Below are 144,179 nucleotides of genomic sequence, written 5' to 3' on the forward strand. Positions count from 1 at the left end.
TAGTTTCTAGTGGATTTGGCTGCACATTTTAGATGCGTTAAACCTCTTAATCAGTGTGCATGGCCGAGTGCACTTTACAGAATCGACCCCACTGTATGGGAGAGTGGGTCTGGAAAGGCTTCTAGATAGGATGTGACCAGTACTAGTCGAGTCTTCCTCTTTCTCCCTGCCTGTCCTGCTGGTTATATTCCAGCACAATCACCTGTAAAGAACCATGTAACTGTATATATGATGTTTATTGCTTTCTATCCCAGTTTCCTGAGTAAAGAATCCTTGCATTCTGCCACAGAAGAGCAAGTTATTTCAGATTTACAGTAAGTATTTCTCTGGAGGCATGAGGGCCCCTGTTGCACGCATACCCTGAATAAACAGATTGGGCCAGAACTGGTTCCAGACAAGGAGAGAAAAAGTCAGCTCTGGCTAATGTATATTTGGGTAATCCTGCTGTCTGGGTATGCGTAACACACTGTCTTCCAGGACCCTCAGCTAGGCAGGCTTTCAAGATTTCCACAATGCATATGCATGAGATATATTTGCATGCAGTTAAGTACATGCACTATATATCTCATGCATTTTCATTGTGGATATCTGATAACTCAACTGGCTGGAGGTCCAGGGGATGCGATTGAATGAGAGCATCATGTGTCAAATATGCATAAACTTTTAATTTACAGTCATGTACAAAATAATTCAGTATGGCTTTTTAACTAGTATTTGTCTTTTTCTTCTCTGCCAGATTATAATCTTTCTGAAATAAACCTCCAAGAAATGTAAACAAAGGAGCATTTCGGCCCACTTAGTAAACGAACAAAATAAATATTTCTACATTCAGTATTTTACATACATCATAGAGAACAGAATTTATTTAGCATTGACAAGTGTCTTTTCATTTGCTAACTGCATCAGAAGATGTATTCAGTAGTGATAAATGTAGCTTTGGTGTTTGCCTTGAAGAGTGCTGTAGTGATTATGAAGAATGCCAGGATTAAAACCAAGTGAAACATTTGGCTTCAAGTTTCCTATTAATGTCTTTGCATGAGTTGCCTATTCATTCAAGGTCCAGTTCAAACCTTTCCAGTGGGCACGGGGCTCTTCAGACCATATCGCCACTCTATATGGAAGATGTGCTCCCATAGCTAAGGGTGCATGACTGTCACACCATTTAAAGCCTGCAAAGGACCCAGACTGCTCACTTGAGAATCAGATACCCAGCAGGGGCTGGTATAAAGATACTGGGGTCGGGCTGATCTCAAGGCTCAGGGGTACTGCTGCTGAGATCCAGGTTCAGTTTCTAAGCTCCACTTCTGCTGCTCGATGCCTAGTGGCCAGGCTTGAGTGCATGCTTGAAGGAGCCACAGTCCATGGACCGTGGGCCAAGGACTTTTGCTGCACTGGTTCAGACTGAGTTAGACAGGAGTGGGGTCCTCAGCCAGGGATGGAAAGAGACTATGAAAAAGGAATCATCTTTGCTTGAGTCTCCTAATCGGGCGAACATAGGAGATGAAGTTGCAAGAAGGCACCTTGAGCATTCACAGCGTGCTGAAACATTTTGGTAGCTTCCTGGAAATATCAGCACCAACTTTTTGTCTTATTGAATAAAAACTATATTTGATCAAAGGACCTGGATTAAAAGTCTATATTTCTTCAAAAGTGTCTTTTCCTTGAAAGACGTGCTGATTGATGGCAAGGGAACAAAGAAACTGTGTAGCCTTTAGCCCTTCCCCAGTATTGATGTAGAAAGGATTACTTAAACATACACAGTGGATTACCTGAGCCGTCAGTCCCGGTCAGAGTGCGAGGCAGGCAGCTTGTGTGGCCACATAATGGTCACATGGAGTCCGGTGGCACAGGGATGTAAAAATGTCACGTTTGGCATGTTTCTTGAATGCAAAATAGATTGTGCACGGACCCAATTAATTGTAGAATCATATCCTAAAACGCGTTCCAGGTTCCGACACAAAGAAATTGTATCTTGATCGCATATTCGATAGAGCTGCAGACTTTACAGATCTGTTTACATAACTGTTATGAAGTGTCAGCAGGATTAATTAATGTTCCAATGAGATGCTCTTCCTCCATTAAGTTCAACTAATAGAATCATTTCCTGCTCTGTTAATGTTTCTATATTTCCACATTATCCTGTCGGTCCAGATTATTGAGCTCCTCCAGATGTCTCTTGTGGGAACTGCCATAACCACTGTCCATAGAGGTCAGTTTCCTTGTCGCTATTTGTCTTGCAACAGAGACCGTCTGCATAGTGTCCTCTTTCCTTAATGAACACTGACAGCACAGTGCCGAGCGCATTAACCTCAGGACAGAAGGCCTTAAAATGGTGAATACCCAGGGATCGATGATTGAATTTAGAGATAAAAACCTGAGAGCCAAAAGGTCCAACTTGTAGTTGTCCTCATGGTAAATTTTGTTCACGTATACTCGGATCTGTAAAACACAAAGGGGGAAATGCTATTCTTTATTTTGTATTCTAGGTGCACAGCATTTCAGAGGGCAGAACAAGGAAACACTGCACTGTCCATTAATCTGATGAATACGTATGCACCACTATTTTAAATAAAATGCAGAGGATCCTTCATACTTTGAAAATGTCTCCAAAACAGTAATTGTATATGAGCATAAAGTAGCATTCACTTGAAACTAGATACTCCAAGTTGCATTTAGTACTTCTTTAAAGGTACAATTGTAAATAACACACACTTTTTCTTCTACAACCCTGAACAGTAGGAACAACTGGAGAATAGTTGAAACTGTCAGTGCCTCACTGGTTTTCCTGTTTCTGTTTTGGGAGTTTCTATTTTGGTTTAAGTAGAAGTAGAGGTCAAAAAAGAAGCTGTAGGATACTTTTAATGGACAAATGAAATACATGTGTGACTCGGTTTTAAGAGCTATGCTCCCTTCACCAGATCAGTGCAGAATGAGCTAGGGCTGATGATGCTCCAATTTACAAGAAAATTGCAATGGCTATACAATGCTGGCGAGGCGGTTTGTTTTCAAAGTCAAAAATATTTACAGGGTGGCCCATGGAAAAGTAGCCCGCCTCCAATACCAGTGCATTGGAGGCAGGCTACTATTCCATGGGCCACCCTGTATAAAGATGATGGTAGATGATTGGAATCAGACTTATCTCCAGAGCAATAGACAAAATAGCCTGCATAATTTCTGTGGTCAAATCATCCTTCCAAGAGCTAAGCAGCATCTGAAATCTGAGACAGTATCTACCAACAATGATACACACACTGATCACCGCAAGACTTGACTACTAAAACTCGCGCTATGCAGGACCACAAGTCCATCACCTTTAGCTTATCCACAACATAGCAGCATGCCTACTGCTAAGACTGAAAGTGTGTGATCACATTACCCTTGGCCTACCCAGCCACTCTGGCTTCCATTGCCAGTAGGGTCAAGTTTAAAATTCTCTCCCTGGTCTTCAAGGCCTTTAAGTTTCAGAACCCTTCCCTCCCTTTCTCATTCCTCCCCTTTTTTGCACCCCTCCTATTCCCCTCCCCACACCCATTGCACTCCCATCTCCTCCCAGTGCTTCGCCCTGGATCTCTCCATACCATGTCTCTTCCTCCACCCCAGTCCCCCCCTGCGCCCCCCCCATACCAGCAAACCTTCTGCCGCCGCTACTTGTAAATAATAGTTACATTGTTCTTGTTCTAAGCTCTGCTTATCCCCGCCCCAGTTGTACCTCTCCCTGTCCAATATACTTTTGTTGCAAGTTATAGGTAAACTGATATGATGTTCCCACGAATATCGGTATATAAACATTAAATAAATAAATAAAATAAACCCAATATATCTTAGAGATCGGCTGAATTTATATGCTTTGGACCAAACTCTGCTCTACACACAAGAGCCTGTGCATCCCCTCAAAGCTCAGACCAAACTGACTGAAATGAATAACAGGGCCTTCTGCCAGCGTATGCTGTCCCAAAGGAAATAAGAGCTATGAACATTTACTTAGATTTCAGGAAATACTGTAAGGCTAGGCCATTTGGATCTGCCTTCCCAAATAGTGTTTCAAAACCAGTGATCCTGAACCTGTGCAGGGGATGCTGGTGCTCAGGGATCAATCGATGGTCTGCTGTCTGTGGCAGAAATCTGTAAATTAAATGAACGGTTCAAATGTTATTAAGGAAACTCAGCAACTCACCTGCAATGGAAAGAGGAGTAAAGGTGGGGGACACACAGACAGACAGAAATGATGATATCATCGGCTGTTGAAAACAAGGCTGAAAGTAATTTATTTGTGTTTTCATTGGCTTTTATATAAATCATTGTATTCTATTATAACTGCTATGATGACACTTTATCAATAGGCACTCAATCAAATGAATTAAATAATAATAATGCTACTGACACTGGTCATAGAAATCTTTGTGCATTCATGCTCATGCATGTGCAGGCATCAGAGTAGTGTGGGCAGCTGTATATAACTTCCCCTTGTAATTCAAATCCCATTTATTGACCAACCCTACAGAAATTCTTGGAGCCACATGTGCAGAGCACTTTTCCCACAGACATAAAATAGGAAAAACCCTCTAATACAACTGACTCAGTAAGCCGAAAAATGCAGTATTAATAAAGGGTTTAATCACTTCCTGCACTGGAATGAAAGTTTTTTTTTTTAGCCTGCACATATATGTAACATAATAAAGGTCATATTTGGACATTAAAAAACAAATTATCCCAATATTGACTGGGTAAATGTAACATCAGGACATATTAGACATAAAATTCCTGGATGGAATAAACTGCTTCAAGGAGCAATTGGTTCAGGAACCAATGAGAGAGAGAGCTATTTAGATTTAATTCTTAGTGGAACGCAGGATTTGGTGAAAGAGGTAATGGTGGTAGGGCCACTTGGCAACAGTGATCATAACATGATCAAATTTAAACTAATAACTGGAAGGGGAACAATATGTAAATCTACAGCTATAACACTAAATTTTCAAAAGGGAAACTTTGATAAAATGAAGAAAATAGTTATAAAAAACTGAAAGGTGCAGCTGCAAAGGTTAAAAGTTTTCAACAGGCATGGACATTGTTTAAAAATACAATCCTAGAAGTGCAGTCCAGATATATTCCACGCATTAAGAAAGGTGGAAGGAAGGCAAAACGATTACCGTCATGGTTAAAAGGTGAGGTGAAAGAGGCTATTTTAGCCAAAAAAATCATCCTTCAAAAATTGGAAGAAGGATCCATCTGAAGAAAATAGGAAAAAGCATAGGCACTGTCAAGTTAAGTGTAAAACATTGATAAGGCAGGTTAAGAGAGAATTTGAAATGAGGTTGGCCGTAGAGGCAAAAACTCATAATAAAAACTTTTAAAAATATATCCGAAACAAGAAACCTGTAAGGGAGTGACAGAGGGTAAAAGGGCTATTAGGGAAAATAAGGTCATTGCAGAAAGACTAAATTAATTCTTTGCTTCTGAGTTTATTAATGAGGATGTTGCAGAGATACCAGTTCCAGAAATGGTTTTCAAGGGTGTTGATTCAGATGAACTGAACCAAATCACTGTGAACCTGTAAGATGTAGTAGGCCAGATTGACAAACTAAAGAGTAGCAAATCACCAGATAATATGCACCCCAGGGTTCTGAAGGGCATCGAAAATGAAATTTCAGATCTATTAGTTAAAATATGTAACCTATCATTAAAATCATCATTGTACCTGATGACTGGAGGGTGGCCAATGTAACCCCAGTATTTAAAAAGGGCTCCAGGTGTGATTTAGGAAACTATAGACTATAGTAAGCCTGACTTCAATGCCGGGAAAAACAGTGGAAACTATTCTAAAGCTCAAAATCACAGAGCATATAGAAAGACATGGTTTAATGGAACACAGTCAGCATGGATTTACCCAAGGCAAGTCTTGCTTCACAAATCTGCTTCATTTTTTTGAAGGGTTAATAAACATGTGGATAAAGGTGAGCCAGTAGATGTAGTATTTGGATTTTCAGAAGGCGTTTGACAAAGTCCCTCATGAGAGGCTTCTAAGGAAACTAAAATGTCATGGGATAAGAGGCAGTGTCCTTTTGTGGATTACAAACTGGTTAAAAGACAGGAAACAGAGAGTAGGATTAAATGGTCAATTTTCTCAGTGGAAAAGGGTAAGCAGTGGAGTGCCTCATGGATCTGTACTTGGACCAGTGCTTTTCAATATATTTATAAATGATCTGGAAAGGAATATGAGTGAGGTAATCAAATTTTGAGATGACACAAAATTATTCAGAGTGGTTAAATCACAAGCAGATTGTGATAAATTGTGGGAGGATCTTGCAAGACTGGAAGACTGGGCATCCAAATGGCAGATGAAATTTAATGTGGACAACTGCAAGGTGATGCGTATAAGGAAAAATAATCCATGCTATAGTTACATGATGTTAGGTTCCATATTAGGAGGTACCACCCAGGAAAAAGATCTAGCTGTAATAGTAGATAATACATTGAAATCGTCGGCTCAGAGTGCTGAGGCAGTCAAAAAAGCAAACAGAATGTTAGGAATTATTAGAAAGGGAATGGTTAATAGAACGGAAAATGTCATAATGCCTCTGTATCGCTCCATGATGAGACTGCACACAACCTACAAACCTCCAACCGCCTATCTGCTGACTCCCCATACACCACAAATACTCACAGATCTATGCATTCCAAAACACGCCCACCACACAGCCCTATACAGGCCCACATACCACAAGCTCCTGCATTCTTACACCCATCCATGCACTCTCACACACATATCATTCCCACACAACTCTATTCACTCCCACACATAATACTCTCCCCCATACACCCCTTCTACAAATCTATGTTGTAAAACATTTCTGAAGCCATGCTTTTGCTTTCACTGCTTGATTATTTGTGACATAAGAACATAAGAAACTGCCATGCTGGGTCAGACCAAGGGTCCATCAATCCCAGCATCCTGTCTCCAACAGAGGCCAAACCAGGCCACAAGAACCTGGCAAGTACCCAAACACCAAGAAGATCTCATGCTACTGATTCCAGTAATAGCAGAGGCCATTCCCTAAGTCAACTTGATTAATAGCAGTTAATGGACTTTTCCTCCAAGAACTTATCCAAACCCTCCATAAAGTTATGAAGGGAAATATGGACACTCAAAATCACTGAACCAGCCAAATCTGGTACATTTTATGCTTCTAAATGTTCATAAAACATCTGCAGAAATACCTGGGTCTTCCTCAGGTCTCTGTTATGCAAAAATTTAAAGCATCTATCAACTTTAAAAAGATTATAGTGCAAAGCAAGTGGAATGGATATGTTGCATTTGCCACTTCTGAAACAAAAATCTAATGTGATTCATTTCTAATGTTCCTGGATGGAATAAATGATAGCTTTATGGAGCAGTTGGTTCAGGAACCGACGAGAGAGGGAGCAATTTTAGATCTAATTCTCAGTGGAGCGCAGGATTTGGTGAGAGAGGTAATGGTGATGGGGCCACTTGGCAATAGTGATCATAATATGATCAAATTTGATTTAATGACTGGAAAAGGAACAGTATACAAATCCACGGCTTTCGTGCTAAACTTCCAAAAGGGAAACTTTGATAAAATGAGAAAAAATTGTTAGAAAAAAACTGAAAAGAGCAGCTACAAAAGTAAAAAGTGTGCAAGAGACATGGTCATTATTAAAAATACCATTCTAGAAACACAGTCCAGATGTATTCCACACATTAAGAAAGGTGGAAAGAAGGCAAAACGATTACCGGCATGGTTAAAAGGGAAGGTGAAAGAAGCTATTTTAGCCAAAAGATCTTCATTCAAAAATTGGAAGAAGGATCCAACAGAAGAAAATAGGATAAAGCATAAACGTTGGCAAGTTAAATGTAAGACATTGATAAGACAGGCTAAGAGAGAATTTGAAAAGAAATTGGCCGTAGAGGTAAAAATTCACAGTAATAACTTTTTAAAATATATCCGAAGCAGAAAGCCTGTGAGGGAGTCAGTTGGACCGTTAGATGATTGAGGGGTTAAAGGGGCACTTAGAGAAGATAAGGCCATCGTGGAAAGATTAAATGATTTCTTTGCTTTGGTGTTTACTGAAGAGCATGTTGGGGAGGTACCCGTACTGGAGAAGGTTTTCATGGGTAATGATTCAGATGGACTGAATCACATCACGGTGAACCTAGAAGATGTGGTAGACCTGATTGACAAATTGAAGAGTAGTAATTCGCCTGGACCAGATGGTATACACCCCAGAGTTCTGAAGGAACTAAAAAATGAAATTTCAGACCTATTAGTAAAAATTTGTAACCTATCATTAAAATCATCCATTGTACCTGAAGACTGGAGGATAGCTAATGTAACCCCAATATTTAAATAGGGCTCCAGGGGCGATCCAGGAAACTACAGACCGGTTAGCCTGACTTCAGTTCCAGGAAAAATCATGGAAAGTGTTCTAAACATCAAAATCAGAGAACATATAGAAAGACATGGGTTAATGGAACAAAGTCAGCATGGCTTTACCCAAGGCAAGTCTTGCCTCACAAATCTGCTTCACTTTTTTGAAGGAGTTAATAAACATGTGGATAAAGGTGAACCGGTAGATGTAATATACTTGGATTTTCAGAAGGCGTTTGACAAAAGTTCCTCATGAGAGGCTTCTAGGAAAAGTAAAAAGTCGTGGGATAGGTGGCGATGTCCTTTCGTGGATTGCAAACTGGCTAAAAGACAGGAAACAGAGTAGGATTAAATGGGCAATTTTCTCAGTGGAAGGGAGTGGGCAGTGGAGTGCCTCAGGGATCTGTATTGGGACCCTTACTTTTCAATATATTTATAAATGATCTGGAAAGAAATACGACGCATGAGATAATCAAATTTGCAGATGACACAAAATTGTTCAGAGTAGTTAAATCACAAGCAGATTGTGATAAATTGCAGGAAGACCTTGTGAGACTGGAAAATTGGACATCAAAATGGCAGATTAAATTTAATGTGGATAAGTGCAAGGTGATGCATATAGGGAAAAATAACCCATGCTATAGTTACACAATGTTAGGTTCCATATTAGGTGCTACAACCCAAGAAAGAGATCTAGCGTCATAGCGGATAACATATTGAAATCGTCGGTTCAGTGTGCTGCGGCAGTCAAAAAAGCAAACAGAATGTTGGGAATTATTAGAAAGGGAATGCTGAATAAAACAGAAAATGTCATAATGCCTCTGTATTGCTCCATGGTGGGACCGCACCTTGAATACTGTGTACAATTCTGGTTGCCGCATCTCAAAAAAAAATATAAATTACGATGGAGAAGGTACAGAGAACGCTACCAAAATGATAAGGGGAATGGAACAGCTCCCCTATGAGGAAAGACTAAAGAGGTTAGGACTTTTCAGCTTGGAGAAGAGACGGATGAGGGGGGATATGATAGAGGTGTTTAAAATCATGAGAGGTCTAGAATGGGTAGATGTGAATCTGTTATTTACTCTTTTGGATAATAGAAAGACTAGGGGGCACTCCATGAAGTTAGCATGTGACACATTTAAAACTAATCGGAGAAAATTCTTTTCCACTCAATGCACAATTAAGCTCTGGAATTTGTTGCCAGAGGATGTGGTTAGTGCAGTTAGTGTAGCTGTGTTTAAAAAAGGATTGGATAAGTTCTTGGAGGAGAAGTCCATTACCTGATATTAATTAAGTTGACTTAGAAAATAGCCACCACTATTACTAGCAACGGTAACATGGAATAGACTTAGTTTTGGGGTACTTGCCAGGTTCTTAAGAACATAAGAACATTGCCTGGATTGGCCACTGTTGGAAACAGGATGCTGGGCTTGATGGACCCTTGGTCTGACCCAGTATGGCATGTTCTTATGTTCTTATTTATGCTGAGTTAGCAAGCATATGTCTGAAAATGAAGTGAATGTAGACTGGCAGGGGAAATGAAGACTGAAATCTCTTGATGAAGCTCTTGTGGCATTTTTAAATCATGCAGCAAAGTTAAGAGAGTAATAGTTGTCCTGGACTTTGTGAGAAAGGTTACCATTGCAAACTGGTTAAAAGGAGAGAATAGGATTAAATGGTCAGTTTCTTAGAGAGAAAGGTAAACAGTGGAGTGCCTTAGGGGATCTGTACTGGGACCAATACTTTTCAATACATTTATAAGTGATCTGGAAAGGGGAACAAGTGAGGGGATCAAATTTGCAGATGACACAAAATTATTCAGAGTTGTTAAATCACAAAAGGATTGTGATAAATTGCAGGAGGACCTTGTGAGACTGGAAGACTAGGCAGCAAAATGGTAGATTTGCATGTAATGTGGACAAGTGCAAAGTGATGCACATCGGGAAATGTAACCCATATAGTAGTTTCACGATGCTAGGTTCCATATTAGGAGTTACCATCCATGAAAAAGATCTGGACGCCATGGTGGACAATACATTGAAATCATTGGCTCAGAGTGCTATAACGGTCAAAAAAGCAAACAGAATGTTAGGAATTATTAGGAAATGAATGGAGAATAAAACTGAGAATATTATAATACCTTTGTATTGCTCCATAGTGAGACTGCATCTTGAATACTATGCACATTTCTGGTCAACACATTACAAAAAGATATAGTTGCACTGAAATAATTACAGAGAAGGGTGACCAAAATGATAAAGGGGATGAAATGGCTCCCCAATGAGGAAAAGCTAAAGAAATGAGAGCTGTTCAGCTTTGAGATTTGACGGCTTAGGGGGGATATGATAGAGATCTATAAAATCATGAGAGGACTAGAATGGGTAAATGTGAACTGGTTATTTATTCTTTCAAATAACACAAGAACTAAGGGGCACTCCATGAAGTTAGCAAGTAGCACATTTAAAACAAATCAGAGAAATGTATGTTTCACTCAACACACAATTAAGCCCTGGAATTCATTGCCAGAGGATGTGGTTAGGGCAGTTAGCATAGTTGGGTTTAAAAAATGTTTGGTCAAGTTCCTGCAGGAGAAATCCATAAACTCTTATTAATCAAGTTGACTTAGGGAATAGTCATTACTTATTACCAGCAGTAATAGCATGGGATTTATTTACAATTTGTGTACTTGCCAAGTACTTGTTGTAACCTGTATTGGCCACTGTTGGAAAGAGGGTGCTGGGCTTGAAGAATCCTCGGTCTGACCCAGTATGGCAATTTCTTATGTTGTTAATTTTGTTGTAGTTCAGGCAAAAACTAAACTTATCTTCAAGCTCTGGCATAAATTTCCTCATATACAGATCTATAAATGAATAGCAGTGATTATGGGGTCACTGGCTAGTTATAAAGATGTAAACTACTGAACATGATAGGGTTGTAGTTCAGTATTGAATAATGTGCATCGTATTTATGTCCTTTAACCTCCCATACACGTGTAAGTTCTCTTTGAAAATTCTGGCTGAAGTCTGCGTGTACAGCAGCCTGTAGTGCTAGGTTATAAACTGGGCTCCCTATGTAATAAGGTTCCACAGCCAGATCCTCTTTTTCACTTACCATTGTCATCTGATCTGGTAATTACATATAATTCCTGGTTCCGCTGCTGCGCTGTTCATTGTTTTATATGTTTAAGGTAAAGTTTTCTCTGTATTATCAGATTCTCTCCTGTGGTGGACTTGATAAAGCATTATTCAGTTTAATTGGAATTTTTTTTTTTAAATATCTGTTTCTTATTCTTTTTCATTTCCTTACCTATATTGCAATGTTATTTCATTTCAAGAGATATCTTGGAAATCATTTGTAAATCGCATACATATTTTTTTAAATATAATTTTAAAATGGTCTTATTGAAACTGGATATAGACAGAGCATCTGTCTGTTCACAAAGGAATGAGAAAGTGAAAGCAGTATAATGGGTCAAAATAACAGAATAATCTTTATCTGAGTTTCTGTATCGTAATGCTACAGGCAAATCATCTATGATAGTCTAGGATGCAGGTCCTCAATTTACACAATTATTTGTATCTGTGGAAGGAAAACAGCTGCAGACATGCTTTTGTTTATATTTAAATGCTGAGTTTTAGGTTATGTGTTATTAAACTTTTATTGAAGTTAAATTTGGGTTTTATTACGTTGTATGCTGCATTGAGCTTTTGGGAAAGAAGCATTTCAATATTAAATGAAATAAAAACATGCTCTTTTAAAATGTGGGCTTTTCAACTTGCAGAGGAATGGGAGCTGCTCCAGTCTCTCCCGGGGATGACGCAGCTTGCTTCACTCGTAACCCCATCTATATCATCCCCGCCTCCTGACACCTAATTAGCTCTGGAAATTCATGACTCTTTAGGATTTTGCTTTTAGAAACAATGAGATATGATACTGAGGGGTGGTCAAAGAAGAGATGAGAATACATTGAAGTCTATGGGAAAAAAAAAATATCACTCTGAAATGCTGGCCTCTTCCCAAAACAAAGACAGACCTTATCCTCTCTCTCATGTTTTTCCATAGGGACAACACTAGTTGTCATTCACAAGTCAGATGTTTTTGTGAATGATTATTTATTTACTTCTTTCTTCATTTCTTGATACTATGCCTTTAATCAGAGACATCAAAGTGTGTCGCACATAAAACATCTCAAACGCTGTTCCTGAATGGGCATGCATGTTCAATACCAATAAGCATGCTTTTCTTTAAAAAAAAAAAAAAAACTTCATTAAAAAGGTGAGAGGGGCACAGCAGAAGGCTACGGTGCAAAGTTATTATTCAGAGCAGAAGGAGGGACTGAGAAGTGCCGGCTTTCATAGCTATATGGGCTGCCGTCAGAGGCCTAAATTCTGCCCATATGGAGGGGAGGGGCCAGGAAAGGAAGCGAAGTCCACCAGCAGCCACTTCGGGATCTTCTGCTCTCTGGAGCCTCTGCCAAAATTGTCATTTGGGAGCCTTTAATGTGAACATATCACTCCGCGTTCTGTGCTGGATTCCACATTTTTCTTAGAATCTTTTGGCTAGAAGGAGGTTGCTGGATTTTAAACATTTTCTCTGTCTTTTGGGAGGTAAAAATGATTTGTGTGCTGCCTACATACTCCCTAATTCTGTTAAGTTTCTAAGATAAGTATAGGGAATTCAGACGTTAGGGAGGTAGATTTAATTGTAGACTGCTGTGGGAGGCTCATGAAACATCTTGTAACTAGCATGGTAAATGCTGATGAATACTTAAAAGCTGCTAAATAAAATGATTTAGAAATACAGAAGCACTGGCTAACGCTTAAAGGAAAACGTACTTTCTTGGTACTCCTCTTATGCATTATCCCATCCATCCATCCACTCCAAACAGGTCTCTGTCCTCTTTGTTTTCTTCTCCTCTGATCACTCTTGCCCCCAAGTGGTTTCCTATCCTATGCCCTTCCACCCTGCACCTTTAAGGTCTGTGGCAGTTCTTCAGACAGGCATTACAGTCCAGGGGAAACTGCAGTACAAAGAAAAGAAAACTACAGAGCTAGAAAAACTGAGAAAATCATAAGAGACCTGTAGTCAATACTCCTGGAGGATAAAAGAAACATTCCCTGCTCCTCTGGTACTTGCTTTCTGGCAACCACTAAACCAGAAACAAAAACTAGTAAGAAGCAAGCGACAAACAGAAACTTATGACACACCCCCCCCCAACACACTCACAAAAGAGGCTGAGGTTTGAGTGAGCTACAGGAGAGAAAAGAGCAGAACAATACAACTAAATAACCTGAGCCACAAGCTCAGGAGATTGAAAAGGCTGCCAGAGGTCCTGCTGTGAGGATACTTAACTGATCATTAGACATTCAGGTAGGGGATTTGCATATCACAGTCTCCTGGACTTCTGCGTAATTTTGTAGGAAATATTACTAACAAAAAAATCCAGAGGATTTAAACTTCTAAATTACAGAACTATCGGGCCGATACAATAAAGCGCGGCCGCAGTTACCCCGTTTCTAACCCGCTGTTTACTCACAATTTGGCCGCGTAAGTCCAACCCGCGATTCACTATCCCTTCTAACCCATCCTTACCGCTTCTTTAAATCAACGGGTATCCCTTTCCGCCCGCGGCATGTATATGAGATGTAAACGATCGGATTAGCTATTCCCCCCCATTCAGTAACGTGCGCCCCGACTATCGCCTTTTTAATCTGCAGTTTAGCCGCGTCTTTAACCTGCTAAATTACTGCCTACCCTTACCCCTGCGTTAGAGGCAGGGGTAAGGGTAGGCGGCAAACTTTCCCCCAGCCCCCGCTCACCTGCCCTGGCCGCCGGTCTCCGGGGCAACCCCAGTCCTCTCTCCCCTCCTCGCGAAGCAAGGCGCAGGGCGAAAAGTGACTCGACATGCTATTAAAATATTGTAAATAAAGTGTAACAAAAGTTAACTTACTTTTTCTTACAGTCCTCTCTGCCCTCCTCAGGAGGCGCGCACCGTGGCTCCCCTGCCGCCCGGGGGCAGCCGGCGGCGAAAGCGGCTTCCAGCGGCCCCGCCGGCGAAGATGGATGAACGCACGCCCGTAGTGCACAGGCGCTCGTCAGCAACGGCGCATGAACAGGCGTGCGTGACATCACGGCGTACGTTCATACGCCTTCGCTGACTTGCACCCAAGTCAGTGAAAGCGTATGAATTTACGTTCATCCATCTTCGCCGGCGGGGGCCGCTGGAAGCCACTTTCGCCGCCGGCTGCCCCCGGGCGGCAGGGGAGCCACGGTGCGCGCCTCCGGAGGAGGGCAGAGAGGACTGTAAGAAAAAGTAAGTTAACTTTTGTTACACTTTGGGGCGGATTTTCAGAGCCCTGCTCGCGTAAATCCGCCCAAAACCGGGCGGATTTACGCGAGCAGGGCCCTGCGCGCCGGGAAGCCTTTTTTACATAGGCCTCCCGGCGCGCGCAGAGCCCCGGGACTCGCGTAAGTCCCGGGGTTCTCCGAGGGGGGCGTGTCGGGGGCGGGCCCGGTCGTCGCGGCGTTTTGGGGGCGTGTTGGCAGCGTTTTGGGGGCGGGTACGGGGGCGTGGCTACGGCCCGGGGCGGTCCGGGGGCATGGCCACGCCCTCCGTACCCGCCCCCAGGTCGCGGCCCGGCGCGCAGGAGGCCCGCTCGCGCGCGGGGATTTACTTCTCCCTCCGGGAGGCGTAAATCCCCGGAGAAAGGTAAGGGGGGGGGTGTAGACAGGGCCGGGGGGGTGGGTTAGGTAGAGGAAGGGAGGGGAAGGTGAGGGGAGGGCGTTAGAGGATTCCCTCCAAGGCCGCTCCGATTTCGGAGCGGCCTTGGAGGGAACGGGGGTAGGCTGCGCGGCTCGGCGCGCGCCGGCTATACAAAATCGATAGCCTTGCGCGCGCCGATCCAGGTTTTTAGCAGATACGCGCGGCTCCGCGCGTATCTACTAAAATCCAGCGTACTTTTGTTTGCACCTGGAGCGCAAACAAAAGTAGGCTATTCGCGCGCCTTTTAAAATCCGCCCCTTTATTTACAATATTTTAATAGCATGTCGAGTCGCTTTTCGCCCTGCGCCTTGCTCGCCTTAGGTTTTCTTTTGATTAAAGTTGGGATCCACTTCCTGGTACCTGTCATTTCAAATGACATTTGAAATGACAGGTACCAGCGCACCCAGGATACTGTATAGGCGCTGTATAGCGCCTATACAGTAAAATGGATTGCGCTTCATGGATGCGCGTTGGACGCGGCCTGCATTTGCATGCCATTTAAATACAGTATCGAGCGGTAGGTGATCCGAACTGTGCGTGCGGCAAACGCGGGTGCGCCGGGCACTAACGCACCTCTTTCTACTGCACCTTACTGTATCGACCTGTATGACTGGGGAAGGGATTTGTGAAAAAAATGTGCTGGAAGACAGTACTGGGAGGCAGACAGACTTTCACCCCGACTAGTAGGGGTATTCAGACACAGGTGTGAAGTACCCACAGCGGATTTAGGCCAGGTAGGCTAATGGATATGTATGTGATTCTCTCTGCTCCTTTCTGTGGGCCTGCCTGATGGGGTTTTTTTGGCTGAGCAGGGATCCATATGGGGTCAATAATAGATAAAGTTGAACCCAAGGTAAAAGAAGGTGACACTTCCAGGTTGGGTAAAACACATGACTGGTCAGGAGCTTTAGAAAAGATTTAAACTCACTGATTCTGAAAAACAGTGATGTGGTTAGTGGAGCTGTAAGCAGAAGCCAGGGGAGGAAAACTGAAAGACAGTAGCAGTCTGGACTGTGGAGCTGATTATCCCAGGAGGCAGTTGCGTCTCTCCACCAACATACGCTTGTATAGTCTAATAAACCTGTATATTTGTGCATATTGCCAGTGAAGGGGGTTGAGGTGCCAAGAACGTGAAGACTACTGAAGTCTGCCATAGGGGGGCTCCTGCCAAGTCGGTCCCGAACCCAAGGAACACCCCGTGAGGTAGGCAGTTAAGGGGGCATTACACTTAGAAACAATAAAATGGCATGAAACCCTGCAATACACCTCACTGCAAACTATGGCTGTATATTTCACAGGAACCTACATAAGAGGAGCACATTCACGCTCTTCCCCCTCTAATATAGTATAGATTTGGTCCAGTCAGGTGAGCCTGCTTCCCAATCCTCTCACCGTTCCTCCCCCAGAACCCCCATTGTCAGACTAGAAGCAGAATTCTCTCTTACCTGCTTCCCGCTCGGCATTTAGCATTGGTCAAACAATGCTTCGCTGGCTAGATGCCCAGCGGGAAGTAGGTAAGGGGGAGTCCTGCTTCCAGCTCGACGTGGAAGGTTCTGGAGGCAAGGGTGGAGTTGGTGTGGGGACTGGGAGGCAGGACCCTCTGACCAGAGCACATTGTTTTTTTCAAGTGTCAGGAATCCGAAAAGACACAAACTACACAATGAAATGTCTTTTAAGTGATGTATGTTGATTCACAGGCAGAATGACACAAACAGTATCAGAAATATCATTTGACATTTCCTTGCCATTTGCAGACAAAAGCAGATCCTTAATGAAAATCAAAATACCGCCGGACATTAATTGTGGATGTCATCCAAATAGATCCTAAAGGTGCAACAGCTATGTTCACCTTAAAGACAATACTGCTTTTAACCACACCCTAGCAGGAAGAACATACAAAGTAAGACAAGATATTAACTACTAGATACACAGGCATTAGTTATTTGATAGGCTGTCAATGCCTTAATTGCAACATACAATACAATAAATTAGGGATGTGCTTTCGTATTTTACAACAGAGGCAATGACAATGACACTATTTTTTCCATATCATTTCTAAACTGAAACGATAATAAAATTCATGAAATTTCATTTTTCCTAAATATTTTATTCAGTGCGCACTATTTCGATTTAGTGTCCTCTATTTGAGTTAGTGCACACTATATCAGCTCAAATAATAACATAGTAGTGATGGCAAAAGAGGACAAATAATCCATCCAGTCTGCCCAGCAAGTTTCTTATGGTAGTAACTGCCACTCTGGCCAAGTTACCCCCATGTTTCTGTTAAGGTGCGCTCTAAATCAAAACAGTGCGCACTACACGAAACATTTCAAAAGACAAGAGAAACCTAACAAAAGATAAGAAAAAAACAAAAAACAGAGGGAACTGAAACAAAAGTTTTACTGATATACACACCTACAATTCCTAGATAAAACCTCTCCTGAAAGCTAGTCCCAAAGGCTTTAGTCAAATAAAAAGGAATCTCCTAAACTTATCATTGATCCTTATTTTTTGTAAACCCCAAATGGAAATCATGTCTTCTGCTGCAATAACTCAGACTCAGTATGTTGCTTGCCATTAAATTCTCAGAGACGCAGCCCTGCTGATCTAAGAATCTTTCTCAGGAAAAAGGTACACAACCCCAAAAAGAGTTCATGAAAGGGAAAACCGCTGGAGTCTCAAACTCAAAACATCAAGGGATACAGCCCGGCTGCATTAGTACACACCCAGGCCATCTTCAAATACAAGATATCCGCATACAAGCTTTGTTAGGGGGCTTAAAGTATGTACATACACTTAAGCAGTATTAAACCATGGCATAAAGGACACATATGTCTTCTACATGCATAACTTTTTAAACATAAATGTACATGCGCAATTTCAACAATGCCCCCAAACTGACTGAAAATCCACTAACACACATTCAGCAAATCTATCCACGCAACTCCTTATTATGCATGCATTGCTCTCGACTAAACCTTTGAAAATGTATCCATAATTGCCTATGGATTAAACTTAATAGAAAGATGCATCACTGTAGTTCTTTGACATCAAGAGAAATTGTTACGATTCCACCTGCTATGCAGCCTCATCGTACCCTATGATGTTCCCTACCAGTAGGGGTCTCCTCGGAACTCTGTTCCGTGCTATCGCCATCAGTTCCTCACAGCTCATCAAATCCAGTCTGTGGCGCAGCCTCCTAGCCACCAGTCGTCCTCAGTGAACCATGTCTCTAGCTTTGGCAAACTCCTCCTCCTTGCCTGCACCCCACCCAAGCCTCAGTCCTACAAAATCCAGCCTCGCTAAACCCTCCTTGCTTTCGCATCAAGTTGCCCTTGGCTCCTTGCCCTAGTCACTGTTGCCTTGCGGCCTTACCCAATCCTATCCTGATCTTGCCTTGTGGCCTTCGGGCCTTCTTGCTCCTTGCATTGCCTTCTGGCCTATCTAAGCCTTGTCTTGCTCTGTGGCCTTCGGGCCTTCTTGCTCCTTGCATTGCCTTCTGGCCTATCTAAGCCTTGTCTTGCTCTGTGGCCTTCGGGCCTTCTTGCTCCTTGCATTGCCTTCTGGCCTATCTAAGCCTTGTCTTGCTCTGTGGCCTTCGGGCCTTCTTGCTCCTTGCATTGCCTTCTGGCCTATCTAAGCCTTGTCTTGCTCTGTGGCCTTCGGGCCTTCTTGCTCCTTGCATTGCCTTCTGGCCTATCTAAGCCTTGTCTTGCTCTGTGGCCTATCTAGGTTTTTCTATTCTTGTCTTGTCCCTCGAGGCCTTCCCTGCCCAACGCTGTCTTTGGGCCTTTATGTTCTATGTTCCATGTTGTCCTTGTCTCGCCCTCTCCTGTGCTGTCTTAGACAAGCTCCAGTTCCAGTCCTTACCTGCACTCTTTTCCTGTCCAAGCCTTGCTCTAGACTCACCATGATGTACTGCCGCTCTGGAGACCTGCTGGCCTCAGAACCCAAAGGCTCAACCTGTGGGGGAGGGGCCTGGTTAGGCGGAAGACCAACCACTAGCCTTGCCCTGTAGTCCTGAGCCACTCCGAGGGTGGGGTTCCCTACAACCAGCCAGGACCCTAACCAGAACAGAAATTTAAGCAATTTTTGAACAAGTTTCAGATTTCTTCAAAAAAGTTCATCAAACTGTCAAATTCTTTCCAGGTTTGTCTAATAATTTGCCAAACCTTTTTCTGAAGAAGTCTGCACATTACTAGTATTTCATTTTCCATAGCTTGAAAGCTTGACCTCTCTGCTTAGTAAGCTAACGTGGTGGTGATTGATTAGTGCCAGTTTGAATGCATTTTTAATGATGTGGCCATCTAAGATCTTTACTGAGACCACAAACTTATAGCACCTGGGCTACCAAAAGGCTGACAAATTAAGGTTTGAACAAGACTGCAAATGAAGACAAAACAACAACTCTCTATCAGCCTCAGAGCATACATTAAATTGATATTTTTTTTACATTTCAGAAAGAGTCAAGTACAGCTTTTTGGGGACAAATGCTTTGTGAAGGATTCATGCATCACTTTACATTTGAGTTAGCAAATAACAGTAATCTTATCCCATGTTATAAAAATGTGGCTAGGAGAGGCTGCTTAGCTCAGAAAATATGCATAAACCCTGAGAGTTGGGTTTTTACCCCAGGAGCAAGCATCTCCAGTCAGTGCCCTGCCCTTCTGAAGTGTAATGCTGCTATCGCCAGCCACTTTAAAAATAAAAATGAAATGGTTTTAAGGCATTGTTGGTGGTTCATGTGCCAGAGAGAGGTTCTGGCAGCAGGTCACAGAACTCCTCACGTCAATCAGGAAGCTCTGTGACTACGGGAGTGCTCTGTACCTGTGGTTCCCAAACCTTTATCTGCTAAGGACATCATTCTTCGGCGTGTAACTCGATTTCCGAGCCCTTTTCGCTGGTGGCAGCAGGGGTAGCAGCAGGAAACTTTCCCTCCCAGGCTTGACAGCCAGCCTGGGAATGGGGGCATGTGGCTTACCCTGCGATTGACTGACAGGGGTGAAGGGTTTTGCTAGTATTTATTTATATATATTTTGGGTCAGGAAGACACCAGGACCCCCATACTTGCAGGTCTGAGCACCAGCAAGGTAATGGTGTTCATGACCAGCACTGCAGACCTAGCCTGCTTTCACCGTCTGAGGTTTCTTGCTAATTCTTTTGTCTTGCCTTGTCGGTAAGGAGCTCTGGCACATCCTCAGCGGTTGCTGCTACTGTTGCGTACCAGAAAATGCCGAGTGACTTCCCCGCTCTCTTCTTCCCTACTGCCTTCTGCTTTCCCTTCCTTCTTTTCTTCTCTTTCCCTCTCCTTTTCAATAACTTTCCAGCTTTCTTTTTTTCTTCCACGTTCCAGCCCTATTCTCTTTTCCCCTCACGCAGCGTCTCGCCTTCCTCGGGTAGCTGTGAAGCTCAGAAGGTAGACTGCCTGCACTGGTCCATAGGGATGTGCATTTGTTTTTTTTTATTTTAGTGCTGGGCAGTCCTGCTGTGATAAGTGGCACAGAGTCACCTGCCCCTGCTCTGATCAATGGATCAGAGCTTCCACACCCCCACTCTTGCTCTGATCAGCGGTAATGAGCCCCTGCTGCCTTCTCCCCTGATCAACTGCAGCTCCCATCAACTCCTCAGCGGTAGGCAGGCAGAGCTTCTTCCAGGGCAGGTCTGGCACCATGGCAAAGTGAAGGACCCCCCAAAAGACCATTATCGCCAGGGCTTTTACTATGCTTACTCTGCCCGACTCTTTTGTTGGGGCAAGTTTTGTAGAAACGTTGACATTTTGTAGCAGTAGCTATGCATGCAGCCGAATATTAATAACTTCCTTCATCTATACATCAAAAGTTAAAGATTTTTTCTAAAAAGAACTATAAGGAAAAACAAAAGCAAAATCATAATTAAGATGTGCATTAAGATGTGCATTAATGAAAAGTAAACTGTATCTGGTTGTGACCTGGACTACAATTATAGAGAAAAAAAGAAACGTTGTGGGAAGTTAATACATTTCCTGTTTATTTAGTTCAAGTGCAGTGTCCTAGTGTGTTCAAAGGTTAAGGCGCCACATAGCCCACAAGGTCTCTGAGTGTTCCTGAACAGTCATAACTATTTGATAGATGGCTGTAAGCCAGGAAATCATTTGTCTTTTAGCACTCTTTTCAATTAAAAAAAACCCATCACGAATGGATTTGGTTTGTCTGTCTGTACAAAGAATCTCCAGAACCATTTAACCTACAGCAACCAAATTTTCATATCACTTACACATTTATACAGTATTATAGAAAATATAGAAAATATAGATAGAAATATAGAAAATATCACTTACACATTTACACAGTATTATAGAAAATATACTTACTGTGAAAGGCAAAGAGCAAATTACAAAAATGATTGTCATAAGGGATAAGAGAATAAGATGGTCAGTTTCTTCCGACATGGACACTCGGTGCTTCCGACTCCCCGTCAAAGAGCCAAGTCTGCGCGTCTTTTGCCTCCGGTGCATGAGGACCAGGTTGGTGATCACCACCAGGTTGCAAACCAAAACAGAGACGATAAGGGCCAGCAGCAAGGTGGCGTACACCAGGGAGAAGCCGGTGGCCAGGCTGGCTTTGTCCCCGTGCTTGATGTTGATGAAGCACCAGGTCCCCGGGCAGTACTGCACGTACTCCCCGATCCCCAGGACGGGGAAGGAGCAGAAGACGAAGCAGAAGGCGTAGAGGAGAGGGAAGGCGACGAGCCCGCTGCGCCGGGTGACCATCCTCTCGTAGAGGTAGGGGTGGCCGATGGCCAGGCAGCGCTCCAGGGCCATGGCGAAGAGGAGCAGCAGGGTGGCCAGGCTGAAGAAGGTCATGGCGTAGGCGAAGTAGTGGCAGAGGCCGCGGCCGCCGGCCAGGGCCAGCAGGGTGAGGTCGCGGCCGTAGGAGAGCAGCACCACCGGGCTGATCAGGCAGGTGCCCAGCAGGTCGGTGACGACCAGGCCGGTCACCAGCACGTGGAAGAGGGAGGTGGGCGCCCGGCTCCGGCGCCGGCGGCCCTCCAGCAGCGCCAGGGCCAGCAGGTTGCCCAGCACCCCGGCGGAGAACATGAGCGCGCTGATGGTCGGGCTCTGGCCGGGCTCCAGGCGGCTGCCGTTCACGCACGTGTCCCCGAAGGTGCGGTTGGGCTGGGCGAGGGCCCCGCGTCCCATGCTGGCGGCGATTGAGGGGGTGGAGGGCGGCAGAAGCACTGGGAAGGATGGGATGGGGGTGGGGGGAGCTGCTCCCTGCCCCCTTCCCCCGCCCCCGGTGGCTTTCCCTGCCCTTTTTCCTAGCAGAGTTCCCCGTGCCCAGGTAGGGATCGGTGGCGCGGGAGGAGGAGGCGGCGAGCGGATCGGGCGCGCATGGTCCCGTCCCCCCCCCGGCCGAGGAGAAAGCGTCCGGCGCTGCCCCGGAGAGAGAGAGCCGGGGCCGGAGGTTTGCTCAGTGAAGGGAGCCGAGCGGCGGGGCTGGGAGGGCGCCAAGGAGTAGCACCGGCAGCCTGCACCACACCTCCCGCCTCCTCCGAGGGCGCTGACATCAGCCAACGCCGCCCCCGCCCCGGGGGCGCGGGGAGGTTCTTGGAAACTGGCGGGGGAGGTGCAGAGACTCGCCGGGGCATGCGGGAGGTACGCGCGGGAACTTGCAAGGCGGAGGCCACGTACACGGGGGGAGCGGGGGGTCAGCGCCCTGCCGGCAGCACAAGCCCCGCCCCCGCCGATGCTCTTACAGGGTTCAGAAAGGGACTCCTTGCACAGCAGGACAGATGTGCGCCAGCTGCCGGGAGAAGCCTGAAGGCGCGACCAGGAGGACAAGTTACCGCTCCGGGCTGCCCTTCTTACCCCACTTCCAAACTGTCCTTGCGGGAGATAACGCATCGCCAATTAAGCAAACAGCTCTGATCGTTTGCAGCACGTCCGACAAGGAGACCTTTGGGAGTTGGAAAGGCCACAACTCGGACTCCAGCTGCTTTGGTTGTTGGGTCCTATAAAAGGTTTCATATCCTACGGACAGAATCTAGCAAAATATGAAGCACACATATTTATTATTCCCTCAGTACATGCTCCCAAATACATTTACACACAGTCCACTGTGACAGGTTTGTTGTACAATATTTCAGAGTTGACATGCCCAGGTCCTTATCAACTGCCTATGTCTGTTTGCTTATCTTTAGTCATCTGATTATTGCGGTAACATTGTCCTGGGTACTAACACCAGTTTAATTACAAGATAAAAAAAAACCGGAAGCCGATACTTCAGCCATCTGCTTATTTGGCCACATTTATAGAGAGAGAAGATGACATTCATTATGAAATTAATGTATTTGAACTAAAAGTAAAAAAAAACCAGACACAAAAATGAATGTACCTAATCATAAGGGGCCTTGTATTAAAGATTTTGTACTATGTTGGCCCAGATGTGCTAAAGGGTTTTCCCATTTTTTGTCTATGGGAAAAATACTTTATCTAAAGGGCCCATAAATAATGAATATGAATTAAAAAAAACAAGTCTGAGTTATGATGACATTTCCTCCATATACTGCTTATCATGACTCTTTCCAGTCACTGACCACATCTTACACTGAACAGAAGTGTCAGTGGTGTGTGCAAGACAACAGGAGGAAGCATCTGGAAATACTTTTAATTAATTACTGAAATGTTTTGGTCTTAACTTTACTTTCACAAATGCATCTTTTTGTAATATTCAACTAACTTTACAATGCCATGAGTAAAAGAAAGAGTCCAACCTAATAAGCACACCCAAGAGTGGATCATTGAAAGTTTTAATTTGTATTAACAGACATTAAACTTGATTTATCAAGTTTCTCTCCTATTTTGCTGCTAACAAAAAAACATTTTGATAACTAACTCATTATCTATTGTACTAAGTCTTTTCAAGTGAAATCAAATGATATATTTTAGGAATGTGCATTTTTTTTAATCAAATGGAAACATGTTTGATTCAGGGCAACAGAACTAAATGGGCATAGTCTCTAAAAAATCCAAATCCTTTTTCACTCATTCGGCTGGGTCTCATTAAAGTCTATGAGAGAAGCAAAGCATTGCATGTTTTGGACTTGAAGCCAGACAGAGCAGAGCAGATTGAGAATGGGACAAGGAAGGAGCAGAACCAATCATGATTTAGCACGTGTGCAATCAGCCTATCCCAACTGGAAGCTGCATAAATTGACTTCATAATAAGGTGAAAATGAAATTAAGACCACTCTGAGCAGTAACTATTTTGTTTGTCATTCCTCTATTGGATTTCAGAGAGAGAAGGCAGATATTAGAGGGAAAAGAAAATTAGCAAAACAATAGCTTACAGGAGAAAGCAAAGTGTGCTATTAAAGTCTCTCATCGACCCTATGCTGTGGTTTGGAGTGCTACTTAGTAGTCTGTGATTTGTGTAAGAGGGTTACAGTGTGTATCATTTAGGATCAGATTACCTCTTTAGCTGACACTGTGCCAGTGGCTGCTGGAAAGATACAGTCCGTTTCTTGCAGCATGTACCCTGCAGTGGCTTAGAGGCAGCCTTTTTCTTTCTCTGTGTAAAGACGTGCAAACAGAACAGTACACTCTTGTGAAAATGTGATGTCCTTCGGCATGAGGAAACTCACACAACGATATTTGTACAATGTTCTCTCAACCCAGCTTGATTGACTCTCTACCTAACATCGCTAGGTTGAGAGAACATTGTACAAATCTCATCGTTGTGTGAGTTTCCTCACTCCAAAGAACATCAAATCTTCACAAGTGTACTGTTCTGTTTGCACGTCTCAATCTGCATGTAAAAGTGGCCCCTAACCCCTACACTACTACCTAAACCTCACCTCGAGTTACTAGGTGGGTCTCCTATAGTAGCATAAATAGCTGCTTACTATGGTGCCATCCCTAGAGGCTCTCTCTCCTCTCTCCACTCTCTACCCACATCTCAGGTCCTTCCCCAGCCTAAAATGCCCAAAACAGAGCTTTTGAAACAATCACATATTGCATTATAGGCATAACACATGATATCACACAGCTTAACACAATTGAAAAAGGTGTAGTTATTTTCAGCTTTAAAACTGTGCAATATCATGCATTATGGCTTTGCACTTTGTGAAGCCAGCCCACTTTTTCAGAAATCCCATCCCCAACTCCTCCCCAATCCCTCCCCTTTTAAAAATTTGCATCGCACCATGTGTTATGGTGCTTATCGCATGCGTTTAGGCGTTTTATGCATGCAAAAACACCTTAACTCGTGCATTAACGCCATAACGCATTTTGAAGAATGATGAGGTAAGTATGGAGGGGGCAAGCCAAAGTGACATTTCCACATAACATGCTCACCCCAACAATATGTCCCCCTGCCATTCAAATGGCTATAGCAGATAGAATAAGAAAAAGTCCCAAGGTCCTTCTGTGCAATTTAAAAAATCCCAGCCAGTGTCAACTTCTCAGTAAAACTACCATTAAATTATTTGATAGCCTCATTCAACCAATTCTTCCATATGGATATAAGAGTGAACTCTGGAGTCTATACAGGAAGGGACAGAATCTTAATATAAATCCTGCACTTCCAGTTCATAGGAACTAAAATGATAAGTGGCATGGAACGGCTGCCCTATGAGGTAAGGCTGAGGAAGTTAGGGCTGTTCAGTTGAAGAAGAAATGATTGAGGAGAGATATGATTATCATGAAAGGACTTGAACAAGTTAATGTAAATCGGTTCTCTACTCTCTCAGATAATAGAAGGCCTAGGGGGCACTCCATGAAGTTAGCAAGTAGCTCATTTCACTCAATGCATAGTTAAGCTCTATAATTCATTGCCAGAGGATGTGGTTAAGGCAGTTAGTGTAACTGGATTTGAAAAAGGTTTGGATATGTTCCTAGAGGAAAAATCCATTAACTGATATTAATTAATAAACAATAGTAGCTTGAGATCTATTTAATGTTTGGGTACTTGCCAGGTATTTGTGACTTGGATTAGCCACTGTTGGAAACAGAATATTGGGCTTGATGGACCCTTGGTCTGACCCAGTATGGCAATGCTTATGCTCTTATGAACATAAGTTGCCATACTGGGTCACATCTCCTAGATTTTCCCATCCAGCTAATGACTCCTTGAGGTACTCCCCCATTTTAATAAAGTTAGTTTTTCTGAAGCCTAGGACCCTTGCCTTTGAATGAACGTTCATCTCTGGTACTCTATTACTTAACCACACCATCTGGGGATCAATGGATTCAGAATGATTGCTCACTACAATATCAGAACCACTTTCTTCGTTGGTAAGCACCAGGTCCAGTATCACCCCTCCCATGTGGGTTCCATTAACGGTTGACAGAACAATTCTTCTTGCAGAGAATCCAGGATCTCCTTGCTTCTAGAAGATACTGCAGCAGGGATGTTCCAATAAATATCTGGTGATTGAAATCTCCTAGCAATAGCACCTGCCTTTTTATAGCAATTTTATGGATATCCTCTGTTGTAATTTTAATGTAATTTTATGATTTATTGATTTTATTATTTTATTTCTTGTAAACCATTGTTATTGAATACAGAATGATGGTATACAAAAGCAATAAATAAATAAACTCTCTATCCATTTCTTCTGTCTGTGATGGAGGTCTGTATATTACACTGTATATAAGACTTGCCAAACTGGGTTAGACCAAAGGTCCATCAAACCCGGTATCCTGTTTCCAACAGTGGCCAATCCAAGTCACAAGTACCTGGCAAGATCCCAAGGGGGTAGATAGATTCCAAGCTACTTATCCCAAGAATAAGCAGTGAATTTGTGCAACTCTCCCTTAATAATGGTTAATACTCTTTTACTCCAGGAACTTGTTCAAACCATTTTTCAACACAGCTACATGAATAGCTTTCACCACATCCATTGGCAATGAATTACAGAGTTTAATTATTTATTTATTTATTTATTTATTTATTTATTTATTATGCGTTGAGTAAAAAAATATTTTCTCTTATTAATTTTAAATGTATTACCTAGTAACTTCATTGTGTGTCCCCCAGTCTTTGTAATTTTCGAAAGGGTAAATTTCGAAAGGGTAAAAAACTGATTAACGTATACTCGTTCCATTCTCATTATTTTATAGACCTCTATCATATCTCCCCTCAGCCGTCTTTTCTCCAAGCTGGAGTCCTAACCTCTTTAGCCTATTTTCATAGGGGAATTGTTTCATCCCTTTTATCATTTTGGTCACCCTTCTCTGTACCTTTTCTAATTCTGCCATATCTTTTTTGAGATGTGGTGACCAGAACTGCACACAATACTCAGGATGAGGTCACACCATGGAGCAATACAGAGGCATTAGGATATTCTGTTTTATTCTCCATTCCTTTCCTAATAATCCCTAGCATCTTATTTGCTTTCTTGGCTGCTGCTGCATACTGAGCAGAAGATTTCAACGTATTTTCAATGATGACACCTAGATCCTTTTCCTAATGTGGAACCTTGCATTGTGTAACTATAATTTGGTTTACTCTTCCCTAAGAGTATCCCATTCCCTCTTTCCAGATTAACCCATAGTGCCTATTATCTCATAAGCCCTTTAATTCTATTTCTTTAATATACTTTTTTATATATATAGAGTGTCATATCTCCTAACTTTCCTTCCTGCCCAGTTCTTCCTGAATAGATTGTAGTCTGGTATAACTATATCCCAGTTATGGTTTTCCATGTACCACGTGTCCGTGACAGCCACTACATCCAAGTCAGCTTCTTCTAAGTCTGCCTCTAGATCCTGAACTTTATTTCCCATGCTATGAGCATTACGGTACATAGTTTTTCCGATGTTGCCTTTTTTCCCATTTCTATATAAGTATTTAATGTTTTACTTACCTTAGAATTTTGTTCACTCATCCCTGATGATCCTATTTGAAAGCCTTCCTAAGTAGGTTTGCCAATCTGTGTTGGAAGACATTGCATTTCTTCTTCCTTAGGTGGACCTAGAATGTTGACCCTCAGGGGCGGATTGCAGGAAAAATATTGGCCCAGGGGATTTTTTTCAAAACTGGCCCATGGGGTAACTGATGCACTCATGTACTTCCCCTACAGCACATGTGTCAATAGTTCCGAAAAGCACACCGAGTTAACCCTGGAACCCGACAGAATTGAGCCAAAATACCTCCAACATAAACTTCATCTTTCTTAAATAACTAAGAAGTTAAGCACATTCTAAAGACCATGGGTGAGTAGAGTTGCAGTCCCCATTTCATCCATGCAAATTGGTTGGGCCCCCTACACATCTGCTTATATCTCCATATATTATAGAGTATATCCTGGATTCCCAGTCTGACTCTTGAACTAATGCCTCTTGAACTGCTAGCCAGTGTCAGACACTCACACACTCAGTCACAACCAGATTTTTAGATTGCAGAAACTTTATTGGCACATACACACTGAGACAAACAAAGATACATACTTTCTCTCATACACAAAGATCCACCAATATACTGAGTGTGTATCTGTGTCAGAGAAAAAGATAACCACACTCAAAGTCTGTATGGATGTGGATCTCTCTCTCTCGTAATCTCTCTGATACAGACACACAAACATGCTCTCTGACATGCTACTGTTGTGCTGCTGCTTTTGTACTCACATAGGGATAGATTTTAAGACGTGCACGTGGGCGTACATGTGCACGCTCTACCTGGCGCGCGCACATGAACGCCAATTTTATAACATGCTCATGCATGCGCGTGCAAGTTTTAAAATCGGGGGTGGTGCGCGCAAGGGGCTGCACAATTGTGTACCTTGCGCGCGTCAAGCCCGTGCCGTGCTGCCTTCCCCCATTCCCTCCCAGGCCACTCCGAAATCGCTGCGGCCTCGGAGGGAACTTCCCTATCCCCCACCCCACCTTCCCTTCCCTTCCCCTACCTCCCCCACCCTTTCCCCCCTACCTTTTTCTTTTTTTAACTTCTCTTTTAAAACTTACTTCAGCCCTGGGGCTGAAGTTAGCTGCGCGCCGGCAGTTGGCCGACGCGCGATCCCAGCACAGCGGGAAATGGCCGCTGTGTCAGAAGCCTCTGATCCTGCCCCCACCCCACCCCGGACCGCCCTTTAGTAAAGCCCCGGGACTTAGACGCATCCCGGGGCTTTATGCGCATCACCGGGCCTTTTGAAAATAGGCCTGGTGAGCATATGACCGGTTACGCCCATAAATCCAGAGGATATACGCGCATAACTTTTTGAAAATCCGGCCCATAGTGAGCGCCCCCAGTCCAGCACTGCTGCATCCTGGTATAAAATTCTTGCTTTCTGCCAGCCCGTCCCCATTCTGCAGCTGCCCCCTCCCTTTCCCAATCTCATTCTCTAGGAAACTCGCTGGATCCACAGCCAGCTGCTTCTCTCAGAGCTCAGTACAGTCACCTCCCCAGCACGGCATAGCACTTCCTCTTGGCTTGCCCCCTTCCTTCCTGTGTCTCTAGTTTGCCTCCACTTCGTCAGCCCTCCCACCACTCCAGTGCACGCCCATTGACTGCAGGCTACACAGTTTGCTGCTTTTATGGTTCCCCATGCTCTGCTCTGCCTACTGACTCCAGGGGAGGAGAGGACCAGAAGTGACCCATACTGTTCCCTGGGTTTATAAAAAGAGAAAAGTAATCCCTGGCCAAGACTGAGGAGAGCCACTAACCCAAAGTAGCACAGTTCAAGATGGAATCCTGCTTTTCCTTGTGGAGCCAAGGTTGGTGCAAGGGTGTTATGTCTCATAGGTGAGCCTTACAGCCTTGTACAAACTCCTGGTCCCATCCTTCCCATAAATAATGACAAAATATGCATTTATAGTAACAGATTTTACAAGAAAGAACATTCAGTGTTCTCAGGTAAAAATATCATTACAGCATGTATATTATTTACATGCACTGCTATAGTACCAATCAGAAAATTTTGCAAAAACAGACACCTGCAATCACATGTTATTAGGACTATTGTAAAGTATGTCAGCCTTCAGAAAGTTTAAGTAAACTGGATTACAATATAATAAATCTCCCATATGAAAACAGCCCTAACTGCTAGCACACAAACAGTAACAATCCTACCTATGAAAAGGCAACACTGCAAATGTCATGACCGTCGGTCGAAGATGGCTGTGACGCATGTGCTTACCTCCTGCACTGCTCTCCTGCCCTCCCCGGGGGCTGCTCGCGGCTTGGGCCAGCTTTCACCGCTGCATTCTCCGGGACTCCTCATGGCGGCCCAGACGCTGCCGCCATCTTCCTCAACTTCGGGCCTTCCTAGGCGCGCGTGCACCACCGGCCCTCCTTTCTAGCCTCCTCGGCGGGAACCTCGGGGTGTCTCCGGTTGATGACATCATCGGACCGGGGTATTTAAACTCCACCTTCGTCCTCAGCTAACCGACTTGGCAACAAGTTCCATTCATCTTCGACTATTGCTTCCTGTTCCTGAGACTACGCTTCGTGCCTTGACTGTGAACCCTGTCTGGTATCCGCTCCTCGGGGGCCACTGCATGCACCGGGGACTCACTTTCCTGGCCTACCCCACTCCTCGGGCTGGCTCTGCATCTCTTGGGTTCTATCCTGCAAGGTCCCCCGTTCCTCGGGGCTATCTCTGGGACACATCTACCATTCATGAGTTCTATTAGGGGACTCCCCCAGTCCTCGGGGTTGTGCCTCCATCTTGAATGAGATTGGCCACGCCTCCTGCTCCTCGGGACCGTGTCTTCATATGGTCCCGAGTGGGGAAGCTCTGGCAATCAGATACCCTGATTGCCAGAGCTTCCCCACTCCTCGGAGTAACGCTCTCCAGCTTCCCTGGGACTTGTGCACTTCCCCGCTCCTCAGGGTTGCACCTGCGAATGACATTGGGACTGCCTCCACTTCCTCGCTCCTCGGGGCAGTGCTACGTCATCACTAGAGGCTCAGCTCGGGCTTCCCTGTCCTGTGGGCTGGCCTATGGCATTTCATCATCATCCTACGCTGTGCAGCTCCTCCCTTCGGGGTTGCCCTCCGCAGTACCTCCTGCTTGGTCAAGTCTCACACCTCCCGCTCTGTGGTCTGTCTGGCATCCCTTCCCTTGGGGTCAATACCCAGGCACAGTCTACTCTCTCAGGGATCCCCTCCTAGTGCCACGGAACCTCTCCATCGCCTCACCCAGAGCTCTCCACTGTCTCTGACCTCGCCTCCTGACAGTGAAGACCTGTGGGGGTCCTTCCCACAGGTAGTGTCAACTTGCACCTCGGGCCAAGGGCCCACATACCCACAAATCATAACAGCAAATATTACACCAGGCCCTAAAACACCAATACACCTGATATTAGGAAAACAAGTCAAGCTGTTATAGATCCCTACACAGAAACTACATGCTAGCAGAATACCTCACAGTCCCTCACCAAATTCAGAAAAAATAAACAAAAAATTATAACTAGAAACATGCAGAAAAAAACTGAATTTAAAACCATAAGACAGATTCTGTATACCATGCAACAATGAAAATAAACAGAAACATCACCATTCCTTATTAAACATCAAACAATAAAATCAAGACATATAAAACCATCATAAATATAAAACCATATTCATAAAAAGAATAACTATTTTAAAGCAGCTGATGAATAGAACATCCAATGATTAAAAACATACAATATTGTTTTTTTTTAATTTTCCAAATATCAATAAAATATTTCAAAACAGCAGACACATCAAATAATACCAAATACTTACAATTCAGCCTAAAAAACTATCCCTTGCTCTCCATACCTGGGAACGTTACACCCCAGTCATGCTGAGATTGTCTTGGATTAGTCAGGGATAGGAGCTATGCACATACTTTCCCCTCTCTATCATATACTTTATGCACACAGACTCTAACATACATGTTCATTCTTACACAAACTCCTTTATATTCTCTCTCACATGGATGCTTCGGGCTCACAAATTCGGGCTCACACACATGTTCACTGACTTGCTCATACATGCCCATGCTCACTGGTTTAAATAGTTTTCTTGCTAAACATTTGCTCATTGGTATCTTGTTTTCTCTCACTCACACACATACTCACTTTCGCTCAACATATGCTCTGGAAAGCACAGCAAACCTGACTGCATTACACAGTGCAACAGTGGAAAACAGAAACACCATCATTCCTCATAAAATATTAAGCAATAAAGTCAAGAGCTATAAAACATCATTCATAATTTTTATTTATTTATTTAAACTTTTTTTTTCTATACCGTCGTTCAGTTGTATATCATCACAACGGTTTACAGTGAGGCACATAAATATATCGTTGGTAAATTGTATAGGATAGTACTATCTCTAGGAAGTGCCATTAAAGTCCGGTAACAAAGTTTCATAATAAATACTATTTGTAAAGTGTTATAAATCTTGTCCTTTTTCTACGTTTATCAGTCTTAATTACATGTATAATTCTATTGTAATGTATATTTTGTTTTAATAAGACACACATATTGAACAAAAAAGGTGCTGTGTGCTGATGTTCTGCTGCCATATTTCATATTCCACTATTCTATGTTCTCTTTGTAGAAAGCTTGTTTCAAAAGCCAGGTTTTTAAACTCTTTTTGAAAAGTTTAAAATCTCTCTGTAGTCTAGTTTCTAAGGGCATGGTGTTCCATAGTATTGGTCCGGCTAATGATAAAGCCTTATCTCTAACTTGGGTCAGTCTAGCTGTTTTAACAGACGGAATGGTTAGGAGTGCTTTGTTAGCAGATCTCAGGTTTCCATGTGGCACATGAACATCAGTAAAGTGATCACCTTTTCTTTTACCAGTTAGTACCCTTGCGGCAGAGTTTTGCAGTATTTGGAGTGGTCTTGTTGTTGTGTATGGTAGTCCTAGGAAAAGGGCATTACAGTAGTCGGTGCTAGCAAATATTAGTGCTTGTAAGACTGTTCTGAAGTTTGTCAATGTTAGTAAAGGTTTTAATTTCCTGAGTACCATAAGTTTGGCATATCCTTCTTTGACTTTTAAAGATATGTGTTGTTTGAGGCTGAGTTCCGTATCAATTATTACACCGAGGTTCCGTGCTTTTTCGGCTAATTCTATCTTCTGATTATTTTTTTAGCAGTATTGGGGTTTGGGTGATTAAGTTTTTACATTCTAAATGTAGAAATTTAGTTTTCTCTATGTTGATGACTAGCTCCATTTGGTTTAGTAACTGTTTGATGATGTCTAGGTACATGTTTGCTAGTTTTAGTGGTTTTTCCATTGTGTCTTCAATGGGAAGTAGTAGTTGAATGTCATCGGCATAAATGTAGTGTATGATTCCCAGGCCCGCTAGGAGGTGGCATAGTGGCAGCAGATAATTATTAAAGAGGGTTGCAGATAGCGCTGATTCCTGTGGTACTCCTGTTTGTAGATTTACTTTCTCTGATAATATGCTATTTATGCAGACTTGATAAAATCTGTTATTTAGGTATGATCTGAACCAGGCTATAGTTTTTTTCTGTAGGCCTATTTCTTCTAGTCTCTATAAAAGTATGTCATGATTTACTGTGTCAAATGCTGATGAAAGGTCTAGCATCATCAGGATGTAATGTTTTCCGCTCTCAAATCCTCTCAGAATGTTGTCAGTCAGTGAGAGCAGCAGGGTCTCGGTGCTGTAGTGTTTGTGAAATCCATGCTGTGAGGGGTATAGTATATTATTGTTATCTAAATGCTCAGCCAGTTGTTTTTTTTTACAGATTTTTCTATTAATTTAGTAATTAATGGTAAGTTTGACACTGGTATGTGGTTGCTCAGGGCAAGGGGGGCACTGTTTTTTTTCTTTAGAATTGGTTTAATGATTGCTCCTTTTAGTGTGTTGGATCCTTCTTCTAGGGATAGGTTTATGATCTTTGTTAATGTAGGAGCAACTATGTTTGCTAATGTTTTAATGTCAGTAGTGGGCAGGGTGTCAATTATATATAGGGCAGGATTTATCTTTTTCAGCAAGGATTCTACTTCTAGTTCTGTCTCATCAGAACTGGACTATGATGTGGTGTCTCTTTTTGCATTTTAATTTCTTGTTTGGTTGAATTTGGGATTTTGGTTTTTAGGCTTGTTACTTTGTCATTAAAAAGTGTGCTATTTCATTGCACCTATTTTCAGGTAAATTCAGGGGGGACTCTGTTTTATCGTTGTGAGATCTTTAACTATGGTGAATAATGTCCTTGGGTTATTTGCAAATTTTTCAATTTTTGAGCTGTAGTATTGTTTTTTTGCATTAAAAAATTGTTTGTTTGCAATAAGTTAAGTGTTTTCTGAATCTAGTTAAGTTTTCATTAGTTTTGAGTTTTTTCCATTATTTTTCTTTATTTCTATGTTTTCTTTTTTTTTTAATCTTTTCGTTGTACCAGGGGTTCGTTTGTTTCAGTTCTTTGATGTGTTTTTATTTCATGGGGTTGATTTCATCAGCTAGTTTGTTAGTTGCTTCTATCCATGCTTTTGTTGCCGAGTGGCAGTCTTTATAGTCGAGCTCTGTCAGTTTTTCATCTAATTCTTTTCCTAATGTTTCAATGTTATAAGACGATCTGTATTTAAATTCTATTGGTTCTGTTCTTTGCCTTATTTGGGGTCCTAGATAATTGATAGTGGATCAGATGAGAAAGTGATCTGACCATGGGATTTGTGAATAATCTGTTTTTATGTGTTCTAGGTAGCTGTGATTTATAAATGTTAGGTCGAGGGAGTGTCCTGCTTTGTGTGTTGGTTTGTCTGTAATTAGATTAAAACCTAGTGCTGTCATTATATCTATTAGTGTCTGGCAAGTGTTTGATAATGGGTGAACGTCCATGTGGAGATTGAAGACTCCTAGCATGATAGTGGGTTTTGATGTGTTTAAGTGTGTAGTGAAGAATTCGATCAGTGGTGAAATGTTTAGTTCAAGGAGGCTGGGTGGGCAGTAAATCAGGCATATCTGTATATTGATTGTATCAAAAATTGCAATTTCGTGGTGACTTGGGGATATTGTTGGTAGAAGTTTGCATTTGAATTTTTTTCTATTACTAGAAGTAATAAGCAACCACAGAATATCGATTAACATCAAGTGCTTAATTTTAAGGAACCATTTATTTTAGTGTTATTTTATGCTCTTAATTGTTCTTATCTGACTTTTATTATAACAGCTAATTTATTCATTTTATTTTTGTAGTTTTTTTAGCTGTTTTCTATTTTATAATTATTGTATTTCCTAATTGTAAATGTAAACCGTTGTGAAGGCTTGTCTGATGTAACGGTATAGAAATGTTAAAAAAACTAAACTAAACTAAACTAAGTAGACCGCCCCCTCTTTTATTTGCTTGGGGAATTGAAAAAACGTCGTAATTTCTATGCGCTATATAAAAACTTTCTATGCGCTATATAAAAAATATATAAAAATAATAAATATGTCAAGCAGGCAACAACCAATGAACATCCAATAATTAAAATGACTCATAAATTTTTGCTAATATTTCCTGAACACCAAATATCTCAAACACCACACATGAAATATCCCAAAATTAAAAAAAATAGCATTAAAAATCTCCAGCTCTCCATACCTGGGATCTTTTGATTTCCAATCACCAACAGACTGTTGTGGATTGGGGGACGGGGGCATCTCTCCCCCTCATACACACACACACATGCTGTCACATACACACACAGGCTCTCTCATTCATATATGTGCTGCTGTCAAATTCACAAGCTCTCTCGCTGTCACAGACACATGCAGGCTTTCTTGCTCTTTCATAAATACTCAGTCTCTCACACAGACACAGGCTCTCTTTCTCATAAACAACCAGGTTCTAATACACACACACGCAGGTTGACTTCTACACACACGCAGGCTGTCTCATACATACACGCAGACTGTCTCTCTTTCATATACACATGCACCTATTAGGCCTCCCCCCCTTTTTTTGGGCCTTCTCTTTGCTGGTTTTGAATCACAGTGCTGCTCCTCACTCCTCGAAGGGAAGTGGAAGGAGACCATGCTGCTTCTGCAATGTTGGGGAGGGGAGGGCCGCGTGGCCTTGCAGGCCTCTCTTCAGGCCGTGGCAGAATGGGCTCTGCCACGGCCCACAGGCCTCACTTCCGGTTTGGCTTGATTGGCTCTGCTGCAACCCACAGGTCCTCTTCAGGCCGTGGGAGGATGGGCTCTGCTATGGCCCACAGGCCTCACGTCTGATGGCGGATTGATCACCTCTACTGTGGCCCGCAGGTCCTCTTCAGACTGTGGCAGGATGGGCTCAGCCACGCCCATAGGCCTCACTTCTGATGCGGCTTGATCGGCTCTGCCACAACTTTGTAGACCTCTCTTCAGGCCGCAGCAGCCCATTTCATTTTCTTTGGTGGGAAGCATTTAAAAAAAACCCAAAAAAACCATGTGATGGGAGCGACCAGTCCACCGGGGGAAGCCTGATCTCCCGATGGTCAGTCGGCCCCTGCTCTCCGATCATGAGACCTTTCTCCTCCAAGGCAGCACCAGGGCTGCCAGACTTGAGTTGGGACTTGGCTACAATGTCCTTGAAGGTCTCATCTATATACTTCTTTCTCTGCCTCATCACCTCCAGGTCTGCCACTCTAGCCTCCAGAGATTGGACTCGTTCTCTGAGAAACAGGAGCTCTTTGCATCGGATTCACATGTACAATTTCTCACCGGCGGGTAAAAAAATCATACATGTGACTTGGATTGGCCACTGTTGGAATCAGGATGCTGGGCTTGATGGACCCCTGGTCTGACCCAGTATGGCAAATTCTTATGTTCTTATCCATGAAAAGGCAGCACTGCAAATATAGCAGTTTTCCCTAAAACATAAATACACTTTCTATTGGGAAAACACAACTAATAAGACTGAGATAGATCCTGCCAGGCTAGTAGAATACCTCACCTCAACACACACAGATCACACAGAAACCTCCAAACACAGAATAATTAGCCCAAATTACAAATGTAGAGGCAAAAACTGAAATGGAAACTTCAAGAAGCCACGCTGTACGCAGAACAAAACTGTAAAACAGAGGTAGCTCCACAATTGTTTGTATGGGGAAGGCATAGGCGGGGCACAGTGGCTTTCAGGGTGGTCAAGCACCAAGTACCTTTCTTTCCCTCCAACCAATCAAAGTGGTCCAGCAAGACTGGTGGAGGAGAGGAAGGGACAAACTCCTTGTCTGGGGAGGGCAGCCCTCTCCCCTTTGCTCCCCCCCTGCAGCTGCCCCTGGGAAAACTAGAAACTGAAGTATATTTCATCCTATACTAAGCAAAGAACAAAGATATAAGAAATGCACATTCACAAAACAAACATGGTTCTTTCACTCCGTCATCCACATATTAACTCTCTCTCTCTCTCTCTTTCTCTAGCCATCTCTTCTGCTTCCTTTCAATCATCACCTTTCATGCTCTCCCATTTCTGCACAGCATCTCTCTGATCCCTCTCTCCTCCTTGCTCCCCTCTCCCCCTCCCTTCCATATAGCTCCTCTCCTCTATTCCCTCTCCCTGACCATCAGCCCTCTGAACCCTCTCCTCCAGCCCTCCCTGACCAGCAGCTCTGTCCCCACATCTCCCTGCCCAGCAGAAGAGCCTCCAGTCCATGCCATCCCTCTTCCCTGTCTTCAACAGTACTGCAGCAGAGCTCTCTCTCTCTGCCTTCAGGCTGGAAAATATGACACGGGCAAGAGGCAGCCTCAGAAGGAGGAGATGGCACTCCCCTTTGGCCCAGAAGCGGACATAATAGCGACGGGAGGTGGCTGTCACGGCGGCTGGCAGATGCAATAGTGGTGGAAGGAAGCAGCAGCTGCTCTGTGCATGCACAACATGTGCCTCTCCCCTTCTGCTCCTGCTCCTGCTGCAGCAGCCAGCATGGAGCCGAGATTGATACCAGTGCCACAGTGCATGCTCTGCACCACGGACGCTGCCGTGTGAATAACTGGTCAGGTCATGGCCCAGGTGGTCTACCTCATTCTGTGGCCTATGTTGACAACTACCTGGGGAGTTTCTCCTTTTTAATTCCCTTTTGGTCTAACCTAGCCGTCGCAGTGACAGACTGTGGTCAGGATTTCTAAACCATCATTAGCTCCGTACAGTCCAAGTCTGACCAGAAAGCAGGCCTGGTGCAAGGGTTTTAGGCGCCCCAGGTAACCCTTGGTCTCGCGCGCCCTGCATCTGATCCTTATCTACTTGGGCAGCTCCTGTGCACTTCGGCCATCAGCAGGATGGGCTCCTTCCAGGATTTTAACGCCCCCCTAAGGTGCAGTGCTCTAGGGTCTAGGCGACTGCCTTGTTCACCTAATGGGAACACCGACCCTGCTAGAAAGTGTCACTTGAGTAATGACTGGGATTTCCTTCCTCTGGAGGCTGTGCGTTATTATTTCTTATTATCATTACTAATCATTAGTCTAGTTTAGTTTATTCAGTCCTCTTAATATTCCACCTTTCTAAGTCACAGTAAAGCGGAGGAGCTAAATCCGGGTTCATATAAAAGAAAACAGATAACATTCCCAGTGGAAATATTTGGATATCCACAGCTGCTGAAGGTTTGGCAATACACAGTAAATACTTTCAGAGGGTAAGGCTGGCAAGTGTGGGAAAACCACAAATGGTAAAATTCCCAAATGAAGCAAGTCTCATTATCTCTAAGTCAATAACCGTGAATAGAGAGGGCCTATTTACTTTCTAATTATACATCAGCCTACAAAGGGCAGCTAAACACTTCATGAGTTAAAGCAGCTTTTACAGCAAACCTTCCATGTAGAGTAAGCAGAGTTTGCTGTCTTGTCCTTAATGTAAATTTATTCAGTGAGAAGGGGATGTGGAGAAGATTGGTATCAGTGCTTAAGTCCCTTGTAGTACTGCAGGCCATGCTATTTCATCTGGCTGCCAAGAGCGGAGAACACCTGGATTGCATAATGGCTTCAGTTCTGCAAAATTCCTGGGCCATGGTAATGGCAAACTACCTGGATATTTTCCGCCGGTAGCATTATTTTCTCATGTTAGCTAAAAGATATTTAGGTTGGTGAGAGGCCCGAAACAAAGAATATCTTGATATGCATTAATGGAAATGGAAATTTCATGTAGGGCCCCATTTGGATTCCTGTTAAAGGAGTATGAGCTAGCATGGGGGTAGGCAACTCCGGTCCTCCAGTGCGGCAAACAGATCTGGTTTCAGGATGTCCAAAATGAATATGCATGAGATATATCTGCATGCACTGCTTCCTCTGTATGCAGATATAGTAGAGGAATATTCCAGCTAAGTCACAGCACCTCCCTCTAGAGGCTGCTGTGCTGCTTTGCTCCTGCTTGCATAAAAGCAGGCAACTCCTAGTGCTGTGTGAATTTTTAGTTGGGCTTTTCAGAGAGGAGGAGTGCTTTCTTTCAGTTCTCTTCATTTTTTCATTGCAAAGGCCCAAAGCCTTGGCCAAAGGTTTTTAGAAAGTAAAATCACATCCAGTGGCTGGCGAAGTCTGTCTCTAGTGATTTGTGCAGTGGAGGGTTCTTACGTGGGTTTCTGTTTGGGAGAAAGCTTTGGTATCTGCTCTTCCTGCCCACCTCCAAGAGAGGAGCGAGGGACAGGAGTTCTTCCATCTGAGGGATTCCCTGGCAAATGTAGAGGAAGAAAGAGAAAGGATACCCACCAAGTATCCATGAAAGGAAGAGGAGTGGCACTCACGACAGCTTCAGTTAAGTAAGGCCCAGAGCTCAAGAGGTAATCCTCCCCCCACCTATGGAGAACCCTGAAACCCCAGGGCTGAGAGTGAGAGAGACCTAGTGACTTAGGAAAAAGACTTAGCCCCCATGCAATTCTTTTTGACCACCCTCTGAACAGTATCCCAGTCCCCAGGACAGGGTTACATTTAGGTTACGGTTTAATTAGGAACCAGTTCCACCTTATCATAAGGGCTGGATTCAGTGTGTAGCCTAATGCAGTGCTGCACCAATAATCACTGTGATCACCGTTATCATTATTTATTTATTTATTTATTTCATGCTTTTCTGCCACTAATGCCTTTATAAGTCTGTGACAAGGTGCATGTGGGAAACCCAACAGGAGGCAGGAAGACAGACAAAAGCAGCCGGAAAGCTGGAGTTACACAGGAGCAAAAGACAGCAAATAAAGGCCTAGGGTCATCAAGCCATGATCTTTTTTTTTTTTCATGAGAGTGGTCCCACTGTCGTGGGGGGATGTGGCCATGATAGTGGGGCACTTCTCTGAAGAAAGACTGCGGCTCTATGGTGTTTGTTCTTTTGTCTCGCAGCCAAACACCATGGGACAAAGGAATGTGTCGACTGGGCCTTTAGGATTGATGGCGGCTCTGTCTTAAAGGGACCACCATCTTCTTAAAGAGCCGACTGCTTAAGAACTTGGCCGCTGAAAAAAAAAGATTGAGCAGGGATCAAGACTAACCCCCAGCTCAACCTCCTCCATGAAAAAAAGTTAAAAATCACATGTGGCGAAGGCCTCCCCACCCCCCTCCAAAATTTAACATTTAAGTCATTGGGGGTTCAAGGGTACCACACTCCATCCCCCTCACCCCCTCCACCCCTGACCCCTCTTCTGCACCCCTCCAAATCTTTGAAAATAGTTGAAGGTCCCTCGTTGGGGCCAGGGCACCCCTAGCATCCTACCCAGTCAACGCCATTTTTCAATATGGTGCCGACCCGACCTTGCCCCTGTCAAATCACATGCAAAGAAAGTTATTATGATAGGAAAGGCAACCTGGGTGGGGCCATGCATAATATCACGTTTTTGATGCGATATCACCATGATAGTGCTCTCTCGTGCAATATACACTGTTTAATGTGTGTTAGAGCACTACAGTGACTTGATGCATCACCCAGAAAGTTAGACAGAGTAAATAAATAAAAGACAGGGGAAGGCCTTACAATGCAAGATAAAAGGAAGCCCATAGTGGAGCTCAGAAAGAGGGAGGGACTGATCTCCAACCCTGCCCTTTCTGAAGGGTGAAAAAAAAGGAAACAGGACAGGAAATGTGGAGAAGAGGTAAAGAAGTAAAACTCAAGATCCTTTAAGGGGCTTGGAACAAACTGTAAAGGGAGTGTTTGGCAGAAAGGGTGAATAGGCTTAGCCTTAGCAGAGAGGGTCTCAATGCTCATGTTTGTTAATTAGCACCCAAAGGAGGAGCTTGGCTGGAGAGCTGGACCACCACGGATTCTATGAATTCTTGTGACTAATGGTTGGAAGAAAGGATGAAGTTAGTCTCAAGGATTTAGATGCCCAGAGATTGGTAGTCCACCTTGTACTTCATGAACAGGCGCTATAATTTAGCATGGTGTGCTGCTTGGACATCTCCCCTGCAGCTAATTGAGCAGTTCAGATAATGATGGATTAGGATTAGCTGAAATGTTTTCAATATTGGGCAGAGCTGTAACATGCTGATGGCCAATATGGCCATAGCGCAGCCATGTGCCAAGGTGGGTCCTCAACAAAGGAAAAAGCAGTGCGGCCCCATCGAAATCGACAGCGTGGTCGGTGCGGCCTTAGTAAGTGGAAAAGCAACAAGGGTGTTGCCAGTGAGGCCGCAGGCTTTTCCACTTACTAAGGCCATGCTTACCATGCCGTCGATTTCGGCGGGGTCGCACTGCTTTGGAAGAGGAACACGCCCTGTCGGAAGTAGTCCAATGCCCTGTGGCCAGGAGTTGTTCCCTAAGTCAAGGAGGAAATGAGTGAGAGATAGCATGTGTGCTTGTGTATGGGAAAGTGAGAGAGAGTATGTGTGCATGTGTGTGGGAGAGTGAGCCTGTTTGCTTGTGTGTGGGAGAGTGAGAGAAAGCATGTATGTGTGAGAGTGAGCATGTGTGCTTGTGTGTGGGAAAGAGAGCATGTGTGCTTTGTGTGTGGGAAAGTGAGAGACAGTATGTATGCTTGTGTGTGGGAAAGTGAGAGAGTATGTGTGCATGTGTGTGGGAGAGTGGGAGAGTGAGCATGTGTGCTTGTGTGTGGGAGAGTGAGAGAAAGCATGTATGTGTGTGAGAGAGAGCATATGTGCTTGTGTGTGGGAAAGTGAGAGAGAGTATGTGTGCATGTGTGTGGGAGAGTGAGCATGTGTGCTTGTATGTGGGAGAGTGAGGGAGAGCATGTGTGTGTACGAGAGGGAATATGTGTGTGCACAACTACCCCAGTTACTTTCTGCATGCTAATCCATGACAGTTTCAGGGCATCTGGAAATCAAAACTTCCAAGATATGGACAACAGGAGTTTTTTTTTTAAATGCTTATTTTAATTGTTGGGTGTTATTTCATGTGTCTGTTTTTAAATATTTTATTGATGTTTGAAATATTTTTATATGAGTTTTTAATTATTGAATGTTATTTATTCATTAAGGACGAGATTTTAAAAGCTACGCCCGATTTTATAACATGCGCACGGCTGCGCGCGCATGTTTTAAAATCCAGGGTCGGCGTGTGCAAGGGGGTGCACAATTGTGAAACTTGTGCGCGCTGAGCCGCGCAGCCTTCCTCCGTTCCCTCCAAGGCCACTCCGAAATCGGAGCGGCCTCGGAGGGAACTTTCCTTCTGCCCCCCACCTTCCCCTCCCTTCCCCTACCTAACCCGCCTCCCAGCCCTACCTAAACCCCCCCCTTACCTTTGTCCTATAAGTTGCGCCTGCCTCCGGGCAGGCGTAGATTGCGCGTGCTGGCTGATGGCCCGCCCGCGATCCCGGGCACAGCAGCAAATGGCCACTGCGCCTGGAGGCTCCTGCCCCACATGCTCACTCTCACACCATCTTTAAAAATGGCGCAGACCATCCAGTGCTCCTACCATGTGACAGGGGCCGGCCAATGGCACGGATACCCTGTCACATGGTAAGGGCAAAGGGCCATCGGCGCCATTTTGATTAGTGGCAGCCGATGGCCCGGGAGCGGGAGATTGCTCCCGGGACCCCCACTGGACCACCAGGTACCTGTAAAAAGTTTTTTGGGGGGTCGGGAGGGTGGGGGAAGCTAAGGGATTAGTTTTAAAGGGTCGGGGTGGGTTTTTTATTTATCGGCTCGGGCGCAGCCGATAAACAAAACCGAGATCGGGCCAGACGAAAAAAACCCCACGATGTGAATCCGAACCGATTCTGGTTCCGATTCACATCTCTAATATTCATATTGTAAGTGATATTTTTACCTCAGAAGTCTGTGCTTTGAATGTCTTTTTTCATGTAAAATCTGTTATTATGAATGCATTATTTTTAATTGTGTGTGAGCAGGGTGTGATGGGGTGGGGGGGGGGGGGGGGTTTACAAGGCTGTAAAGGTTTCCTGGGGCACCCAATACCCTTGCAGTGGCCATGGATATTACTGTACAAACATTGAACAGAGTCTCCCAGTTCATGCTGTCGTGTGTTGTGTGATGAGTGAGGGCACAAGTTTTCACTTGGCCATAGGCACCAAATTGCCTGGCTACAGCTCTGATATTGAGTCCTGCACAGTAAAGCTAGCATTGAAACTCACGTAAATGTGGGCATATTTCTTATTTTCCATTTCATACCTGGTCCATGTAAAATGAATTGGAGGTTTCAGAACAGTTAAGATGGCCATGCTTGTGACAAAAGCCAGCACTACAGTTGGCATTGATTGACTTCCTGGTTGTCAGTCTCGTTAGAAAGATCAAGCGTACTGCCCTGGAACATGAAAGAGATAGTTTAAATGTGTGTTTGGAGAGTAAATAATTACATTATCAGATATGCAGTCTAAGGCAAACTGATTTATGTATTCTGTTTATGAAAAAGTTCCAGGCCACAAAGAAGAGAAAATGTATTATTTTGATTGAACTAGATGTGGGTGATAGTTAATGTGTTCATTCTGTGCACTTTAGATAAATGTTGCTTGAGTGCTTGTGAAAGAAAAAAAAAAACCACTTGAAAAATATTGCTGATAAGAATTCCTGCGGCCTGAGCCTGCTGGATGAGGCTATGAGATGTGTCCTATGACACTTTCCACTTAAGTGATACTCGTGATTTTGGCCAAGTCACTTCACCCACTGTTGCCGTAAGTACAAGATTTTGGAGGCAGGGGCTGCGCTGGAAGTATGAGATATGGGGCAGTTTATGCGCAGCCCCTGACAGAGGCTGTGCTGGACGTGCTGGGTGTGGGGAAATGGGTACCTTGCTCCCGGCAGGGGTGTCAGGGGGCCTGGGGGGCAGCTGGCAAATCTCAATATACTGCCTGTGCGTGGGTGGGTTGGTGGGAGGCCTCCAGATAGATATTTTTCAATGAACAGGGGGGTTGCCCAATCTGTGAGCCCCAGCACATTTTTTACAATTTAGGTGGGGTTGGGGGAGATGCACGGCTCTTGGGGCAAGAAGATATTTTCTTAGGGATGTTGGGCATGAGGCCATAGGTCATTTATATCTTTACCTTTCTGGGGTTTTAAACAGTGCCACTTACCCAGATAGTTTGAAGATATCTGGGTGAACAGTAAGTTATCCAGCCACCCAGGCCTAAAGCTATCTGGTTAACGTAGCTGGATATATGCAATATTCGGCTACGTAAGCCAGATAACTCAATTCCTCCCAGTTATGCGCCTGGAATGCCCCAACTTATCTGGCTAAATTCTAGCCAGATAAGTGGGTGAATATGCCAAATTTGCCATTTAGATGGATAAGTTTTGAGTTAAATGACTTTGAATATGGCTTTTGGATATGGATCTTATATGAATCTGGTCTTATAGAAAGAACTAGATTAGTCTTAGAAGATCCCTACCTCATTTGCATCCCTTATTAATTTGAAAGAAAGCTACATCATGTCTAGGAACCTTCATTTTCAGCTTTTATTTTATTTTTCCTGGGAATTTCAAAGTTATAACAAAAAAATTCAGTAGAAATATGACTTTTTTTATAGCAAAAAGGAAAAATTCAGTGGAAAAGACATTTTTCCACTGATTTTACTTTTGTTATAACATTGAAATTCCCAGGAAAAATAAAATAATATTGAAAAGGAAGATCCCTATCTATGTAGAAGCCATGCTTGAAAAAAGCTCAGTCAATAGTCATACTTAATCTGTGTCCACTAGATATCTTACAGCCAAGTTATTTTTTGAATGATAATTTCCCAGGGGTAAAAGCATTATAAAAATAAAATAATAATAATGAAAACTGTGAAGGATTTCAAAGGGGCATGAGATAAACACTGTGGATCCATAAAGGCTAGAGGATGGGAATAAAGAGAAAAGCCATGGGGGTGGCTTGCTGGAATGATGGCTACTACCTGGTGATTACTGCCCTTACTCAATAAGACTTCACTCGGTTAATGCAACTCTAACATTGCTCTCTGCTTCAACGGCAAGGGGAAATGTGGAAAAGAAGATTTGCATTCAGACAACAACCAACAAGGACTGAACTACACAGTCTGAGTAAACAAATAATGCTTGGGGGTAGCTTGCTTATTGCGGTGATTACTACCCTAAACCAGTTGCGCCTGATACTTCATTTTGAATGCATATACAGCGTTGCTCTCTGCTTCAACAGCAGGGGGAAATGTGGAAAACAGGATTTACATTCAGACAACATCCAACAAGGCATTGATCTGTGCAGTCTGGGTAAACAAGCATCGGGGTAACTTGCTTGATGTGGCAGTTACTACCCTTAATCATTAAGCCTATGATTCACCTTTGATGCAACTCCAACATTACTCTCTGCATCAACGGCAAGGGATGGCAGGAAACTTGAATCAAACAGTTACCAACAAGGGCCCTGAACTTGGTGGTTGGTGAAACAGATAAGTATGGGAAAATAAGAGTGGGAGCTTGCCGGGCAGACTGGATGGGCTGTTTGGTTTTTTTCTGCTGTCATTTCTATGTTTTCTGAATTACTGAAGCATACTGGAAGGGTAAACCACAAGAGTTTCAGGTCTCTTATGTTTGTGTAACTACTGTATTGAACCAAAGGGAGTTATTTATGTCTTAAGTGCATTACAAGGAGCAAGCCTGGCAAAGTGTACTCCCTCTAGGAATACAGAGGAGGCCGCATGTACTATTTGTGGGCGCTACAGATCCTTCTCTCCAACCTGTACTCTGGATTGTGGGCTTCTCACAGAGTGCACAGGAGTCTGCCTATCCATGTCTAAGTCAGTTGGCATAATAAGTTTACATATGGAGAGGCTGACTGAAGTACACACTAGGGGGCCGATGCAATAAAGTGCGCTTTGCCGAGCGTACAGGTTTATGCACGGTTGGATGCATGTTTTGGATGCGCTAGATTAGCACACGATGCAATAAGGAGATTAGCGCATCCAAAATGCGTGCCCAAACAACTGCGTAGCCGATAATGCTCATCACATGGAAATTCCATGTAGATGAAGCTATTAGCTATTACCCCTCCCCAATACCGAAAATCGCTGTGCACCCAATGCGCACTTTTTAACACGGCAAATTTAACTCCAACCCCAGAGCTGGTGTTAAACCAATCCTCGAGTCAAGGGCTCAGAAGAAATTTAAAAATTAGTGTCCTGTCTGGTTTTTAGCTTTATTCTTAAACGGTGTTTAAGAATAAAGCTAGAATTTCGCCCCTTGCTATTGTGCGTGTATATTTGGCATCCGGAAATCGACCTGAAGCGGGATAAAACGGACGCTCGTATTGTGGGCACGCAGTCATGTTTCCTGGGCGCACAATGCATTTGAGCGCTAGGGACGCATAATTCTTCCCTAGCGCGTCCCTTATAACTCAGCCGTTCGTTAAAATATGGCATCGGTCGCCCAGGAGAGGTGGCTGTGCATGCATTAGGCGCTGGCTACGAGTGCCTGTTTTAATGTGCGTCTTCTTGCATCTTCCTGCGGGATGGATGGACATTCTTTCCATGGGCATTCCGTGCATTCTTTTCCACAACAAAGGCACAGACGTGGTGTAATAATGCATTCTTTTGTTAATATATAAAAGCTTTACAGAAATGACAGTGAAAAGAAATGTATTGTGGATAGTATTGGACATGTGACCATTATGCAGAAAAGGGAAGGTTAGTGACTCTGCTAAGTAATGCTCCTTCCTCAGAGAATGGGGTAGAAGTTTCAGAGTTTAGGCCATTGAAGCCCTACTTTTGAAAAATGTTCCCTCCCTCCCTCTCTCTCCTGAGCAGCTAAATTCACAAGGCAGCTCAAAAATGGGTGGCCATGGGGGCGTAACTGGGACTGGAACTAAAGGTTTGCTGGCTGGTGCAGATTTTCAGCACTAGCCGGTTAACTTGACCAGCCAAAATCAGGAAAGCCAGTTTCAGAATTAATTGGTCAAAATGTCGTTTTTTTTTCCTATGAAAATCAATAGTCTGTCCACGCTGATGATAAAAGCAAGAAATAGCAGGGAATTCAAGCTAGCAAAGGACAAACGCAGTGGATACTTGGCAGAGGGGAAATCAGAGGCTAATTAGAGTTTTTGTTATGACAGAAGGTAGGAAAAATGGACAGCTTAGATAAGCTTCCTGGTCCTTTATCTGTCATCATACTCTGTGGTTTTATATTTTTAACTCTGTTAGGATGGGCAGAATCCCACCGAGAAACACAGTGAAGGTGTATGGTTTCTGTGCATCTGGTGTGAATCTCATTCACTAGATAGCAAACAGTATTGCACCTTTCTCTAGTACCCACCTGGACATATTACAGAGGCTTGAATAATCATGATGCTCTTTTTTCCCCCCTCTTTCTTCTCCGCTCCCTAAGATGGACCTCTATTTCCACTGCCCGCTGCTTTTACCTGCCGAAGTGTCTGAACAGTTTTAGGGCATCCCACTTTGAGCTGAGCTGGAGGCCTTAGCTGAAACCTTCCTGGGCTGTTTTACAATCCTGCTGCACGTGGTGAGTCCTACCGACAGCTGCTGCTCAGAAGCGCTGCTAAGACTGCCTGAGGGAGGAGAGAAAACCCGAAGAGACTGAAAGCTGCAGCTGGCTCACAGCGTGTGAAAGCAGCTCACCAGCCTTTCAGTTAGTGCCTTTATGGACATGGCTGGAGAGGAATGAAGAAGACATTAACTATTTAAAGACATTTAGCAACCCTCTGTGAATTTTGGTTATAGAAGGCCTTGAAAAACAGTAAAGAATCTAACAAAAGATTTATTTGGAGCTGTTAGGAGCGCTCCCCTGCTGGTGATAAATAGCCATGACCTCATTAACAAGTGGGATTGAGTGGGCTTTCACCTGCATCTCCTTCACTACCTAGAAACCCAAGGACTGCTCTTATGGCATCTTATTTAATGACTTTCTTAAAAGTTGATGTTCCCCTTTATTTCACCCTGAAGAAGGTTTATAGTGGAATAGAAATGCATATATGGGCTTTAATTTTGCATGCTATACTGAATTTTTAAGACAGTCTTGATATCATGGCTATTTCAAATTTAATATTAATAAAGAGCATTAATAAATGCATAAAATATTAATAACATTTTATGAACTTTAGCACTGCTTTTTTGATGATATTTTGGCCTAGTAGTACTCTTTTTTGGCATCATGAAAGATGCCAAAAATGATGCCAAAAATGGATGGTTTGGCATCATGAAAGACCCTTTCTTGTTGCTTCAGCTTCAGCTCGTGCTCGTCTCATAGTTATGCCATTTTAAATGCCCACTGTCACCTGTTTACCTTTACCAGCTCATTTCATCCACCAATAATTTGCAGTTAATACCTCTTACTCATGATATTTGACAAATGTATAAGCATTTTTATTTTATATTTTATATATTTATTTATATATATATATATATTTATGTATATATATCTATATATAAGATTTATATTTATTGATTTACGTTTTATTGTTCTATTCGCAGTTTATTGTTTATGTTATGCTGTACGCCTTAGTTCAATACTCTGTTTTATTGTTTAATGTAACGCCTTACTTGCGAAAGTTTTGTTTTATGGAAACCGACCTGATTCGATTATGTATATCGAGAAGGTCGGTATATAAAAACTCTAAATAAATAAATAAATAAATAAATAAATAAATCTGTGGTATGTGGTCAGTAAACATAAGAAAAAATAAATAATGTGGAAGGTATCTGTGGCATAGACCCCCCCAACCTGAAGCTTTTAACCCCCCCCCCCAACAAAAAAATCCTGAATGTCTGAAGATTTACATTCACTGCACTTTATATAAACATTTATGTCACAAGTTTTGAGCAGCTGCAGAACCAGCACTGGACATAGGCAGACTAAGCAATTACTTAGGGCTTCAAGCAACTCAGTGGAGCCCCCAACTCATTTTCTTTCTTATTTTCCCTGCAGATCTCTGCTCCTTGTTCTCTTCCCCCCCTTCCACCCTCCAGCTAGCACTTCTGGCTTTTATTCACAAAGCTTAAATTCCACGTCACACATTTTTTTTTTTTGCAAAAGTCCTGTTCAAGGTTTAAAGGAATAGAGAGAATAAAGAACAAGATGGGGGATGGAAGAGAAAAGAAGCAAATAAAGGGCAGAGACAGAAGCAGGGCATGAGGGCAAGCAGCCAGATAGGGGGAAGAGAGCGACAGGAGAGAATCAAAGAGAGACGTGACAGAGTCAAGGTGTTGAGACAGAAACAGGGCACGAGGGTAAAGGGGCAGACAGAGAGAAGAGGACAGGGACAAAGTTATTGTATTGCTGCTTGACGTTTCCCCTGCCTTCAACATGGTTCAGCCATGAGATTTTATTATCTAGCTAGGCCAAAGAGGAGATTGGCGGTTGTGACTTGCAGTGGTTTAGATCCTTTCCCAACTAATCGATATAGCACCAAGTCAGGATTGGCCAACAACGGTCTGCTTGGAGAGTAATTTTTATGGGAGCTCCCCAGTGATCTGCCCTATTTTCCACGTTATTTAATGTTGTTTATCTGCAACCTTTATGTAAGATTCCAGGAGTTTGGAGTGTTTTATAAAATGTACATAGACGATTGTCAGTTACTTCTACTGGTTAATGGCTGTACCTCTGTTATATATTAGAGGATTTGTTGAACTGCTTAAACGCTGTGAACAGCTGGATGATGCAAAACAGTCTAGTTTTAAATTTTGGCAAGACAGAAATGGTATGGGTAGCTCTTTCTCCCCGCCTCTTCCTGACTTGGCAATTAGCAATTAGCAGTATCCTTTTTGGAGGTCTTGAGAGACATAGGGGTATAGCTGGATGCATATTTATCCTTCAGGTCACAAGTTAAAGTGAATATCAGGTCAGGTTTGTTTAAACTCAGGATGACCCGTTGATTGAGATTTATTTTATCCAAAAAGGACTTCGGAGTACAGCACAGGCATTTGCGGATTATTGCAGTTGCATATTGCATGTATGTAGGACTTCCCAACAATGATCTTGGAGCCTTGCAACGCCTGTTGAATGCCGCTGCCCATTTTGCTTCCGGCTGTGCCATTAGGGACCATATTACTCCTGCGTTGTGAGATCTACATTGATTGCCCGTTGTTCAGAGGATAACGTTCAAGGAGCTTACCCTTGTATATAAAGTTGTATATGGGGAAGGTCCTTCTTATTTAGCTGACCAATTTATGAAACATGCTCCTTCTTCTTGTTCTCTAAGGTCAGATAATTTGCAGTTATCATCTGCCCCCTTTCTGAAACACATGCAGCTACAAGAAACCCGACAGTGGGCTTCTTCAGCCTGCTTTAAGGAATCCACTCCCTGTTGAACTGCAACTCACACACGATGTTTCGCTCTTCAGGGAAAATTTAAAAGCAATGCTTTTTGTGAAGGCCTTTTCCAGTTACAGGTGCAGTGTTGGGACTATTTGCTGAGCAGTTTGTCCTGTTATTTTTAATGATTATTTTAATGTTTGCAATTTTTTTTATACCTCCTGTATTTTGTTTTATGATTGAATTAGAGATGTTCAAGCTGGATCCGCTTAGCACAGCAGCTCTGCTATGATGCAGAATATAAGAGGTTTTAAATAAATACATAAAATAAATAGAAGTAACATAGATTCAAAGCATGGTAGAGAGAGAAAAGAGAAACATATGTAGCAGGACCCCCAGTTGGCTTGCTGACTGAAACCTGGGAGCTCCAAAGTCTGGGTTTATCCGGCAGTGGGGTGAGGTTTAGGCTCCTGGGCCCTTGATGCTGTTGTGGATTCCGTCATCCAAATTCCCTCTCACCCCAATCGTGTCCTGGTCAAGGTCAGGGGAATCCTCAGTGGGGAAAAGTCCTGCCTTGAGGTACTGGCAGCAAAGAACCACAGAGTCCAAAGACGGCGCTGAAAATAAGAATCCAAGCCAATATGGAAAAAATTAGAAACATCAACAGAATCAAAACAAAAAAAAACCCCATAGTCTCTTTGTCCGTGGTAAATCCCCAAGATATTCTTCTCCCATCTGAAGCAGCGTCCACATCTAGAATCCCTTCCCCTTGAAGGGTAGGGTCATCTCTTTGTCGTTCTAGCTTGAAACAAGGGCTGGACAGATGACTTTAAAACCCCTTGTCCAACAGTATCTCCCCAAAGTATCAAAGCCTCAAAAACTCCCACATCTCCAAACAGCTTTACAATCTTCAACCTCTGCTGTTTGCTGGTCGCAAAGGCAAAAGACCCAGAAGCCAGCCCTTCGAGATACCGGGGGTTTGCCCTTCTCTCAGGATCTTGGCCCACAACCCAAAACTCCAGAAATCTTCCAAACTCAACATCTCCGCCTCTCCTGATCAGTCCACTATCAAGCAGCAAAAACCACTCCTTGAACAGGCCCCTTGTTGGGAGGAAAGTCCTTTTGAACATGCTCGGGAGTGGGGAGGGGGATTTATATTTCTGAGAGACATCGCACCAAAAACTGGGAAGAAAGCAAGGAGAGCACTACAAAATGCAAAACTCCTCTGATGGAAAATAGAAGGAAAAATATTAGTGACAGGCAAAGCCGGGTAACACAGAGAATAAAGGTGAACACTTTAAAAACAGAAGTCAGAGAGAAAAACATTAACAAATAGAGGAAGACGTTTCACCCCAAACTGATCCAACCAACTTTCCCGGATGCACGCACACATCTGTGCTCTAAGCATATGTGTGGATCCAGAAACAAATCTACCCCGGCCAGTCAAAATCCTCAGGTCTCCCTGGCATAGCCTCCAAATTTTGTGTCAAAGGGACATCAAACAGAAAAGTTGTGGCTGGGTTGCGGAGTGCGAGGAACATACAAATGGCAATATCTCATAAGTCTCTTTTCCTTTGGAAAGTAGGCTTAATATATACAAAAAAAAACCCAAACCCCTCCCAGAAACCAGAGGAGAAAAACATGACAAAACTACCAATAATGGGCACAATATTTTATTTTTCTTTTCACTGAAGTAGTATGAACGTGCTTCTAAGACTTGGCAGAAAAGAAAACCCGTGTTTCCCTACGCCTTGCACAATGTCATTTCATTGGGAATGTTCCTGGGGCACAGAATATTTGGCTGTTACAGGGCTTTGGATCTTAATATTGTGCTTGAATAGCTCTTGGGCAATATGCTTCTCTGTAAATAGAAATATTAGACAGCACTTCTGAAAATGCAGTTCACAGGTGCTTTGGCATGGGCTGTGACTGATGGCTTCTTTTTTCCTCTGGCAGGAATGAGAGACTTCCCAGTCCTTGTGGCCATGCATGGTGAGATGGCATCTCTCAAACACACAGCATGTCTCTCATACTAACGTGTGCATAGTCTGGAGGGCTTAGGAAGCACAATTAAGGTGAATGAGGTAATAGGGCTGTTGCTGCTGATGTGAAAAATCTTTTGCTCCTGACAATGCATAAAAATCCTAAAGGGGGGGTCAAAAAGCTCACAAAATGCACTATAAGCTGGAATCTCAGATCCCACTGGGGGAGCCTCTACTGCTTCGCAAACCTTCACACTTCATAGGTTTTCAAAACCTCTTTGAGAAAATCGCAGGTCAACACCTGTCCCAGCTGCTGGTGGACAGACCCACAAAATTCCAGCTTTAATTTCTTAAAGGAAGACCCAGTCGAGAAGCTGGCAAATGTTCTCTTCATACCTGATTCAAACAGTACAGTTTGCCAAGGTAGTAAAATGAGGAAACAGATCTGCTAACAGAATAAGCATCTCAACAAGCGAGTTTGTGTATGTATAGGGGTGGACCGACCATTCGTGCAATAAGGCTGTACCCGAGGGTTCACAGCAGTCTCCTTTAGCCCCGGCTGGGTGGTTAGAGGCCAATGACTCTTATTGCCTGAGGGCCAATATCACTATCCGTCTGTCCCTGGAATGTAAACAATGTGGAATCTCCATCTCCCGTATCTTTTTGAAGTTACAGCCGGAGAGAACTCTGTGTAAATGTTTTTTGATGGTAGATCAGGTCCTGCTTCCCGCTTCCCTCAGCAGTTCGGTCTGCACAGATTTCTTCGATTGCAGGGCACAGTACAAGGCGTGAATGTACGTGCGAACCACTGACGTCCTGAAAATGATGAAAACCCAGGGGTCCACAACGGAGTTCAGGGAGAGAAATCTCAGGGCCAAAAGGTCTGCGTCTTCGTCAAAGTCAGCAGCAAATGCTCCGATGTACGTTCGGACCTGTGGTGAAAGAAAGAGATCCAGTTATACTGCTCAGAGAAATAAGAGACTGTGGAAGGCACTTTCTTGGGACTGGACTAACTTAAAACTTTTTAAAAGTTGTTTCTGCAAGTCTCACTCTCTTCATCAGGTCTGTAGCAACACTCAGTAATATTTACCTTATGTAGGTGTTATACTCTTCAATATGTCTTTATCCTTTCTAATAGTGAACAGCTAAGGATTCCCAACTCTGAAGTCCCATGCAAACTAAGGACCAGATTCATTAAGGGCCAGATGTTGAAAAGGTTACGTGCGCTGGGCCTGTTTTAAAAAGGTCCTGCGACGCGCATAAAGCCCCAGGACATGGGTAAGTCCCAAGGCTTGCAAAAAGGGGCAGGGAGGGGGTAGGGCGGTTCGGGGGTGGGGTCAGGCTCCTGGCACAGCAGCCATATTTGCCGCTGTGCCGGGGATCACGCGCCGGCAGTTGGCTGGCGCGCGCAACTTACTTCGGCAACTTACTTCAGCGGCCTGGAAGGGAACGGGGGAGGTCAGCGCGGCTTGGAGCGGGCTCGGCACGCGCAAGGTGCACAGTTGTGCACCCCCTTGCGTGCGCCGACCCCGGATTTTATAACATCACGTTATAAAATCGGGCGTATATGTGTGCACGCCGGGTAGCACTCGCACATGTATGCCCGCGCGCTCTTTTTTTAATTCTACCACTAAGGCTTTACTCCCATTTTGTGTCTATGGGAAGAACCCTTAGTGAATCAGGTACCAAAACAGTAGCCCTGATATCCATTGGTACAACTTAATAATTATATAGTAAAATTAATAAATGGACAAAAAAGACCAGAGAAACAGGGTACCACCAGGCTCCTGTGCTCTTATCATCAGTCAAAAATATCTGTATTTATTTATCCAAAATGTGCAATTTTTCAGATGGCACAAAAATACAGTATATTTTATTGTCAAATCATCCGATGTGGCTGCATTGGGCATATGTATTCATTTGTACTCTGTAGCAATCTTATACCAAGATTATTAAGGTGACTGTCTCCCTTCTACCATTTTTATTCCTAAACCTGCTCTCCAGACCCCACTGTCAGTTGAGTTTTAGGAATATCTACAATGGATATGCATTGAATAAATGTGTGCACACCAGGTTTCTCAATGTATGAAAATACAGCTCATGTCTGCTCATTGTGGATAGCCTGAAAACGTGACTGGTTATGAGGTCAATAGGACTGGTTTGCGAACCGTTGCTCTGAGCAGTACAAGGTGGATGGGGCTAGATACCGATTCAAACCATTGATTTTATAGAAGGTAAATTGGAAACATAAGTTCTGATTGGTTGAGAAAGATTAGTTTAGATTGACTGGAAAGCACAAGGGACTCTGGGAGAGGGGTAGTGGTAGAGAGACTTCACCTACTATCTGTTTTCCAGGGTCTTCTACCCAAACTAACCACCCATCCATGCGCCCCTTACTCTCCAATTCTGTCTATGGGAGCCCAAATCTTAAATCTGACCCTAGTATGACTTTAGATCTAGTTATCATTTGAATGCAGTACCTGATGCAAAGGATAATTGTGGTGGAACCGCTTGGAAATAGTGACCATAATGCAGTCAAATTTGAGGTAATCACGGGAGGGAAATAATAAATAAAACTACTGTGGTGACCTATGACTATGATAAAATGAGGACACCAAAACAAATTACAAGGAGCTGTTACAAGAGTTAAAATTCTGCAAGAATTGTTTAAAAGTACCATCTTGGAAGCTGAGATAAAATGCATGCTATGAATTAAAAAAGGTCAAAATAAGAACAGGTATCTTCACAATGACTAAATGGTACCCTGAAAGAGGCTGTTAAAAACAAAAAGGCATTCTTTAAAAAATGGAGAGGAGGACCTAATGAGGAAGACAGGAAGACACATAAGCTTGTTGCGAACGATACTTGAGAGCTTGAGCCCCTGTGACACAACACAACCTGCACAACCCCACGGTTGGCTGAGGTCCATGCCGCTGGCGGGCGAGTCTATCCAGGCAGGGGCTGGCTGAAACAGGAACTTGGAACACTTGGATGTCTAACATCCTCCAGGAACTGAGAGCCAGCAACCCATGCTGGTCTCTGGGGTAACTCTCTGGCCAATCAAAAGCCCTTTTGGACTGCCACTTGGAAGTGGTTTGAATGTGAGGACAGACAGAGGCTGAGGACTCTGAAGATGACTATGGAGGCTTGGAGAAGACACTGAAAACTAGGACATGATAAAGGCTCAGGACTTGGAACAAGATGAAGGATCCCGGTGCCACTACGCACCCTACACAACCCCAGGGCTGGCCATGGGCCACGCCAATAGTGGCACAGGCACTGGACTCAAAGACTTGGAACAAGATGGAAGCTAGAACGAGAACTCCGAAGACCAGGGACAGGACTCAGGAACTCAGAACTGAGACTCAGAAACTTTGATTCAGACTTCAGACTCAGGAACTCAGACTCAGACTTTAAAACCAAGGAAGGACTTCTGAAGACTTGAACCAGCAATGAAGACTCTGAAGACTAGACAGGATGAAGGCTTGGAACCAGGAACAATGCCAGGACTTGGATTTATGGACAAGACAAAGACTTGGATTCAGGAACAAGGCAAAGGCTTGGATTCAGGAACCAGACGAAGAGACCACAGGAACCAGGAGACCAGGAACATGAAACAGGAAACATGGAGGACTGTGAAAGCACTAGCAGACCTTTGTGAAGGCCTCAAAGAACTGACTGAAGAGCCCTTTATAGGGTTGCAGGAAGGACGTCATCAGGAGAGTCTGCAGGTCTTTTCCTGCCATGGTCCCTTTAAATCTTGAGCAGAGGCACGCACGCAGGCCTAGGGAGGCAACGTGCCGTGACCATGAATGTCGGTGGCGTTTCAGGCTGCGCAAGAGGCGAGGCAGCCTAGCAGAGTCAGCAGTGCACAGGCTGTGAAGAAGATGGCAGTGATGGCGGCTCACAGCCGCATGGCAGACTGGTGGCATCACTCCAGCCACATGGCTCACAGAGGCAAGGGCACACAGGAGAACAGAACTGGCGGAGGCCGGCATAGCTGGTGAGTGAGGCTGCTCACAGAGTCCTTCTGCGAGCGGGATCGCAACAAAACATTGGCAAGAAAGATATAAAACACTCATAAAATAGGTTAAGAGAGAATATGAGGAGAAACCTGGCATGGGGGCAAAAACAAATAACAAAAGCTTTTTTAAGTATATTAAAAACAGCCAACATGTGAGGAAATCAGTTGGGCCATTAGATGACCAAAGAATAAAAGGGATCATTAGAGGACCAGAGGATACAAGGATAAGGCCATAGCAGAAAAATTAAATGAACTCATTGCTTTGGTTTTTACTGTGTAGGATGTGGAGGACATACCCACACTGGAACCATTCTTTGTAGGTAATGGATTTGGAGGAACTAAAACAAATCAATGTGAATCTTGAAGAGGTGCTATTGTAAACTGATAAACTAAAGAGTAACAAATCACCAGGACCTGATGCAGTTCAACCCAGGAATCTAGAGGAAAACAGCATAGCTGGTACTGGTAATCTGTAATTTATCATTCTAATCTGCCTCTGTACCTGAGGACTGGAGGATAGCCAACATAATCCAAATTTTCAAAAAAGGGTCTGGCGTGAATTGAGTAATTACAGACCGGTGAGCCTGACATTAGGCTTGGGTAAAATGATGGAAGTTATTGCTATCAATAAAATTGTTAAACATATGGATAAACATGGTTTAATTAGGAAGAGCTTTCATGGATTTAGCCAAGGGAAGTCATGCTTTACTAATTTATTAGAATTCTTTTGAAAGTGTGAACAAGCATGTGGATAGGTAATTGGTTAAAAGATAGGAAACAAAGAGACAGTTTTCCAAATGGAAAAAATTATATAGTGGAGTGCCTCGGGGGTTCTAAACTGGGACAGATGTTGTTTAATTTATTCATGAATGATGTGAAAAAGGGAACAATGGCAATGAGTGAGGTGATGAAATTTGCAGATGACATAAAAATATTCAAAGTAGTTAAAACCCAAGCAGACTGTGAGGAACTGTAGCCCTGGGGAATTAGGCATCTGAATGGCAGATGAAATTTAACGTGGACAAGTACAAAGTGATGCACATAGGGAAAAAATAATCCAAACTATAGGTATACAATGCTGGATTCCGCATTAAGAAAAGGATCTTGGTGTCATTGCGGACTGGACAATACACTGAAATCCTCATTTCAATGTACAGTCGCAGTTGAAAAAAGCAAATAGAATGTTAGGAATTATTAGGAAAGGAATGGAGAAGAAAACTGAAAATATCATAATCTGTATCAATTCATGCTGCGACTGCACCTTGACTACTCTGTTCCATTCGGGTTACCCCATCTCAAAAAAGAAACAGGATACTGGGCTTGATGGACCCTTGGTCTGACCCAGTATGGCATATCTTATGTTCTTATGTTCTTACACAGAAGGGCAACAAAAATGGAAGGCAGCTCAGGTGTATCCTGGGCTGCTAAATATATTATGGGCCCCGGACAAGACAATAATCCGAGTCCTGCCCCTCCTGTTCTTTTCCTCCTTGCAAAAAAAAAAAAAAAAAAAGTCTTTACTCCCGCCCAACTCCTCCTGGTCTCCTAGGCAATGGATCAACCTTGATCCTGATTGGCCCAGGCAATCTTGAATTTGGCTCCTCCCCACTCCTCTTTGCCCTCTCAGACTTCCCCTGCATTCCCTACCGGCTGGTGATCTTCTCCCACCCTCCCACCCCATGGTTGTTTTTGTTGCTTGTTATTTGTTTTAGTATTGTTGTTGCTACTGTGGTTTTTGCGGTCTTACTGTTATTGCAGCGGGCGGGGTACCCGAGCGAAAATATTAACTTTATTTGATTTGTTATTGCTTGGGGTGGTATTATGTCATAGGGTCTGGGTTCAGCCCTGCAGGTGACTGGCTCCTTGCTGGCTGTGGTTAAGTGGCCTACAGATCAGGCGACCTAGGGGTAGTGTCAATTTGTTGGGCTGTGAGGGCCGGTTTGTGGGAGTGTTTTTTCTGCAAAGGATATATAATGATTATGTTGTTTGGCTCGAGTACTTGATTGTATTAAAGCTGTGGCCTTTGAGCTCCCAAACTGGTGTTTTAGTAGAGTTATTTATATGTGAGAGAGAAGGGGTGCGAGGGTGAGAGGTGAGTCCCGGGTGTCTTCATATTATGATAAAGGGGATGGAATGGCTCCCTTATGAAGAAAGATTAAACAGATTAGGACTCTTCAGAGAGGGGGCTATCGTAGAAGTTTATAAAATTATACGTGGGGTAGAACAGATAAATAGAAAACGATTATTTGCTCTGTTAGGTAGTACATGGACTATTAGATATAAAACAAATTGAAGAACATATTTTTCACTTAATGCACAATTAAGCTGTATAATTTGTTGCCCGAAGATGTGGTCAAGGCATTTAGCACAGCTACAAGTTCCTGGAAGAAAAGTCCATAAACAATTATTAGACTTGAGGAAAAATTCTGCTTATCCCTGGGGATGGGCAACAGGAAATCGATCTACTCTTTGGGATCTGTCGGGTACTTTGGACTGGCCACCATCAGAGGCAGGATGTTCGGATCAATAGATACCTGGTTTGATCCAGCATGCTACTTCTTATGTTCTTAAAAAAAGTATAAAACATAAAATACAATATATTGTTCCAATAAACTTTTTGTATAGTGTTATTTATTGCATTCCCATTACAGGATACTGTTTACTTCACACAGAAAATAGTGTGTTACATGTAACGTAAATATTTCTTTACTGGAAAAGTTTTCTAGGAGAGATCTGAATGTACGCCACACTTGCATTTCTATTAATTCAGGTTTTTCACAGTTTTGTGGTTTATCTTTGAAAGAGTAATAGGTATTCCGTAGTTCAGAGAACCACTATGGATCATTGAAACCAACAGGGAGACTGCTTTAACAGCGTCTATACCAAATAAGTTTATTGATGCTTCATTAAGTGAGGGATTGGAGTACATACTGCTTGGGGAAAGGAAGGCCCTGAGGACTATGATGGCACTAGAGGTATGCTCAGATTGGTGTGCTTAGGGTGTGGGCTCACGAGATTTGGACTCATGGCTCTCTGTGTTGACTTTTAGGATGCTTTAATGCTCGCCTCTCCCACACAGGTATAGCTATCTAGGTGTGCCTAGTGAGGAGTCTAACATTTGCCCTATCTGGTGCATTAGGAAAAAAACACTTGGAATGTGTTACTGTTTTCCCTGCTGATGATCAGGAAAGATAGTGTATCCTTATGGTACTTCAAAATAATATCTGTTTATTCCTTTTAGACCAGAGATATGACATGAAAAGAAAATGCAGAATGTTTAATACTTTCATTATAGATTGTGATATGAGTTTATTTATTTGTATACTACCTAGAATAGAACGCCACTTCTAGGTATGTCACAATTTACGCATACATACTATCTAGTTCAGAACATAAAACACTGCAATAAAATTAACATAGACAATAATATCCTCCAAGATAGTTAAAATAGAGTAATAAAATCAATCAAATGCCATTCTTAAGAGGAAGGCTTTAACCTTTTTACTAAAGACCATGTAGTCCTTGATTTCCTGAAGCTCCTGTGGAATTATGTCCCGAAGCATCGTCCCTGCCACCGAGAATGCCCTGTGATGGGCAGATTGAAGATGCAGTCCTTTAAATAATGGAACTATGAGTAAATATTTATTGCCAGATCACAATGGACAGAGTGGAGAATAGTTTACAATTTGATCCATTAAATAGGATGGAGCCTCACCATGGTATGCTTTAAAAACCAAGATTAATAATTAAAGAAAAATTCGCTGAATAACACGTGGCCGGTGAAGCTGCTTAGAACAGGCAAAATGTGATCACGCACTGGACAAGCCACTATTAAATGCTCGGCAGAATTTTATAACATTTGTAAAGCCTTCAGACAATATCTTGGCATATATACAAACAGTTGTGGTCATAATGAAGGCCTGAGCAATAATACAAAAATCCTCTGCTGATACTAAAATCTGCAGCAATCACACCAGCCTAAGTTTTTAAGAAAACCTACTTTAATAACTGCACTTAATTGAGGCTGTAAAGATAGTGTCAGTCAAGACTCCTAAATCTTTAGCTTTGTCAGTAAGTGGAAGATGATAAAGTTCCCACCCATAACATCTGCCCTAAGTCAGTATGACAGAAGGAATTACTTAGAAATATGTAATTTCTAGTGTAATGACCTGAATATGCATTTGTCCCTGATTAGTGGCATGCAAAAGGGAAGGATGCATTGATGAATCAATGTTTCCTGTTTCAGCAAGAAGAGAGGAAGCTACTATATTTAGATAGTGAGTTTAATCTTTTTCCAGTAAGAAAAAGAAATCTACCTCAAATTGTATTTATTCAAATTTCTCGTCTTGGTGGCATTCAGAAGAGATCTTTATGTGTATAACTAAGGCAGGGGTAGACAACTGGCATCTCGCTAAAATTACTGCTCTTGATTGCTGCTGGAGTATTGCACAGTCCTTCATTAAGCTCCCTGACGTAAGCCGACCTGCTGCCTGCCTTCTGGTGATCCTCCAAGTGGCCAGTGCTATCACTTCCATTTGCAGCTGGCTGTTCAGAAGGCAGAGAGTTGCCACATATGTGAGCTGCATGCCAGACACTGCTGCCGCACTGGAAGGCCCTTGGCACACTTGAAGACTCCCCCCACCACTGCACCATCTGAAGGCCTCCTGCCATACCTGAAAGCTCTCCCTGCAGCACCATCTGAAGGCCACTGCTGCCACCTCCAAATCTGAAGACCCCCTGCTACTGTTGCCACTGGATCTGAACATTACAGCCACTGTGAATCACCCCAGCTCTTCCACTGTCTCTTGCTGCTGTCAGGACTAGGGTGATGCTGTGCAGAGGATGTGGCAAGGGAGGACAGAGAGTTAAAGAGAGTTGTTGGGGCAAGGGGAGAGAGATGGCGTGTGAGAGAGCAGAGAGAGAGAGAGAGGAGAGATTTAGGGTGGGAGCAAGGGGATAGGGTGGGAAGCAAGGAAAGAGATGTGATGGGGGGCCAAGGACAAAGAGAGGTGGGTGGGGGATGGAGGGCACACAGTAGAGGAGAAAGTCAAGAGGATGTTAGACCAGACTGCTGGTTCACATCAAGGGACAAAACCATGAGGACTGCAGCAGAAGAGAAATCCAAGAGGGTAGAGAAAATGTCATTATTATTATTAATAATAATGATCTTATATATTAAAAACGTGGCTCTTTGGCACTATGCATTCTAATTTACCGGCTGTAAGTTTGTGAAAGATTGGTCACTCCTGGTATAAGGTGAAGAGGCATTTACTGTTGGATCAAGTATTTTTGGTTACATTTTTTGTGTTGGATACAGGTCCAGATCAACTGAGGGAAGTGTACTCCTGAAGTGGATGACAACAAAGTGAACAAAGGCAGGGGGGGAATTTATACTTTGTGTATTATGTAAAATATGTATTATGTTGTATTTACATTATGTACTTGAATTCATGATGGTAATTTTCACCTGGGGGAGGGCATAAGAACCCATTGCTTCCTTATCATGCAGTGTGTATCTGCTAGTAATGGCATATTGGTAGTAAATGCAGGGAAATTAGCAAAATTTTGCTAGGACAGCCTCACAGGAGGTGCTTCAATGGATTATTCCATCAAATAGTATAGTGACTCCTAGAGAACTAGAGTTATCCATCTCTCTTACATACCCAGAGAAGTCCGAAAAGTGCTACTTAGATGGACACATAGCGCTTTTCAGACTTATCCAACTAAGTGCTGCTACTTTTCTGGAAAAGTCTGAACTTGCATGGCTTGTGGTTTTTACATATGCGAGCATTTCTGCGCGCTTGTGTGCTTGTATTTTATAATTTGCACATATATCCGCACAGGTTATAAAGTACAGTAGCAATTTTGCATGTGTCCATATCTATGCATAATAACATATATTATACATGTGTATTAATTCTAAAAATGCATACGCAATAACCCAAAATTAATTGTGGAGGCAGGTATTTTATAAAGTATGTGCCTACTCCACTTCAGAAAATACTTGCGTGTACACTTGGAATCACCAGTTGGTCGGTACCGCCATCGCCATCCAGCCCTTCACCAGTTCACCTAGACCTTCCAGCACGTCACCTTGAACCACTACCAGTTCATCCAGACCTCCAACCCAAGAACTAAGTCTGATTTCAACTGTGCAAATCAATTAGCAGGAGTGAAAGTGTACAGACAAGTTTGGCAAAGTACAGTATGTTACGAGCTCGCCCTCCGACTGTTGCTAAGGACCGAGGGCTGGACGGCACAGGGGCGCGGTCATCTCTATGGCTGGTGAAGTGAGCCCCTTGGGCCACGGCATGACCCAGGGAGGAGCTCCAAGCCACACCGCGGGAGGTGAGCTGGTGCGAGCATGGGTAACAAGGCAAAACATGGCTGAAACAAGGGCTAGGGTACAAGGCCCGACCCTCAACCGGACCTGCATGCCCCAGGATAACCAACAACGCAATGTTGATTAATGAACAGTCCTCCGACCATTCCAAGCCCTTTCGGACCTGCCGCTGGGTACGGCAATGGGCGGCAGGCCGGACAAAGGACAAGGGCAGACAGAGTCCTTCGAAGACAGAAGACTTTGGATGAAGACTGAGGCATAGCCATCACAGACGAGGGCTGAAGTGAAGACATCACAAACAGGGACTGAAGTGAAGACATCACAGACGAGGCGAGAAGCTGGGAAGGTAGACAATGGCACCGTCTCTCAGGGCACCCTACACAGCCCACCTTCACGGGTGGACCCAATGGGTTGGTCGTGGACCACCCTGTCCCACTGCGCGCCCTACACAGCCTGAGAAGACTGGTCACAGACCACGCGGAGAGCGGGACAAGCGCAGGAGAGGAATCCAGCCAAGGCGAGACTCCGATGATGGAGCCGGTGTCATCCAGAGAACCACAAGAACTGGCAGGTCATGACGACTCCGGAGTACAGGGAACAAATCCCGCTGCAGCAAACTCTAATGACAGAGAAGTGTCACCCGGAGAACCATGGAGCTGCAGGACAAGACGACTCCGGAGTGTAGGAAAACTTGGAAGGCACTGGAGAAGAACATCAGGAAGACTGAGACATGAGGAAGCCTGGACGAGGGACCTCTGGAACATGGAGACATCTGGCGACACCGACATCAGGATCAGGAACAAGACAACATGAAGCCAAAACATAGGCACCAGGAACATGAAGACATCTCAATCCGAAGGTGGACATTAGGACTGGGAACAAGGAACATAAAGACACTGAACACGAAGCCAAAGCAAGCAGACCACGAAGGTCCTGGACCGGTCAGAAGACACAGACAACTGTGGAACCCAATCCGAAGGCGACGAGAGACTGAAGAAGAATCCCTTTTATAGGGCTGAAGCAGGAAGTCATCATCGGGAGGAGCCAGCAGTACTTCCTGGGGCTGGCCCTTTAAAATGTTGTGAAGAGGCGTGAACTGGCGCCTAAGGGAAAGCTGAAGCAAGAAGCAGGACCAGAGTCAGCGGCATCTGGCCGTGCAGAAGCAGGGAGGAACTGGCTGGCTGCAGGCACCGGCAGGAACAGCCTCCCTGCCGGTCGAGGACCCCGGCAGCAGCAAGAACGGCCCCTTGCCGGTCGAGGACCCCTGGAGGAGCGTTGGGGAGCCAGAGCGGCATCGGCCGCAAGGGGAGGCTCCCGGGTGTTCAGCCCTGCTGCGCAGGGCCGAAGATGGCTGCGCGTGGGAGGTGTCGGCGGGCGCCCAAGCCGCGAAGAGCAGGAATGTCCACGGCTTCCCTGCCGCAAGAAGAGCTGGCTTATGCGGCCTCCATGCCGCATGAAGAAGACAGCGGTGATGGCCTGCCACAGAGGTCCCGGCCACGAGAGGGGACCCTGCGGTGTCGAGGACAGGTAGCAGCGCGGCGATTCGGGTAGGTAGGTGGAGAGGCCTGCTCGTGGAGAGTAGCTCCGCGGGCAGGAATCATAACACAGTACGTGCGTATACCACTCTCAAAACAACTACTTGTTCGTGTAGCCCCAAACCATGTCCTAGAATACCCCTAAACTGCCTTTTTTTCCCTGTTCACATTTATGCGCGACACTGCAAGTATGCGCATACTCTCCAAGTTGATAAAATAGCAGATACACGCATATATGCAACTTACACACACACATATGCTAATCTTACATGTGCAACCCTCATGTAACTCTGAAAATTACCGACTTTATCTACTTTGCAAAAGTGAAAAACGTGAGTTGGCCATGCTAGAACTAGGAAACCCTCAATGTTACTGGCATACCTGTCAGACAGTTGCTCTAAAGCTTGGGCCTTACACAGTCACTAAAGAGCTCTTGTAGCTGCATATTCAGTTAGAGATTGATTCATGCTACTTGTGTGGCCACAAACTGGGCCTTGCATCTTGGTGACTTTACCAGAGACAGCCAAACCCAGTGGCCAGGTAAATAGTAGGAGCTGAACCTGTTATGTGCTCATGTTACCTATTACAAACAGTCAGCTACTATCCTCTCTGCCATACTGTGATGGGAATTCTGTTCCTTATATATATATTTTTTGTCATGTATTTATTCATTGGCCTGCGACATGTTTTCAAATAGTCTTACAATTGTATTTATCTTTTGTAGCAGACATTGCTTGTCTGTCTTGTGTGCATGGTTTTCTAGCTTGAAATCTCATAATGTAAGTGTCATCTTATCAGTTTTGAAGAATTTATTATTATGAATTGTCTCCTTTATCAGGAGAACTTTTAGAATACTGCCTACAAATGTTTCAGTACATTTTTCTATCACATATTTGTTTTAGGCATATGGAACCCAAAAGGTTTTTAAATGAAAGATGTAGAGACAAGGACGGAACCATTCTATGTTTAATATCTTGTTGGGTGGATGGGTTCTAAGCCTCTCCCGGGTTACTGGGTTCAGGGCAGCTAGTGTGATAGTCCGCCCGTGGTGTTCTCTACACTGTGCATGATTGAGAACTGATGCAATGAGTTCAACTCACTCCAGGTTGTGTGGTCCCAACAAAGTCTGTTTATTTACAGGAAACAAAAATTGCTTCACAATGTAGATACCGGTAGTTTTATACTGGCCAAACTTCAGCTGCTGCATATACCTTCCCTTAACTTCTTAGTACCTTTTTTAACAAAATCCCAGATCCAGTTTCATGCTGAAGTGGGATTTTGCCAGCCGGTTGAGTGCATTCCCTTCTTTTATGAGCTTACTCCGGGTCCATTCTATATTTCTGAACTCCCCAGCAGCACTCCTTCCTTCTCCACACAAAACTAAACACTTACTTACAGGTCGATCCAGTAAAGTGTGCTCCGTCGGAGCGCACTGTCACCCTGCTCTGGACGCGTGTTTTCCCTTACCCCTTATTCAGTAAGGGGAGGAAAACATGCGGCCCACCCGCGGCACCTAATAGCGTCCTCAACATGCAAATGCATGTTGATGGCCCTATTAGGTATTCCCGAGCGATCCAGTAAGTAAAATGTGCAGCCAAGCCGCACATTTTACTCTAAGAAATTAGCGCCGCCCAAAGGTCGGCGCTAATTTCTTCCGGCGCCAGGGAAGTGCACAGAAAAGCAGTAAAAACTGCTTTTCTGTGCACCCTCCGACTTAATATCATAGCGATATTAAGTCGGAGGTCCCCAAAAGTAAAAAAAAGTAAAAAAAAATAAAATTTTGAATTCGGCCCACGGCTGTCGGGCCGAAAACCGGACGCTCAATTTTGCCGGCGTCCGGTTTCCGAGCCCGTGGCTGTCAGTGGGCTCGAGAACCGACGCCGGCAAAATTGAGCGTCGGCTGTCAAACCCGCTGACAGCCGCCGCTCCAGGCCAAAAGGAGGCGCTAGGGACGCGCTAGTGTCCCTAGCGCCTCCTTTTCCTCGTTTGCACCGCGTCGCCTAATTTAAATACTGGATTGCTCGCACCGGCGAGGGGCCGGTGCGCGCGCCGGGAGAGCGGGCGTTAGTCCGCTCTCCCACGGACTTTACTGGATCGGGCTGTTAGTCCCTTGGTTGCGATCTGATTTGAGACTCCCGTAAGAATTGGGCAAAGTTTCACCCATGTTTTCTTTATATTCCTCCTAGGGGCTTTGTCTGTAGGTCCTGATGACCTGGGAGCTAGATATTTGAGCTGGCAGCATCCATTGTGTTATCCAGCATTGGCCCAGAAGCAGGGGCAGACTGACCATTCAAGCAATAGGGCCGTGCCCGAAGGCCCATAGCAGTAGGGGGCCCGTGGGCTCACTCTCCGCTAGCTTCAGATGGGTGGTTAGGGGCAAATGACCCTTACTGCCCGGGGGCCCAGTTCACTCGAAGTCTGCCCCTGCTCAGAAGGCTGTCATCGCTCTGCTCTCACTGCAGCTCTCTCTCCCTTTGAGGAATGCTGCACACTGACCTCGCCAATGCTTAAAGTCCATTCCTTTATGAGCCCCTAAACAGCTTTCAGTGACAGGGCTACATATGCTTTTGCCTGCCTCTGTGTGCACATTTCATCATGATGTGTGCATGTAGAAAGATGCTCAAGGAGGGGCCTATTTCCTAAAGCATGGTAAAAACATGCAATTATACGCTTTTTATCATGTGTCAGTGTAGGCCATTTAATGCAGTATTTTCTAAAGGACATTAAACCCAAAGAGGGGGGGGGGGGGAGGGGATTTTCAAAAATGTTTCTAGGAGTAAATAGGTGTTTACTCTTGTAAAACGCTTGCTAGAAAACTGTGGCTCCTCGGCACCAGTGTGGTTGAAAGTACGCAGCCTGCTTATTTTTGCCCCGGGGGGAAAAAGAATTGATGTTAAGTCCGGGGAGGGAAAGTACATGCAGGGATGCAGCTCATGAATATTATGCTCAGGTTAAGCCTATTTATTTTGATGGCATTACAGGTGATATTAACATGTGCATTACTTATAACACACATTAATACAGATTCATGCATGACAAATGCCAAATTTGGCATTTAGTGCATTAGCACACCTTAGTAAACAAGCCCCCAAATCTGTGTTCTTCAGAGCATTGGTGATAGAATACAGTCCGTAAGCAGTGTGCCAAAACATTCAATCGTTATCCGCTTTTATTAAAACTTAAACTCTAATTAGGTACATTAAAACTAAAAGGAGACATTCCATGCAGTATAATTAACAATTAAATCCATCAGCTAGTTTGACCAATACTAAAATCACTTTTGTACAATAAACAGAGGAAGGGGATAGCCTTTGCCTGGCTGAGGATTGTTTGAATTTCCTAAGGCCCTGACTTTTCCGGTCTGGGGCTCTGATGCACAGACATAAGAGACAAAGCACAGAACTGCTTCTACGGCCAAGTCCAAAAGCAAAGCACGTCAAGCTGCATGGTCTGAATTTTCAAGAAGGCTCCTCACCCTATAAAAATGTTGCTAGCAGTAATGTTTTGTTTTTTTTATAGGTTTTACAGTTGCTTGATTTTGATTGTAAATATTACTACCCTTACCATAAGACTTGGGGTAATTGCAGGGACTACCCTTAAAAGAAGCATGGCTCATGGCACAGCAGATACTACCATAAGAAGCTTGCTGGGCAGACTGGATGGACCCTTTGGTCCTTTTCTGCCGCCATTACTATGTTTAGATCAGAAATGTATTTTAAACAGACCAATTCCGCATGTGCTACCCTACTCACATTTTCCTTGGAAATAAAACCCGACCATTAGCAGCCGCTTTCTTTGCTTGCTTAGTACGTGCGGCCACTGCCCTCTTCTGGATCCACCGAGCTATGTCCTATGGATGACAGACAGACCACAAAGATTTAACATGGGATTAGTCATCTTTTCTTTCACTGTTATTGAACTGAAAGTGGGCAGGTTAGTTCCCATTTTAGGAGAGGCAAATGCAGAAAATGGGTAGGTAAGGACGTGAAAGTGAAATCAGAAAATGAATAGATGAGGACGTGAAAGTGAAACATACACAGCCTGCATCAGCTCATTCTCTACTTGTAACAGACTCCTACAGTTCTGAGTGTTTATTTACTTATGGGCCGATACAGTAAAGTGCGCTCCAGCGGAGCGCACTGTTAGCCCACATGTTTTCGACGCGCTATTTTTACCCCTTATACAGTAAGGGGTAATTGTTGCGGTCCTGCCAGCGAGAAGCACGGGCAGGCTCCTCACATTACACGGCCTGTCGGGCCGCTCGCGCTTTCTCCTTTGCGGCGGGCCTGCCACCGTCGCCGGGCTCCTCCCCGGCTGCCTCCAGTCCCGAGCGGCAGGGTCGGGCCGCCAGGAGCTCTCCATGTGGCCCGCTGCCGCTCCTGCCTTCCTCCGACGTGCTGCAGCCTATGCCGGGGTCTTTAGACCGGCAGGGAGGCCGTCCCTGCCGGTGCCTGCAGCCCTTCCTCTGCTTCCTGCTTCTGTCTTCGCGGCTGGGAGCCGCTCCTGCATCCTGCCACCTCTTCTGCTTCCGGGCAGGGCTGCTTCGCTGCCTGCCTGGCTTCCTCAGGCCTTCCACGTGGCTGGGGACGCCACCTGCGGATCCTGCTTCTCTTCCTCTCCAGCTTCCTAAGGCGCGGGTGTGCGCCTCTCTCCTCCTCTTCAAGGGCCAGCCAGGCGTGGCCCTCTGCTGACCCCTCCCCTGGGCGTTGTCCTCTTCAGCCCTACAAGGGCTCAGCATCCATTCCAGCTTTGCCTTCGCAAGGAGTTGGTCACTCCTGGGATCCTGCTGTCCTTCGCTCCAGGAGTCGTCCTTGTTCCAGCACTTCTTCAAGGTCCTGTGTTTCCTGTTCTTTGTTGGAGCTCCTCGTCTTGTCTTATTGTCTATGTTCCAGTCCTGATGTTCACCTGCTGTTCCAGATGTCCGTGTTCCAGCCCTAAAGTCTGTCTCCTGATCCAGTATCTGTGTTCCAGTCCAGATGTTTGATCCTGAAGTCCGTGATCCTGTCTTGCTCTCCTGAACCCCTGGTTCCTCGTTCCTGAGTCTTCTGTACGCTTGGTACCCCTCGGCAAGCCATGTCATGGTCCGCGACCAGCCCCACGGGCGGGCTGAGTAGGGCGCTTCATGATGCAAGCCTTGTACCTTGTTCCTGAGACTTCTGAAAGCCAAGTACCTTGTTCCTGAGCCTTCTGAAAGCTTGGTACCTCATGACAAGCCATGTCATGGTCCACGACCAGCCCCACGGGCAGGCTGAGTAGGGCGCTTCATGATGCAAGCCTTGTACCTTGTTCCTGAGTCTTCTGAAAGCTAAGTACCTTGTTCCTGAGTCTTCCGAAAGTCAAGTACCTCGTTCCATCCTGTGCTAGTCTGCTCATGTAGGACAGAGTGGTCAGTGACCAGACCTGTAGTACTGGCTTAGTAGGGCGCCCTGAGGGATCGCGCCACTGTCCATATACCCCGAAGTCTCGTCTGTGCATCCAAGTACCTTGTTCCTGAGTCTACGTCTGTGGATCCAAGTACCTCGTTCCTGAGTCTACGTCTGTGCCTGAGTGTATGTCTTATTTATTTATTTAAAAGCTCTTTTATACCGTCATTAAGTTAGATAACCGTCACAACGGTTTACAGCAAGGCACGATAATGAAAAAAAGTGAGTGGTATAGATTACAATTAATCACGTGCCATCATAGTGCGGTAACAATTCATTTCAATAAACTATGTGTGTACATTAAGCTTGTCTGTTGGGAGCATATTAGGCGGATTGAATTTAACATTAATGTGCATTTGTAGGTTACAATTAACAATTTCTAGTTTGGTGCGTCCTAATCAATCAACTATTTTTTTCCTGTTGCCTGAGTCTACGTCTGTGCATCCAAGTACCCCGTTCCTGAGTCTCGTCTGAATCTCCATGTTCCGGTCTTCACTGCCCTGGCCTCCATCCGGCCTGCCGCTTCTTGCCGTACCCTGCGGCAGGTCCGAAAGGGCTTGGAACGGTCGGAGGACAGTTCATAAGACCATCATTGCGTGGTTGGTCTTCCGAAGCGTGCAGGTCCGGAGGAGGGTCAGTATCTCCAGTCTTCAGTCCAGCCTCGCTCCCGTCCAGCCCATGCTCGGGCATGCCTCACCTGCTGCGGCACCTCTTCGGAGTTCCTCTGGGGTCGAGCCGTGGCCCAAGAACACACATCTCTTGGTATCTGGGACCACTCTCCTAGCGCTCCACAACAGTAATAGCATGTCGAAAAGGTGCAGCCAACACCCCCCCCCCCCCCCCCCCCCCGAAACTAATAGCGCCCGCAACATGCAAATGCATGTTGCGGGCGCTATTAGTCATTCCCGCACGATACAGAAAGCAAAATGTGCAGTGAAGCCGTACATTTTACTTTCAGAAATTAACGCCTGCCCAAAGGCAGGCGTTAATTTTGGCCGGCACCGGGAAATGTACCGAAAAGCAGAAAAAACAGCTTTTTTGTACACCCTCAGACTTAATATCATAGCGATATAAAGTTGGAGGCCCCAAAAGTAAAAAAAAAATTTAAATAAAAATTTTTTTTTTTTTAAATCTGCCCGCGGCCCGCAGGTTGAAAGAAGAACGCTCAATTTAGCCTGCGTCCGTTTTCTGAACCCGTGGCTGTCAGCGGGTTCAAGAACCAACACCGGTATATTTGAGCGTCGTCTGTCAAACCAGCTGACAGCCACCGCTTCTGTCAAAAAGGAGGTGTTAGTGTCCATATCGCCTCCTTTTACTGCGGGCCCTCATTTACATTTTTTCCTTACTGAATCGCGCGTCCAGGAGAGTGGCCTGAGCGCATTGGGAGAGTGGGCGCTCGCCCGGCTCTCCCGCAGGATTTTCTGTATCGGCCCAAAAGGCAAGCGTTAATTTCGGCCAGTACCGGGAAAGTGTACAGAAAAGCAGAAACAACTGCTTTTCTGTACACCCTCCGACTTAACATGATAGCGATATTAAGTCGGAGGCCCCAAAAAAAAAAAAAAAAAGTGTAAAAATCTGCCTGTGGGTTGGAAGACGAATGCTCAATTATGCCGGTGCCTGTTTTCCGAACCCGTGGCTGTCAGCGGGTTCGAGAACCGACACCGGTAAAATTGAGCGTCAGCTGGACAGCCACCGCTTCTGTCAAAAAGGAGGCGCTAGGGACATGCTAGTGTCCCTACCGCCTCCTTTTACCACGGGCCCTCGTTTGCATTTTTTATTTTTCTGAATCGCGTGTCCAGGAGAATGGCCTGGGCACGCACCGGAAGAGCGGGCGAGCGCCCGCGGGTTTTTCAGTATCGGCCTGTTAAGAAAAGAGGGTGATCTGTTATGCAGTTTGTATGTCACATGGTTGGTTGGGTTGAAATAAACTCAGAGGTCCCTCAAATCCAACCTTCTTCTAACTGCTTACCAATCCCCTCTACACGGTAATCCAGGGGAAGGCATAAAAACAATGCAGGGCTGCTGGAGAAATCCGTAGATGGCTCCACAGGAATGGGCTATTAGCACAGGATGTTTTTCTCCTGGTACCAGCCCATTTACCTATTACTGAAGTGCAATTTGCAGCAAATTTCTGTGCATTAACGCAGAAAACTTGACTACCCCTCTCTGAAGTATAGTTAAAATGTATACGCAGTATTTAACAATGGAACGACAGGTATTATGCTGTTTTGTATAATTATAGGCCTCATTATCTGTTTGGCATAAAAAGTGCTGCCAAATTAGCAAATGCTAATTTTGTCAAGTAGAAATCACTGATAGGATGCAGTAATGTGATAACGTGTGCTACTGGTGATTTTAGCACATGAAACTGTGTTTGTAAATTCAGCCAAACTTTAGAATGTTAGCCTTTGCCTCTATAGCCAGGTCTGCAGCACCAAAAAATAAAAGCTTCCTAATCCCAGAATATGGCGATCATCTTAAATCACTGCATCAGCATTGTAATCTAACGTTTAACTATATCATCCCACCAATATCTTTTTCACCTAAAAAACTTGTACACTAGACACATTTTTAGAGGGTATCGGTATAACTGCAGGCTTAGGGCTACATCGTGCATCCCGAGAAAGTACATGCAGATCTTATCCTGACTATGCAAAGCAAGTTTATACGTATAAATCTGCTTTGAAAATTAGCGTGCATGCCTGGAATGCCGTGGGCATCGGTGCTTGTTCGCAGGTGTAAATGCGTGTGAATCGAGTTGCGTGCGTATCCTATCCCTGTTGTAGGTCTGCCTCTTTGCAGGGCGCATAAGATTTGCACTGAATTGATTCCGCCCGTACTTTTACTTACAGAGCCCCGGGGCAGCCTTCTAAAAGCCCATTTACGAGCAAAAACCCGCGATTTCTGTGCATAAATGCTTTGGAAAATCAGGCCCTTAGGAGCGATTTGTTTTATCATTTCCTCACTCTTCGAGCATCGGATCCTTCTTCTGGGCTGCCTTGATGACCCAGTGGCAGCACAGCCCTGCCCCGTGAGAGACCTCAACTTCATTTTTTTTTTTTTTTTAAATCCCGCTTCTGCTCATCGGGGCCAGGGGCTGAGGATGCTGCAGTGCTGGCACTCACAGTCGCTGGATAGGAGGGAGTGTTGCCTGTCATGTAACAGCACCCCTGTGAGCAGCATTCAGCGTATCAGTCTGTACTATTAGTTTTGTGGGTGAGACACCATGAGCTGCATTTTTAGATAGGACGGGTTTTGAAAATAAGAAAACAGAAGTAAGAAAATAAAAGTGCACGCCTACCGGCCTCTAAAGGGAGCCCTGGTTTGTAAGCCCTACTGAGGAATTTGGCTGTGAAAGTTGGATGGTAAAAGAAGACAGGAATCGAATTAGAGGATAATCCCAGATGGCTGTTATGAAGATTCACAGTGCCTCTATTTCAGCTCCTCCCTCTCATAAAATGCCAGTAAGAGGATTTAGGGCAGGTTTCAACAGGGCTGAAAGATCAGGTACGGAGAAAATAAAATAAAAATTAAAAAAAACTTCTTTCCTCTGAGATTGCTCAAATCTCTTTCCTTTTAATCTGAGAAGGTTTTGTTTGTTGCTCCTGGGGAAAACATGTCACCTTTCAGGTCTCTAGAGAGCGCACTGATATATTTGTGCAGTGTAATAAAGTCATCCCGTGCCAATGTTTTTTTTCCTTATGTAAAATGTTCCAGGATCATTTGATACTTTGAAATCCTAGAGCGGTGTGCTATTTGGCAGGTATAATGCTTTCCGCAGAAGAAAACAAAGGGGACACAAAGAGGACGAGCGCCCCACCTGAAGAAGTTACGTGTGATTAAGAAGGGTAGCAGAGCTGCAAGTAACTGATATCTTACAGCAGACTCTGTTCTGTCAGCTGGTTTCCATCTTTTTGTGTCTTGATCTGGCAGTTTCCTTTTGCTCCACTGACCTTCCAATTCAACTAGAACTGGCTTCTACTGGAGTAGCAGTGTCATGATCCTGCATTCACCACTACTCAGGTTTTGACCCCATTTTTAACCCTCTTCCCCCTTCCATCTAACTTACCCACTGCAGTGATACATCCACCCTGAATCCAACCATATGGGTGCCACTGTGTGTGATTGTTGCATTACCTTCCCCCACGAGGCCATGAACCCTATCTCTGCAGCATCCTGAAACCCAGGAAGTCCAGGATCTGAAACTGGGTTTGGGAATTAAACCCAGATCTCCTGCATGGCAGGGCAGAGAACCTCAACTGAGCTACTGGGTCAGTGCCTGACTCACAAACTTTGACAGCGATCTCACAAAAGTTAAGGTCATGATTCAATAAAATTCCCAAGATGCACAATGGCCAAATATCTGTGACATTTTGCCTTATACTGAAAAACATATTGAGGCTAGATGACTTCTGTCCCATGGAGATTTACACTTGTTTATAAGAACAGTATTTTTTGCAAAATGGTGACCACTGTAACTATCTAAATGCAACACATGTTCTGTTGCTAACTCCACATGCCAGAGCACAAACTGAAACTCAAGTTCATTTGGATAGCCCTTGAAGCCTCCCTTCAGGGTCACTTATGAGTTCAGATTTGATTTAAAATGTACTAGGTCAGAGTTGCCTTTGGCACTCGTTATCGGTGTCTAATCAAAACCAGAGGGTTTGAATCTAATCCAAAATAGATTATTCCATCCCTTGCTCAAACAATATAAAAAGGGAGAGCACCAAAAACACGAAAAAGGAAATGGCAAATACCCAAGAAAACATTAGCTACTAGTAGATTTGATAAAATGGCAATTATTAAACAGAATGTACTCTCTCTCAAGAAGTAATAAAGAGATGGAAAATCAATGGGTAGTAAAATTATGCCCTGGCACCTTTGAATTATGGAGTAGTTTGGAGCCAGGATTTACCTTGTACTCTCTGGGGTAGATTTTATAAAATTACGCCCGCGCAAACAAAAGTACACTGGATTTCAATAGATACGCGCATAGCCGTTAAAATCCGGGGTCGGCGCGTGCAAGGCTGCCCAAAATCGGCAGCCTGCGTGCGCCGAGCTGCGCAACCTGCCTCCGTTCCCTCCGAGGCCGCTCCGAGGCCAGAACTACGCCCGCAGCCCCACCCCTGGAACGCCCCGATGACGCGCCGGACGTGACACGCCCCCAATGACGCGCCAACCGCGACACGCCCCCCCCCCAGGAAAGCCCTGTGACTTACACACGTACCCCTTTGAAAATCTACCCCTCTATTTGTAATGTAGCTAATTACATTATAAAGGACAGTTGCTATCAAAAGTCTACACCCCTTGAACATTTTTCACATTTTGTTGTGTCAGTGCATCAGATTAGCATACATTTAAAAGAGGAGTTTATTTGCCACTAATCAACACATCTTACTTTAGGGTCAAAAATATTTTATAGAAGGACAAAGCATATAGGTATCCCAAAAAAAAAAAAAAACCTAAAATTCAACAGCTGGATAAGTCTCCACTCCCCCTTAATGGAGGCACCTTTGGCAGCAGTTGCAGATGGGAGTTTCTACCAAATATGCACACCTAGATTTGTCAATATTAGAACATTCTTCTTTACAAAACTATTCAAGCTCTGCCAAGTTCCTTGAGAAGCATTGATGGACATCAATCTTCAAGTCATGCCACGGATTATTAATTGGATTGAGGTTGTGGCTCTGACCGGGCCACTCCAGGACAATTACCTTTTTGTTTCTTAGCCACTCCACTGTAGCTTTGGCCGTGGGCTTTGATTCGTCGTCATGCTGAAAAGTGGACTTCAGTTCCAGCTTTGGCTTTCTTACAGAGGATAGCACGTTTTCCTCAAAGACTTTTCTGTATGTTTCTCCATTCATTGTCCCTTCTATCCAGCCAATGAGAAATATCAGCCTTTTGGTGTCCAAGGGCAAAATGCATTAAAGGATTTTTTTCTCATTTTAAGGTTATGGAAAAAGTACTTAACGCATTTGATTTAGTGATTCATCAAGAAATTTTCCCATACTTTCAGAATGAAGAAAACAGTCTTAATGAATCAGGCTCTAGTAAATTGTGATGCCTTTTTAAAGGACCAACAAGAAATATGTTGTAGTACATTGGCTTTCAAGACCCCACAAGTCTCTTCTTGCTGATGATAATTAGCACATTTATAACTAAATATATGTATGTGGTTTTAAAATATATTTTCTTAAAATCTATGAAGCCCTTAATCATATCAAGGACCATTCATTTTTGTTCAATATGCGTTTTACTGCGATTGTTTCTTGGCAATTCAAGATTTTGACCAAGAAAATCATGCCCATCTTATCAGAATATTATATTATGATCTGGAAGAAAGATTAAAATTACTCATCTAGAATAAATAAAAATATTCCTGCTATATCACTTAGCTTGAGACTACACCATTTGGTGCTTCCAGCAAAGTAATGGTCAAGCTGATTTAGAATGTTTTTATTGATAGAAAGACAAAGTTAGCACTGATTGGGAATACCAGGCTATCGACAGCAGATATAAAAATTAATTGCATGCGGAAGGCATATCAACAAGATTGCAACCTACCTAGGATTTTTTGTGCTATAAATTTATCACTGCTAAAAAGTGGGGGGAAAATGCATTCACATTGTTTATAAAAAGAACCTCAGATTTGAAAAATGTTTTGGGGGGTTTAAGTTTGAGGGGTGCCTTACAAATCTCTTCACACTGGGATTGTTTTGAAAGCTTACTAATATGCCCTGCTGGTAGGAGAAAGCTGTTGCTCACAGCTGAATAAGGCACAAAAGAAAACAAGTTCAAGAAAAGCAGTAATCTGAACGAGAGAAGCTGGAAAGCTATGAACACAAATGCTCATCATCTGGGCAATAGAATCCCAGACCTGCAAGCCCTAATGGTGGAAGTGGACTTGGACATTGTTGTTATTACAGAGACGTGGTTCATGGATTCTCATGATTAGGATACGGCCATACCAGGCTACAACTTGCTAAGGAAGGACAGAGAGAACAGAAAAGGGGGAGCAGTAGCTCTTTATGTCAAAAACAATATCCAAGCAACTGAACTGCAGGGAATGTGGGTTAGAGAAGAAGCATTATGGGCCGTCCTAAAAAAAAAGATAATGGTGCATCCATTTTTTACTGGAGTGGCTTACAAGCCTCCAACTCAAATGGAAGAACTAAAGAGAGATCTGGTCAGAGATCCAAAAGGTGGGAAAGAAGGGATAATAGATTTAGTGTTTGGGTACTTGCCAAGTTCTTGTGACTTGGATTGGCCACTGTTGGAAACAGGATGCTGGGCTTGATGGACCCTTGGTCTGACCCAGTATGGCATGTTCTTATGAGAAGTGTTGATTGTTGGAAATTTTAATCTGCCGGACATAGACTGGAGAATCCCTTCTGCGGAATCTAACAGAAGTAAAGGGGTAGTGGATGCCCTGCATGGGGCTCTGTTCAGACAAATGGTAATGGAACCCACGAGGGAGGGAGTTCTACTTATTTTTATTTTATTTATTTAGAGGTTTTATATACCGTCGTTCCATGTGAAAATCACTAGATCACCATGGTTTACAGTATTGACATTCACAAATTATATACCACATATCACAAATTATTGATTCCAGCAATATCATTACAGCAGTAACATTCACAGTTATTAGCGACTAGACAGAGGGGAGTGTGTTGTTTAAGTGATATCCCAATTAGGTCTGATGGGGGTTGTTATTTATATAATTAGGAATTGATGTTGGGAGTGGACTGGGACTGGACCCTTGGCCTGATGCAGGATTGATACGGCCCTCCGGTCGGACCCGGAGAGCGCCTGTCACCAGGAGGTGGAGCACAGGAGGAGACAGAGGCTACCTGGAGCTTCACCAAGAGCAACCCGGGGATCCCTCAGGTTGAGCCTGTACATAACTTGGTTACCCGGGCCGCCTGGTCTTAGGTGGGCCTCGCAGGGTCTCCTAGACAGAAAGTTCAAGGGAGTGCCCACCACGAACAAGGGTGTGCGGTCGGTGTTCAGACAAGGAGGTCCAAAGGTCGCAGGAGGCCAAAACAGAGTGTCTGAGTGCATAGCGAGAATCAAGGCCAGAGTCTCAGAGTAGAGTGGTCAGCCAGGCAGGGTTGGTAGCAGAGGTCAGATCAGATGTAGTCAAGTCAAGCAGGAGGTCGGGTTCCAGGTGGCAGACGAGAGTAGACAGTAGGGATGTGAATCGTGTCCTCGATCGTCTTAACGATCGATTTCGGCTGGGAGGGGGAGGGAATCGTATTGTTGCCGTTTGGGGGGGTAAAATATCGTGAAAAATCGTGAAAAATCGTTAAAAAATCGAAAAATCGGCACATTAAAACCCCCTAAAACCCACCCCCGACCCTTTAAATTAAATCCCCCACCCTCCCGAACCCCCCCCCAAATAACTTAAATAACCTGCGGGTCCAGCGGCGGTCCGGAACGGCAGCGGTCCGGAACGGGCTCCTGCTCCTGCATCTTGTCGTCTTCGGCCGGCGCCATTTTCCAAAATGGCGCCGAAAAATGGCGGCGGCCATAGACGAAAAAGATTGGACGGCAGGAGGTCCTTCCGGACCCCCGCTGGACTTTTGGCAAGTCTCGTGGGGGTCAGGAGGCCCCCCACAAGCTGGCCAAAAGTTCCTGGAGGTCCAGCGGGGGTCAGGGAGCGATTTCCCGCCGCGAATCGTTTTCGTACGGAAAATGGCGCCGGCAGGAGATCGACTGCAGGAGGTCGTTCAGCGAGGCGCCGGAACCCTCGCTGAACGACCTCCTGCAGTCGATCTCCTGCCGGCGCCATTTTCCGTACGAAAACGATTCGCGGCGGGAAATCGCTCCCTGACCCCCGCTGGACCTCCAGGAACTTTTGGCCAGCTTGTGGGGGGCCTCCTGACCCCCACGAGACTTGCCAAAAGTCCAGCGGGGGTCCGGAAGGACCTCCTGCCGTCCAATCTTTTTTGTCTATGGCCGCCGCCATTTTTCGGCGCCATTTTGGAAAATGGCGCCGGCCGAAGACGACAAGATGCAGGAGCAGGAGCCCGTTCCGGACCGCTGCTGTTCCGGACCGCCGCTGGACCCGCAGGTTATTTAAGTTATTTGGGGGGGGTTCGGGAGGGTGGGGGATTTAATTTAAAGGGTCGGGGGTGGGTTTTAGGGGGTTTTAGTGTGCCGGCTCACGATTCTAACGATTTATAACGATAAATCGTTAGAATCTGTATTGTATTGTGTTCCATAACGGTTTAAGACGATATTAAAATTATCGGACGATAATTTTAATCGTCCTAAAACGATTCACATCCCTAGTAGACAGTGTTCCAGGCAGAGATCAAGGAGTAGTCGGAGTTCCAGGCAGAGGTCAGGTCAGGCAGCGATCAAGGAGTAGTCAAGAACAAGCAGAGGTCAGTACCGTGAGATCAGTCCGAAGGGTACTACCAAGTATGGAGAGACGAAGAAGCAGGAGATGCTGTGACTGGAGTCACAGGAGATGCTGGAACGGGAGACACAGGAGACGCTGGAACGGGAGACACAGGAAACGCAGGAAGGCAAACTTGCTATCACAAAGTGATCGACATGATTGCCAAGGTGAGGTCCTGGGAGACAGGGCCTCGCTTATATACTAGGCAGGGATGATGTCATCACTGAGCAACCCAGCCGGGTTTCCCGCGCTTGGCCCTTTAAATTGAAGGAGGTTGGCTGTGTGCGCACTTAGGGGCGGGGCCGAGGAGACGCTGGACGCGGAGCCCCAGCGTGAGCTCTGCTGTGAGGCCTGTGATGTTGCCGGAGTCGGAGCGGGCCGAGGAGAGCGACGGGGATGGCCGGGACTGGCAGAGGAAGGGAGGCCCGAGCTCGTGGATGGTAGGGAAAGGTGAGCAGGCCCGGCCGCGGAACGTACGGGGCCGGGAAGCGCAACAGTACCCCCCCTTCTAGGCCTCCCCCTTACCGGCCTTGGTTTGTCAAGGTTTTTTCGGTGGAATTCCTGGAGATGTTGCTTATCATAGATGTGGTGGGAGGGCTCCCATGAGTTCTCCTCAGGCCTGAAGCCCTCCTACAATAGGAGATACTTCCGAGGGCCGTGCCTTTTCCTGATGTCGAGGACTTCCTTTACTTGTAGGGTCTCCTCAGATTCAGCAGAAAGTTGTGGAGGATGAGGAGCCCTATGAGATGGCCAGGAGAGTATGAGTGGCTTCAGCAAGGATACGAGAAAGATATTGTGGATACCCATTGACCTTGGTAACTGGAGCTGGTATGTTATTGTTCCGACACGGCGGAGGGCTGGAAATGGCCCGATGAATTTTGGCGCCAGTCATTGAGAGGGTAGTCTCAATCTAATATGCTTTGTGCTTAACCAGACCTTTTCACCTAGTCAAAACAAGGGAGCGGTGCGACGATGGGCGTCGGTAGAGTGCTTAGCTCACTCGGTGGCTTGGCCCAGCCTTTCTTTAACTTGGTTCCATAACCTTCTTATTGTTTGAGCTGTTGACTGGGCTGCAGGTGAAGGCACTGAGAGCAGAACTGGTAGAGGCAGACATGGCTGGTGGCGAAATACCACCGAGAAGGGTGATACATCCGTAGCAGAGGCAACATGCATATTGTGAGATAACTCAGCCCAGGGTAACAGGTCGGACCAGTTGTCCTGCTGGTCGTTAACGTAGGAACGCAAGAAGGTGTTTGTTCTTTCTGCTTGGCCGTTCGCCAATGGCCAATGGTGGGCCATCCAGTGCTCCTACCATGTGACAGGGGCCGGCCAATGGCACGGATACCCTGTCACATTGTAAGGGCAAAGGGCCATCGGCGCCATTTTTATTAGTGGCAGCCGACGGCCCGAGAGCGGGAGATCGCTCCCGGGACCCCCACTGGACCACCAGGTAATTTTAAAACGTTTTTGGGGGGGGGGGGGGGGGGTCGGAAGGGTTTTCTTTTTATCGGCTCGAGCACAGCCAATAAAAAAAAAAAAACCCAGATCGGACCACATGAAGGAAAATTCACAATGTGAATCGGAACCGGAATCGGAACCGATTCCGGTTCCGATTCACATCCCTACTCCTTAGTATATAAATAAATTGTTCAGTGTGGATTACAGGAATCAATATCCATAATATATCGGGCTTGGTAGTGTGTCTGTCAGTGCTTGCGCATGTTCCGCAGTCTGACAATAGATGGCGCTATAATATAGCAGGCTTGGTAGTGTGTCTGTCAGTGCTCGCACATGTTCCCCAGCCCGCCAATAGATGGTGCAGGTGGCTCACTGGCCGCCTTGGAGACTCAAACACGCCAGAGGTACGAAGGACAGCGAACATCGCGGGACAGGTAAAATATAGCAGAGGAGACCCTGGCATGCTGCGAACGGAGCGCGTCCCGAGGCACATGCTCCATTCGCGGCGAGGATGAAGGCCCGGCGCACCGTTCAGAGTGAAAAGGAAAGGCCCCCATGTGCCGCGATCGGCGCGCCCGGGCCTTCATCTTCGCCGCTAACGGAGCGTGTGCCGCAGGACGCGTGTGCTGCAGGACGCCGCGAATGGCGCCAGGCCCGCGGCATGCCGGTGAAAGAGAATGTGTGTCGGGGAGGGGAGGGTGTAAGAGAGAGCAGGAGGGTGTAAGAGAGAGCATGGGGGGTATGCCGGTGAGAGAGAATGTGTGTGTGAGGGGGGGGTGACAGAGAGCATGGTTGATGAGAGGGGGGTGGGGAGAGTGTGAGAGAGAGCCTGGGAGGTAAGAGAGGGTGGGTGGGGGGATGCTTGAGTGTGGGTTTCAGAGAGAGGGAGCCTATATGAGGGGAGGGGGATGCCGGTGAGAGACAATGTGTGTGAGGAGGAGGGCGAGAGACAGCTTGGTTGGTAAGAGGGGCATTGCGCGGGATGCTGGAATGTGGGTTTCAGAGAGGGAGCCTATTTGAGGGGATGTGTGTGCCAGAGAATGAGGGAGCCTGTATGAGGCTGTGTGTATGTGGAAGGGCACTCTTACAGTGAATTTCTGCTCAAAACAAGAGCAGATGTGCCAATAAAAAGGCTCGCCACCCGGGCATAGAATGGGTACAGTTGCTAGTACACATTTACAGAAATATCAGACATATACAAAAAATAAAATGGTTATAAAATACATCAATTAAAAGATTCCTTAAAAAGCAAAGCTTTAACTAATTTTCTAAAAATGATTTTTTTTTCCTGCCTGATTTCAACTTGGAGGCCATTCCAAATGGTAGGTACTTCAAATGATAATGAGCTTAACCTAGTTTGCTGTAGCCTGTAATCTTGACTTGGTAGTGTAGCGAGAAGATACAAACTGGCAGAACGTAAAGCAGGCTGCGGTGTGTATCAGTTTAGTGTAGACGCGGCCACACATCGATGCTCCCCTCTTAAAATGCATCAGTTTAAACAATGCCCTCTCTGCAACTTGAAGCCAATGAAGATCCTTCAACACTGTTGTAATATGGTCTCGATATCCCATCCTGCTAAGCAGACGAGCTGCTGCATCCTTGACTACTTCTAAAACAGTTTATCCTGCAGAACTACCCATAATCTATTGCAGTAATATAAATGTCCTATGACTAGGGATTGAAACACCATACGAAAGAAATCCTAGGAAGCAAACTTTTCAAAGGTTTTAAAAGCTTTCGTTTATAAAAAGCCCCACTGGCTACCCTTTTAATATGTGACTTAAATCACAAGCTAGAATGCAGAAAAACTCCAAGAATTTTCCCCTCAATGTCAAAAAGTGTGCAATAATCTTTTGATATATCTTAGATGTATGATATTTAAATGGCACGTAGGGGCCAATGTACTAAGCTCTGTTAATACTGGCCACTAATGAGTGTATGTTCAGCGTTTAATGTGTGTATTTACAGATAATGTTAGTGAGATGCAACTGAGGCATGTATTAGCACAGTTGGAAACATAGGTGCATATAAGAATGTGTTATGCAGTCGGTAACACAAAAACTTATCTATGCTTTCACAAGATGTAGTTAAGCTTTTTGCTTTAATGCCTCTGTATTACATTTTGCACATTTTGATGTGCAGGACTCTTCACTGTGCTATTAGTTAATCAGCTATAAGAAAATAAGAACATAAGAAGTGCCATGCTGGGTCAGACCAATAATCCATCGAGCCCAGCATCCTGTCTCTGACAGTGTCTAATCCGGTCACTTGGATGAGCCCAGCAGATCGTAAAGGGAAGAGCCATTCCCTGCTGCTCATTCCCAGAAGGTGGCAAGCCTCATACCTGCCTGGCTAATAATTGTTAATGGACCTTTTTGCCAGAAATTTGTCCAATGCTTTTTTAAATGCAGCTATGCTATTAATCTTACACTCTAGCAACAAATTCCACAACTTAAATTTGTGTTGCATGAAAAAAATGATTTCTTAAATTTGTTTTAAATCTGCTACCAGTCAGTTTCATAGAGTGACCCCTAGTCCTAGTAGTAGTGGAAAGGGTAAATAACAGTTCCCTATTAACTTGTTGCAAATCACTCATGATTTGCACACTTTTGCATCTCACTGCCTCATTACCATTAACACAAGCTAGTTTATGCACATTAAGTGCTGCTAATTCACATTGACCATTTGTGTTGGATATCATAGTGTATAACACTCATTAATGTTTACATTACTGTTCAATACATTGATCTCATAATCCACAAATGGGGCTCAGATGCACTAAGTTTTGTTGTTTTGGGGTTGGTTTTTTTTGGTGGTGGTGGTGGGGGGGGGGTGTTGACCATGCAGTTCCCTCCTAATCTTTTGGACTTCGGGCTCATTTGGAACCAGGCTGGGATCTGGTGCCAGGAACCTTCATTCAAACTACTATTTGGGGATTCCTTCCCTATTATATAACCCCCTCCCAACCTACTTCAGTCCTGTCATTGCAGAGAGCGTCCTCTGCCACCGGCCATGCACCAGGGCTCCTTCAGAAACCCTGCAATCATGGGCCCCTAAATCCAGCCACTAGGTCCCACCATTGCATGATGACTACAACTCCCTGCCCCCTCCCCAGGGATTGTGAACGATGCCTCCATGGTATCCCATGTCCCACTTGATCTAGAGGAGTGGATGACCCGCCCGGGGAATCAAACCAGGTCCCCTCTACCATGGGGCGGTGCTGGCCCTGTTTTTCCGTAGCCGTAACAAGGACTAAAATCTGGCCTGTGGATGGTTGTTCTTGAAGGTATGAGAACAGAAATATAACAAATGAACTGGAGCAACAGCGTCCAATTAAATCTTTCACTTACAGCACTTCACTGTAAGTTTTAGACTGTTTTCATTGGCACGGCATGCAGCCGTTTAATTTGCCGTCCTCCTTTCTCTAGCTGCTCAGATCTGCCGGTTCTTCTTTGCCCTGACGTCTCCCTGAATATTCCCGTTCCAAACTAATTTTAGGTGAGCCACAAAGAAGACATGCTGTCACTGCCACATTCATCATCATAATGAAAAGACAACGTTTCTTCTGATTGCAGCGCAAAGCGAAGCACCTACTTACCGTCAGAGGTAACGAGCAAACAGCAAATAAAACGGTCATGAGGGCCAGAAGAATAAACTGGTCGATCTCCTCCACGCCGGTCGCCGCCGGCGCCGCGCTCCCCACGCCGCCGCGCCGGCTCTGCCTCCGGTACATGCGCAGCAGGTGCCTCATGACGCTGGCGTTGCAGAGGACGACGGCCAGCACCAGGACGCCCATGACGGTGCCGTAGAGCACGGAGAAGCCCGGCAGCACCCCGGCCGGCAGCCCCTTCTCCGTCGTGCGGAAGAAGCACCACGTGCCGGGGCAGTACTGCTCGTAGTGGCCGAAGCCCAGGAAGGGCAGGCCGCAGAAGAGGAGGCTGGCGAGGTAGACGGCGGGCACCAGCAGCGCCCCGGCGCGCGCGCCGAGCAGCCGCCGGTAGAGGTAGGGGCGCCCCAGGCTCAGCCAGCGCTCCAGCGCCATGGCCAGCAGGAGGAGCGTGGAGGCCAGGCCGAAGAAGGCCATGGAGAAGGCGAAGAGCTCGCACAGCCCGCGGCCCCCCGTCAGCCCCGTCAGGGTCCGGTTGCGGGCGTAGGAGAGCAGCACCAGGGGGCTCACCAGGCACTTGCCCAGCAGGTCGGTGACGGTCAGGCCGGTGACCAGGACGTAGAAGAGGGAGGCGGCGGCCCCGCGCCGGAACCGCAGCTTGTGCAGCCACAGGATCAGGAGGGCGATCAGGTTGCCCAGGAGGCCGGCGCCGAAGATGAAGGCGCTGGGCAGCACCGTGTGCCCCGCCTGGGGCGCCCTGCTGCCGCTGCACGGGTACAGCTCCATGAGGGTCCCCCCCATCCCCGGGTCACGCCCGCTCCGGACCTCCCGCCGCATGGAGTTTTATCTGCCCATTGCTGGCAGAAGTCAGCCCGGCACGAACTTGCAAGGGAGGTGGAGACTCTCCCAGCAATAAGGGAGCTATTAGCACGGGAAAGGGGGGGGGGGGCGGTGCCTTCTCAGGAAAGCTCCGGGAGAGGCGTCAGCTCTCTCTCTCGCTTTCTTGCTGTGGAGCGGCGGCGAGGGATGAATTGAAGGCGATCGCTGGAACCGGGCTCGCAGCGGAGCACTGGCTGTAGCGCTATGGGAGGACGCTAAGGCGAGGAGCGGAGCGTTGCGCTTTTATCTGACAGTGCAGAGGCTGCCCCCGAAACTGTCAGCCCTCGGGGCGCTTGCCTGTCCGCGCAGCTGGCGCCGGCACTACTTTCAGATGCAGCTCCGTCCCGTATCCGGTGTCACGGAGAACGCAGCCCCCGGGGCTCCGATCAGCAAGGAGCCCGCTCGCTGCTCCCTCACCGAATGGGGGCTGATAAAAGTTGGGCGGTGCGGCTGAAAAGTGCAAGACCTAACAGGGTTGGTGTGGTCCTGACCTGCAGGAAGTCATTTCAGAGTTGTAACCGAGCACTTTCCTAATGGCAGGCGGCGTCTTCTTAGTGTCCTAAAGGCACTGCGTGGGTGTTTCAGCATAAATTTCATGATTATATTGTGTGATGACGCCCTCCCTCGCGCTGCTCTATTCTTTTTTTTATTATTATTATTTTAATTTAATAGGACGCTCAAAGCATATCAAGTAACGAAACACACTGTCCAAGTGCACAATTACCAATCCAATTAATTTATAACACTGACTGAAAAACATAAGGTATACAGAAAATCAGGATATAAATTGAAAACCTTCATCCGCATCGCAACACTCCCTAAAGGGAATTTTGAAAAAAGGGATTCTTATACAAAATGCAAACGAGACCCAGCGAGATCCTCAAATGTCATTGTAACCATGGCTGTCACCATAGAGAGAAAAAGTAATGTTCTGTATAATAGCACTTTTTCCAACTTGCTGCCTCCAAGAACTAATTAAGGACATATCCTTCTCAAATCTAGCCAAATTAAATCTGCCAGCATGGATTAGCTGAGAACAAATCATTTAGAATCCGACTGAATTTGAGCCCCAACTACAGACATTATTCAGAAGTAAGAAACAGTAATAGAGTAAATTTCTTATTGTACAATGTTCCAGAAATACAGGGAAGCCCATCCTGCTGCACCCTCTCCAGCACACAGGACAAAGACCCCCCACTACACTTGGGGATCTGCTTGCAAAAAAAAAAAAAATCGTTTAGTTTCATTTTTTTTTTGTTACCATTTCGTTTGTTTCATGCCGGGGGTCCTCTACTTTCTTTCCTTTCCTTTTTATTTCGTTCTTGTACATGTGTATTTACTAAGAGCACACTGAATTGGAGATGTGGATGGCCAGGCTGGTCTTTTTTTTTTTTTTTTATCTTTCATCATGTTCTCGGTTTCTATTTTGTCTGTTTGCAAATAGTGCATATTAAAATAGCTATCTGGCACACACACACAAACAAAAACGAAATGTTGTTTTTTGTGTTATTTCATTTACAAAATTAAATGTAATGTCTTGTTTTAAACGATTGCACTTCCATAACTTGGAGAGGAGCATAGGACATCTATAAGAAGAATGCAAAAGGCTCTTTATAAACATATTTGGTTTTATCTGTATTCTTCCGCTGTGCCTCCAGGTTTTATCAACCAGATCTAATCCCAACTCAGCATTCCGAGAATCAGTTTGAGGAGTGGCTTTACCATCTTTAGATTCCAGGATAGCTGCCTATAGTTAAGAGAAAGTTGTTTATGTTCGCACTTTCTGAAGTTAGGATTTTTTTTTTAAAGAGTTCAGTGGACATAATACCTGCCCCTGATACCTCAGCCTATTACTGCCTAACTGCATATGCAAATTCTGGTCGCCGCATCTCAAAAAAGATATAATTGCGATGGAGAAGGTACAGAGAAGGGCTACCAAAATGATAAGGGGAATGGAACAACTCCCCTATGAGGAAAGACTAAAGAGGTTAGGACTTTTCAGCTTGGAGAAGAGACGACTGAGGGGGGATATGATAGAGGTGTTTAAAATCATGAGAGGTCTAGAATGGGTAGATGTGAATCGGTTATTTACTCTTTCGGATAGTAGAAAGACTAGGGGGCACTCCATGAAGTTAGCATGGGGCACATTTAAAACTAATTGGAGAAAGTTCTTTTTCACTCAATGCACAATTAAACACTGGAATTTGTTGCCAGAGAATGTGGTTAGTGCAGTTAGTATAGCTGTGTTTAAAAAAGGATTGGATAGGTTCTTGGAGGAGAAGTCCATTACCTGCTATTAAGTTCACTTAGAGAATAACCACTGCCATTAGCAATGGTTACATGGAATAGACTTAGATTTTGGATACTTGCCAGGTTCTTATGGCCTGGATTGGCCACTGTTGGAGACAGGATGCTGGGCTGACCCAGTATGGCATTTTCTTATGTTCTTAAATATGGGAAATGACAGAGTGAAGTTACATAAATTCTTCAAACGAACATGCAGAATTATCAGAATAAACCTGCCAGCCTTTAGCCCCAGTTTTGCTCACAATCTGATTTCCAGACAAAGCACGTGTACATGGAGCAATATGAGGGTTATTGCTCATAAGAGAAAGGGGAGAGATCTCACCTAGAAATCAGTTTAAAAAATGGATGGATCAGTCTCCCGAACCAGAGAAGACTATCTCTGCTCATCAATCCGACCCCCTGGCTGATCACAAACGTACCAGAAGATCATTCTACTTGGCCTGAAGTCACTTTGGAGATAGCTAAGAGGGAGCCAAATCAGAACCTAAGGCAACCCGCCAACATCTCAGCCTAGACACCAATAATAAAGGTGCAGATTAGGAAGCTCCGTGCCTTCACTTCCACTCCCCTTATATAGAGAAGTGTTCCGATCTGATTCTCGGGCCCTGTGATTCCAAAAGGAACTGAATATGCAGCCGTTCAGGTCAGAAACATCTTTTGCAGGGATATGACATGATATATGCTGAAAGAAGTATCAAGTATGTGGCAGCATATCTATTTTCAACAGGCTGATTCTACCCACCCACGACGTAACCCTATTCTTCCCTACCTTGAGATCTGCCTACATTTTATTAATGATAGGGATCAAATTAAATCAGAAAAGATCCGAAAATTAGGCATCAATTGACTACTCAATTTAACTCCATTTCTGTCACCTTAAAACTGGCCAGATCAGAAGGCTTCCCTATTTTAGGACCTACATGGACAATTTCAGATTTGGAATAATTGATTATATAACCTCAGATTTCATCGTATAAATCCAAGACTTGAAGAAGAGAAGGGAACCTAGGAAGATAATTTAGACAGACTTTTAGGGTCTGGGGAAATGTTGCCTAGACACAAGGGGAAAAAAAAAATACAGGACTGCTCCTACAGTCAAGTCCATAATCAAAGCAGGTCAAGCACCACTGTCTGAATTTTAAAAAAGGCTCTTCACCCAGTAAAAATGTTGCTTGCTGTAAATTTTTATGGGTTATCATAATACTTGGGAATAACTGCAGGGAGCAGCAATTTCTACCCTTAAGAGAAGGGGGGGGGGGGGAGGTAACCTGCACCACACGGCAGGTGCTAGCATAAGAGCTTGCTAGCAGACACTTTGGTTCTTTTCTGCTGTCATTTCTGTTTCTATGTTTATGTGAGGTACAGGGAGAATATCGGCTGCCCCATTACATTCAAAACCATACATCTCCGTACAAGACTGAATTTCTTGTGATAATGGCACAATCCCAAGAGGATAGACAACCATCAATCAAAATCCTAGCTTTCAAATTGGAATATAGAGTTCTGATCCAATCAAAAAAGATAGAAAGGAATCCAAAATCCTAGGTCACAGTATGAAAATAAAAATGCCTTTTTCAATGTAGAAAACCAACCCAGGGACTTATTATCATCCTGTAACCTTGATGGATTTTGAATGTATTTCTTGACCAGCTTGTTTGGACTGGAAAATATTCTGTTGAAAACTAGAACCAATAATTAATGGATAATCTAAGCACTTAATAAATTGTCAGCACTTTATGAGATGTTCCCTATTATACTGTCCCCTACCCTTTCTTTTCCAAATTTCATTTCAAGTAAAAGTACCATAATTATTAATCCAAGAAGAACTATAAATACTAATAAACTCGTTTCCTATTCCCTCCCCCTTCATTCTCAATAAAGAAAAAAAGTAAACATATCAAACGTGTCATAATTTTTTTGACAATGTTTTTGACACTGTATAAAGTGCTTAGAAATTACTGTCTTTTTATTTAAATATAAACTATCGCTATTAATTATTAAATCCAAAGATTTACCTTAGTTTGTCTTTCATTGGTTTAAGTGTTAAAGATCATATCAGGGGTTTTATTTGCCAGACTTAACAAAAGCTTGCCGTGGTTGCAGAAACCTCTCCCAGTTGCGTGGTTTGCCGTCCTGCCCAGACAAGTGCTCCGTTGTCATCATCTGGCATAGCTGTATTCTCCACCTTGTTCCAGCTGGTGCTGTATCATGTGTCCATCTGCACAGGTCTCTAGCTATTAGAAGACATTTCTGAAGGAAAAGGTTAATATATTTCTCCTTAGAAAAATTAGTAACTGGTATTCCCAATATACAGATTTGTAAAGATTGATTGAGTGTAAACGTAACCATGTTACTTAACTCATGAACAATCTGATTCCGAAACTCCTCTGTCTTAGTGCACATCCAGATACAATGGATATATGTGCCCTTATTATTTAAACATAGGGGTCATTTATCAGAATTGGCTGGTTATACCCGATGCATTTTATTTATTTAGATTTAGTTCACACCTTTTCATTGGTAGCTCAAGATGCATTGCATTCAGCTACTGTAGGTAATTTCCCCTGTCCCCAGAGGTCTTTCTTTCAATCTTAAGAGCCAGATTTACTAAGGCTTTTCTCCCATAATGTGTGTATGAGCAAAAAAGCTTAATAAGTCAGGCCCTCACTTTGTACCTGAGGCAATGGAGGGTGACTTGGCAAAGGCCGTAAGGAGGGTCACTGGCATTTCAACCCACTGCTCTTTCCACTAGGCTACTCCTCCATTGCAAGCCACCCTTTGACGTTAACTTGCCCATCATGTTTGCTAGGGGAGATTGTTTGAGGTGTCCTCTTTGGGGTATGTGTGGCTGAGAGTTGCTGAGCAAGCTGACTCAGCAATTAACATAGTCTCCTGGTACCTGGCATTGAAGCCATGAATCACTTTGCTGCCATTCTCTTTTCTGGCACTGTGATTAAATTATACATTTGGTGGGTAATTTAACATTGTGCACGTTTTGCCAATTTTCAATATGGACGTATGAACATAAGTTCATTTTGAAAATTATCCCACCAAATCTACCTGCGCACGTTATACCGGCTATAAACGTGTACACATTTTTCTTGAAATTTTATGCAGATGCTTTTTAAAATTAAAAAATATTGGGGACATTTTCAAAACCCGGCGCATGCAAATACAGGAAGGTAATGAGCGTGGCCAAGCTGTGTGCTCGCTGATCATATTTTCAGGGTGGCCCAGCCATGCGCGTATCTCCCTGTATGCGCGGAAGTGCCGGTCTCTTAAAAAGGGGCAGGCTGGGGGAGAGCTGGGGGCAGGGTCTGGGAGGGGTGGGGGCCGGGCGGGGCACAGAACTTACTTCTGGTTGCCAGAGCAGGTAAGTTCAGAAATAAAAAAAATTTAGTTGAGTTAGAGGGGAGGTTTACGGGTCAGAACGGAGAGGGGAAAAGGGAAGAAGGGTAGTTAGGGGTTTATGGAAGTTCCCTCCCAGTCTGCTCCTTTATTGGAGCGGACAGGGAGGGAGCTGTGGAAGGGTCGCTCTCATTGCCATGCACTTCAAACAAAATTCCCTCCCCCTTGTGCATGCAAATCGGCACTCGTGCGCACATGTGTGCTCTGATATGAAATCGGGTGCGCATGTGTGCGCCAGTATCGGATTTTATAACATGTACACATCGACACGCGCATGGAGTCCTAGACCACTTTTATAGTCTGCATTTCTTTAAGTCAGAAGGCAACATGATTTCATTAATTTTAATATTTATATCATTTCATAATATATCAAATTCAGCTAGAAAAAGGAAAATGGATAGGGACCTTCATTTTTGTTTTGTTTTTTTTATTAATTATTATTTTTCTTGAGAATTTATCAGGATTTCTTATGACACGAAGGAGAAAATCAGAGGAAAAAATGTACTCTTTTTATGGGTAAATATTAGAGTTTACTTTGGTGAACAGCAGCCAGGACAGTAAAACAATATTAATCAGATTCTCCAACCCACCCACTCAGCAGCATCCCTATTTCTACTCCTGTCTCCTGCCTAGCAAGTGCCTTTCTCTTCGCATGATTTCCAGCAGTGGCAGGAGGCTTTGAGGTGCTGCATCCACAGCTCTGGAGCTGCTCTTTAATCAGCCTAAAATTAGGGTGAAAATCAGTTTAAACCAAAATATTCTAAGTGAGATCTTGCCAACCACCTGTGCAGAGGCATTGTCACCTCCTTTTAGTTCTGCCTCTCCCTCTACACCCTAACTTCACTCTAGATCTGGCCATTGCCACCTTCTGATCATTGGATGGAATAGGTTGTGGCTGAAAATAAGCTTAAGGATGTATTACTACCCTGTGAAGGGATATACAGGAGAAAATCCCTGAATACCTTAAAGGTCCAGCTCCAGAGTTCTGGCCTGGTCCACCTTAACCCTAATAGAGCAGGAAATCCTGGTGCTGGGTGGGGGTCCCTAGGAAAGCAGTATAACCAGCCAGGCCCAGGGGAGAGAAGAAGCTTAGAGAAAGAGAAGCTGCTGAACTGCAACTTGTCATCCCACATTTGTTTTGTTGAACTGCGAAGAACAGCAGAACTGCTTTTATTTATTTATTTATTTTATTTATTTATTTATTTTTAATTTTTATAGACCGAAGTTCTTGTAGGAACTACAAATCAATCCGGTTTACATACAACTTTTAAATGCCCAAAAAGAGTAGTGGGCTTTACATAGAACAGTTGAACAATAAAACAGGTAACAATAGAACTAACAATAATGCTGGAACAAATAGAATAGATAACCAATTAAACATAGTAATATAGTAATAAATATTATATAGAAAATAAATATAAAAGAGATAGAGTAAATGGAGTGTGAGTACAGTATAAATACAAAAGATGAAAGAGCTCAAAAATTAAGGTACAGTTGAAAAAAAAATCGTAATAGGAAAAACAGTGAGATAACCCATGATTTGGGTTAAAAGACTTGATTAGGTAGCATGTTTGATGAAAGATTTTTGCCAGAGTCCAACATGCGTCTCTTCTCTGGCTACCTTAAGACCGCCCACAGGGCCACATACCCACCTTTTTGAAGAAGTGTTCACCCAAGGCAGGTTACAGTAGCTTAATAAAAAGGTGCAATATCTTAGATAAAGTAAATAACAGGTGCAACCACATATTTGTTTTGTTTAATGATGTTATTTACTTCCTTGTATTTTTTATTAGTTTTATTTTATTGTTATCAATACTGAACACAATACGAGGAAGCTATGGAATATAAGCCAGTAAAAATAAATAAAGAGGAAACCAGAGGAATTCAACTCTTAAGTAAACAACAGCTTAAGAAAAGAAAGGTGTAACAGCAAGGTAGGTCACGTAGCCATGGCACTCTTAAATGCTACAACGAGTCAAATACCCATCTATGTGGGTGAGAAGCAGGACGTGTTAGAGCACGAAGAGAGCCAGCTGTGATCAGTTCTTCTGGGCAGGGTATATAGGGCTAACCCAAGGATGGCGAACTCCAGTCCTCGAGTGCCACAAATAGGCCAGGTTTTCAGGATATCCATAATGAATATGCATGAGATAGATATGCATACAACGGAAGCAGTGCATGCAAATCTTTCTCAGGCACATTCATTGCGGATATCCTGAAAACCTGGCCTGTTTGTGGCACTCGAGGACTGAAATTTGCCATTCCTGGGCTAGCCACTCGTTAGCATCGCCCGTTGAAGGCCTGACTGATGAAGTCACCCTTTCACTAGCTTCCCGAACTGGAGTTAGTTCTGGATTTGGTGGAGCTCTTCCGGGAGAGAGTTCCTGAGTGTGGGGGCAGCACCCATGAAAACCTGCAGAGGAGAATTGGATCTTTTGATTTCTTTTGTCACTGGTATGCTTAAGGAGGCTCTTTGAGAGAAGCATAAAGGCCTAGCAGCAGCATAGGAAGATAACTGATCCTTCTGGAATCCTGTATCTTTTCCACTGTAAGGTTAGAGTTTTAAATGTGTTCATGTAAAGTGCAGGTAGCCAGTGCAGTTTATGCAGAGTGGACATGCCGACTTGCCGAGCGCTTCTTAAGGATCCAAGAATGAGGTGAGTGAATGAAACATTTATTTCTAAAAGCCTTTTCTGTGCTTGCAAATGTGTATGAAAAATACTCAAAGGGATGATAGCTAAGGGCTAGATTCATCAAATTATCACATGTGATAAGAAGAGAGAGAGAGAGAGTGAGAGAGAGTCTCCAGGGGTGGCACCATAGTAAGCAGTTATTTATGCTACTATAGGAGGCCCACCTAGTAACTCGAAGTGAGATTTAGGTAATGTGGCCCCTAACCCCTAATGTAGGGGTTAGGGGCCACTTTTACATGCAGAGTGAGACATACGAACAGAACAGTGCACTCTTGTGAAGATTTGAAGTCCTTCGGAGTGAGGAAACTCACACAACGATGAGATTTGTACAGTGTTCTCTCAACCTAGCTTGATGTTATCCAGGTAGAGAGTCTATCAAGTTCTCTTTCTCTCTCACCCCCAGCCTAAAAATGCCCAAAACACAATTTGCAAAAAAAATCGCAAATTGCCCACTTTTCCAAAAATCCCGCCCCAACCCCTCCCCTTTTGGAAATTAGCATCACACCATGCATTATGGTGCTTTTCGCATGCGTTAAGGTGTTTTTCGCATGCGACTTGGAAAATAACCCCCCTAAGGTTGAAGCCTTGATTGGTGCTATTGCTCACAAGTTTCAGATGTGTATTATTTCAACCCTTTTATTTTTCTACAAACATATTTTGGTAAGTAATGGAACACTCTTTCAACTGATAAGGCTGTAGATGCCTCTTATTGGTTATAATGCACTTTGATCCGAAAATCTTAATGCTGGGAACCAAAAGATTACATGGTAAAGATTTTCTAGTACGTTATGTTTAATGTTTAACATAATAAAACTTGCCCCAAAACAACCTTGTCAGTCCGAAAAATAACTAGTTACTGCCCAATAAAAGTCATATATTGTTTAAATTAATAATTAGTTTTCCGCAGGTTATCTTATCAGGCATGCAGGTAAATATTAACTTTGAAGAGTAGTATTAAATGCAATACTCTGGATGACTAGATTGCAAAACAGAAGTTAATTCTGATTTTGGCTTCAGAAAAGAGAGTGAAATTATTAAACTGCTGCTGACAAACACTTAGACACTTTCTGGGAAAAAAGCTTCATGAATCAAGCCCAATGCTGTTATTGCCCAACTGCAGAATGAGACACAGAAAGATCGGATTACTCTCCCCCAAGTTCATAAAGAGTGCATGAGGATTTTCTGCTTGTAAATGAGTCATTCTCCTGATTCACAGTTTAATGCTCTAATCAGCAAACCGTCCATTCTACCTCCTTTCACCCATAAGGTGGCTGGCTAAAACATAGCCGGTTATCTTAGTTGCTTTCTGCTACTTTCAATATTTGCTGCATTGCTAGCAGTAACTGTAGCTGATTGTTGCGTTCGTGCCTGTTCTCGCCCTCGCTCCACCCTCTCTACCTTAGAGGCAACTCCCTTCGGGTCTGACGGACAGATGCTGCCGCGGCCTCTCCTCGCCGTTCTTCCTGGAATCCCCGGGCTGGCCTGACGCTGCGGATCCGCCATGTTCCTGATGACGTAAGGGCGCACGTGCATGCACGCTCCAGAGTTTGTACCAGCAAGGGCGTGAACCTCAGGGGCGTCCCCCCGTAGTGATGTCATCTGCTTCCACCTTAAAAGGTCTTTGCTTGCAACTACGAATCGAGTTAGCAAGGGGAATTCTTTCTCCGTTGCTCTGCCTCCACCAACTTACCTAGGGGTACCCGCTCCTCGGGGGCCCCGCTCTCTCTTCTTGATTTCAGATTGCTAAGACGGGATCCGGTACTCGCTCCTCGAGGGCCTATGTCCCTGAATGCTCAGAAGACTCCTTACTACCTGGAAGTGATCACAGACGTGAGCACTGTGAATTCTATTACAGATAGGAATCGGTACTCACTCCACGGGGGCCTATGTTCCTAATCTCCGAAGACTCCCTTCTGTCTAAGATGTTATCGCAGGTACGGAGATCGTGAGTCATTATTGCAGATTGCAGATAGGATCCGGTACTCGCTCCACGAGGGCCCATGTTCCTAAAATCTTTCTCAACTCTCTTCTACCTCAGAAGCTATCACATACCTATATTTGGTATACTATTATCTCAGATTGCAGATAGGAACCAGAACTCGCTCCACGAGGGCCCATGTTCCTAAAATCTTTCTCAACTCTCTTCTATCTCAGAAGCTATCATATACCTATATCTTGTGAATTACTATTATAGATTGCAGATAGGAACCGGTACTCGCTCCACGAGGGCCTATGTTCCTAAAACCCTCCAAAGACTCTTTTCTATTCCAGAAGCCATCTCATACACAGATATTGTGAGTTTATTTATTTTATTTATTTAACTTCTTTTACTATACCGACACTCAAGACCAGGTCTTATCGTACCGGTTTACATTAGAACAAGGGGAAAAACCAATTAACGTATAAGTGGAAAAGAGAAGTTACATTAAAACAGGGAGAGTAAAAACATGGATGTCGGAAGATAGGACAGAATTAAGTAATTGAACAATAAGTTAACAAAATTACAAACTATAAATTAACATAAAACATTCTCATTCTAGACTGCATATAGGAACCAGTACTCGTCTACGGCTCCTATTCCTGAATATACTGAAGACTGTTGCATAGAAGCCATTACAGACATCTACAATTGTGAGTGTATCATCTGCTACTGGTTATGTATCCAGCATACCCTGGTTACTCACTACCTATAGTCTCTCTCTACACCTCAGCAACCCAGAGACCGCAAATCCAGTATCAGAGGAACTTCAACCCTGCCGGGCACATCTGCTCACTACTGCCACCTCTGGTGGTTCTATTTCCTGTCTAATAAAGAACTATCTGTGTTTGTCTCCATACGCCAGCCTAGCCGGTGGTCCCTCTCAGGATATCCTCCTGGGGGCGCTGTCATCTGCCATCGGCCAAGGGATTCACCAATTTACCTTAAGTGTTCATTCTGTACACTACCAGAGCGGTATTATACAGACTGCCACTCTGTGGGAAGCCAACCCACCACAGATCATTAACTCCGCCTACGGAGTATTACAATTGTTAGCTCTTCCCCTTGGCAGGGTGATCCAGTACAGATTGCTAACTCCCTGGCGGACTTATAATAGATTGCCAACTCCTCCCCTTGGCGGGGTGATTTATTACAGATTCTAACTCCGCCCCTGGGGAGCAGTTTCTACAGATTGCTACTCCTAGCAGCAGGGATTGATAACAGATTGTTAACTCCTCCCTCTCCAGGAGGAGATCCATAGCAGATTGCTAACTCCTCCCTCTACAGGAGGAGCTCGATAACAGATTGCTAACTCCAAGCAGCAGATTTATAACACTGATAAAGTAACTTGCACGGGGGTCACAGCGAATCAGCCACAGAATGAGGATTAGAACAGATGAACTGCCCTGAGGATCCTTGCAGGGAGTACTGTGGCAGTTTAGTGGGCAGGGGCCATTTCAAATTGGCTCCAATCTGTGCATCTTCCATTTTCCTCTGGGGGCAAGCTTCAGGTTAAGTGCTCAAAGCTAAAGACAGTTTTGAGATTTAAAATGAAGAAGAAAAGAGAAAAGCAAAGCCAAAAGGAAAGATTGCAAAATAAAGCAAAGTGCCAGTACTAATATGTGGGAGATAATGCAAAAGTATTCTGCTGATTCCTCTGTATTTTGATACATGTTATTGTATTTTTTTTTAATGTAGTTTGATTGTTAATTTTGCTATGTTATAAGCCACTCTGGGTCATTTTTTGAGGCAGGCAGCACATAAATAAAAAATATTATGTAATATAATGTAATATCCAAGAAAAATACATAATAATAATAGTAAAGAAATATCATATTACTGCATAAAGCATCTACAGACCATAATAATGGATCCAAAATGAACTAAAAGCTTGGAAGGAAGAGGGATGTTCTTTCATTGAAATAAAATAGGAAATGTTAACATTTCCTCTGCTTTTTCCCAATGTCCTTTTACAAGGCAGGAGCATTCTCATGGCACTTCTTCAAAGTGTCAAATAAATATAACATCTTATGGGTAACCCACAGGTATAATTCTTGTAGATAAATAATATATAAATACCTGTGTATATTTTAACTCTATTTTATTATTAATCTTTTAATTTAACACATATACAATCCACAAATTTATGTTAAAACCAATACTATCACTCATACCACATTCACACATGCACAATCACATAACATAGAAAAAATATTGCACCTAATTCTAATACAACAGTTCACCTATTACCAACATATTAAAATACATCCAAAATTGTTACAATCAGATAGCACCAATTTTATATTGCTATATTTCATTTATCATCCAATTCACCCTTAGACAATAAATTGGCAGATTACTTGTATGAAAGCTCTCCAGTATGCCCTGTATTTTATGTTGTCCCTAAAATACATAAGAGTCTGGTATCCCCGCCCGGAAGACCTATAGTGTCCGGAATTGGATCTTTATTCAAATCTATAGCGAAATATCTTGATCACCTATTGCAGCCAAGTGTACAGATAATACCGTCTTATATTAAAGATTCAGCGGATTTCATTAGATCTTTAGAACAGTATGATGATATAGAGGATGAGTGGTGGTTGGTGACAGCGGATATTTCCTCACTGTACAATAATATCCCGCAGGAGGATGCAATTAGTATTGTGGAAGATATAATGAATGAATTTGATTATTCGGATAAGAAAAAACAACTATGTATACAATTAGCTACGGTGGTATTGAAGAAGAGTTTTTTTCAATTTGATGGGCAGTATTATCACCAGATAAAAGGCATACCGATGGGGTCACCTATGGCCCCATCGGTAGCATGCTTATATGAGCAAATTTTGAAAGGAGGTTCATTTATGGTTCACAATTCTGGGGGGAGATAAAGATATGGAAACGTTTTATAGACGATATTTTCTGTATATTTATCGGCAGTAGAGACAGGTTGGAGGAATTCAAAACATGGATTAACACATTGGATGAAAATTTAGTGTTTGAATTTACTGTTAGTCAACAAAGGGTATCTTTTTTGGATTTGTATGTATATAAGAATTTGGGAAAACTTCATACAACAATCTATAGGAAGAAAACTGACAGGAACACTACTTTAGAATTCTCGAGCTTTCATCCGAGACGTCTCAAGGAGAATATCCCAATAAGTCAATTCCTGAGGTTGAGAAGATTGTGCACTACAGTAAATTAATTTAAACTGAAGTCGCTAGAGCTGGTTGATAGATTTATGGAAAGGGGTTATAAGAGGAAGATTGTTAAGAAAGCATATAAACGGGCGCTTTATGCAAATAGAGAGAACTTATTGATACCTGGTGATAAAATCCCATTGACCAGGATGGTATGTACGTTGCCTTTTTCCCATCAAGTGATGCAAATTAAAGATATAGTGTATCGACATTGGGCTATTATCAAAGATGATAGAGTGTTTAAGGAATATCCTATTTTTGCTTACAAAAAGAGACGTTCTTTGAGGGATATGTTAACTTCGACGGTTTTAACCATACCAAGGTTATTAAATGATCAGAAGGGTCAATATCAATGTGGTCACTGTGTAGTATGCCCTCAGGTATATTTGACAACTTCCTTGATAATTCCATCCACGGGTCGTATATACTATTTGCCTAGGCAATTTGATTGTGAGTCAGCTCAAGTTATTTATGTGATTTTATGCCCATGTGGGCTGTATTATATAGGGCATACAAAAAGAAAATTAAAAACGAGAATTATTGAGCATCTTAGTAATATACGTATACGGAAAGAAAATGCCCCGTTGGTACAGCACTGGCAAGAGAAAAGGCATGATGTTCACGATTTAAGATTTTGTGTCCTTAATCAAGTTGAGCTAAGCAGAGGAGGAAACATATCAACAGTGCTAACAAAGAAGGAACAGCGATATATATTCCAGTGGGGAACAGTGACTCCTGGCGGTCTAAATTTAGAAATAGAATGGAATGCATTCTTATAGCGTGGTTCGGTGTTGGTTGCAACTATCTTGAGTTGGTAGGTGGAGTTTGATTACAAATTGAGGATCAGGTGGTGTAGTGGTATCCAATACAGGTGAGAGGAGGGATATTTAAAGTATAAGGGTGTGGGTAGGAAGTAATGCGCAATCGCGGCGTTTTGGGAAAATGGAGTAGTGCGGAAGGCATATTAGAAGGTGAGCTGATTTTGTTGCATTTTATAGAAGAAGTGCTAAGAAATATGCAAGTTATTAGTAGACATGAGATTTACTATGTATTGTAGATGGGAATGCAGTGTGATAACCGACAGCAGTATTTATATCAGCGTTTGAGAAGGTGTGGGTGACAGTGGCGGCCACGGAGGTGTATGAAGCAGTGGTGTTCATAAAGGATTAAGTCCTAAAAACGCTGATTTACAAAGTTAGCGGTGTTTAACATAAGAAGTGGAAGCAAATACCTCCGGGCAGGTTAGTATACATGTAAGAACGGAGCCAAATGGATTTGTGTGATATTTGGTGGTGGATTAAAATGTCCTTTTTTCTGATGGATTGGTAGGTTGTGAAACAACGTGGAAGACAGTTGATAAAAGTAATGTTAAGGAGTTATACGGAGTAAAATATAGGTAAGCATTCCATTGGTATTTAAGGATAGTGACTGGATAAATAGTTTATTTTCAAATTTAATTCATTTTACATTTTTCATACATCATTAATAATAAAATATTTATGTACTTAGGATCGTGTTTTATCACAGACGGCACAAGCAACAAGCACCCTATGAATTATATAGAGAAGTTCCCGGCTTTTCAAATGAAAGCAATGAGTGGATAACGGTCCCCTGAGGAAACCACCTCGGTGAAAAGGAAGCTTTTCGTCGGGAGTTTACATAAAGTAATGAATATGACAGGGAACTGAGAGGGAGTTTTTCTAATAACAAACAATATCTAGAGGGAGATTAATAAGAAATAAGGGTGAATTGGATGATAAATGAAATATAACAATATAAAATTGGTGCTATCTGATTGTAACAATTTTGGATGTATTTTAATATGTTGGTAATAGGTGAACTGTTGTATTAGAATTAGGTGCAATATTTTTTCTATGTTATGTGATTGTGCATGTGTGAATGTGGTATGAGTGATAGTATTGACTTCTTCAAAGTGTGCCAGAAATTCAGTAGTGAGGCAGGAGTGACGAGAGAGAATGAGCGTCAGACAGATCGCGGCTGGGGCTTATGTACCCAGCTGCGTAACATCATCAGAGCGCACGGACAGTCTGTTTTCCCACTGCTAGTCCTTTAAATAGTGTCGTGCCACTCACACTCGCACCTGGGGGAGGGGGGGGGCCCGCCAGAAGAGCAGGGTTGTAGCATCATGGTGGCTTTCCCATCATCGAGGAGCTGTACAGCGTCCTGGCGTGAGTTGGCCTGTTGCGGTGCCTTGCTGTATCTGACCCGAGAAGCTTGTGTGAGAGTAAGGGCCTGTGTGTGTGAGAGGGGGAAAGAGAAAATGAGATCCTGTGTGGGATAGAAAGCCTGTGAAAGTATGTGTGTGTGTGTGCATATGAGGGAGTATGTGCAAGAGAGCCTGAGTATATGGAAAGATGAACCTGGAAAAGAATTTGGAGACAACTGAGAAGAGAAAAGCAGGAAAAAGAGACCAGAACTAGCTAACAAAGGTAGAACAAAAAATGTATTTCCAGTTTGTCATTATAGTATGTCAGGTTTGGGAATGTGCATCTCTAATATGTTAGTATTTTGCATAATGTAAGAGGACATTTTTTTTCTTCAGTATTGCACTGCATGCAGAGTCTGTCTTGTTTGGATTTCCATTTGTTTTTGTTTGTGTCTTTTTCTAGTTTCTTGTAATATATTCTGTGTGTGCGATTAAGGTGAAGGATTCTGCTGGTGTGTAGGGATGTGTAGCAGTCTGGCTTGTTCTGTTTTCCCAGTAGGAGGTATATTGGTGTTGTAGGGCCTGGTGTAATATTTGCAGTACTGCCTTTAAGTAAGGTTGTTGGTTGAGTCCTGACAATTAGTCTGTTATGGTATGGAAGATTTGCTATATGAATTCTAAGTGACTTTTTTTGTAAATTTTTTTTTTATACTTCACAAAGTGCCTGATACTGGAGGGAGCTGCTTTGCTTTGACTAAGACAACACAGGTTACCTGTTTGTCATAGGGTGAGTTATAAGGGGAAATCTACAACTTCTGCACAGCACCCATTGTTGTAGGAGTTAGATGAAGTGTATATTTATAGAACTTGAAGCACAGGATTTATATTGGGGTTCTGGCCCATCCTCTATTGACCCCCAGTCTTCACTGGAGTTGTCTGATCTTCCAGGGATAGGGGAGGGGGTGGGAGGTGATGGCACCAAGAATGCCTAGGAGTGGTAAAAGCGTAAATTGATCTCTGGGGAGCAAGTTTGGGTAGGGAATCGTGCTGAGTGGGGGAGGGGAGAAAAGATCCCTGAAGAGGTTGCAGGTGGTGGTGCAAGTGAAGGCAGCATTTTTACTGGGGCGGGGGTGGTAGTGGCACCAATTTCAGTTTTCACACAGGGCGCTGCTTGGCCTAAAGCTGGCCCTGGCTGGAGAAATTTTTATTTATTTATTTTTTTGTTTGTTTTTATTTCAAATAAACAAAATGAAATAAAAACCAAAATAATCACAAAAAAGAAAACCAAAACAAAATGAAAAATAAAATAGAAAAAAAAGTCTGGGCACACAACCTCAGATGCAGGTATAGATGGCAACAATATTGCACCTTAGGGGGACTGACTGCTTGGGCTAAGTGCTGACGTGTTACAATTGTGTAAAGACCCTTAAGTTTCTTTACTAAGTTAATGTGTTCCTTAATCATGAATCAATTTGAAGAGCATAGTAAATGGTACATTTTGTAAAGAAAACCCCTTTGGGAGGTGGCAGAAGGGACTGTGCTGAGAACAGTTTAGAGAGCCCTTCAGTGAGGTGGGGGAGAGGCAGTAGTAGAGAGCGAGAACATAAGAACATAAGAAATTGCCATGCTGGGTCAGACCAAGGGTCCATCAAACCCAGCATCCTCTTTCCAACAGAGGCCAAACCAGGCCACAAGAACCTGGCAAGTACCCAAACACTAGGAAGATCCCATGCTACTGATGCCAGTAATAGCAGTGGCTAATTCCCTAAGTAAAATTGATTAATAGCAGTTAATGGACTTCTCCTCCATGAACTTATCCAAACTTTTTTTTAAATCCAGCCATACTAATTGCACTAACCACGTCCTCTGGAGTAGCTTTCTGTCTCTCCTCCCTGCAGTGAGCTGCAGAAGGCATCAAGGCAGCACAGGAACTGCTACATGCAGATCAGGAGCTGTCAGCGCAAAGGTTGTGGCTGGCAATTGTAGGCTTTACCCCTTGTTTTTTTGTTACCTCAAGGACAGGAGAGCAAGTCTACAGCTTTTAGAAGGCAAGGGGTAACCTGCACAAAGTGGTAGTTACACAGGGGGAATGAGAATTCGGATGAACATGTAGCCAAAGCTGACCACTTTCTATAGGCAGACTGAATAAGCAATTTTAGTCTTTATCATATTGTCATTTACTATATGGTGAGGTTTTTTTTTTATTCTCGAGGTCCTGGGGGATTGGGGAAGACAAGGAACTTGAATTCTCTCACTGTCTGGAAGGAAAGCTCTTGCTTGCAGGAAAGGCTTAGAGTGGGAGAGAGTCCTATTTTTGGATATAAAGACATTTTTTTCAGGTGGTTTGCCACATAATTGATCATGGAAGTGTGGTGAGGTGAAGGTCTTTTCACACTATCTCTTTCAGTTAGTTTTCAAGGTGACTATCTGATACTGTGTCAAAATGAGGAAGAAGAGGGTACCAGTCTGGTCTGCAGAGTGTGCCTCTTCAGTACTTAACACAAGTGAATTAAGGAGACATCAGAGTCGAGAATGAGTGGCCTAGTGGTTAGAGCAATAGAATGAGCTCCAGGGAAGCCAACATTCAAATCCCACTTCTGTCACTCATACTCCTAGTGACTTTAGGAAAATCATGCCTTAGGTATTCACTTACAGGTAGATTTTTAAAGTGTTGCTCGTGCAAAAACAGCCCCATACAACATATGTGGGCCACACACAAGCAACAAGCATTTTAAGAAGCTGGGAAGTACACACATTAAGAATAAGGAGGCAGAAAAGGGGGCAGGGCATGGGCATTCCAGGGAGGGACCAAGACTTACATACGTAACCCCCGAATTTTGCAAGGCTGAACATGGTAATGCCATGTTACCTGCATAACTTTAATACTGGTTCTAATGAGGCACAAGGCTGGAGATTTGAACACCAGGGGTGGGCGGGAAGAGAGAGTGACAGACAGACAATCTGACACTCTATATATCTCCCACTGTAAGAGGGGCACTTTCAACTCAGAGTGGGTTTTGGGGGAGAGGGGCGGTGTTACAAGGATCTACAGACCCTTGCACCCTAGGCAGACCAATGTAACACCGCCTCCCCTTCCAAAACCCACTCTTGGGATGAAAGTGCCCCACTGACAGTGGAAGATATATAGAATGTCAGATTGTCTCTCTAACAGAGTCTCTCTCACTCTCGTCATATTTTAAATGATGCACGCATGATATAAAATTAAGCGCATGGCTGCTCCTCTTAAAATGTACCTGTTAGATTGTAATCTTTTTGGGACAGGGACTTATCATACCTGAATACTTATCATTATTGTTCAGTGCTGTGTGTTGCGGTGCCGGTCTCGACCCTCGCGACCGGTCCCTCACCTGGTTCCGGTGATGAACGGGCCGGTCGGGCCCCGAGTCCTCCGGCCCTTCCTGGGCCTGCCTCGCGGCATCTCCACGAGGGAGACGCCGCCGAACGCCATAGCAGCCCCGCCCCTAAGGCCCGCGCACAGAGGGAACCCTTTTAAAGAGCCTCTGGTGCGAAGAACAGGGTCAGCCCTCCGAGTGACGTCAGACGCCGAGGGAGATTTAACTCGGCATCTGATCCCTGTTCGGGGCCTTGCAACGTGGTCAGCTCCGAGGAGTGAAGAGTTGCTATCTGCCTGCCGAACCTGATCCTGCCTGCCTGATCCTGCCTGCTTTATCCAGCCTGCCTGACCCTGCCTGCCTGATCCAGCCTGCCTGATCCAGTTTGCCTGATCCTGCCTGCCTTGATCCCGGTCCGTCTCCTCGTCCACGTCCATAGCCGCTCTCCTAAGTCCCAGCGGCCCGGGTCCCTACGGGCTCCTCCTGGGGCGATCGCGGGCTTCCAGGGTGAAGCCACCTAAGTCCCAGCGGTCCAGGCCTCCACAGGATTCGCCTGGAGGGGTCACGGACTTCCAGGGTGAAGACTGTCGACCTTCTGCAGCGGCCTGCCTTCCGACCTACCTCAGCTGCGGGAAACAGCTTCTCCGTCGGTCGGACCAAGGATCCACTTCCGGACCCACAACAGCTGTGTATGTCCAGTAGTGCTATAAAAATAAGTATTATCATTATTACTGCATTGGAAATGAGGTACCTAAGTGCATCCATTAGGAGATTCTGCCAGTGAGGAGCAGGGCAATTCTGAATGAGTGTGATTTGTGAATGCAGAATGTGGAAGAAACCGAGCCATCCTCATGTATATGTACTTTGTGTCAGATTGTCACTACTAAAGAAGCTGAGTATTGAGTAAAATATTTGATGGAACAAAATTTGAGAGTGAAAAACACTTTGTTTTCAAGGGAAAACCCCCAAGGACCCTGACGTTTATCTTCCTCCTCCCCCTACTTGGGAACAGATCCACACGCACCACAAGTGAAAGGATGCCCTCCTCCCCCTTCTAGTCAATGAGGATAAAGGAGTAAGGCTACATGAGAATCTGATAGTTTAGCTTCAGATGTAGAGGGCTAAATTTTCAAAAACTTAGTTGAGACTTAGTGGTAAAAAAAATGAGGAGCTAGTGTAGGCATGTAACTTGTGCACAATATCAATTTTCAGGATCCAAAAAATATGCATGAAATTTCCTTACATGAGTAACTCTGCACACATAGAACAGAGACATTCCAGGGATGTTTCAAGGATATGTTTGTGACTTCTGACTGTAACACAAATTTTAAAAGTTATACCCCTAATTTTGCATCAACTTATGAAAAAGGTTTCATGTATATACATTACACACATGAATATATCAAAATATTAATATCATATCTGAAGATATAGGACCAAGAACAATTAGGCAAAGAGAGAATTTGAAAAGAAGCTTGCCGTGGAAGCAAAAACTCATAATAAAAATGTTTTCAGGTACATTCGAGGTAAAAAGCCTACGAGGGAATCAGTTGGTCCAGTAGATGATCAAGGGGTAAAAGGAGCATTTAGGGATGACAAAGCCATAGCAGAGAGATTAAATTAATTCTTTGCTTCGGTATTCACTAAGGAAGATGTAAGAAATATACCCATACCAAGAGTGCGGAGTAAATAGCACACACATGCACGTAATTATAATACCAAAAAAGTGTGTGGCACTATGGTATAAACTGTTCAATACATATATTTACTGCTTTATTTATATACAGGCCAATATATTCTTAATCTGAAAAAATACGAACACCCCAAAATATACCCATGCCAGAAATGATATTCAAAAGTGATGATTCAGAGGAACTGAAACAAATCTCAATGAATCTGGAAAATGTACTAGGGCAAAATGACAAACTAAAGAGTAGCAAATCACCTGGACCAGATGGCATACATCCCAGAGTGCTGAAAGAACTTAAAAATGAAATTGCAAACCTGCTATTGGAAAGTTGTAAACTATCAATAATATCATCTATGGTACCTGAAGACTGGAAGGTTGCAAATGTAATGCCAGTTTTTACAAAGGATTAAGTAGTGATCCAGGAAATTACAACCAGTGAGTCTGACATCTGTGCCAGGTAAAATGGTAGAAGCTATCATAAAGAACAAAATTGCTGAAACATAGATAAGCATGGGACAAAGCCAATGTTGATTTAGCCAAGGGAAGTTTTGCCCCATAAATTTGCTACATTTTTTTGAAGGGATAAATAAACATGTGGATTAAGGTGAGACAGTTGATATAGTGTAGCTGGATTTCCAGTCAGCATTTGATAAAGTCCCTCATAAGAGACTTTTTAGGAAATTAGAAAGTCATGGAACAGGTGGCAGTGTCCTATTGTGGATTGCCAACTGGTTAAAAGATAGAAAACAAAGGGCCTCATTTTCCAAGGAAATACCGTGCGCGATACAGCTGTATCGCGTGCGAAAAATTCGCAAACCACGCTAAAAGCAGTTATCGCGGTTCGCGAATGTAAATTTTGAATTAAGTATTCAGGGGGCGGAGTTGGGGCAGGGAAAATGTAAATTAGGGAGGACTTATCGCGTGCCATGAAACAGCTGTGCTGTTAGCGCGGCTCTTAATGCGGCCAATAACTACATCTCTTTCAAATGCGATACACCGTATCTCGGCGCATAGCGCTCACCACGATATTATCGCGTTGAACGAAAATGTGGAAAACCTGTCCCCACAGACCTACAAAGGTACTGCTACCCAATAAAAAGGCCTGTTCTTAGTAGGTCTATCTTCTCCACACCATCTACACATTCACAGTGTATGGGGCAGGCGCACTCCATGGCTGAGCAGGCCCGACGCAGACGCCAGGACGTTGGTCGACGTCGCAGCTGGTACAGGCAGCGGATCTATCTTCTATGAACCTCATTGCTGGGTATGCCAGAGGATGTTGTGATCAGCAGGTATCGCCTCAGCGCTCGTGCCATCCTGGAAATATATGAAGACATACGAGGTGCCCTTGAGTCTCGAACCCGAAAGAGCCATGCCGTCCCCGGCCTGACCAAACTCTTCGCCGCCCTGCACTTCAGAGCAAGTGGCTCCTTCCAATCCACAGTAGCTGTTGTGGGTGGGATGTCACAGAGCACCTTTTCACGGTGTCTGCACCAGGTCATTGAAGCTGTTATGGACCACATGCCTCGCTGCATAGCATTCCAGCGCGACAGACAGGACCTGATGGATCTCAAGCGTGGTTTTTATGACATTGCCCGCTTTCCGAATGTCATTGGAGCTATTGACTGCACTCATGAGCCATCGTTCCACCCCGTCAGATGGAACATAAGAACATAAGAACATAAGAAAATGCCATACTGGGTCAGACCAAGGGTCCATCAAGCCCAGTATCCTGTTTCCAACAGTGGCCAATCCAGGCCATAAGAATCTGACGGAGGCAGCGTACCGCAACAGAAAGCAGTTCCACTCCCTCAACGTGCAAGTGGTGTGTGATGCTGGAATGCGGATCCTCTCGGTGATGTCCAGCTTTCCGGGATCAGCGCACGATTCCTTCATACTCAGGCAATCAGCTCTGTTTCGCAAATTCGAAGCTGGCCTGTATGGCGATGGTTGGCTTGTAGGTAAGATACACGTTAACAAAAATCTAGCATATTTGCAATGTTCATCTCTGTAATGGCACACAAATGTGATGTAGACGCCTGTTGGGATGGAGTCATATGTCCCCATCACAACAGACCTGAGTGGCTCATTGTGTTACCTTAAGTGGTGGAATGGCTCATGCACCCAACCACTTGCTATTGGCTGCCAGGCACAAGGTACACAGCAGCCCCTGTATGGCCTGTATGTGCCATGGCTTGTTCACCTCACTGCACTAGTGGACAGCCTACACATATTTGGTGTAGCCATGGCTACTGGCAGTGTCCAAGGTGATTTTAGACTTGTCATGTAAGGGCAGCTCACATCTACAGGTGTTCGTGAGGTCCTGATGTTCATGAGACTTCGCATGATCACTTCTAGTCAGTTGTGCACATTGAGGGGCAGCCAGTTTACACCATGTATGTTATTGGGTATGCATACCTACATTAAAGGTGCAGTTGAGCAGATATGTCTGTACACAATGACTGGAGTGCACGATGCATATGATCCGAACACAGGGATGTGATCTGTAAGGACAGTGATGTAACGCACCGACCGCATACACACTGCTGACATAAATCTCACTGTCTAGGGGCCCTTCACGTGCTATACCGCCTAATAGCCACACACCAGCTGTGTGCCAAAGCAATCATGAAGCCACACACATAGGGTGTTGGGAAACCGGAATGGGCTGCCTCGTGCCATCCGGTTCTACTGCATGTATTGAGCACATACACCCATGTGACACAAACATCATTATTTGTAATGTCGTGCCTATTTAATTGCTACAGGAGCGCAGCCTATGGATGCAGGCCCTGGCTTATGACCCCAATCCTCCAGCCAGCCAAGGCACGACAGATGGCCTATAATGAGGCCTTATGTGCTACACGCTCGGTCATCGAACGTACCTTCGGCCTTTTGAAGAGCCGCTTCCGATGTTTGGACAAGACTGGGGGAGCGTTACTGTATAGAGATGTGAATCGTTTTTGAACGATTAAAATTATCGTCAGATAATTTTAAAATCATCCTAAATCGTTAGAGTGCATGATACAATACAAATGCCCCCGATTTATCGTCAGGGGCATTTGTATTGTATCGTTAAATAGGGCACGGGAATTATTTGGGGGAGGGCGGGAAAACCGGCACACCCAAACAACCCCTAAACCCACCCCGACCCTTTAAAACCAATTCCTTACCCTCCCCCACCCTCCCGAACCCTCCCAAAATGTTAAATTACCTGGTGGTCCAGTGGGGGGGGGGGGGGTCCCGGCGCGATCTCCCACTCTCGGGCCATCGGCGCCATTTTGGCTGCCACTAATTAAAATGGCGCCGATGGCCCGATAAAAAAAAAACCCCACCCGACCCTTTAAATCGACCCCCCTTAGCCTCTCCCACCCTCCCGACCCTTTTTTTTAGAGAGGCCCGCGCCGCTAAAAAAAACAAACCCTTTAAATCGACCCCCTCCTCCCCACCCCCCCAAAACCTTTTAAAATTACCTGGTGGTCCAGGGGGGCTTCAGGGGGCCTCGGGGAGAGATCCAGGGGGCCTCGGGGAGAGATTTCCCATTCCCAGGCATCAGCTGTTCTAAAAAAAAATGGCGCCGATGCCCCTTTGCCCTTACCATGTGACAGGGTATCCGTGCCATTGGCCGGCCCCTGTCACATGGTAGGAGCACTGGATGGCCGGCACCATCTTTAAAGATGGCGCCGGCCATCTTTACTCATCAGTCCCTATTATGTATAATAGGGGCTGATGAGTAAAGATGGCCGCCGGCCATCCAGTGCTCCTACCATGTGACAGGGGCCGGCCAATGGCACGGATACCCTGTCACATGGTAAGGGCAAAGGGGCATCGGCGCCATGCCTGGGAACGGGAAATCTCTCCCCGAGGCCCCCCTGGATCTCTCCTCTCCCCGAGGCCCCCCTGGATCTCTCCCCGAGGCCCCCCGAGGCCCCCCTGGACCACCAGGTAATTTTAAAAGGTTTTGGGGGGGTGGGGAGGGTGGGGTCGATTTAAAGGGTCGGGTGGGTTGTTTTTTTTTAGCGGCGCGGGCCTCCCTAAAAAAAAAAATAGTGATTCACATATCTTAACGATCAGATTTCCCCCCCCCCCCAGCCGAATCTGATCGTTAAGACGATCTGGCACACGATTCACATCTCTATTACTGTATGCTCCCCCCATATCGCTCCATTGGGAGGGTAGACATCCCATCCACATGATGTCCCTCACGAAAGGCTTGCAGGTACTGGAGCTTGACGACAGAGTATGTAGCACAACAGGGGTGAGGTGGGTATATAACCTGATGGTGACTCAGTCTGTGGAAAAACTGCTGATAATGATGTGTGAGCAACATTGTTTACCTGTAACCTTCACAACTGCACACCTGTAGGGAGGAAAGTCCACTGGGGTTCTGCAGCATGTTAATGATTGTTGTACTGTTAAGAGTCAGTAAAGTATAAGGAATATCTGTCAACATTGACAGATACCTGTGACTGGCCTGTACTGGTTGTCCAAACAACATGCGCTATCAACAAGGACACTTAACTTTGGAGAGTGGCTTGTATATGTGTGTGTGTGTGGCGAGCTGAAATATGTGAAGACACTGTAGGACTGTGGACCACACAGTGTTGGCCGTCAGATTGTGGGCCACGTCCACCATGTGAACAGTTAACAGAGGCTCCATGCACACCCCACAGCTGGGAGACGGCACCGGAGGGATGTGTGTCACAACGGATGGTGACCCCTTCTTGCAACCCTTGCCCTTTTCTGACCACCAAATTATGATATTGGTGGCTAACACTGACTGCACACCAGCAGTCACCACATCTGTGTGCACATGGACACCATGTCAACACATTTTATGCCTGTTGAGCATGCCTTACACCGGTTGCACCATTTAAACGGGTATGACACATTAGCATTAATATCTTCACCTTTCCGTACGGCTAGCAACAGCCTACTTATCTGGCTGCTGACATTCTGTGCAACTCCTTTAATACACGGCATTCGACTAGCAACATAACCCTTCCCATGCCTCACCTTTCAGTGGCCCACAACGTTAACGCTAAGACAGTAGCTATAGGAAGCCTTCCCTGGCACACAACGAATCCATGGACAGGCTGCCATGGTGGGGATGTACACTGATATATCAGTATGCACAGGGTACATGCTTAGCATGTGCAGCTGGGAAGGCCTACACACTATTGTATGGCAATGGTGCCTGGAAATTAACCGTATGCATGAGCCATCACTATCATGGATGTGCTGCATGGCACCAGAGGTTGGCAACCTCTCAGCCAGTCACCCAGCATTGGTGGAAGGCATCTTTACCTGCACATGTGAGAGACCAATCTAGGAAGCAAACTCGGTTAGTACCTTAGCATCAGTTAGGCTTACAAACGTGGTGTGTGTCAGGCAGAGATAGCTATCATAGTGAACCCTGGTAAGAAATACGTGTCTGGACTCCTCATCGCCAACATTGCCTGACATGAGCACTGCTATTGCAATAGACTGCTGGCCACCCCTTCCCCTTTCCACACAGATCAGGACAGCAAGCATACATCACAATGCTCCATTACTGTGCCTTCCCTGTACTGAGGAACAGTACCTCTTCTTCTGTCAGGGACATGTCATGTACTCCCCTAATGTTTACTCTGCAGGGTCCCCCTTAGCACCCTCCTAGTACATGAAGCTGTTCGGTATGTCAATGGCAGGTGCAGATGTTGCTATACTGAACCTCAGACAGGGGCAGTTGGGAAACTCTGCATTGGTGCAACGTGGGATGCAGCATGCAAGGTGTGGCGGGTGTACACCAAGGACACATTAGGAACATAAAGAGGACACAAAAGGTGGCAGGTTAACCAGGATATTTATTCCTGATAATATTCTGCAGGGTATAGTAAACATTTAGGTCAGCAGTTTAAGCATACGTTTGACGTTCCTAGGTAGTCATTATCTGCAAGTACTAAATAGCTAATAGATCCAAAGTGGTCCAATTCCATGCTACATCACTCCACCCTAAGCAGTATATACACATAGGCAGGTAGTGGGTGTTATCAGTACTGGCAAAGCATGACTACCTAGGAACAGAGAAACAGGAAGTGGCACCCCAATAGCTTGGATACTGCAATATATAGATTACTGCTGGTCAGTATACAATGTGTACACAGGCATAGGCCCCAGGCGGTCCATGTTGAAAGAGTGCACTGAAAGGGGACAGCCTGAGAGGCCAGCTGGCAGAGTGAAAGTTCAGGCCCCAGGCGGTCCATGTTGAAAGAGTGCACTGAAAGGGGACTGCCTGAGAGGCCAGCTGGCAGAGTGAAAGTTCAGGCCCCAGGCGGTCCATGTTGAAAGAGTGCACTGAAAGGGGACTGCCTGAGAGGCCAGCTGGCAGAGTGAAAGTCCAGGCCCCAGGCAGTCCATGTTGAAAGAGTGCACTGAAAGGGGACTGCCTGAGAGGCCAGCTGGCAGAGTGAAAGTTCAGGCCCCAGGCGGTCCATGTTGAAAGAGTGCACTGAAAGGGGACTGCCTGAGAGGCCAGCTGGCAGAGTGAAAGACCATCCAGGAGACAAGGTATCCAGCAGTTCAGCATGTAGGCAGCAGGCAAACACATGACGGGTCTGGCAACAGCAGTGAAGGCCCAGGAACAGACAGTAGCGGCATGGCAACAGCAGTGACAGCCCAGGAAGAAACAGCAGCGGCATGGCAGCAGGAGGTGGCCCAGGAAGACACAGCAGCGGCATGGCAGCAGGAGGTCGCCCAGGACGACACAGCAGGGGCATGGCAGCAGACGGAGGCCCAGGACGACACAGCAGCGGCATGGCAGCAGGAGGTGACCCAGGACGACACAGCAGCGGCATGGCAGCAGGAGGTGGCCCAGGACGACACAGCAGGGGCATGGCAGCAGGAGGTGACCCAGGACGACACAGCAGGGGCATGGCAGCAGGAGGTGACCCAGGACGACACAGCAGGGGCATGGCAGCAGGAGGTGGTCCAGGACGACACAGCAGGGGCATGGCAGCAGGAGGTGGCCCAGGACGACACAGCAGGGGCATGGCAGCAGGAGGTGACCCAGGACGACACAGCAGGGGCATGGCAGCAGGAGGTGGCCCAGGACGACACAGCAGGGGCATGGCAGCAGGAGGTGGCCCAGGACGACACAGCAGGGGCATGGCAGCAGGAGGTGACCCAGGACGACACAGCAGGGGCATGGCAGCAGGAGGTGGTCCAGGACGACACAGCAGGGGCATGGCAGCAGGAGGTGGTCCAGGACGACACAGCAGGGGCATGGCAGCAGGAGGTGGCCCAGGACGACACAGCAGGGGCATGGCAGCAGGAGGTGACCCAGGACGACACAGCAGGGGCATGGCAGCAGGAGGTGGCCCAGGACGACACAGCAGGGGCATGGCAGCAGGAGGTGGCCCAGGACGACACAGCAGGGGCATGGCAGCAGGAGGTGGCCCAGGACGACACAGCAGGGGCATGGCAGCAGGAGGTGGCCCAGGAAGACACAGACCATGTGGCATTTGGAGACATGAGGCACAGAACGCACCCCACAACCAACATTAACAGCCCTTCAGCAGACCGGTCATCCTACAGCACACTGCCAGAATTTGCAGCCCTTGAGAACAGAAGGTGGCACACAGCAGGTGGCGCAGCGGATGCCGGTGAGCCAGGTGACAAGGTGGGTGGGAGGTGGAGCCTCATCAGCTTTGCATGGGGCATCCTCTTCCATCTCGATGGCACTGCAACTCTGTGGGGAGCAGGCAGTGGAGCATCCTCTTCTATCTCGACGGCACTGCAACTCTGTGGGGAGCAGGCAGTGGGGCATCCTCTTCCATCTCGACAGCACTGCAGCTCTGTGGGATGGCCATCCCAGTGGTGGTTGGGAGTACTGCCCTATCCGGTTTTTGGGCCATGTTGGTCCCCTCAGGGCCCCTTGCCACGTCTTGATGGTCCGCTGGGAGGTGGCGGGTTCTTGGGGGGACAGCCCCTGCGGCCTCGGGACCCTGAGGGACTTGGCTGGGGTGTCGACATTGCAGATGATGAGGCCTGTTGGTCCGGCATCCGCTGCAGGATTTGCATCAAAATGGTATTCTGTGTGCCAATCGCTGCTGCGATGATGTTGCCTACCTGTGTGATGGCTGCAGTCTGGAGCTGGGAGTCGCGCCTCTGCTGTCTCATGGCTCTCCTCAGGCCACACAGTTCCATCCGTATGTGTTGCGCTTGTGTGGTAGTCATCGGTTCCGGGTGTGGTTGGACGGTTGGCGCTGCTGGAGGTTCCTCTGGTGCTGGAGGATGTGCCAGTGGCATCGCTGCCCCAGCTGCTGGTGCAGGGCTGCATGGGGACATTACTGGTGTGGGTCGAGTGGGCGGGGTACCCACAAAGCTCCTCGGGGTGCTAGGGTGCAGAGCAGTGGGGGAGGTCCCCCACTCGATATCCTCCAGGGCCTCGCTCAGGGTAAGGAGGCTGCCTATGGCTGCTATTGTGGGCCGCACCTCTTCCTCCTCCTCCTCCGATTCCGAACACTGTGTCGTCGCGTCCATGTGAAAGGGCCTGGTTATCATCGGTGGGCGCCTTAGCCCTGGTGGATCCCTGCTGGTGCCTGGGCCCTCCCAGCTGGCATCAGAGGTCTGCTGCCTGGGACCAGAGCGCTCTGTAGAAGATTGGGGAAAAAAGGATATACAGCATCAGTACCATAGCGTTTGGTTGAATTAGAGTAACATCAAACAGGGACACATTAATGTTTGACCAACATGTCATTCTGCTTATACAGTAGAGTTATGTTGTTTATATGTACCTAATGGCATGGGGGGTGGGGCTGGGGGATGGGCCCTGAAGCCTGGGCTGTGCACAGCACATGGCCAAACTGACCCTGTGAACTGTTGTCAGCAGTGCTTGCACAGCTCAGACAGCCACTTGCTGACTGGGGGAGGGGGGGGGGCAATACTGTTCTGGGGAGCACATGGGGAACGGAAACAGAAAACAGGACTAAACATTGTGTAGAAACCTTGAACAGGACAGGGGGGTACATGGCAACTTACCATCTTCGAGGTGGGATGTATCAAGGCGTGGATCCAATCCCTCAAAAACGTCTGGTCCCAGCCGGTGCATGAGTCGCCTCTCCATCTCGGTGAATGTGATGGGGCACGGTGACCTTCCTCCTGTGTCCCTCATGTACTGGTTCCTCTCGACAATCTTCAGCTTCAGCTGCGCCTTTATATCTCTGTACCGGTGGGCCACCTGCTCCCCGGTCCGAGGGATGCCACTTTGCCTTCGGATGTCCCCAGCTATAGTGGCCCAGATCTGTGCCTTGGCTGCCTTGCTGGTCTTCACAGCCAAATTCCCGAACAAATGAGCAAAATGATGCAGGATGCCCTCTATCAGCAGATCATTATCCTCTGCGCTGAACTGCATGGCACGCTGCCTGACCCTGGCCTGGCTGCCTGGTTGGGGTGCCACTTCCGGAGGGGTCTCCTCCCTAGCCTCTCTCTCCGACCCACCGGATTCCCCACTCCCTTCCTCCCCACTCCCTTCCCCCCCCCCCCCCCCCCCCACCTGACCCTGCACTTCCTGCTCCTTTCCCCTCTGCCCTGCCTGTCTAGCCCTACCTTTTCCCACCATTCTCTCCTGCCTCACCCTCTCCCCCTCCCCCACCCTCCTATCACTTCCCTCCTGCCTATCTCTCCCACTACCCCTGTCCCTGCTCCTACTCCTCATACCCCTACCACTAGGTCCCTCCTCCTCCCTCTCCCTCTCCATCCTCCTCCCCCTCCCCCTCCTCTCAACTTCCCTCTTCTCTCCTCTTCTACCACTCCTCTCACGCTCCATCCTCCACCACACTCCTCGTCCTCACCACCAGCGCCACCACCACCACACTCCTCCTCCTCACCACCAGCACCAGCACCACCACCACCACACTCCTCCTCCTCCTCCTCCTCCGCCACACAGATAGGGACAAACAGGTAACTGACAAACTTTCACTCCAACACAGATTACAAAAGACACAGGTAAAGGGAAACAGATGACAACAATTAAACAATACACCACACTCAGTAATAAAATTCTAAAGCACTCCAACCTCCAACTCCTACCTCTCCAAAACTTCTTCCAAACCCTCAAAGGAGGAGGGGCAGGAAGTGACCTTTTATACATGAAACATTATCGCGGGCCGCGGTACTTGGTTTCACTTTGGTTCGCGTACCGCAAAAACGTCGCGACCCGCGATGATTTTTTGGTCTTTTTATCACGAACCGTGAAAATGGTTTTGCGATTCACGAATACATTTTCGCGATTTGCGAATACTTCGCGGCACGCGAAGTTTTCCGGATGTGCGACAAAACCCAAATTTGCATGGGAACGCCCCCGTTTTTTAACGCAGACGGTACCAATGCGATATTGGTAAATGAGGGCCAAAGAGTAGCTAAATGGTAAATTTTCCCAGAAAAATAAGGTGAATAGTTGGATACTCCAGGGATTTGTTCTGGGACCAATGCTTTTTAATATACTTATAAATGACCTGAAAATGAGAACAACAAGTGAGGTGATCAAATTTGCCGATGACACAAAATTATTCAAAGTTGTCTAATCACAAGATGACTGTGAGAAATTGCAAGAGGACTTTGCAAAATTGAAAGACAGGGCAGGCAAATGGCAAATGAAATTTAATGTAAACAAGTGCAGAGTGATGCACTCGGGGAAGAGTAACACAAATTATAGCTACAAATTGCAAGGTTTCACATTAGGAGTCACCACTCAGGAAAAGGATCAAAGTGTCATTGTTGAAAATACATTGAAATCTGCTCAGTGTGCAGCAGCAGCAGCCAAGAAAGCAAATAGAATGCTAGGAATGGAAAGGAATGGAGATGGAGAATAAAACAGAGACTATCATAATGCCTGTGTATCGCTCTATGATGCAACCTCGTCTTGCGTATTGTGTTCGGTTCTGGTCACCACATCTCAAGAAAGTTATAGCAGAATTAGAAAAGGTACAGAGAAGGGCAACCAAAATGATAAAGGGGATGGAACAATTCCCCTGTGAAGAAAGGCTATAGAGGTTAGGACTGTTCAGCTTGGAGAAGAGATGGCTGAGGGGGGATATGATAGAGGTCTATAAAATAATGAGTGGAATGGAACGAGTAAACGTTAATCAGTGTTTACTTTCAAAAAATAGCATCCATCCAGCTCACGTCCTTCCCACTCTCATCCATCAAGAGATCATCCTGCGCCCACTCAATAAACAAGCGCCCACTCAACAGACAAGCGTCCTGCGCCCTCTCAACAAACAAGCGCCCACTCAACAGACAAGTGTCCTGCGCCCTCTCAACAAACAAGCGCCCAAAGCATCATGCGCCCACTCAACAGACAAGCGCCCACTCAGACAAGCATCCTGCGCCCACTCAACAGTCAAGCTTCCTGCTCCCACTCAACAAACAAGCGTCCAAAGCATCCTGCGCCCACTCAACAGACAAGCGTCCTGCGCCCACTCAGACAAGCATCCAAAGCATCCTGCGCCCACTCAACAGACAAGCGCCCACTCAGACAAGCGTCCTGCGCCCACTCAACAAACAAGCGCCCAAAGCATCCTGCGCCCACTCAACAAACAAGCGCCCACTCAGACAAGCGTCCTGCGCCCACTCAACAGACAAGCTTCCTGCGCCCACTCAACAAACAAGCGTCCAAAGCATCCTGCGCCCACTCAACAGACAAGCGTCCTGCGCCCACTCAGACAAGCATCCAAAGCATCCTGCGCCCACTCAACAGACAAGCGCCCACTCAAGACAAGCGTCCTGCGCCCACTCAACAGACAAGCGTCCAAAGCATTCTGCGCCCACTCAACAGACAAGCTTCCTGCACCCACTCAACAAACAAGCGCCCACTCAACAGACAAGCTTCCTGCGCCCACTCAACAAACAAGCGCCCACTCAGACAAGCGTCCTGCGCCCACTCAACAAACAAGCGCCCACTCAACAGACAAGCGTCCTGCGCCCACTCAACAGACAAGCTTCCTGCGCCCACTCAACAATCAAGCGTCCAAAGCGTCCTGCGCCAAGCAACCAACCAACCTGTACTCATCCAGAGCCCTAACCAACTAATTATTTATCTCCTAATTCCAGGCTTTCCTCCCTTCTACCATCCGCCCACCCACTGCGCCAGCTATCCAACAACCCACAATGTCTCTAGTTCTTCCAATACCAATTTTACAACACCGCCTCCCATCTAAGAGAATATCTACCAGACGAGCCCTTCACAATAACTTAAAAACCCTCACCCCCATCTTGATTACACCTATCACCCAGCTTTTAGGCCTCTCCCTCTTCTCACTCTCTCTTTTCAATGCACAATCCCTAACAAAAAAATCCCTAATTTTCAATGATTACCTCACCGACGCCAAACCAGATATTTGCGCAGTAACCGAAACATGGCTTAAGCCCTCAGATACGGCTTTAATAAACCAATTACCTACACAGACCTATGATGTCTTCTCACTCCCGAGACTGAAAAAAAGAGGAGGTGGAATCCTTCTGGCCACCAAAAAAAGCCTTAACTTCTCCCAACATCCGTACAGCTCTAACTCAAAACTGGAAGTCGGCTTCTTTACCTCACAAAATCTTCAAATCCTTCTTGTCTACGCCCCCCCAGGGCTCCTAGAATCCGATGTCTCCCCCATTCTTGAAATCACCACCATGCTCATCAACTTGGATACTCCAGCAATCATCTTAGGTGATTTCAATCTGCACATAGACATTCCTTCTCCATCTAACAGCTGCGTAACCCTCCTCTCAGCCCTGTCTGCTATGGGATTCCAACAACTAGTCAACGAACCCACACACAAAGCGGGTCACACTCTGGACTTGATTTTCGTCAATAAAGGCATTACAACTACATCCAATCTGAAGAACAAAAAGGTTCCATGGTCAGACCACACTCTCATCTCTACCTCCTTCGCGCTGAAAGAATCCAACACTCCTAACATTCACCTTCATTCCACTACAAGAGGCGATGCTCCCTAGAAGACCTTAACACCCAGTTGGTCTCACAGCTCCCATTATTAGACTTCACCGACCCGAACACTGCCATTCGCTCCTGGAACAACATAACAGAAAATATAGCTAATAAGCTCTGTCCTTCAACAACAAAAAAATCTCACACCAATGCTGTCAGCAGACAACCTTGGTTTACCATTGAACTCAGAAAACTAAAACAAAGTTTAAGAAAAAAAGAAGCAATCTGGCGTAAAACCCCTTGCGACTCCACTATCTCCTCATACAAATCTATTCTATACCAGTACAAATCCCTCACCTCAAAGTCAAAAAAAGACTATTATGCATCTAAGATTCACAACCTGGTCTTTGACGCCAAAGCCCTCTTCACTTATGTCTCCAGCCTCACCCAAGCCTTACCGCGAGAAATCCCCGGCAACATGGCTCAATCCAAAGCTGAAGAACTTGCTCAGTTTTTCCAAAATAAAATCACCAATCTCCTAACACAACTGCCTCCCGACACCGCCGCCCTCCAGACATATCAACAACCTGCCTACAAAAACGTCAGCTTAAACACCTTTGAACCCGTCTCTTCCATTGAGATACAAGCCATCCTGAAAAGAATGAAACCCTCGTCTCATCCTGCAGACCACATCCCCTCCAAACTACTTCTATCTATTCCAGACACAATAGCCACATCATTGACAAATATCATCAATTGCTCCCTAGCCCAAGGAACCTTCCCAGATGATCTCAAAATGGCCTCAATCTCACCGCTCCTAAAGAAAACCTAACCTTGACCCGAAGGACCCCAACAACTTCCGCCCCATCGCTAACCTCCCATTCATTGCCAAGATCATGGAAAAACTAGTGAACTCTCAACTTTCAGATTTCATCGAAGACAACAATCTTCTCTTCACCCCACAACACGGCTTCCGAAAAAATCGAGGCACAGAATCCCTCCTCACCTCGTTGACAGACCTTATCTTATTGGACCTCGACAAAGGAAACTCTTTCCTATTGATCTTATTAGACCTATCCGCAGCGTTTGACACGGTCAACCACGCCATCCTCCTAAACCAGCTGTCGTCCATAGGAATCAGCGGCACTGTCCTATCCTGGTTCAAAACCTTCCTCAACAACAGAGGCTACAAAGTTAGACTCCAAAACAAGGAATCTTCAAGATTTGACGCCGTCATAGGAGTCCCGCAAGGTTCTTCATTATCTCCGACTCTTTTCAATATTTACCTTCTTCCTCTCTGCCAACTTCTCACCGACCTCAATCTAAAGTATTTCCTATACGCAGATGATATTCAAATCATCATCCCCATCAAAGACACATACTCTAAAACTCTTGACTTCTGGGAATCATGCCACCTGAAAATCAAACAACTACTCAACAGCCTTCACCTCATCTTAAACTCCTCCAAGACAGAAATCCTACTCATCTCTCCTGAGAACAATAGCTCTAACTCTTCTCTTCCTACCAACCTACCTACCTCACAAGTTAGAGACTTAGGAGTGATAATAGACAACCGGCTAAACTTCAAAGCACATATCAACAAAACAACCAAAGACTGTTTCTATAAACTCCATGTCCTGAAAAGGATAAGACCTCTCTTCCATGCTCAAGACTTCAGAACGATCATCCAAGCAGTCATCTTCTCAAAATTAGACTATTGCAATTCCCTATTGCTAGGTCTGCCCTCATCCTATTCCAAACCATTACAGATGGTTCAAAATTCAGCAGCCCGACTACTAACAGGCACAAAAAAGAGAGACCACATAACTCCCATCCTGAAAGAGCTACATTGGCTACCCGTATACTTCCGTATCATGTATAAAGCCATGTGTGTCATCTTCAAAACTATACATCAACGCATCTCCCTCGATCTTCAAATCCCCCTCCAAGCATACAATTCGACAAGACCTACCAGAGAAGTTTACAGAGGCACCCTCCAAGTTCCTCCCACGAAAACGACCAGACACATTACCCTCAGAGATCGGGCCACCTCCACAGCTGGCCCTTCTCTATGGAATTCCATTCCTACAGATCTCAGACTAGAACCATGCCTCCTAACTTTTAGGAAAGGACTTAAGACTTGGTTATTCAAGCAAGCTTTCCCAGACACAATCTAATGACACAATCCAAGGACTCAATCCAAGGACTCCCCAAAACATTCAACCATTAACAATACCATTTGTACATAGTATTTAATTAATTTAATTTGTATTTTGTCTAACCAGTTATTCTTTCCTATCTCTTCCTTCTTCTCCAAGTTCTGTGACCCTTGTTAATTGTAACTGTTTCCTTCAATCACCACAGTTTTAGTTTGATGTATTTAATGCACCCCGTTTCATGTAAACCAGCAAGATATGTCCTCATGATTGCCGGTATATAAAAACCTTAAATAAATAAATAAATAAAATAAATAAAAAGTATAAAGACCAGGGGACACACAATGGAGTTACTCGGTAATGCATTTAAAACTAATAAGAGAAAAGTTTTTTTTACTCAACGCATAATTAAGCTCTGGAATTCGTTGCCAGAGGATGTGGTGAAAGCTATTAGTATAGCTGCGTTTAAAAAGGGTTTGGATAAATTCCTGGAGGAAAAGTTCATTAAGGGAGAGCTGCAGACATTCATTGCTTATTCTTGGAATGAGCAGCTTGGAATCTATCTATCCCTTGGGAGCTTGCCAGGTACTTGTGACCTGGTTTGGCCACTGTTGGAAACAGGATGCTGGGCGTGATGGACCCTTGGTCTGACCCAGCATGGCAAGCCTTATGTTCTTATGTAAATTCTGTATACCTATGTAATATGTTCCATCTAGCCCTCCAAAAGGTAGGATCCAAGCCACAATATTAAAAAAAGACAAAAGGCTAAAAGTTTTGTAAGCTCTCAAACCTTCTATGAAAAATGAATCTTCCCTTAGCTGTGCTAGATTTAAAGATATTTGTTTATCCCATTTTTGTATGCTGAGCAACAGCAGAGCTAGCCAGGAAATTCATTTCGTTTTTTTGAGAAGCCAGGCCACCTTCCAGCACTTCCACCTCGAGCTTATAGGCTGACTTGTAATATGGGAGATCTTTCCTTAAGTCAAATATAGTTCACCAATGGGTTTGTAACATAATACTCTCAGTAAGCACACAGACCAGGGAAAGGACTTCTTTCGCTGCTGAGGCACCTCTTGAATCTCTGGCCACCGAGACTCCTGGGGATCTGCACCCTTCCCCTTATTGCTGTAATGAGCCCCGTGGAGGTTCATCATCCACAGTGCCCTTGGTATAAGTCCTTTAGCTAGAGACAGAGAGGTGGAGATTGTGGGGAGGTACTATTTGGAGCAGCCCCTCCCTTTGAGGGTTCTGGGATGGCCTTCCCTCTGGTGAAGAAATAAAAGCAGCTCTCTCCTGAGAGTTTTGGGTGCAGTGCAGTTGAGTTGTAGAGATTGGAGGAAGTACAGGAGCTCTGCCTTTGTTTGCATTTTCGGGGCCTACCTTTTGGGCTCTGGCACTCCAGCCTGGTGTCCCTTAAGGAGGTCGTGGATCTGCCCTTCCAGTCCACTCACTGGCTGGTAGGGTTTGCATCCTGGCTTGTTTTGGGTTTTGCTGCTTTTTTCTTTGTAAGAAGCCTGCGATACCCCTGAGTGTTCCCTGGAAAGAGGTCACGGGGAAACCTTTCTTGATTAGGGAAGATCGGCCCCTCTGCAGCCTCCTGGAGGACAGAGATATGGTGGGGACCCATTGCAGAGAACTTCTGGCGTTGTGGACTCAGTTTTTAGGAAGAGACTTTTGGTTGAAGGAGCTGGGCGGAAGAGTTTTGCTGCCCCCTTTCCTGCCCAGAAGAGAAACATTTGAGAACTGTTTGTTCCCGAGTGGATCCTTCCATCTAAGGATGCGAGAAAATCATTTGGAGAACTGTGAGTAAGAGCAATATTGAACTAGTCCTGAGGACCCCCACTTGGAGTCTTCACCCTTGGGAGAGAGGAAATCAGGACTCTCTGTGCATTGGAGGGGTTTTTCCTGCCCACTTGGGAACCTCATTTATCCATGCTCTGGAGGGTGAGTGTTTTCCCTTCCCTGGTATTAATAAACCCTTATACAAAAAGAGGAAAGACTGGGAACAGTGAAAAATCATCTGCGGTGCGAGAAACAGTTTTTTGAACTGTGCCCTTTACTCATCTGATTCACCCTCAGAGTCTCCTGTGTGCTATTGGCACCCACAGCAGTTACAGGGTAAAGGACTTAGAGACATAGAAACATGGCGGCAGAAAAAGACCGTATGGCCCATCCAGTCTGCCCATCCGTCCAATTAATTTAGCATCACTTCCTTAGAGATCCCCTGTATTTATCCCATGCTTTCTTGAATTCAGATCCTGTTCTTGTCTCCACCACCTGCACTGGGAGGCTATTCCATGCATCCACCACCCTCTCTGAAAAGAAATATTTCCTAAGATTATTCTTGAGTCTACCCCCTTTCACCCTCATCTCATGACCCCTTGTTCTAAAGCCTTGTTTCTGTTAAAAAGGCTCACCTCTTGTGCATGGAAACCTTTGAGATATTTGAATGTCTCCCCTATTTCACCTTTTTTTCTGTTTCGAAATTTGTCTGTCCCCATATACTTTAGAATGAAGACCACTGATCATTTTAGTAGCCACCCTCTGGACCAAATCCATCCTGTTTATATCCTTTTGAAGGTGCGATCTCCAGAATTGTACATAGTATTTCACGTGAGGTCTCAAACTAGGGACCTATACTGGGGCAATATCACCTCCCCTTTTCTGACTTATACCTCTCCTACGGAAAAAGAGTTATAGTGTCACCCTTGTCATTTGTTACAATTGATAATCCATGGGCTATCCCCGCGGACCACCGCTCTCACCTCTGGCCCGAACAAATGCGTCGTGTCCCAGCATGATGAGGACCGTCCTTTAGCTCATGCCGCCACTCGCAGCAGGAATGCCATCTCCCTCTTCAGCCCTGAGCCCTATGCTGACATTGCCAGATGCCGGGGGAGACCCCCAAAAGGAGATACGGCTGATCACCGCACTGCTCCCGCTTCTGCCACTCTGCCTGGGTGCCGTTGCTACCTCCTCCTTACCCACGGCTAGCTGCCGTGCTCAGCCGGCCGCCAACGCCGAGGTTGGACCGGGCCCTCCCTAGGCTTGCGCACCCAACTTTGCCCTTCTTAAAGGGCCAGTGTCACAAACAGGCAAACGGCGCCCATTGATGACATCACCATCAGGGTACTATTTTAAGGCCACTGCTGCATTTGCTCCTTGCCTCGACAATAGGTCAATTCCATTGGAGAAGTGCTTTGCCTCTGTGTCCTAGTTCCTAGTTCCTGGTGCTTGCTTCCTGGCTCTTGATTTCGCTAAGTGTCCTTCTAGAGTTCCTATGTCCTGTTCCTGGCTCCTTGGCAGTCTGGTTTGTCTTCTGAGTTTTTGTCTTCATGGTCAGTCTCCCCTCCATCTGTCTTCAGCGTCTCATCTTGCTCCTGTAGTTCCTCGTCCTCCTTCCTCAACTCAGTTGGATTGGACTTCTGGTTTTGATTTCGGATTAAACTTCTGGCTTAACCTCGGATTGGATCTAGATGCTGCTTGACCTCCGCCTGCCTCTGACTACTGCCAGCTCACTGATACTGCTTGAATTCTGCTTGCCCTTACCACTGCCTGAACCATGGCACTGTGTGAACTCTGTCCACAGCCTGAACCTGTCTCCGTTAACCTGCTGCCTGCCCCAACCACTGCTCGTCCTGACTCCGATTTCTTCACTGTGCTGGCCCTCACCCTCTTCCACGTGACAGAACTTCACCTCCACAGAGACCCATGCCTAAGTCCAGCCAGCCCCGGCACCCGAGGGCTCATCCTGAGGGGAATGAGAGATGGTATTGGCGAAGCTCCAGTTGTGCCTGCTGATGGTGGGGGACCTACAGGGCTCCTCCCTCGGGTTGCACCAACTCCCCCTCTGCCTAAGGGTCCACTTCCGCAGCACCACTCAGGGTCTTGAAGGAGGAATACCTTCCTCGCACCAGTGAAGAACTCAGGCCCCGGGAAAAGAGCTGCATGAGAGCTAGGGCGAGTGGATCCAGCCCCCAAGAAATACAAATTCTTTTATGGCCCCCATTGGTCGCTAGCTGCTACCCTAAAACAGGGTTGCATTGCCTTGATTCAGAGGCAGACAGGGAGTCTTGGACACATAACTCTCCAGCGTATTCCACAGTCCCACTTCTTGCGGTTTCTGCTACTACTGTGGGACATGGTAGCCTGAGGCTGCTGAGAGCCCTAGCTCCACCCTCAGTGTCATCTGCAGCTGATGCAGCCACCACTGCGGAAAGGACTCAATGTACTCCCCCCACCCCCACCACCCCCATCACCATTTCGACAAATTGACATCTTCCAAGGGAAAAGTCTGAGTGACTCGCTGGTGCTTAGACATGACTCTAAGCTCTGGTGAAGTAATGAAACAGTTCAAACTGGAAAAAAACCCCAAAAAACAACCCAGAAGTCAGCTAGGACATCCCAGGGCAGTGAAAGTTACAGTTAGCTGCCTGCTGCCATCTTGCTGTAAATCACTTTTATGGAAACAGGTACCTCCAACTCACAATGATTTAGTGAGTTTTCTTTGGTGTTGAAATGCGATACTGTGTTGGCTCTTTCTTCCCAATAAAAGCTAACTTCCTTGCAATCCCTTCCCTGAACAATGCACTTAAAAGAAATGGCCACACTGCCAATAATGCCTGGAGGTTGGGAGGAGGTATAAGGACACCAAAAATGGTTAACCACAGTTCAGATACAATGAATCGTTCATTTACAATAACTGATCTTATAACAATTTAATGCAGTTTCCTATGTTAAAGATAAGACACCATTCGCTAAAGTAAAGAAATTGATTTTTTTTCCAGGAACCTTTTGTTATTTATTGCAGCTGCAGCTTTAAGAACTTCAACAGATAAGTATTCAAACATTGATTTGTTATTTATAACTCAGGATCATATATCAGTTTCTTAATTAGTCAATATTCAATTGTTTTTTTTAACAGGGAATAATACTTAAGAATAATTGTCTAAAACATTGAGGTATGGAGTCACTTCCCCTCCTATGTCCTCACTGCTGAGAGACGGGGGGGGGGGGGGACAGGAGAGTCAATAACATCTGGACTCCAATGAGACACCCTCCATTCCAAGCCTGGTGTTACAACAAGAATAACTTTACTTATAATTCAATTTTTTCAATGGAAATGATTTGGCATAATACACATTAGAAGTAAGCTGCACAGATGCAAGGTGCTATTTTCTGTATAGTAAGTACAGGATGGTATATTGCTGAATGTTTTCAACTGGCATAGAGCTGTTGGCCGAAGAGCTATGTTTTTAGTTGACGCCATTTATGCTGTAAATAAAAAATACATTAAAAAAATTAAATAAAGTTAATACCTTGCAGATACAGGGGACTTGAGATCTGGGGCTGCATCTCTGAAAGTTCTAGATCTTGTTTTTGCTGAGGCTGCCAGCTGATTTTGGTATGATCCTAGACTTTTTGGAGGGGATAATACTCTCTTATCTTCTTAGTCCCAGATAAGTGGAGCCAGTGCCTTTCAGCATCTTGGACTTGAGAGATAGAATTTTACATTTTGTAGGAAGAGAAATTGGGAGCCAGTGCAGGGAGATTAAGACAGGGGCGGCCTTGTTTTCATTTCCTGCAACATGTGTTTGTTCTGGCTACGGCACTTTGAAGTATCTGGAGTTTGTTCATTGTCTGTTGTAGGCAGTTCTTTATAGATGGCATTGTAATCTAAGTGTGCAAGTACCAATGATTACGTGACTGTTTTGAAGTCGGTTGATTGCAGAGAAAGGGCGTCTTTGCTTCTCCATTTGGAGGTGTCAGAATGCTTTCTTTATTATTGCTGATATTTGGCTTTCCATGGTCAGGGCAGAGTCAAGGATGATTTCCAAGCTTTTAACCTCAAGCTGTGGATGCAGAGTGACTTCATCCATGATAAGTGGATTCTGTGCCAAGAGAAAGAACTTCTTGGTGTGTTAACAAAAACTGCTTTCTTTGGAAACATCAGGGAACCATAGTATAAACCTCTCCCCAATTGTGGGAGGGGCCACAAAAAATGACTCCACCTCTCAGCTGTGTGTTTAGGGACAGACACATGTAATGCACCCACACAACTAAAGAGTCTCCCAGGGATGGTGAGGAGACGCTGAGCAGAGAATAGAAAAATAAGTGATAACACAAAACCCACCTTATGTAGCTACAGCAAGTATTGCATATAAAATCAGTGCAGGCACAGTTACACAGCGCATTAGGATTCTTATACTCTATAGCAAACAGCCAAATGGCAATATAGTATAAAAAGAAAGAAGATTTTATTAGCATTGCAAAGTGAGGAAAATCAGGTTGCAAGATATAAAAGAAAAATCACTAGCCCCTCACTAACTCTCAGTCCAGTTAACTTGCAAAATATTTCAAGCTCCCACCTAAATTCTGGCCAGAATAATAATATAAGTTCTCAGTTAAGCTTCACTTGAGTTCTGTTTTCCTTTTCTTTAGACAAGCTGCTCCACTTTGTGCATGATAAAGCCGATGTAGATTCTTGAAATCCTGAGCTCAGTTCAGCTGCAGTGTCCACTTGCTTCAGGAGACTGGAAGTCCCGGGTCTCACAAAGAAAAAATATAAATACCCTCTCTACTCTACATAAAATCCTGACAAATCTTCTGAATTTCCCTGCAACTAAGTCAGCCTGATACTGAATGTATGCAGACACTATTCTAAATATTGTTCTTCTAGCTGTAAATGAAACAAAAGGTCAGAAAATTCTTGGAACTCCCACTCTTTTCCCTCACTACAAAATAAAAAAAATCATTGCTTTCTCAGCACTACTGTATAATTACTATTTTACAGACTATGGCTAGGAGGAATGTTCCCCTCTGTCTGCAACTGCCCTTTCTGTTGTGGTAGCAGCCATGTGGCTGGGGGAAGAAACTTACCTCATTGTTATGTCCTTCTGTCCTTTCCTTGCTCTGCCTGACTGCCTGTACAAAAAAGACAACCTTTCCTTTATACCTAATTTAAAAAGTTCATTAGCAATTGATCCTCTGCTCCTCACTGGCTCTGGTCCAGGATTACATCCCAAATTCTGATTCCAAGAAATGCAATAAGTCTATTCAACTCGAAATTTTCCTTCTGCCAAAATATCCATTTAATCCCAGCTATCAATCGAGCCAGGTCCACTTGGTGTCACTGCAGTTCAAGGGATAATAACACGGGCTTCCAGCTCTGTTACCACCCCCCCCCCCCCCCCCCAGTAGAGCCAGAGGGTAATTTAACATTTGTATGGTCAAGAAGGACTTCTGTAGGCTGCAAAGGAAAGCATTTTGCACGGTTCCTCTCTGTCTGACCCACAAGGTTCTGCCATGTAATTCACAAGTTACCATTTGCCTTTATCCCTGGCATTTTTTACTTCAAACAGAGAATGAACTGGGATTCTCCCCTTTGCAATTTAATTTGCCTTTGCTAGTCAGAGCAAGAGTAATATCTTAAGCTTCTGGTTTACAGTTATATGTTCCAGCAAAGCCTGTGTTAGAACTAAAATTCTTCCAGCCTGGGTCCAGCGGTGAGTCCCAGTTGATATCTTGGAGAGATTGTGGCAGCAGCTGCCTGATGTAGGAACAGTTGTTTTTCCAGCAGCCATACCTGAGAACTTTTGAGTTGTGGTCACTCTGAGATTGCTGTTGGTTAGCGGTGGCGGGTTGGGAGACAGGGGAAGGAATAATGAGCATCACCATCTCTCACTCATCCACACTTTCTCTCTCCCCCCTCCCCAGCCCATCACCACCACCACCACCACTTTTCCCTTCTCCAGCGATGACCCCAGCCTCCTTCCCCTTCCTCTCTCTCTGTCCCCAGAACTCTCTTTGCTCCGGCTCCCTATAAGTCACAGCTCCCTGACTTATGCACCTTCACTCTACCCTCAGCTGAGTGAGTCCAAAGTCCCAGAATTACAGCTGCTGACTGTGCTTTGTGTGTTGCAGTCTCTCTCCACATGCTGCCTGCAGTGTCTGCTCCAGATTCATCCCTCTCTCCCTCCCTAGCTGCAGCTGTAAACAGAGAGGCTCAGAGGCCCTGGAGATCCACCAGTTCATGCAAATCCCATGAGTTTCTGGGTGAAATCCGGAATGTTCCCAGTAATGCCAGCAGCTGGCCAGAATGAAGCAAGCACAGATAACCACTCCAGCTACTAGAATTGAAATTGATCTTGCTGCTGGACTTGTACTGCTGAAATTGTTACCTCTGGGTTTGGAATTGTTGCTGCTGGGCTGCCAATAGTTTTTTTTTTTGTGCACTTCAGGGGAGGTGGTGGTCACATCTCATCACAAAAAAAAAATTGTGTTTGCTTTTTGGTCTTGGTGCCTTCTTTTCTCTCTTGCAGTGGAGGCATTGGATCCTAGGGGTGTGCATTCGTTTGCAACATATTGGTAATCTGCAACATATAGGGCCATATTCGTTGTATTCATGGGGAAGCGAAACGTATCGCGATTCTCCACGAATACAACGAATCTTCACCGAATTGTTCAGCCGCCTAAAGGAGCGAATTTAAACAAACCCCCCACCCTCCTGACCCCCCCCCCCAAGACTTACCAAAACTCTCTGGTGGTCCAGCGGGGGGTCCGGGAGCCATCTCCTGCACTCACGCCATCAGCTGCCGTATTCAAAATGGCTCTGATAGCCTTTGACTTTACTATGTCACAGGGGCTACCAGTGCCATTGGTCGGCCCCTGTCACATGGTAGGAGCAAAGGACGGCCAGCTCCATCTTGTGTCAGGAGGGTGGGGGGTTGTAGTTAATTAAATTTTAGCCGGGAAACGAATAAGAATGAACGCATGAACGTATCGTGGGCCCCCCTTGCCGAATGCAACGTATCTGTCCCCCCGACGAATACGAATACCGAATGCAATGTATGCGGTCCCTCTGCACATCCCTATTGGATTCAACTTGTGAGCACCATAGACTGGGGGTGAGTGAAAGAACAGTTAGACTTAGCTACAGCAAGAAAGATTTATTATGACTGGGAGGCCAGAACAAACTCTGCTTCTTAAGTAGCAACACCAGCAGGGACAAAAGTAAAGCTTGTTGGCAGCAAAATCAGCAGGAACAAAAATACATCTTCTCCTCAGCTGAGCACTTAGAAACCAGTAAAGTAAACAATTAACCGAGTTCAGAGTCTTAAGCTCTCTTAGGGGTCGATGCAATACAGTGCGCTCACACGCATGCACTGTTTAACCCGCTGTCGGACACGGGTTAAATAAGTGCTAATCCACCCCCTAATGCACTAGGGGGATTAGCGCCTATTTAACCAGTGTCTAACGCAGAGTAAATGAGATGGCGCTCATCACATGCAAATGCTATTACTCATTCATTCCTAATGCAAAAAGATAAATGTGCGTCTCAGTCGCACATTTATCGCTCTGATATTATCATATTAATGTCTGCCTGGAGCAGGCGTTAATAGCTGAGCGCATGTAAAAGAAGTACAGAAAAGCAGAAAAAACTGCTTTTCTGTACTTCCTCAGTAAAAAAACAAAACAAAAAAAAAATACCTCAGCAGACTGCCAAGTTATGAAGACCGACGCCGGTAAACTCGGCATTGATTTTCATAACTGTCCGTCTGCCAGTAATGAAAACTGACGCCGCGTCTATGGGGATGCTGCATCCGTTTCATTACTGGCAGACGGCCGGTTATGAAAACCAATGCCGAGTTTACCGGCGTCGGTCTTCATAACCGGCAGTCGCGGCGGGGTCGCGTTAGCAAGGAGGCGTTAAGGTCGTGCAAACGACCCTTGCGCCTCCTTGCTAGCACAACCCCCTAATTTGCCTATTGCATGGCGCCCCCCCCCCCCTTGCGGGTGCCATGCGTGCGTTAAGAAAGCAGGCGCAAAAAATATTGCATCGTCCCCATAGACAGAGATCTGCTTGCAACCATCCAGCAGCCTTTCTCCCCCGCCTAGCCTGCAAGCTACACTGTTCCAGCCCTCCTCACTATCAGGCCGATGCAATACCGGGTGCTGGCTGCAGTGCATGATTCAACCTACGGGGGTTAGCGTATCCAAAACGTGCGTCCAATCGCTCGCGTAGATAATAGCGCTCATAACATGCAAATGCATGTTGATGAGGTTATTATCTATTCCCCCCGATGCCAAAAAAAAAATATGCGCCCGACTCACACATTTTTTACTCATCAAAATTAACACCTGCCCCTAGCGCCTCCATTTTACTGCAGCAGCCCATTTGCATTTTGCATTGGGTGCCCCAGAGAGGTGGATTGGAGCGTGTTAAGGGAGTGGGAGCTCAATCATGAGCGCCCGTTTAACGAGCACCAATATTGCATTGGCCTGTATGAGTGTGTCTGCATTGGGAGGAGGCATCTTCTCCAGCAATCTGTTCTCTTTCTATCTAGGTCCTTCTCCTGTGGAGCCGGAGAGGTATAAACCCTGGCCTAGATTAAATATATAGATATATATATATATATATATATATATATATATACTATCCCTTTGATAGTCATGGTAGACTCAGGTCTCCATCCTGTTACATTGTGTATGCATACTGGGCTCCAGAGAGACCTGTGGTCTGTGACTTCAGGGTAAGGACCATCACTGAGATAGGTAGGCTAGGTGGGGGTTATAAAAATAGGGGAAATCTCTGGGTAGTTGTGAGTGAAGTTTCATAGCAGTATAGCCCAATGGAGGCCAGTTCTGATTAAGCCGGAAGATCAAAGGAGCAGGAGGAAACTGCTGGGCTGAAAATGCATTAAACAAGTGGGAAAAGCATGCAGAGGTTTTAGGAATGCTTTCCAACACAGATTTGTAAAATGGGGTGATGGGGTTCTTACAGGCTGCTGGATGTTCAGACAATGACCACGATATTTATATTCTCACACAGCTTTGTGATTAGGCATGGGAAAGGCGGGTGCTGAAAGGAACCAAGTGGGGAACTTGTATGCTCTTCTACCCAAGATGGCGGAATAAGAAATGGAAGATAAAAGAAGATCGTCCTGGATAAAGAGAAATCTTGCAGGTGTTCACGCCCTATGGCTGACAGCTGGAGTGTATTCTTAGCAGAATTGACAGGAATAACTGGCCAGACTGGAGGGGGCGGATGGTCTTTTCTACTATCATCTACTATATTGCTATGTTACAAGCAAGGAAAAATGGGCTACATATGCAGGCAAATACCCAAACATGCACAGATACATGAAGAGTGATAACTCTCAAATGTGTCTGTAGCAATGTCATGGAGGAATTAGGAGCATGTAGAAGATTGCAGAGGGTTGTGTGTGAGTGAATGAAATGAGGGTTTATGAGTATATGTGTGTGGAGGGGCATGTGTTTGTGTGAAGAATGTTGGAGCTTTGTGAGTGTGTGTGTGGGGGGGGGGGCAGAGTTGTGTAGTATGTGTTTTGAGGGAGTTGTCTTAGCGGTATGTGTGGGGTGTTTGTTTAGGGTGTGTGTTAGTGTCAAGTATGTAAAGTTGTGTTTGGATGGGGGTAGTCTGTGGTGTGTGTGTCCCATTTGTTTTTCATTGACATTAAAAGATTAAAGTACTACAAACAAGCTACTAGTATGGGTAGTGCAGGTGGTGGGAGCAGATAAAGGTTGGGTGGTGCAGCTGAAAATATCAAGACCTAAGAGGGCTGGTGTGGTCCTGACCTGCAGGAAGTCAATTCCGAGTGCTGCTTCTCTTGCAAAGTATTCTGCCAGAGATGGGTATGTGTGTGTCTGTGTAGAGTGAGTATGTCGCGGTACGTGTGGGGATATGGACATGTGTGGGGTAGATTTATGGAGAGGCATAGGAAGGGTCTGAGAGTGTGTGTGCAATGTGTGTGGTGGTGTTGGGGGATTTGTGAGGTGGCGGGAGGGGGGGGGGGGTAAGGGATATGTTTCTGGCTCACTGAAAGAAAATGAGAATACCTTGGCCAAGTTTAAAAACCAGAAACATCTTTTGGAAAGAACCCTACCAAGGAATCCCTATGGCAGGCAGTTAGAGGGTGTGAAATGTTGACAAGAGAGGGACAAAAAATGTTAACTGAAGCAGTTGGTGAAGGATGGCACCTTGCAAGCCGCATATCCCATTCTTCCCAATCAATACCCCCATCCACCAAGCTACACACACAGATACTCTATCAACACACTCCTATAAGCACATCACCCTCCCTCCCACACACACACACACACAAACCACCCAGTCACACACCTCTGATACCCCCACTCAAACCCTCTCACACATATACACACCCACACAACACCCATTAAGACATACACATACCCTCAACCTCATATCCCACTCCACCCCCCACTAACAGCCCCAAATACACCCACACAACCCCCAAAACTCACATGCATGCACACTCTCACATACAACATTCCACATCAAGTAATTGCCTCCCAAAAACAACACAATCCTGCCTAAAGGCACACATACACACCCACACCCACAGGCAGGCAACTTCCAAGCTGCTCTCCCCTGCACTCTTTCCCTTCTCCCTTATCACATGGTTGTAGCAATTGGAAAACCATACTGAAGTATGACAGGCCCTCAATATTTAATGTGAGAACATCACAATCACCCCCTTTTCAAAATATATGTTGGCGCACATTTCCCACTTGCTTTTCATTGACATTAAAAGATTAAAGTACTGCAAACAAGCTACTCGTATGGGTAGTGCAGGTGGTGGGAGCAGATAAAAGTTGGGCGGTGCAGCTGAAAATATGAAGACCTAACAGGGCTGGGGTGGTCCTGACCTGCAGGAAGTCATTTCCGCGTGCTGCTTCTCTTTCAAAGTATTCTGCCGGAGAGTTGTAACTGAGCCCTTCTAATACTGCCTTTCCTAATGGCAGGCGGCTTCTTAGGTCAGTCCATTATTGATCATATTCCGCAACTATAACATATATCAATTTCCACTTTTTAAGTTAAACCTTTTTTGCATGTAACCCTGTTCTTTGAAGGGAAAAAGCATATTTCCTCAAGGGCACCCAAAAACTATTTATGGCTCTGAGGCTAGCTTCACTGTTTTCATGTCTCCCCATCTTTATCCCCAAGGTGTGGGTCCTTACTGTGGGGGGAAGCTGCAATTTGCTACTTATGGCCCAGGCAGAGGTGCAAATCTCTCTCCCTGTGCGTCTGTGTAAGATGTAAATAATGGGACAGATGATGCAGGACACAGAACTGGGTGTTCCAAATGATAATTTACTGATCTTTTAAAAAATGAATCAATGTCCAACTTGTAAATCAACTGAAAGTACATCCCAAACAAGTCTTCTCTCTGTGTACGTGGCAAGGACTCAGGTTCCTGGGGTGATTCCTAACTCCTGGAGTAAGTGTGTAAGAGGCCCAGCCTCTGAGGGAAATCCTGCTCTGCTAGGTGTTATGGATTGGGGCTGTAGCCCGGTGTGGTGAACCCCACCTTCAGGAGTGACACAGGACAGGAGGAGAGGAACAATTGCAGGTGGTCTGGTGAGGCTGGGTAGGGTCTCTGGAGCCGGGTGCCGGCTGAGAAGGGTGAACTTCAGTTAACACTGGAACAGAACGTGGGTACGCGTGGATGTGAACGCAGGTAAGCGTGAACTGTTACACTGGAACTGAGTGCAGGTAGGGGTGGAATCAGAATACAGGACCAGCGTGCAGGTAAACGGGATACTGGGTGCAGGTAAGCGTGAACTGGAGGAGGGGGAACCAGAGCAGGGGAACCAGAGCAAGGAAGACAATGACAGGACTGGGCAAACCAGGACAAGGACCATACTGAACATGAAACACAGAATGCCCGAAGGCAGCAAGGCAAAGAAGTCCAAGGGGAAGCAGGAGCAAGCGGAAGAGTAATAGCACAGCTGCAAGGGAGTTCAGGGAGAGAGGGGACAAGAAGGCAAGCAAGAACTAGAATGCCTGTAGCCCACAGAGCAAGATCAGGCAGGCAAGGCGGGAAACCAGGATGCCCGAAGGCATGCAAGGCAAGGAAGAGAAGGCTAAAACAGGGAGCCCAAAGGAACTCGATGCCAAAGCACCAAGGCATGGGCTAGGCAGGGTTAAATAGTGAGTTCTGGATATGGGGCAGGTAGGCAAAGAAGGCCAGGCCAGCCAGGGGAGAGTGCTCAGGGGGGGGCCTCTGGTGGTGATGAGGCTGCACAGCAGCCAGAATCATAACAGTACCCCCCCCCCCCCTTTAAGGCCTCCTCCTCCTCCTGGATCCCATCTCCAGGGGGGGTACTGGCTGAAAGAGGATGCTATGGGCTGGCAGGGCCAGATTTCTTTCGTTAAATTGACGTTTTGGAAGCAGGTGCCTCTTGCAGGGTGAAGTTATCTAGACTTCCTCTGGGGTGGTGCAACTGGATTAAGCCCCTGCTGGGGCCGCTGAGAGGCTGGGTCGAGCCCCTTCTGGAACTGCTGGGGCTGCTGAGAGGCAAGCTCAGACCCCTCCTGGGATTACGCGGTAAGCTCAGACTCCTCCTGGGATTACGCGGTAAGCTCAGACCCCTCCTGGGATTACGCGGTAAGCTCAGACCCCTCCTGGGATTACGCGGTAAGCTCAGACTCCTCCTGGGGTGGCACGGTGCAACTGGAGCAGATGTCCCTTTCAGGTCTGGCTGGCTGGGAATAAACACCCCCTGTGGGCTGGACTGGCTGGGAGTGAATGTTGTCTGCTGGAAGAATTTGCTGAATGCAGGAGCCTCCTGCTGGTCATGGTGCCAGTTTGAAGGCATCTTCCTCACCCTTCCTGACTGCATCCCACCTCCCCCTTCGAACCCACCCGCACACCCCCCTCCCCCCCTGACCCTACTCCCCCCCACTCCTGACACTACTCCCCCCCGTCCCTACTCTCCTACGCCCCTGCCCCCCTGACCCTACTCCCCCCCAACTCCCACCCTTCCCATTGCCCACCTTCTAGCATTCCTGAAACATGTATATATATACTATTTATGTTAAACTATTTATACCGCCTTCTTCTCTTCAAATGTTTAATCACTCTTGTTACTTAAGACATAACAGAATGTTTACCATGTTATTATGTATATTTTTACCATGTTATAATGTAAAATAGTTATAATATACCATGTTATAATGTAAAATAGGGCGGACCTCCCCCCTATTTCTCAGTTTCCTATAAACCGATGTGATATTTCGATCGAATGTCGGTATATAAAAGTAAATAAATAAATAAATAAAAAATAAAATCTTGTGCAAGCTCAACTGGATGGATGTAGGAGCCTGCTGCTGACTGACCACAAGGTGTAGGACTTTCCATGACTGAACTGGCCATGTTAGACTGAGAAGAGTGTATAGACCTGACTACAGAGCACTTTGTGGATAGAGCAGGCTGCCGATCCTCTAATCACAGGTCCCTGGTTCTGATGTGTGGGGTTGCAGATTAGTAAAAGCACAGGCAGCTCTGGAACGTCTTGGGAAGCAGCTCATCAGCCGTGACTGACCTGCAGCTGTGAAAGGCAGAGCTCTGCTTGGCTTCATTAGTGTTCTCTGCTCTAGAGAACTTTCTTTCTGAGGACAGAGCAAGGGAGTCACAGGAACATTACTGACCAGGTGAGTGCCAGAGCTTTCTGGTAGAGAATTTAATTTTTTTTCTGAGAGATTTACTCTAAGGAGCCATGAGAAGGTGTGCTGAGAACACAGGCTAATTAAACAGGCTGATGTTTCTTGTGGAACAGCTGGTCTGGTAGCTTTGTCTGGGGGTAGCAGGCTAGGGATACAGGGACAGTTCCACCATCCTGGCTTAGGAGTATTACAGTTCAAGCATTCTTGGTATACTGAAACATTTTCTTCTCACACCTACTGCATGCCCAGGATTCCTGATCTGAAAACTGACAGGCTGGATACGCTTGGTAATGTGGGTAATTCAAGGTTTGACAATGAGTGCAGATAAAATACCACTGAATATAAGAAATGTTGTGCAGAGCAGAATTAAAAATTGCCTCACTGAACTGGTGCGGACTCCTGTCTTTCATCTGGAGGTGGATGGCTTCGGCATGCTTTTATGGATTTGGGCTGTAGCCTGGTGTGGTGAACACCACCTTCGGGAGTGACACAGGAGGATGGGAACAATTGCAGGTGATCTGGTGAGGCTGGGTAGATTCTCTGGAGCTGGATGCTGGCTGAGAAGGGTGAACTTCAGGAAACACTGGAACAGAATGTGGGTATGCGTGGATATGAATGCAGGTAAGCGTGAACTGTTAAACTGGAACTGAGTGTAGGTATGGGTGAAATCAGAATACATGAACAGCGTGCAAGTAAGCGTGAACTGGAGGAGGGGAACCAGAGCAAGGAAGATGGACAAACCAGGACAAGGACAATACTGAGCAAGGAACAGATGGCTAAAGCAGGGAGCCCAAAGGAACATGATGCCGAAGCACTGAGGCATGAGCTAGGCGGGGTTAAATAGTGAGTTCTGGATATGGGGCAGGTAGGCAAGGAAGGCCGGGCCAGCCAGAGGAGAGTGCTCAGGGGGGGCCTCTGGTGGTGATGAGACTGCACAGCAGCCAGAATCATAACACTAAGGATCCTCTTAAAAGATGAAGCAGTCCTACCTGAGTTCCAAATTGTTCTCTTCTGCCCAGCCTGCACCTGTGTGCCAGGGGGAAGATCCTGAGGAGGGTCTTCAGTACTAAGGGCCGGCGCTAGCTTCTGCACCAGCCTGTGCATAAAGACCCCTCCTGATGCCGGGGCCTGACCTGAGGCCAGGTCCCAATGTCTGGGCCTCGGCCTAGGGTCAGGCTCAGGCTCGGAGCCTAGGCCACGGAGCAGTTCTGACACGACTGACATCCGGGCCCGGAAGCCGAGACCCGACGATTGGGTGTCAGCCCAGACCCAGGCTTGACACAGGGGCCTGGCCTGGAGGCCATGTTTCAATTCCTGGGCCTCGGTCTAAGGTCAGACCCAGGCCTAGGCCCAGAGCCCAGGCTTCAGAGCAGCTTCAACGCATCAGATGGCCTCTTCTGTTCTTCAACTGACGCCATCTGCTAGAGTCATGCCAGAGTTAACTCGGGCGCATTCAACCCAGTAGACAGCACCATTTTAAAATACGGCATTTCTGTATGTTGCCATAGATCAGAATGCCACCGTCCGCTGGGGTGAATACACCAGATTTAAATAACTCTGATACAACCCAGCAACTAGCATCAGTAGAAGAAGAAAAGAAGAGGACGTTAGATACATTGGAGTTGCTCCGAGGCCTGGGCTCCGGGCCTGGGCCTGTCTCTAGGCCAAGGCCCAGGCGTCAGGTGCCAGTGTCCAGGCAAGGCTCAGGCATTGGGACCCAACCTCCAGACCTAGCCCTGGCATCGGGCCTGTGTCCGGGCCAAGGCCTTGGCATCAGGACCCATCCTCTGAGCCAAGGCCCAGGCGTTGGGACCCAGCCTCCAGGTCGAGCTGCAGTATCTGGCATGGGCCCGGGCCCCGGCCTAGATTCAGAGGATGGGATGTGGTATTGGGCTCCAGCATATGCTGAGGCCAAGGCATCGGCCTTCATTAGTCCGAGGCCGAGGTCTCAGTGACCTGCCTCAGCCTATGCAAGGCCAAGGCTTCATCCTGGGCCTAGGCCTTGCCAGTGGATCCAGTGGGTGCCAGGGGGGATCCTGGTCCCAGCATTTTTCCAGTTGGGTGGGAGGCTTTGGAAAGCCTGGTTCTTGTTTTTTTGGCCATTTTTGGGTGGTTAGTTATTTATTTATTTATTTAAATATTTGGTTCATTTTTTTCCCCACAAATGAAATTAATCAAACTTCCCACGAACCAAAATTTGTGGGAAAAATACCTCCTGAAAAGGAACCAAAAAACCAAAACAAAATTGTTTTTCCTGCACATCCTTATTGCCCTTGTACTTAAATGTATTGCCAACATATTTTTTAACAATATGCTAATGTTTTGTTTTTTTATTTTTATTTTCTTAAGGTCTGTTGCCATAGGGAGAACCTTAAAATGTATACAGGCTGTGTTTCGATATTACTTTAGACATTTGCCTCAGGGATACTTTTACTATTGTACAAATATGCTCTCTTCAAAACATTCAGCATGGATTACCCATTATTATAAACAAGTGCAAAAAAAACCCCATAAAACATTTTCTGCAGCAATAACAATTTCCTACACCAATAAAATTCTCAACAGATCAATAACCCATTCCAATGAACTCATCAAAGACACATTATGTATGCGTGTGAAAAGCACCATGTACTTTGCACCTGCTTTGTGTGCAGATTGTGGACAGCAGAGGGGGGGGTGGAGGGAGGGAGCATGCATACTTTTGAAAATGCCAAGTATGTGCACTTTAAGCTTCAAGTTGTTACCTCTGGAGAAGAGGACAACAAAATCATTGTTTAGCACTGGATGTGTTTAACAATACAATAATGTTTCGATTTATTTATTTGTTTGTTTATTTATTTAGCAGTTTTTATATACCGAGGTATAGCAAAAATCGCCTTCACTCCGGTTTACATTTACAACAACCTGTTACATCTAAAGCATTTAACAGTAACTGAAACTGGTTCCGAACAACAACTTAATCCAAATCAATAGCTACAATATAACGAGGTATATATCCGTGCTCAAATCATGTAAGGGGAAAATTGATAATGGGTGAAAATCGATAAAGTTTCAGTGAGTCAGTGAGATAGTCATTGGAAAGATATTGCATGCCCGAAGTGGGAAATGCAATGGGTGTGGTCTGTTGTCTTATCCTATGCCATCTTTGAATGTTTGGCTGAATAGCCATTTTTTTATTTTTTATTTATTTTTATTTATTTTTTTTATTTTCTTAATGTCTGTTGCCATAGGGAGAACCTTAAAATGTATATAGGCTGTGTTTCGATATTACTTTAGACATTTGCCTCAGGGATACTTTTACTATTGTACAAATATGCTCTCTTCAAAACATTCTGTTGGTCCTGTTAGACATCTCGGCGGCATTTGACACCGTCAACCATACCATCCTGCTGGATCGCCTAACAGACATCGGCATCTCCGGATCTGCCCACAACTGGTTCAAGTCCTTCCTCAGCAATAGGACTTTCAAAGTCAAAATCAACAATAAAGAGTCACCCCTAACTAAATCAACTCTTGGCGTACCTCAGGGTTCCTCCTTATCTCCTACCCTCTTTAATATTTACCTCCTCCCCCTCTGCCAACTGTTAACAGACCTCAACCTAATTCACTATCTGTACGCAGACGACGTGCAGATTCTAATACCGATAACAGAATCAATCTCAAAAGCGCTCACCCATTGGAACAACTGCCTTCTATCCATCACTAATCTACTCAACAGTTTAAACCTGGTTCTTAATGCCTCCAAGACAGAGCTGCTCCACATATCCTCAAACGAAATCAATATCTCCCCACCATTTCCACACATCTCTCACATTACTTGCAAGCAGGTTAGAGACCTTGGGGTAATACTAGACAATCGTCTAAACCTTAAGAAAATGGTCAACACAACCTCCAAAGACTGTTTCTTCAGATTACAGATTCTAAAATGACTTAAACCTCTCTTATTCTTCCACGACTTCAGGACAATCCTCCAAGCGCTACTGTTCGCCAAAATAGACTACTGCAGTGCCCTTTTCCTAGGCCTTCCCAAATCCACTACCAAACCACTGCAGATGTTACAAAATGCGGCTGCGAGATTGCTGACCAGTACCAGCCGCAGCGAACACATCTCTCCCATCCTCAGGAACCTACACTGGTTACCAGTTAATTTCAGAATTCTATACAAATCAATCACCGTAATTCATAAAACTATCCATCATCATCTTCAACTCGACCTGGAAATCCCATTCAAACTCCACTCCTCTAACAGACCAACTAGAGATATTCTCAAAGGCACCCTGAAATTTCCCCCTACTAAAGCTTCACGCCTCTCGATGACCAAAGACAGAGCTTTTTCGATAGCTGGCCCATCTATCTGGAATAGCATCCCTTCAAGTCTCAGAGTGGAGCCTTGCCTGGTAACTTTTAGAAAAAGACTTAAAACCTGGCTCTTTCACCAAGCCTTCGCCGACCCACCAGACAATCACTAGTTGTCCTTCACGCTTACCCGTTATGGTGATTATACTCACGAATGGACTCTGACTCTCCCAGGTTAAAGCACCATTAAGCTTTAACCCGTACGCCCTATGGTATCACTTCATATTTATTTCCTGCCTTATCTTCTTTCCAGCTTGTTGCAAGCTTCCAAGTTCTCTTCCCTGTTGATTGTAACTTTGACTCATTCCTACCTACTCATTCCTACCTACAGTAGGTAGGAATGAGTCAACTTGAATAGTTACCCCAGTTTTATTCTTGTTATAGTTACCCCAGTTTTATTCTTGTTATAGTTACCCCAGTTTTATTCTTGTTAATTGTAAACCGATCCGATATGGTTATTTACTATGAAGGTCAGTATATAAAACTGTTAAATAAATAATAAATAAATTCAGCATTGATTACCCATTATTATAAACAAGTGCAAAAAAAACCCCTTAAAACATTTTCTGCAGCAATAACAATTTCCTACACCAATAAAATTCTCAACAGATCAGTAACCCATTCCAATTAACTCATCAAAGACACACTATGTATGTGTGTGAAAAGCACCATGTACTTTGCACCTGCTTTGTGTGCAGATTGTGGACAGCAGAGGGGGGGGGGGGGGTGGAGGGAGGGAGCATGCATACTTTTGAAAATGCCAAGTATGTGCACTTTAAGCTTCAAGTTGTTACCTCTGGCGAAGAGGACAACAAAATCATTGTTTAGCACTGGATGTGTTTAACAATATGCTAATGTTTTGATTTGTTTATTTATTTATTTAGCAGTTTATATATACCGAGGTTGTTAGGAATGAGGTAAGCGAGAACAGGGTAAAAGTAAAAATAATGAGGTAGATCTTCAAAAGATACGCGAGCGCGTACTTTTGTTCGCGCAGCAGGCGCGAACAAAAGTATGCTGGATTTTATAAGATACGCGCATAGCCGCGCGTATCTTATAAAATCCGGAGTCGGCGCGCGCAAGGCTGCGCAAAATCGGCAGCCTGCGCGCGCCGAGCCGCGCAGCCTGCCTCCGTTCCCTCCGCCCTCCCCCTACCTAACCCACCCCCCCCCCCTTAACTTTGCGTGCGCCGACCGGCAGCCCTGCTCCGTCCTCCGGTCCCGGGGGCTGGTCCGGAGGCTTCGACTATGCCCCCGGGCCCGCCCCCGAAACGCCGCGGCATCATTCAAAAATTGGAAGAAGGATCCATCTGAAGAAAATAGGAAAAAGCATAAGCATTGTCAAGTTAAGTGTAAAACATTGATAAGACAGGCGAAGAGAGAATTTGAAATCAAGTTGGCTATAGAGGCAAAAACTCATAATAAAAACTTTAAAAAAATATATCTGAAGCAAGAAACCGGTGAGGGAGTCGGTTGGACCATTAGATGACTGAAGGGTTACAGGGGCTCTTAAGGAAGATAAGGCGACTGCAGAAAGACTAAATGAATTATTTGCTTCTGTGTTTACTAATGAGGATGTAACAGCAGGATGAAAGACGTTCGCTCACATCGTCAAGACACCCCCCCCCCCCCCAGCCCACAAAACACACTGACTCTTTACTGGCAGTAAAATAGGCCGCAGTTTATTTCCATGAACCCGAGCCCTCACAACCATCAATATAGCCCCTCCGGAATGGCCCCCCTTTACCCCTCCCCTTGAGCCCCCACCACCTTTATCCCTAATGGTGGAGCTGCCTTCCCCCCACCCCTCGCCTGCTCCGCCTCAGGCCAGCGTGAGCCAGCTTTTACCGGGAACTTAGCCCCGTGGTTCTCCAGTCTTCCATGTAGCAGCCCCCCCCAGCTACCTGGGCCTTAACCCCACTTCCAAGTGCCCCCCCCCCCCCAACTCCCATTTACAACCAATAACTTTGGGCTCGGGTTACCCGCTACAGGAAAAACGGTCAACTACGACCATTTCCCCCCCCCCCCCCCCCCCCCCCCCCCCCCCACTGCGGCCATCTATGCTTTACTGCAGATCTCCTTCTCCAGGCCTTCCTGGATAGTATGGTTGAATAGATCCATACCTATATCCGAAAGGTGTACTCCGTCACCACAGAAGAACCCAGCCTCCCCACTCCATGCCCACGAATGCCGGATCCAAAACCCCCCTCCCATCCCATCCACCGCTCCATCTGCTTATTAAGCTTTTTGACTCCGCTCTTCCAGACCTGCTCTTCAGCATGCTTTAATCTGACTATTATGTCAGACCATCCTAAACGCACTGAAGGCCACCGAACCCATACCTGAGCCAAATCCTTCTTGATGCAGGTCAGCAAGTGCCTGCACGTTTTCTTCCCCACATCGTTACCCCCCAAGTGCACCAATATAATGTCCGGTAACCCCCATAAGTCAATTCTGTCAGCGACGAACGGTAGGAACACGTCCCATTCCATACTGCGTCGGCTAAACCAGGCGACGCTCCAGCCCAAGCGCTCTAGCTCCAGATGTTCTCCATATGGTCGCTTCATGGCTCGTCGCTGTGCGCGATGTATGAAAGAATGGCCCACGATCCAGGCGCATTTCAGGCCACTTCTCCACCCCCTATCCCCTGCAAAAGAAAGAGTATTATCACATCTTATCACAAATACTGTCCTCCCCCCCTTATCCCTCCCCCCCTTATCCCTCCCCCCTTTATACGCCCCCAAGTCCTCTGTTGTCGCTCCCCCTTCCCTAGCCACCCCCAGTCCTGGAAAAACTACACCCTATCAGAGTGCACGTATCGCTTGTACGCCTTGGATGCCCACCTCCCGATGCTTTTAATGCCCACTTCCGGTATATCCGCCTCCGCCGCCGAAGTTGCCGCCCTAATACGAAAAGAATGGGTACTAAAACTCCGCGGGTCGTTCCCCGCCGCAGCGAGCACCTTCCTAAGGACTTGCGAAAATTGAAATTTTGTCAATGCCGCTCCTGATTCGTGCACCAGGAAGGGTCCAGCCACCTGCGGCCTCCAATGAACATATTGCAATGCTGTCCGCACCGGACATACCACCGCACACTCCGACGGTAGTAGGCGAATGGTTGCTCCCCTGCCCTTCCGATCCGTTTTTGACCGTGGCAGGAATAGCAC

General features: G+C 45.3%; 2 protein-coding genes across 3 annotated transcripts; both read right to left on the minus strand.

The window, feature by feature from the left end:
- Positions 1 to 645: 645 nt before the first annotated feature.
- LOC115089900 (prostaglandin E2 receptor EP2 subtype-like) lies at positions 646 to 22,983 on the minus strand. The gene is made up of 2 exons (XM_029598327.1): positions 21,500 to 22,983; positions 646 to 2,439 (listed from the first exon to the last, which is right to left on the minus strand). The coding sequence occupies exons 1-2, from the start codon at positions 22,325 to 22,327 to the stop codon at positions 2,122 to 2,124; spliced, it is 1,146 nt and encodes a 381-aa protein (XP_029454187.1). The 5' UTR covers positions 22,328 to 22,983; the 3' UTR covers positions 646 to 2,121.
- Positions 22,984 to 52,285: 29,302 nt separating this feature from the next.
- On the minus strand, positions 52,286 to 85,756 carry LOC115089901 (prostaglandin D2 receptor-like). 2 transcript variants are annotated; one of them, XM_029598329.1, is made up of 3 exons: positions 84,404 to 85,756; positions 68,265 to 68,362; positions 53,330 to 53,542 (listed from the first exon to the last, which is right to left on the minus strand). In XM_029598329.1, the coding sequence occupies exons 1-3, from the start codon at positions 85,247 to 85,249 to the stop codon at positions 53,479 to 53,481; spliced, it is 1,008 nt and encodes a 335-aa protein (XP_029454189.1). In that variant the 5' UTR covers positions 85,250 to 85,756; the 3' UTR covers positions 53,330 to 53,478. The 2 variants fall into 2 exon arrangements, with proteins under 2 accessions (XP_029454188.1, XP_029454189.1); XM_029598328.1 differs by lacking the exon at positions 68,265 to 68,362 and having other exon boundaries at positions 52,286 to 53,542.
- Positions 85,757 to 144,179: the final 58,423 nt, after the last annotated feature.

This window comes from Rhinatrema bivittatum, chromosome 4, assembly GCF_901001135.1.
Source record: "Rhinatrema bivittatum chromosome 4, aRhiBiv1.1, whole genome shotgun sequence".
In the NCBI taxonomy this organism is placed as follows: Eukaryota; Metazoa; Chordata; class Amphibia; order Gymnophiona; family Rhinatrematidae; genus Rhinatrema; species Rhinatrema bivittatum.

Excerpts from the sequence above, each read along its gene's own strand:
- LOC115089900 (XM_029598327.1), bottom strand. The coding sequence starts at position 22,327 with ATGGGACGCGGGGCCCTCGCCCAGCCCAACCGCACCTTCGGGGACACG. Across the intron at positions 2,440-21,499 it reads TTTGCTCTTTGCCTTTCACA|ATCCGAGTATACGTGAACAA; the intron begins GTAAGTATATTT and ends TGTGTTTTACAG.
- LOC115089901 (XM_029598328.1), bottom strand. The coding sequence starts at position 85,249 with ATGCGGCGGGAGGTCCGGAGCGGGCGTGACCCGGGGATGGGGGGGACC. Across the intron at positions 53,543-84,403 it reads TTTGCTCGTTACCTCTGACG|GTCCGAACGTACATCGGAGC; the intron begins GTAAGTAGGTGC and ends CTTTCACCACAG.